Source organism: Danio aesculapii, chromosome 19 (genome assembly GCF_903798145.1).
Source record: "Danio aesculapii chromosome 19, fDanAes4.1, whole genome shotgun sequence".
NCBI lineage: Eukaryota > Metazoa > Chordata > Actinopteri > Cypriniformes > Danionidae > Danio > Danio aesculapii.
The window spans coordinates 11,488,565-11,632,743 of NC_079453.1; the positions used below are offsets into that span (position 1 = coordinate 11,488,565).

A 144,179-nucleotide genomic window follows, 5' to 3' on the forward strand; every position below is an offset into this window, starting at 1 on the left:
ATGTACTTAATTAAACACATTATTTATAAATGAGTAAACAATAAAAAATAAAATAAACAAATAAACACATTATTTATAGATGAGTAATTAATAAATAAATTAATTAATGTAATTAAACACATTAATTATAAATGAGTAAATAATAAAAAAAACATAAATAAACACACTATTTATAAATTAGTAAACTATAAATAAATAAATAAATAAACACATTATTTATAAATGAGTAAATAAATAAATACATTTATGTAATTAAATTATTATAAATGAGTAAAAGATAAATAAATAAACACATTATTTATAAATGAGTAAATAAATAAATACATTTATGTAATTAAATTATTATAAATGAGTAAAAGATAAATAAATAAACACATTATTTATAAATGAGTAAACAATAAAAAATAAAATAAACAAATAAACACATTATTTATAGATGAGTAATTAATAAATAAATAAATTAATGGAATTAAACACATTAATTATGAATGAGTAAATAATAAAAAATAAAAACATAAATAAACACATTATTTAAAGATGAGTAAATAATAAATAAATCCATTTATGTATTTAAACACATTATTTATAAATTAGTAAACTATAAATAAATAAACACATTATTTATAAATGAGTAAATAATGAAAAATAAAAACATAAATAAACACATTTTTTAGAGATGAGTAAATAATAAATAAATACATTTATGTATTTAAACACATTATTTATAAATGAGTAAACTATAAATAAATAAATAAATAAATAAACACATTATTTATAAATGAGTAAATAATAAAAAATAAAAACATAAATAAACACATTATTTATAGATGAGTAAATAATAAAAAATAAAAACATAAATAAACACATTGATTATAGATGAGTAAATAATAAAAAATAAAAACATAAATAAACACATTGATTATAGATGAGTAAATAATAAAAAATAAAAACATAAATAAACACATTGATTATAGATGAGTAAATAATAAATAAATACATTCATGTATTTAAACACATTATTTATAGATGAGTAAATAATAAAAAATAAATAAATAAATAAACACATTATTTATAAATGAGTAAATAATAAAAAATAAAAACATAAATAAACACATTATTTATAAATGAGTAAATAATAAAATAAAAACATAAATAAACACATTGATTATAGATGAGTAAATAATAAATAAATACATTCATGTATTTAAACACATTATTTATAAATGAGTAAACTATAAATAAATAAATAAATAAATTTATGTAATTAAATTATTATAAATGAGTAAAAGATAAATAAATAAACACATTATTTAGACAAGTAAATGAATTAACTAAATTATGTAATTAAAAATTATTATAAATGAGTAAACAATAAACAAATAAATGAACATTTAATATTAATTAATAAATAAACAAATAAATACATCTGTGTTATTAAACACTTTTTTAAAATTAGTAAACAATAACTAAATAAATTTATGTAATTAAACACATTATTTATACATGAGTAACAAATAAAAAATAAATAAACACAATGTTTATAGACAAGTAAATAAATAAATACATTTATGCAATTAAACACTATTTATAAATGAGTATACAATAACTAAATAAATAAACACATTAATTATAAATGAGTAAACAAATGAATAAATACAGTTATGTAATTAAACACTATTTATAAATGAGTTAACAATAACTAAATAAATAAACACATTAATTATAAATGAGTAAACAAATGAATAAATACAGTTATGTAATTAAACACTATTTATAAATGAGTTAACAATAACTAAATAAATAAACACATTAATTATAAATGAGTAAATAAATAAACAAACAAATAAATAAAGTTTTGTAATTAAAAACATCATTTATAAATGGGTAAACAATAAATAAATCAACACAATAATTATCAATCAGTAAATAAAGAAATAAATAAGTACAGTTATGTAGTTAAACACATTATTTATAATTGAGTAAACAATAAATAAAATAAACATATTAATTTTCAATGAGTAAATAAATTAATAAATAAAGTGATATAAAATAAACACATTATTTAAAAATGGGCGAACAATAAATAATTAAACACATTATTATTAAATAAATAAATAAATGCAGTTATGTAATTAAACACATTATTTATAAATGAGTAAACAATAAATAAATAAACATTATTTTTAGATGAGTAAATACCTAAATACATTTATGTAATAAAACACACTAATTTTATTTGAGTAAACAATAAATAAATAGATAACATTATTTAGATAAATAATGATAAATAAAATAAAATAATAAATAAATAAATGTATGTCATTAAACACATTATAAATAAATAAATAAATAAATAAATAAATAAATAAATAAATAATTTATAGATGAGTAAATAATAAATCAATAAACAAACATTTTATTGAATCAAATTATGAATAAATAAGTAAATACAAATAAGTGAAACAGAAACAAGACCAAATGAACTAATAAGTAAACAATGCAATAAAAATAAAAGGTATATAATTAAATGCCATATTTAATATGACGTCCATTTTCAAAAATTCAGGAACAAACACATACATAAAAACAGACTGTAGCGCACTCTACATAGTCCTATGTAAGCTATTCAATCTGCAATCATAAAATTAGATGTATTTAATTTAAAAACGAGATTTTGTATAAAAAAAGACACTCCTGTCCTGTAATACTTTACAAAAGAAAACATGAAATTCTATACTTCTGCATTAAAATGCAAAGCGTGAGTGAATCACAGCTATAAGCAGCATGTCTCCTGTAACATGACCCTACAGTTTGGGCTGATAGTACTCTACTCATGTAGTCTCTCTTTTTTTTCCTGTGCAGAAACCATTACATTACGTCACCTGACTGTACACACACACACACACACACACACACACATTTTCCTGAGACACATAAACACTCTTTCAGTTTCAGTCCATTACTGCAGTATCACTGCAGGTGACTTATGCTGGAGCAACATTCAGACAACATCCACGCAACCTTCATCACAAACAGCTGAATCAGCACCACTGCATCACACACACACACAAGTTTACACAATGAGAAAATATGACCGAAAAGCCAACAACCAATGAGAAGTAAATGTGACTGCTGACATAAGAAGTGGCTATTCTGGCTGATCTGCAGTGGCTTTGGCAGATGGTGAACTGGAGGAGAGAGAGAAAGACTGTTGAATTATTCTCTATTGGCAGTAGCTGTGCTCAGTTCAGTGCTGCATTGCAGATGCTGAGGCGCAGAGGGGAGGAGGCTGGAGATGGAGAGACTCACTTCACTTCAGGACAGGGGGAAACAGGGGTTATGCTGGGTATTAACTCGACTACTCTCAGCTGTTTGACTTATTATGTTCCGAAACTATGCTGAAATATTCATCTAATAATAATAATAATAATAATAATAATAATAATTGGCAGTTCATTCCGTTGTGGCAACCCTTGATTAATAAAGGGGCTACGGCGAAAAGAAAATGAATAAATGAATGAATGAATAATAACAATAATAATGGGGTGTCACGGTGGCACAGTAGGTAGCACGATTGCCTCACAGCAAGAAGGTGGCTGGTTCGAGTAAATGAATGAATAATAATAATTGGCGGTTCATTCTGCTGTGGCGACCCCTGATTAATAAATGGACTAGGCCGAAAAGTAAATGAATGAATGAATGAATGAATAATAATAATAATAATAATAATAATAATAATAATAATAATAATAATAATAATAATAATAATAATTGGCAGTTCATTCCGTTGTGGCGACCCCTGATTAATAAAGGGACTACGCTGAAAAGAAAATGAATGAATGAATGAATGTATAATAACAATAATAATGGGGTGTCACGGTGGCACAGTAGGTAGCACGATTGCCTCACAGCAAGAAGGTGGCTGGTTCAAGTAAATGAATGAATGAATGAATGAATAATAATTGGCGGTCCATTCTGCTGTGGCGACCCCTGATTAATAAATGGACTAAGCCGAAAAGTAAATGAATGAATGAATAAATAATAGTAATAATAATAATAATAATAATTGGCGGTTCATTCTGCTGTGGTGACCCCTGATTAATAAATGGACTAAGCCAAAAAGAAAATGAATGAATGAATAAATAATAATATTAATGGGGCATCACAGTGGCGCAGTGGGTAGCACGATCGCCTCACAGAAAGAAGGTCGCTGGTTCGAGCCCCGACTGGTTCAGTTGGCGTTTCTGTGTGGTGTTTGCAAGTTCTCCCGTGTTCACGTGGGTTTCCTCCGTGTGTGGACATGTGGTACAGGTCAATTGAATAAGTTAAATTGGCCGTAGTGTATGTGAGTGTGTGCAAGAGTGTGTGTGGGTGTTTCCCAGTATTGGGTTGTGACTGGAAGGTGCTGGTAAAACATGTGCTGGAAAAGTTGGCGGTTCATTCCACTGTGGCGACCCCGGATTAATAAAGGGACTAAGCCGAAAAAAAAAATGAATGAACTTAATTGTTTTATGTTCAATCCAATTAAATTTGTAAAAACGATTAAGCTAATTTAATGGATTTGTGTTGGGACAACATGAAGGAATTTTGTGGAACCCAGCATTTTTTACAGTATACGCTCCAAAAAATATGTTGCTGCTTATTCCAACTACTTACTCAACTAACTACTAACTACTCTTCGGGGGGGAAGACACTTTTGTGCCAAGTGTTCGCCGTGACCCATGGCGCATGCCTTGCGTGTAGCCGCGCATTTATAGTTCTGCAATGTTTGAGGTGTGCGTTAGCCACTGCGAGAGCTATTCAACTGCGCAAAGTCTGCGCCAGAGCATACACATGCGCTTAAGGCAGAAGTATAAATCAGCCTTTAGCATCCTTTTTAACTGCACTACATAGTTTTGTGTTGATCGATTTGTCTAGGGTAAACCTGAAAGAATTAAGTTAACTCATAAGTTTTTACAAATTTAAGTCGATTGAACATAAAACCAAGTTGGCCCCCAAAAAAACTAAGAATTTTGTTGTTTCAGCTTGTCTTAAATAATTAGTTTGAGCAAACAACAAATGTCCTTTTTTGCTTAAGTAAATAAATAAATAAATCATTTACTCACTGTAAGTATGGGGGAAAGTTGTCGGCCCAATTTAATCATACAGTATTTAAAATAAAATCAATTAGGAAGGAAATAAGGAAACTATTGTCTAGTTTTAACTATTTAATGCCATTAAAAAGGATATTAAGCCTACACTCAAAAAAAAAACTAAACATTTTTTTTGCTTGTTTAAACTACTTATTTAAAATAAGCTGAATCAACACAATTCTTGAGATTTCATTGGACCAACTTAATTTTTTATGTTCAATCCATATAAATTTGTTAAAAGTGTTAAGTTAACTTAATCGATTTGTGTTGGGACAACATGAATGATTTGTGTGGATCCCTGCATTTTTTACACTGTACACTGAAAAAAGAAATGCTGGGTTCCACACAATCCCTTTAAGTCGTCTCAATGCAAATCGATTAAGTTAACTTAATGGTTTTTACAATTTTAGGTCGACAGGTTAAGCTGTCCCACCAAAATAGTGTTGTGTCAACTAATTTTTAGTAAGTAGTTTAAACGTCGTTATGAGTGTACATTGTAAAAAACGCTAAGTTCCACATAATTCATTCATGTTGTCCCAACACAAAATGATTAAGTTAATGTAACAAATTTAAATTTATTGAACATAAAAAAATTTAGTTTTGTACAGCTTGTTGAGGAAAACTATTTTGTATTATATCTATTAGATTTTTTAAAATGTCAAATGAGCTTACCGAAGGATAAAATTATGTTTAGAAATAATATGCTCCCAAAAAGGTACAAAAAGCTCATGATTTTTTATTATTATTTTGCACTGTATACTGTACAAAATCCTGGTTGCCTTAAATGTTTAAGCTGAATCAAATTAAATTTATGAGTCTGTTAAACTTGTATTATGTTAAACTGACTTAAAACAGCTTGAGTAACTTAAAAATTAAGTTAGAACGTGATTAACTTAGTTGAATAATTTACAATGAACTAAAAACATACGTTGTCATGACTAAAGGATCATATAATTTATAATAGTGTAAAAAAAAGCTGGGTTCCACACAATCGATTTGTATGGGACATCAGGAAGGAATTAAGTTAGCTTATTCGTTTTTACAAATTCAAGTAGATTGAACATAAAACAATAAAGTTGTCCCCAATTAATACTTAAGAATTGTGTTGTTTCAGGTTATTTTATATAAGCAGTTTGAACAAAAAGCAAACATAATTTTTGAGTGTGCCCATGAAATGCAGTATCACTGCAATAATATATACAGTCAAGCCCGAAATTATATATACCCCAGGCAAATTCTGACTTAAAGTTTTTCTTCAAATGTAAATAAAAGCTGAGAAATATTTTTTTTTTCCATAATGATGCCTTTTGTACATCATCTCATTATCTTTTGGGACAAGACTGTGTCATTATTTCTGGTCAAAATAAACTTGCTGGTTGAATAAAAGCGACTTTTAGGTCAGAATTTGCCAGGGGTATGAATAATTTCAGGCTTGACTGTATATCCTTTATATCTTATTTATATTAACTGTCATTATTCAATTATATTCAATTCAATTCAAGTTTATTTGTATAGTTCTTTTTACAATAATTATTGTTTTAAAGCAGTTTTACAAAATGTGCACATTATTGCATTATGATCAAATTAGGTTAAAGCAATATTTTAAAACCAATATGGAACTTAACAGGCAGCCAGTGTACGGAGAACAAAATTGGGGTGATATGGTCATATTTTCTTGACCTGGTTAAACTCTGGCAGCTGCATTTTGCACTAACTGAAGTTTATTAACAGGGGATACTGGGCAGGCAGCAAACAAAGCATTACAGTAATCCAGCCTAGAAGTCATAAAAGCATAAAATAGCTTACAACAGTGACTTTGTTTATGAATGAAAGGTTACTTCATAATGCCTCAAATCAATGTAACAGACTTTTCTGGCTAAAGAACAAATGTGAACTAATACCTAATCAGTGCAAGCATATAAAGAAATTCCAACAAGATGTGTAAGATATTTGCATTTATTTTCAAACATTTTAGAACATTTTAATGCGGGTGTCGGAGGGCAGTGGCTTTAGTTATCTCAAGATATCTTAAGATTATGTATATTACTGAAAAGTTATTGAATATTGAAATAATTGTTTGATATATTAAGAATATTCAGTTATTAACCTGTATGTGCACTTTAGTCTATGGTGATTTGATTATGATTCTGCTAAATAAAACTAATGTCAAAATGAATAAAGTTTGGTATTATAGAAATTAGTTTGTTTTAAAACCTAAAAAGTGGGTAAGCATTGATATTACTATTACATTATGTTGTACTTCATAAACTGATTTTGAACTTTATTTATTTTAATGACAAATAGATACTGTGAATATTTAAAAAGTAATCAATTAAAAAGTTTAAATGTTAATCCTTTAAAATCAATTATAAATCTAAATTCAAATATAATTCAATTCTTTAATACAAGAATTATTGCAGGAATTAATATTAATTGTTATAATGTTAAGCAGAAGTATTAGTAGTAATAAGCCCCGTTACAATATGTTAGATAACAATTGGCTCAGAATTATATTTGGTGGTTCATTCCGCTGTGGCGACCCTTGATAAATCAAGGACAAATCAAGCAAAATGAATGCATAAATGAATGCATGAATTATATTTCTGACAGCATATTAATGACTGCAAAGTACTGTAAATGAAAATAAAAGATTACAATAGGAAAAGGTTATCCCACTTTACAGAAACGTTCAAATTCAACCCTCCCAAAAATGACAAATTAGGAAAATTATTTTAAATTAATTATAAAGGAGAAATCAATTATAAATGTATTCTTTTCCAGAATTATTGCTGCATAGAATAGCTATGATAAACAGTATTTATGCAACAACAACACATATAATAATAATAATAATAATAATAATAATAATAATAATAATAATAATAATAATAATTTATTATTTTTTAAATTGTTGGGATTTTCTTAATTTTTTTATTAAATGAAAAAAAAGACAAATTGAATTAGCCACATATAAGGAAAAAAACATATTTACATGAAAACGCAGCTACAGAGCTTTCGTCCAAAATGACTTAGAAATAAAGCAAAAATAATAATAGCAAAAAAGCTAAATTTGTATAAATTGTTGGTATTTTCTTAACTTTTAGATCAAATAAAAAACTGACAAATGAAAGAACTGACCACACATCAGAAAAAACAAAGCTGACTTGAATACGCACCTACAGAGCGCGCAAAAAACTGCGTAAACTTTTGCGTAAAGGGCGCAAACTGAAGTTTTACACATACATTTATAGGAACACATCACTGCACAGTAACTAACCTCCGTTTGTACTCGTCTCTCTCCCTCTTCACCTTGGCGAGTACATTATACAGGGCCCGAATCTCCGGTGTGATGGTGTCGATTTGGACACCCACTCCGTCTGGAGGCACCCATGAGGAGGACACGCCAGGACCCGAGACCCGCGGCTCACGCCCGGTGCCGTACCTCTGATTGTACGACCACGCGGACCCGGGGTGAAATCTGGGAGGAGGGTTGCTGGTGCAACCGATACCAGTACTGACATACTTCCCGTTAATATTACTAAAGGGCTTTGGAGTAGGATCAATCGGGCTGAGGGGGAATTTTGGGGTGAGATTGGAATTGGAGTCTGTCAGTTTGGATGGGTTTAGAAAGTTTTCGACTGCTGTCCTGTTAGTGGGCTCGAGAGGGATGATGGGAGTCGGAGACAGCAGGCCTCCAGACAGATACGCGGTGTCGTTCGCGTTCTGGATGGGAATCAAATCTGGCCTGATGGGAATCAATCCAACGAAGCCCGTCTGGACCCCCACATCTCGCGTCAAAGGCTTTTTATTTTCCGCGCACTCCGCGTTTTCATCCAAAGCCTGCTGCAGTTGCTTTTCCAACACTTTATTCCGGCGTTCCAGTTCGTGGACTTTGGCTAAAAAGCAGCGAAAGCGCAGGTTTAGAGTTTTGAGGACGCTAATGTTGGATCCCAAGTCGTTCCGCAGGGCCGTGGCGGCAGGAGGAGGTGGAGACACCCGGTGCAGATAGTTACCCAGGTGCAGATACGGAGATCCCGGAGGCGGTAAAGCGCCCATGTCCAGCCCATCCTGCCCGATGCCACCCGTGTGCTCGCTCAGGTAGAGGCCCGCTGGGTCTGTCCAGTGGCCCGAAGACGCGGAGTCCGCGAAGCCCGTCAGCTGGTTCTGCTGAAACGAGTATACATTCTCCCCCAATACTGGATTCATTCTGGAGTAGGAAAATCTGAAATGCTCAAAGTCCGGCATGAACACTGATTTAACTGCGTGCCTTCAATGCCGACCTCTGAAGTTAATAAACAGAACACTTGTGGGACCGAATCAACGACTGACGCCTTCGATTATCACTATGACAGTCTATAATATAGGACAAGGACAAGTTACGCGCATCTGCATGCCATTTGTTAATACAGTACCTTAACAGACGCTGTTTATTTTCTTAGAGAGGATTAAATGCGTCTTCGTAGCGGAACAGCCAAGCTCCAGAGCAGAAATAAACACGAAAGGGGCAACTGCGGCTCCTTCTTACCGGGATTGTTTAGTATAAAGCCCCTCACTCGCGCGCATCGCACTGGCTGGGACACTTTCATAAACGTCGATGACTTAACAGTTTGATCGATGTTGTTATAAAGACATTTAACGCCAACGGCTGTTACCTGGTGTTTAATCGTGCAATATTTTAGCTCACTATGTTTGCGTATGCGTTTGCTTTCCTGGGATTTACGGTAGTAAAGGTGCGTGCATCTTTACGCCACTGACTGTGATTGGCAAAGGCAGAGTGATCCAAATCCCGTGCAGCGTCTCTACACTGTAACTGTATTATTTTCCAGACCTTCTGTTAGTTTTGTACAACAACAGGATAGAAAATAATGACTACATTAAAAGTAGAATATTAAAGGAACTCTTTTGTGAAAGTAGTATTTTGTTAGCTATAAAAATTAGGCCTACATGACGGCAAAAAAACACTGTGCATCTAATGGTTTCTGCAGGTTTTATGGCGATAAAATTAAAGACTTTTTCAAGACATTTTTAATAACAAGTGAATGAAATGTAAAATTATTTCAAAGGGTCGCAATACTGTTTCATACGACATTAAAGCAAATAAAATGTTGTATAAGCAACACTTCAAAGTTTTAAAAAGACAACTTCATTACTTTTAATTCCTTGCATAAAAAAAGATAATTTACTGTTTGAATAACACTTCTCCCAAAGACTAGAATATGGAAATGACTTTACTTTCTAATCAGACTGTAATGTAACATTCTTCAGCATTCCTCTTTCTGTTTCAGTTTATAGTGAAACTGATCAATCTGATTATGATTAACGCAAGACTAAATATACTGCGTGTGGGCTCAGGAAAATCAACTTTAAAAAAGGTAAACTAATTTCAAATCTTATTTACAAATACTGTGCTTAATAATTATCGTTGTTATTATTTTTATTTCTCAGAATGCAAGACTTAATTTCTTTATTTTTTACTTCAAGTAAATGTATTTTGATTTAAGAATACATGTATCAGAAAACAAATAATCCTAGGAAGCAGCAATGCTATAAATTAAAAAATGTAAAACATTTATTTTTAAAACCTTAATTTATATGAAGGCATCTTAACTTTTTAACACCTTTTAAACTCATTTTCATACTTGCAGAAACCCCCCAAAAAGTATACGACATTGAGTAATGTCTCCTTTAATTTCATCACACACCAAAAACAATTTGCACAACATATTTGGCATTTATACATTTGGCAATATTCAGTTGTTTCAACTATTAAATAAATGTGATAAATGTGGAATAGCTACCTTTTCATATGCTTTATTTTTAAGTATCTTAAGCAGACATACTTGCTTCCTTTATCAGTTTGTGAAAAGATGTATATATTGAGTTGGTTTTATAACGTCTTTCAATTGTCAAAAGCTGGATGGAAAGACAAACATGACTCAGAAAAGCAAAACAGAGAACTTCATTGTGTGTCTCAAGATCACCCACATTAACATAAGCATCTTGATCATGACATCACAATAATAAGTAAACAGCTTTATTTCTAAAAACACAGACTGATAAAATGTATAAAAAAGTACATTTTTATTACACTATGTAGGCTTTAAAATGATCTTTTATCCATCTAGTCTCTAATTGTGTAAATACTTTGTTAAACGTTTGTCCATAGGTTATCATTAAAACAAAACAAACAAACAAAAAAAAACCTTAAAATTTGCCTAGTGGTGTCAGGAAAATAATTTAACAAAATATTTTGCGAGTGAAAGTCAAAAGGTTGACGAATGAATGTTAGCCTTGAAGGGATAGTTCACTAAACTAAAAATGTTAAAATTTACTCACTTTTTACTCACCCTCAAGTGGTGCTGAATCTTTAGTTTCTTTTTTCTGTTGAACACAAAATAAGGTATTTTGAAACATTTTAGAAACTTCTAACCATTCACTTCCATAGTAAGAAAAACAAACACAATTGAAGTCGATGGTTACATTGGCTTTCCAACATATTTCCAAATACCTTCTTTTGTGTTCAACAGAAAAGGAAGCTCAAACAGGTTTGAGACAAGTAAAGGGTAAGGGGCCAATCACATCGAACACGCTTTTCAGTTCTGAAAATGAGAGTCGCACCGCTCTGCGCTTTTTATGTTGCTAGGCAACCACTGTATCAACAGTCTTGGGGCTCTATTTTAATGATCTAGGCGCAAAGTCCAAAGCGCAGGGCGCAAAAGCATTAAGGGCGTGTCAGAATCCACTTTTGCTATTTTAAGGACGGAAAAATCCGCTTTGCACTGTGGCGCATGGTCTAACAGGGTTGTGCTTATTCTCTTAATGAGTTATAGGTGTGTTTTGAGAATAAACCAATCAGAGTCTCATCTTCCATTCCCTTTAAGAGTCAGTTGCATTACACCATAGCACATTTGCGGTTTACATGGCAGACTTTGTAAGTGGAAAAACTGAGCGCTTCACTAGCGAGAAAACAGTTAAACAGACCATCTGCAGCGTGAGAATGAGAGAATGAGCCCTCTCATTCTTTACTTTCACTTTAACTCTCTTTCGTGGATAAGGAAACATGTTGTATGCACAGACATCCATTGGCCTACTTAATTAATGTTGTTTTGGGCAAATTTAAGCTTGTTTTTAATAAAACAAATATAAATATGCAAATAATAAATAATACTACTAATAATGATAACATTATACAAAAGCATATTGTCATGAATAAACTGAAAAAAGCCCCCTGAGATGAAAGCATAAAAAATCAGTGTTTTTTTATATTTATGTAGAAAATAATCATTTTTGTAATATTTTATTCCTTTAATTCTTTTTTATTTGTAAAGATATTTGCAGATTGTTGTACATCCTGTGTGTATTAAGCAATGAGTAAGCGAGGAGCGCAACTAACGCGCTCTGCGCTGGACTTTATACCTCCTCTCAGCTGGTCAATTGTGCAGTCTATTTTAGTACCTCAAAATAGCAACGCACCAGCAATGCGCCTTAACAAACCCCCTTATTGCTTATTTTAGACTAGAACGCCTATGGGCGCACATATGAGCGCAAATGCATTTGCTATTTAAACTGCGTGGTGCAAAATGTCAAAATGACACTTGCGTCGAGCTGAAACTAGTAAATAACATTGTGCTGCATTGCGCCGGGTGTATGATAGGGTTCTTGGCTTTTTTCAACTGTCTATTCTAACGTCAAAAATGCGAGACGCAGTAGGTGGTTAAAACATGAGCCACCAGGGTCGCATAAACAGCACGCAAAACAATCACTGCAAATATAAAAATAAAAAGGTGCCTCTTACTGCAAAAAAATAAAAAATAAAAATAAAACAATGTGACTGGGACCTAACTAAAGGACCACAGATTTCTGCTGAGGGGTAGGATGCCCAAAAGGGTTGAATGGAGGTTACTGCAGGTAAAAAACAAACAAATAATTATTATCAACTTCCCTGTACTTGACTAATATGCAAATAATTGTGAACATTTTGGGCATTAAAAGTGTTTTAAAATGTTATGTTTACACATGCTAAATAGCCATTATTTAATTATGCAGTAATTTACATACATAAATAGCACAAATATTTGAACATTGGATGAGGTCAGGTTAAAAATCATTTTTTGTGTGTTTATCTTTATCTCACTCCATAATTCAGAAAATCCTCCAAACTACCAGAAAATAAATACTTTTCACATTCTTTTTTAGAATCCTATTTTATTTGATTGTAGTATTGTATTGTAATCAAATGTAGTATATATTCAGGCAAACTGTTTTTTTTTTATTTTATTTTATTAATTGTTAACATTCATTCATTTTCTTTTCGGCTTAGTCTCTTTATTAATCTGGGGTCGCCACAGCAGAATGAACCGCCAACTTATCCAGCACGTTTTTACAAAGCGGATGCCCTTCCAGCCGTAAATCATCACTGGGAAGCATCCATCCACACTCATTCACACACATACACCATGGACAATTTAGTCTACCCCATTCACCTATACCACATGTCTTTGGAAACCGGAGCACCCAGACGAAACCCACGTGAACGCGGGGAGAACATGCAAACTCCACACAGAAATGCCAACTGACCCAGCCAAGGCTCAAACCAGCGACCTGTTTAGCTGTGAGCCGACAGCACTACTTACTGTGCCACCGCGTCACCCTAATTGTTAACATATTGAGGCAAATTGAATATGAGCATATCCCTTAAAACCCTTCAGAATACAGATATGAATCAAGTTTGAGCTGTATATAGGTACTGCTTAAACAATGTACTTTTTAGATCTTTTCTTTACATTAGATTGAAAAAAACATTTGAAAATTCAAAATCATGTGCATCAAATAAAAATATATATTTTTTATTTTTGCACGCAGAGTCTCACCTGAAAAGAGCAATGTTGTGATAAATTATGCCAAAAATCACGTGCTCTTTTAACTAAATAAAAAGATGAAGTTATTGTCTTGCCACTGAGATGTATGATGGAAAATAAGTGGTTCAGATCTAGTGACTGTGACTCAACATCACGGCTAGTTCTCCACATAATAACCTGCTGAGGAAAGTCATCTGAGATCGCAAGAGGAAAGATGAAGTGATGATTACAGGCTTTTTGCAGGTCTACTGGCAGCTCTATGACACTGAATACTGAGACGTGCAATAGCAAGAAATCACAGAGTGCGCATATGAATTATATTTAAGCAAACGACAAGAAGTGAAATCACTATACTGGAGATAGAAGTGCACTTGCTAAATGTGATTTCAAGATAATAACGTCTGTTCACCAGACTAATTTTTTTTTGTTGTACTTACTACAAAGATGAATAAAATATAAAATACTTCACTGTAAAACATTCTGCCAAGACATAAATCATTTTACTTATGATTTTATTTAATTATAAAACTCAATTTAAGATTAATAGATAATTGATTGAAAATTAATACAGAAAACTCTTGTATTAATACAATACACTGTACCCAAGTTTTCCAGATTTTACAGGTAGGTATCGCTGCCCGGAGACCTCCAAGTGGGAGGTATTACACTGCAAGAAGGTTGAGTGACCTCCAAATGGGAGGGATTCATACCACATGTGGGCTGGGTTTAGGTGGTGTAGGTGGAGTAGACATTAATAAAATACATCAGGTTACTGTGAGGTTGGGTTTAAGTTTGGGGTAGGTGTAGACGTTAGTAAAACACAACAGGTTACTGTGAGATTGGGGTAGGTGAAGACAATCATAAAGCACAATGGACTCTGTGTCATGTACAAGACATTACATAAATAAAAACTCCAGTTTTATACAGCCCACTTGGACCGGCACAGCTCAGTCACACCCACTTAGAGCTGGCTCCAACCTTTAGTTTATACCTTTCTCCATTTTTAAAGTGTATTTGAATATTTATTCTTTAAATGTGTTAGTTGTCATGTCAATGTTATTAATTCTGAGTCAAAATTGTTTCTGCACCAAATTCCAGAGAATGTGAAAATAATCAAATGGCTTCCATGCATGCAAAAGCTTAAAGATGTCCTAAAATTGTTTTGAAAGCAGTCTTTTATGTTAAGAAATACAGTAAAAACAGCAATAATATCAATTGTTACTACAAATAAAAAACAGTTTTGATATATTTTGAAATTTATTCAAACTAAATCTTAACTGTTTATCTTTTAACTTAATGGATATCTTACAAAAATATTTAATCGCCAATACTATTCAAGGTCACAATTTTTGATGTGCAACATTGTTGTTGCCCTAATTTCCCCTTTATGTTTTATGTGTTCTAAGACTCTTATTTTGAAGTTGATCAGTGTTTAGTTACAGTACATAGACCATCTACCATTGAGGCAAATTTATACTTCTGCGTCACTTGCAGGCGTAGGGTCCGGCGCAGCCTTCGTGCAGTCGCATAACCTTCGCCGTGGCTGATGCTGATGCTTACCTCTCGAAAAATGTAACTACTCATAATGCCGACACATAGCGCAAGTTCTGTTATTGGTCAGCTTGGTAGCTATGATGAGTGTGGGCAGTGCTGATAGCTGCAAGCCCGATGGTCCTGAGAGTCGAGTCCCATGAAGGAGCTCCAGACTTTTGTTTTGTATTTACCTTATGATTAAAGTTGTTGCACATCTGTATTGGTTTGAGCTACTTGTACATTAAGGTATAGAATTCAGAAAAAAACAACTGCGAAGAAACTCGACACAGAGAAACATAAAAGCCTACAGCCAGCTTGTGTTTCAGAAGTGTTATTGCAGAGCAACACAAACAGCGCGCAGAAGTATAAATGCACAACTACACGCAAGGCATGCGCTGTGGGTCATGCCGATCACTCGACACAGAAGTAGAAGCCTGCCTTCAGGCTTTCAAGCAGTACAGTGTTAGAATAGAGAAAGCTGCAGATTTATCTCAGTTTGATGAAGGACAAACTGTGAAGGCTCAGCACATCTGAACATTCATCTCAGAAACAACACACATTCTGGGTTGTTTCTAAGCCTCTGTACTGAGTTTATTTTAGAAGTGCTGGACAGATCCAAATGATAAACCATTGTCCACAGCACACTGATGCCAAAGGGGAGCAGAGACTGTTGAACATTGTTCACAGTGACTGCAGGACCACAGTCCAACAAATCACCAGCAGATACAACAGTGGTGACCAGGGCAATGTGTCTGTCACGGATTGGCCAGGCTCTTCCACCAGCATCACGCAACGATCACCGTCACCTGAGTATTAACCACGCACAGCTGCACCCAATCACTTCCATTCACTATATAAGCACACACCTCACTTCAGTCAGTGTCCGGTCTCGTTCCCACGAAGCGGACTCATAGCGAGTACCTCCTGGTAGTCACTATCACATTGATCTAATCTCTTGAACTTACCTGCTCTCTGTTTTGTTCCAGTCTGTCCAGTGTTCCCGGTGTCCTGTCTGTATTGAGTGTGTCTTCAGTCTGTCTTCCCCGCAAGCCCTCTGGTGTGTGCATTCGGTCTCCCTCAGTGTCTGTCATCCATCCTGCTCCGAAGAAGGAATATCTGCTCAACCATACTACAATCACATCCCCTTTGTTATCCTTGTCTGCTCCTCTGCTGTAATAAACATCTTTCATTATATACTCACCTAACTTGTCCGTCTGCTTCCCTAACAGAAGACCGGACCCTCACCAATACAGCATGAGCACTCCCGATCCCATTCAGGAGTTGGTGGACTCCCTGAAGAGAGTTTTAATGCCAGCTACTCACTTCCCGAAGCACCACCAGCACCGAGCACTTCTTCACCGTCCACCCACTCATCCAGTCCCATGGCTCGACCAGCGCCCTACTCTGGCGGGGCGGAGGAGTGCAATGGCTTTCTATTACAATGTTCTCTGATATTCACAATGCACCAGATTTATATCCCACAGATCGGTCCAAAATTGCATTCATCATCTCCCTTCTCTCTGGGTCGGCTCTCCGGTGGGCTGAGACATCTGGCAGCAAGATGGGCCGGTAACCAATTCCATTCATAACTTTACCACATATTTCAAGGAGGTCTTTGGTCGCGCAGATGGAGAAGTAGCAGCCGGAGAACAATTGTATCATCTGAAGCAGGGAGCCATGTCCACCCAGGACTATGCGCTCCGGTTTCGTACTCTGGCTGCTGCTAGTGGATGGAATGAGCGATTCTCTCCTAACCACTTACCGGCTCGGATTGGAGCCCAACCTGAGGTTACAGCTGGCAGCCCTCGACGATACCATGGGGTTGGAAAATTCATCCAACACTCACTTCGATGTTCTGATCGTCTGAAGGTCTACCAGCATGATCTCCCATCAAACTCACAAGCACTCCTTCGTCCGCCAGAGCCAGTCGTTCCTCCAGAACCAGAACCTATGATCGTCGAATCTGGTAGACTTACGATTACTGAGCGACAGAGGAGGCTGACCCGGGGTCTGTGTATGTACTGTGGTGCCGAAGGACATGTCAGGCTGGACTGTCCCATTCGTCCAGTACGTTCATTGGTGAGTGTGTTCAGTTCTCCCGTTGAAAAAATGCACCCTCTCACCACCAATGTTCAGTTAACTGCCATTCTGTCTCTATTTCAGTCACGGCCCTCATCGACTCCGGGTCAGCCGGAAATTTCATCTCGCACGCCCTCTGGTCGCCGCCTCCAGCTCCACACCGAAGCCTCGACGCACGTCTACCAGATTCAACCTATAACACCGATATCCATTCCCAGACACGTATCCATCGTAAATGTGAACCCGTCACCCTCAGAGTAGGATTACTTCATAAGGAAGAAATTCAATTTCTGGTTCTGGAGGGGAGCATCAATGGACATCATCCTAGGGCGCCCGTGGCTGGTGAAGCACGATCCCATCCTCTCTTGGGGCACCGGAGAAATCAAAAATGGGGTAAAGAATGCGTCTCCAGCTGTTTTCCCGACCTACCCTTGCAGATCCAGAAACCCATAAATGTCTACGTCACGTCTGTCGAAAGTCCAGTTGAGAAACGATCCATCCAGATCCCGAAGATCTACTCCTCATACGAGGACGTATTTTGCCCAAGAGAGCTTCCCAGCTACCTCCACATCGGCCATGGGACTGCGCCATTGACCTGCTTCCTGATGCTCCTATGCCCAGAGGTAGGATCTACCCGTTGTCCCTTCCAGAAACTAAGGCCATGGAGGAGTACATTCAGGAGGCTCTGAGTCAGGGGTATATTCGCCAGTCCACGTCACCCGCGGCCTCAAGCTTCTTCTTCGTGGCCAAGAAGGACGGAGGGCTGCGGCCATGTATTGATTATCGAGTCCTGAACCAAGGAACCATCAAATTCAGATACCCACTTCCTCTCGTCCCTGCGGCCCTGGAACAACTCCGATCCGCCAGGATATTCACTAAGTTGGACCTCCGCAGCGCCTACAATCTGGTACGAATACGCGAGGGGGACGAATGGAAGACGGCGTTTGTGACCCCTACTGGACACTACGAATATCTGGTCATGCCCTATGGTCTGGTCAACGCCCCCTCCGTATTCCAGAACTTCATACACGAAGTCCTCCGGGAGTTCCTCCATATCTCCGTCATTGTCTATATTGATGATATCCTGATTTACTCCCGGAGTGAGGCCGAACATCGCCACCACGTTGCGGAGGTCCTACAAACCCTACGGAACCATAAACTGTACCTCAAGGCTGAGAAGTGCTCATTTCACTTACCATCTGTCCAGTTCCTCGGATACATCATTGACCGAAAAGGGGTTCGCATGGACGAGGGGAAGGTCACTTCCGTCATCTCCTGGCCTGAACCAAAAACCATCAAAGAACTCCAACGATTCCTAGGGTTTGCCAATTTATATCGCCGTTTCATCAACAACTACAGTCTTATCACCGCTCCACTTACCAACCTCCTAAAGAATCAACCCAAAACACTATCCTGGTCACCCGAAGCGGCCGCAGCCTTCCAAAGACTCAAGAAGTCCTTCACGCAGGCTCCACTCCTGACTCACCCCAATCCCGACTTACCTTTCGTGGTCGAGGTGGATGCATCGACCACCGGAGTAGGAGCCATCTTGTCCCAGCTCCATGGCAATCCCTCACTACTCCATCCATGCGCCTACTTCTCCCGTAAGCTCAGCCCGGCGGAAAAGAACTATGACATCGGGAACCGTGAACTTCTAGCCATCAAGCTCGCCCTGGAGGAGTGGCGACACTGGTTGGAGGGAGCTAAACACCCATTCCAGGTGATTACCGACCATAAAAACTTACAGTACCTTAAAGAAGCGAAAAGACTCTGTCCTCGTCAAGCCCGGTGGTCCTTATTCTTCTCCAGATTTCAGTTCTCCATATCATATCGACCAGGATCCAAGAACATCCGGGCGGATGCACTCTCCAGAATCCATGACCAACAGGAAACAAGTGAGACCCCGGCCAACATTCTCCCAGATCAGATTACTGTCTGTCCCATCACCTGGTCTGCTCCAACAGTTGTCGCCACCCCAGAGTCCAGAACTCCGCCGGGCTGTCCCCCCAATAGACGATTCATCCCTGAAAATCAACGGGTAGATCTCATTCACTCCAGTCATACCTCTCTGGGCACAGGGCATCCCGGGGCCAACAACACCCTCTCGCTGCTATCCCAACGCTTCTGGTGGCCGAACATGGCGAGGGATGTGAGGAGATACATCCAAGGCTGTAGAGAATGTGCCATGTCAAAGAGTCCTCGTCATCTACCTGCAGGAAAACTCCATCCCTTGCCCATCCCAAACCGCCCCTGGTCACACCTAGGAGTTGACTTCATGACAGACCTCCCATCGTCTGAAGGTAATACTTGCATTTTAGTCATTGTAGATCGATTCTCCAAATTCTGTCGTCTGATTCCTCTGAAGGGTCTACCCACAGCCCTAGAAACTGCTGAAAACCTATTTAACCATGTCTTTCGATGTTTTGGGCTACCTGAAGACATAGTCTCGGACCGAGGACCCCAATTCATCTCCAGACTATGGAAAGCCTTTTTTAGACTCCTAGGTGTGACCGTCAGCCTCTCGTCTGGCTATCACCCCACAGACCAACGGCCAGACTGAGAGGAAAATTCAAGAAGTGGGGCGGTTCCTCAGGACCTTCTGTCACGGTCATCAGAACTCCTGGAGCCAGTTTCTGGGCTGGGCGGAATACGCCCAGAATTCCCTGCGGCAACCTACCACCGGACTTACGCCATTCCAGTGTATTCTGGGCTTCCAACCTCCACTCTTTCCCTGGGATGGCGAACCTTCTGACGTCCCCGCAGTGGATTACTGGTTCCGGGAGAGCGAGAGGGTCTGGGACGATGCTCATCACCATCTCCAGAGGGCAGTTCGCCGAGCCAAGGAGGTGTCAGACAAGAAGAGGATTCCTGGACCTGCCTATGCTCCGGGGCAGAAAGTTTGGCTCTCCACCAGAGACATCCGCTTGCGACTGCCCTCCCGAAAACTTAGTCCCAGATTTGTTGGTCCCTTCACCATCCTGGAACAGGTCAACCCAGTCACCTATAAGTTACAGCTACCACCACAATATAGAATCCACCCCACATTCCACGTATCACTCCTTAAACCCTTTCACAACCCTCTGATTCCCTCCACAGAGCCTGGCCATGAAGAGGAACCCCCTCTCCCACTGATGTCAGAAGAAGGGTCCATATACAAAGTCAAGGACATTCTACGGTCCCGACGTCGTGGTGGTCATCTGGAATACCTCGTAGACTGGGAGGGATATGGTCCAGAAGAGAGGTCTTGGGTCCCCAGATCCGACATATTAGATCCTGCACTTATGGAGGAGTTCCACTCCAATCACCCCGAGTTCCCAGCACCTCGTGGACGAGGTAGACCACCACGGCGTCGGCGGTCTAGGCCCTCAGGAGCGGGCCCTGGGGAGGGGGGTAATGTCACGGATTGGCCAGGCTCTTCCACCAGCATCACGCAACGATCACCGTCACCTGAGTATTAACCACGCACAGCTGCACCCAATCACTTCCATTCACTATATAAGCACACACCTCACTTCAGTCAGTGTCCGGTCTCGTTCCCACGAAGCGGACTCATAGCGAGTACCTCCTGGTAGTCACTATCACATTGATCTATCTCTTGAACTTACCTGCTCTCTGTTTTGTTCCAGTCTGTCCAGTGTTCCCGGTGTCCTGTCTGTATTGAGTGTGTCTTCAGTCTGTCTTCCCCGCAAGCCCTCTGGTGTGTGCATTCGGTCTCCCTCAGTGTCTGTCATCCATCCTGCTCCGAAGAAGGAATATCTGCTCAACCATACTACAATCACATCCCCTTTGTTATCCTTGTCTGCTCCTCTGCTGTAATAACATTCTTCATTATTACTCACCTAACTTGTCTGTCTGCTTCCCTAACAGTGTCACAGCATACTGTTTATCATAGTCTTCTATTTAAACGGCTGTGTAGATGAGGATGACCCTCATTGTAACTGTACACCTTTGCCAACAATGCATGTATGGCCCCAAGATTATCAAGGTTGGACCACTGACGGTTCAACAAATCACCAGCAGATACAACAGTGGTGACCAGGGCAATGTGTCACAGCAAATGTTCATCACAGAATTATGTGTAAACGGCTGTTTAAATGATAATGACCATAACTGCAACTGTACAACATTGCCAACAATGCATGCAGTGAACCCAAGATTAGACAATCCTGGTCTGAGTGACGAATCAAGATCCAGGTGCATCACATTATCGGCCACAGACCATGAGTGACAGTGTTATGCTGGGGGTCAGTTGCATCGCTAGACCCAATTTACTGGGGCACGTGCCCCAGTAATCTTCAGCGCCCCCAGTAAATGCTTTGAGATATGATTTACTTCATATGCAAGTGTATTTATCAAGAGTGGTAATTCCGAAATAAAGACATTATTCTCTATGTGCAACCAAACCAACACTGGTGAAAGCAATGTGTTTATTCAAAAAGCAAACTGACGCATCTCCGCGTGTGTGCAGAGAACCCACACACCTCTCGCACGCGCTGCTCTTCTCCCGGTGCGAGTCCTGGTAGTTAACATGCACGCCAAAATAACTTGCTGCTCACGCGCCACTCATGCATTGTAAAACTGGTGTAACAGGCTATTTTTTGTTTTGCAAGTCAACAAAACTAAAGTTTAAACAATAAGATGGTGATCTTACGAAGCATTCCTCCTGATAATTTTTTTTATGAAGCAAAAAGAAGTGAAGACAAGTCAGGGAGGTAAGACTTAATAAATCTAATTCGCTGCCATGTGTCATGTGTCAACAAATAATTCTATAAAACATCTTTTTTGTATTCTTTTGAATTGTCTAGAATTTCATAATTAATATTCATGCAAAAGATTTCTTAAATGATCTTAGCATATCACTTCAGTTGTGTCTTAACATTGTTTTCCAGTTAAATTTAAGATTATTTAGAATAATAATTGTATAACAATAATACTTCTATTTATAATAAATATTTGTTTTTTATTTTATATAAATATATATATATATGTGTGTGTGTGTGTGTGTGTGTGTGTGTGTGTGTGAATGCAAGAGTGTATGGATGTTTCCCAGAGATGGGTTGCAGCTGGAAGGGCATCCGCTGTGTAAAACATGTGCTGGATAAGTTGGCGGTTCATTCCGATGTGGCGACCCCGGATTAATAAAGGGACTAAGCCGAAAAGAAAATGAAACAATGAATATATATATATATATATATATATATATATATATATATACTGTATATGCCCCAGTAGAGCTTTATGTCTAGCAACGCCACTGCTGGGGGTGATGTTTGCTTAGGACATTGTATGCCCTATTATCCTATAAATACTATTACTTTTACCTCTTTATCCTTTAAAATAATGCATGTTTCTCCATTTATTACACATTCTGGTCTTCACACCAAGATCTATGTGGATCTCTGTTTAAAACCCTCCTGATATTGTAATAACCATTCAAATAAGTAACATCATTTATTACCTTTTGGAATTTGGTAGGGTTCAGTTTGAGCAGATGATTTTATCATCACTGTTATCATCAAAGTGCACTCCTCCACATTCAGCTGATGTCATTGTTGTGTATCCGACACAGATACCATGAGGAAAAAATATTTGGTTGTTGTCAGATATTTAAGCATCATTGTGCAGCAAAAATAAAAATTACACCATTACCTATACCAGGGTAGGGCAAACTCAGGCCTTGAGGGCCGGTGTCCCTGCAGAGTTAGCTCCAACCCTAATCAAACACATCTGCCTAGCTTTCTAGTGAAAGTCCTCAAGGACAGAGTTTGCCCATCCCTGCCCTATACCCATCTTACAATGAACAAATAAGAAATGATTTAATCCCCCTTTTTTAACAATATACAGTAAAATACCCTGTTTATTGTAATATATGTAGTTGATATAGTTGTTGATAAATATATATAGTATCAGAGTCCCAGGTCGCTAAAGACTGAAGCGATTAGATCTTCTCATGGTCCCCCATACTTTAACATCTATGAAAACCAGTAATCTTACTTTTCTTTTTTCTTCAGAAAATCGAATTAATTAACCCTACGAGTGTTTTTTTTCCTTGTCATATTCACAGTCAAATGCACATGTCTTATACCACTAAATTGGAAAAATCCTTTTCTGCCCAGTTATGTACACTGGATGCATGATCTGACGCAGTCTATTCAAATAGGTAAACAGTTTGTGGTAATACTGAAAAAGTTTACACTTATTGGCAACTCGTCCTCTCACATTTTAAAAATGAAAATAATAATAATAATAATAATAATAATAATAATAATAATAATAATAAAGGATCTGACTAAATGAAGGGAGAGAGGGGAAAAAAACACTATAGCTGACCTATTTTCCGTCCCTCTGGCTTTTTATAAATGGAGAGCACAGAGAAAATATGCATGTATATATATGTTTTTTTCTCTTTCTTTCTTTTTTTAGTTAATTTTTAAAAATTAATTAATTAAAATGTTTATTATTTACTGCTGTACCTTTTGCATATTTCTATTTATATATTTTTCTGTATTGCTTTACAGTCCAACATGTGTTAGTTTTATATTTATTTTGACTTTAAAGCAACACAGAGCAATACAAAAAGCAGCAACAACTATAAATACAGAAAATAAAAGGAAAACAAAACAAAAGAGGACAAAAGACCAAAAAAAAAAGATTTTAAAACCATTGTTACATAGGTTTATACTGTTTACATCACCTTCAGTTTTACACCTAGGTTAACCATGTTACACATATATTTCTAGGCCAGTGGGCACAGGCAATAAGGTGATCTTGCAAACAATGAGAGGGTGATACCTTTAAACTGTTATCCTTGACATCTGACAGATCATTAAAAAAGGGTTTCTAGGTGGCTTTGAAGCCAGCAATGCTATCAGAAAGATTGTGTCTAAGTCTCTATAATGTAAAGTGCACAAGAATTCATGAAAATCATATTATTATTATATATTTAACATTTGTGTTTTGTTCTAAATATTGTTTTAGTATATATAATTGTACTGTTTGATTCAGAGAGAAAGAAAATGTGAAATAATATGGTTTTCTGCTGACAGACTGAAAAGGATGTCTTGTGATTCTTTGTATTTGATAGTGTAACTCTCTGACTAATACCGCATCAATAAAAGAGATAAACTAAGAAAATCTAATTAACAGCACGTATTTGAAATATTTCAGAACCTTTTTTTAAAGTTTTAAATAAACAAGAATAAAATCTTAGTTATTCCAAACGTTTGACTTTTGACTGGCATTTAGATCTATATGTCTGCCTATTAGGAGTGTTGGCTGAAGTGCGCAGTGTCATAAACACTCCTGCAGAGAAAGTTCTTCCATAAAACTGCACTGATTTCATTTACACAGCATTTGTTACAAGTGCCTTCATTTACTCACCGAGTTCTGGGATGACTTTGCCCAAAGCCTTGGCAGTCCCCGATGGAGAATAGAATGATGTTCTTCCTGGCATCTTGCTCATCTGCACAGCTCAGTAAATGACAAATGGACTGTTTCTTCTAAAGCGCACATTGTCATTGAAGATCAACCTAATGTGTGCAGCCAGTGAACACGGTTTTTAAAGATTACTTCAACGGTCTACAGACTAAAAACAATTAAAAGGCACAAAATGTATTTTAATGTAACACTAAAATAACCAAAACTCCTACAAGAGTGTTATATATTTGCTAAATTACGTTTTTTAAATGATCCCAAATATTTTGAAGCATGTTAAAATCCAGAGAAATTAGCCATTTTCCTGTGTGGATATGCTAATGATGTCATACACCCTTGATTTACTTCAGTTTTGTTTTATATAAAACACCAAAGAAGTTCTAATATGTATTTATAATTCATCATAACAGAAATGTATAATGTATTTATTATGAAAATAATTCAACTCCTTCCTCATGTAATCATGTCTGTGAGATCCAGAAGCAGTGGACTGTGGCATAATAAAAGCTCTGCTGCTTTTGTATCACGTCATGCTCGTCTCTTCTCAGCGATTTCTTCAGCTCTCTTGTTTTACTTAAGCTTTCAGTCTTATTCTACTTCATACTATCATGATAATGTGTTGAATACTTCAGCTCATCCATCAACATGGTTTCAGTAGCATTTAATGAAGATCACAACTTCTATGATACCACACTCAGTCCTGGTGTCATAAAATAAAAATCTTTGTTTGCTGTGAATATGCAACCTATCGTGTCAAAAAATAGTATATACACTCACCGGCCAATTTTTAGGTACACCTTACTAGAACTGCCTTAATCCTTCGTGGCATAGATTCAACAAGGTACTGGACAATTCCAGAGATTTTGGTCCGTGTTCACATGATAACATCCACACAGTTGCTGCAGATTTGCCGGCTGCACATCCATTATGCGAATCTCCCGTTCCACCACATCCCAAAAGTGCTCTATTGGATTGAGAACTGGTGACTGTGGAGGCCATTTGAGCATGTGATGTTCAAGAGACCAGTCTGAGATGGGTTGCGCTTTATGACATGGCACGGTATCCTGCTGGAAGTAGCCATCAGAAGATGGGTACACTGTGGTCATAAAGGGAAATACATGGTCAGCAATAATACTCAGGTAGACTGTGGCATTGACAGGATGCTAAATTGGTACTAATGGGCCTAAAGTGTGCCAGGAAAATATCCCCCACACCATTACACCACCACCACCAGCCTAAACCGTTGATACAAGGCAGGATGGATTCATGCTTTCATGTTGTTGATGTCAAACCCTAGAGATGGTTGTGCGTGAAAATCCTAGTAGATCAGCAGTTTCTGAAATACTCAGACCAGCCCGTCTGGCACCAACAACCATGCCACATTCAAAGTCACTTAAATCACCTTTCTTCCCCATTTTCTGATAATGTTTGAACTGCAGCAGATCGTCTTGACCATGTACACATGCCTAAATGCATTGAGTTGCTACCATGTGAATGGTTGATTAGAAATTTGCATTAATGAGCAGTTGAACAGGTGTACCTAATAAAGTGGCCGGTGAGTGTATACTGTCGCCTTTTTGAGATAATTCACACCAAAATCTTTGGACTGCAAAAATATGTAATCAAATAGTAGATATGCCCGTCACTCCAAAAGTCTATATATAAAAGCATAAACTAACCAAAAAATCCAGTTGTCCAGATGAATTGAGTGATCTTTGAAAAGGCAAGCTTACTTTATAAACAGATTAAAATTAGATTTATTCAAAAGCATATTAATACATTAATCCGCTAAAATGTCCACTTAAAGGAGTGAATGAAATGAATAAGTGAATTTGAGCACTCGGTGCACCGGACGGGATGCCGTTTTGTTTGTGCTTTGCTGGTTCATAAATCCCTCAGACGGATTAGATTTTTAACTAATGAAACAACGCAGTTTTCTCTGTCATGTACACAAACATTAAATAACATTTTGAAAAGTTCACCAATAGGATTATGCTGTATGGCCTCCATCTTGTGGTCAGACGCAGAAATTAATTCCATTTTTAAGCACAAAAAGTCAATTATACTAGCGGTTCTTTTTTCCCTTATTACACGTTATGTATCTCTTTTCATGCATCACCGTATTATAGGTACAATAACAGATCCTTAATTTTGCAAACTCTTGAGTTTTTCAGTTTAAAAGTAAATCAGGTTTAAATGGCAAGAGTTCCTGTGGGGACGAACGTAACTGCTATTTTGTCCCACTGCTAATAGCCATGCCTTATTTTTCCGCTTCCACATTAGAGTTTGCAGTGTTTGGATTCAGAAATTCAAAAAATTAATGCATATTGCCAATAATAATACAAATTTATCAAAAATTTTAGAAATGTTTTTACATTTTACATTGTTGGATTGCTTTTAAAACATTTATGGAACTGGAATTTAAAATGAGAATGCTGTTTACAATAAAAATTAAAATGTTTGCAGTTAATATTAACAAGATCACAGTCAGATATATTTAAAATAAACAAGATTTAGTCAGTAAATCTAGCAAATATTGTGTTGTTGGTTTTGACCCACCCGTGTGTTAAGTTGTTACATTCACTGTGTTGCTCTGAAGCACGGCTGGCTTGACCACAGTGCAACGTGCAGTTAAAATAGTCCTTCTTTGCTCATCAACCATCAACAGCTTACTTCATGCACAGCAGGAGAGGTGAAATTGAAAAATAATTTAATAATAACTAATTAAACCGTGATTTCTCTTTTGTTAGCCAAGTAGCCTGATAGATTAATGTTGTGCAATGAAATATAGCGTTACTAACTAATGAGGAAACACGCATGGACAGTGCTTCTACATAATTCAAATATTAATCAGACGCCAAATATAAAAGCAGACACTAACCTGCTTTAATGACTCTCTAAACAACGGATGAAAACATCAGTGAAGACTCTAGCTCTAACATGGACATGAGGGATATAAATTACTGAAAAGAAGCTGCGGGTGAAGTATATTGACCGAAAGTGCTCAGATTGTGATCATATCTCTGTTTTGTTCTGTTGATATGTAATTTAAAATATTTGTAGCTTGAAACAGATAGAAATATGATTGCTATTAGTATGACTACTATGGCGAGGGCTTAAACGGAGCAGTGCTTATAATATCAACTGAGAAAAAGACAGCTGTGAAACATAATCTGCTTTGTATTTTTGTAGGAAACACAGTTTAGATTTGTTTAGGGTAAGAGGTGTGTGAGTTATTGCCGTCGGTCTATCACTGAATGTGTCAAGAAAATCAAAACAAAACCAACTTAACCCAGCTCTTTTAGCGCCCCTCACAGAGCTTGATCCCCGCTTGCATTTCTCCCTTTGGGTTTTAGGTTTTGAAAAGGGAAAAAATTTCCACCACCCCGTCCACACAATCCATACGCACAACACTTGTTTCCTTCGCTCGAAAGCTTGACAGCCCTCCTGCGCGTAGCTACGGTTGCTAGGTGTGTGGCGGTTTTTGGGTGTGGCTTAGCGAAGGGTCAATTATTTTGATATAACTTTTGTACTTTTTGCAATATACAGGAAGAAACTTTATTTCACTTATTCTATAATCGCACTCACATTAAATCTCTTTGGGATAACATTATTTGATTATCTATCGTCCTTGTTATTTTGCTTAATGAACAATCCACCAGACCTGCTTGACATACAAGAGCAAACCTATTTGGTTCTTGAAGCTGAAATGTGTCATGTGACATGAAAGAATGAACATTATTTGGTTCTTACACACAAGCAGGCATCACATTTAAATGCTGTAAACATCATTCACCGCTTATGTGAATAAAAAACAAATGAAAAGTAGTTCAGTCACTCGAGAGGACTTGAATTAAACACCACAATTCTTGTGTACTTAATATTTTATTCTCTTCTTTACAAATGATGTGAAGCACCAGAGTTTTTTGCGCACTCACCTTCAATAAAGTGGGGCAAATAAATGTTTGATTGATTAAAACAACCTTCATTTGCGTTCTGACAGTGCTGAGGGTGAGTAATATAAATGAATTATGAGATGGTTTTAGTTAACTCTTTAATTTGATCATTCATTTAATTTTAGTTACATTGAAGGTCACACCAGACGTGTATTAAAATGTGCAGTCACTAGACGGAAACAGTTAATAATGACTCCACTTAATGTCTGCCACACCCGCTTTGTTTAGTGAAGTTGTTTCTATCAGGCCGTGTATTTCAAATTTAGAAATATATTTAATTTACTTTTAGCAGCATTTGTTGATGAAATTATTTACGAAAGAGCTGATGTGCATGAAGAGACTCGAGCAGCATCAGTAGTATAAGGAGCAGCCTGTATGGCAGAATCACTGCAGCATTGCACACAGTGCGTCTCTTACAAGTGAAGTGCTGCCTCTAGTGGTTCATATGAGAAGTGCAATGCAGTATCAGAACGTGGACATCCATTTATTGTGAAATGCCTTATGGATGTTTTATTTAGAAGCTAGTTTATGAAGTTGATCTATCACACCACCATATCCACAAGCGTTTAGAAATTTAGCTTTGAATTACAGGAAAGAATATAATATATATAATATCATTTTAGTTTGTATAATCCATACTGCATGTGATTTACAGTACTTTATATATATTTTTTATTATTAAACCTTATGCATAACTCCTTAATTCAATTCCTTTCACTTTCCATTTAAGCTATTGAATTACTAATTAATAACTTTTTCTAAAGGTATTAAATCTACGCAGGTTTACACTATTCATGACACCAGAAAACAGTTAAAATATCAGAACATTTTACATGCTTGTTTTTACTTTTGACATATTTAGCTATATATGAAGAGTTCATATATAGCCAAAAACCTCTAAATGCCATCTAATAAATTTCTTCTGAAATCAGCATTTTTGGCAAGTTCCTGTGTGTGTGTTCAGTAAACGTATGTTCAGTAAAAAACTGAATAAAAATAGGTTCTTTGCATTAACTTTAAAGTGAAATACCTGAACAAAAATACTGCAGGCTGAGGAAAAATGCTCATCTAGAGGAACATTTCAGATGGCACTTAGAGGTTTTTGTATCTGAACTCTTCATATATTTATTGTTAAAAATGATTAATTATTTTATAAGTTTATGGATGATTCCCAATGTGAAATTTTTGTTTATGCTTTTGTTTATATTTAATTATTATGCTATAATCATATGCTATATTATTATTATTATATAATACCTTATCAATAACTCATGAACCCAGTTCTACATGGCTTTCCATATACTGAATTAATATATTAAGCGTTATGTGCTGTTGGAGATGTTTTTATCCACTCTGAGGCTTAATTTGGCAACTATTCTGTTTTGGCAACTTTCTCTGTTTCAGCTAGCAGAATGATTTTTGCTGACAAATATTATGCACACATATTTTAAGAAAATGCTTTGTAAAAAAACAACAACTGTTTTTACAACATTTTCCATAAATCTGTTAATCAAGTCCTGATCAAAACTGATAAATTGTTTAGAAAATTACAGGATTTTTAGTTGTTTCACATGTCCAAGACTGATAAAAGGTTAAAAAAAATCCAGTCCACAATTACATTTTAATAGAAAAAAAAATCATTTTATGTGTTTTTGTCACCAAATCAGTGACATAATTTGTGCATTAGGCAATTAAAGAGTTAAAATCCTGTAATTTTTAAAAACAATTTTGTTGTTTTGATCAGTACGGAGGTTGGTTACAGATTTATGCATAAACAAATTGAAAAAAATATTGATCTGATGCATTTTTACAGCAGTTTAACTCAGTGGATGTTTTCATCATGAACGTAACAAAAGAGTAGTACATTTGAAGAGTGCACAAGGGTTAAATGAATAATACCTACTTTTTAATATTTGTAATTCTGAAAAAGTCTAAGTCTAAAAGACTAATTTCACAGAACTAGAAAACTATAAGAAAATTTCAAAATATCACTCTTTTAAGTGTCACATTTGTGTTCATGTAATTTATATTTATAATTTATTTGACATATATATGTTTTATTATTATTATTATTATTATACTTTATCCATGATCAGTGGATTCATTTCTACTTGGCTTTCCATAAATTAAATTAATACCTATTATGAATATTTGTAATTCTGAGATGGTTTTAAACGCGTTCACAGAACTAGAAAACATCAAATATTTCACAATATTACAGTTCTTTTGCTATAAACGCCATATTTTACATGTCAACATTGCCAATAACATATCAAATCCTAAAATGAATGAAATAACGACAAACAGACACGGTGACGCTTTCAGAATCAGGCATTGTTCGTTCAGCGTGGAAGACACCAGACCCAATATCTGACGTTAGTACAGTACTCTAGATTAGAATATCTGGAACGATCAAATCACAAAGCAACATGACAAAAGGCAAAAACACATGACACACAAACCCTTCATCATACACCAGACAATATAACCGTCGACAACCGGCAACAAGCACTGTGTAGCACCAGGTTTGGAATTTGCATTGTCTGTAATTGTATTATTATTAAATCAACCCAATCTTAAATACAAGTTGATATTGACATATTTGATTCCGACATCTCGCAAATTAAAAAAAAGCATCATACTGCTTTAACAACGTCAACACGATGACTGAACACCACTGTTAGCGGTACTGTGTATCTCACACCAATCAAACACATCTGTTATACATATTCATAAGCACCAAAATCCAGTCGCAAAACAACCCCGTTACTCAAATCACAGCAATACTAGCGCATTAATTCATATGTTACAAAATAAAATGAGCAGGTGTCAGCGATTCAACTTAAAAACATGCTTTTCAACAGTCTATATTCAAATACCATCCAAGTAGTGTGTGAACATAAGCACCAAACAATTAAAATAAAAACGCCTGCACTGAAATCTACAGTTGTGGAATGAACCTGAAGTGAAGAAGTGGTCTTCAAGTGTAGCATTTGTAAATATAAGACAAAGAAACAGTAGTGGAAAGGCTTTGTATTGACTAAGTGCATGTAAAAACTGCTTGAAATGATTCCATTGAGCAGCTGTTTAATTGTAAATGCTGGCTTGTAAAACATTTCACTTTTAGTGAGGTACGTAGATATCCGATGCCCTTTTATGAATGCTTGAAACTAAGTTAGGTAAGCTATCGGTTGCAAACCTGATCCACTTTATGTCTGTTCAAAGGCTAGTAGGAAATCATCCCATTTTGAGAAGAAACCATCTGGGAAAGACACTGACAGCAATTGATGTACAGAAAAACAAAAGAAGTTTGAGATCTCCTGATATGCTCCCTGACTGCAGAGTTCATGTGTAATCCAAATAAACAAACTGCAATTATAAGAATATATATATAAAAAACAAGCAGAACCGAAACAAATTAAAAATACTCAGTAACAAAAGTCTTTACTGAACACATAAATTATAAACTACACCTCCTTCATCTTCACCCGTCATCCCTTCTTACTGTCTGGCTGAGAGAGGGATGTGAAGATGGAAAAAGAGGATGACAAGCACCAGATTAAGCAGAGAGTGGATCTATATTAGTGTCTATGGAGGGCCTTAAAACGCTTGCGCCTGCCTCTACCTCCCTCTCTGTCAGGTCTTTTCTTTAGCATGTTCATTTCTTCTTCCGCTCCTGCGAACATCTTGGGCAGTACCTGAGGTAGAAGAGAGGCACATGTTCAATTATACTTGCACAATTATATTCACCAAAATCACTAGTGGTGTAACGGATCACGGTTTGGATCACATTATGGTTTTTAAGTCATGGATGGGAGCATTTTTCAGATCAGCCAAAAAGGGGAGGAGACAAATGTAATTTGATTTACATTTATTACAAAAGCGGTACTGCAAGACACTTTTGGTTTTAACAAACAGAACTTAGAACCTGTAATTGTATTAAAAATAAAATAAAAAAATAATCAGCTGAACTGAATAGAAAAATATTCAGTACTGTGAAATATTCACTGTTACTACTACTCTAATCTAACATTATACTTTGTACAACCCATATTTATTTTTAGACTCTTTTGCAATAAATAATTCAGTTTTTCACTCATAGAACTTCATATTTCATTGCTAGATGACCGTTTTTGAAGAATTATTCAGTGGCATATTTTTGATGGCTGGTTGTCGCCCCCTATTGGTTAAATAATATAACTGCTGCCTACAACTTATTTTTGAGTGTTAAAGAGCCCATATTATGGCTTTTTGAAAATGCCCTTCCATGTAGTGTGTCACACAGCTCTAAGTGAAGTGAAATATCCAGCTAAGGCTTAAATCTGTAAGTGTACAGTGTTTAAAACTATTGATTCATCTATAAAAGAGTCGACTCATAGTGCTTCAAACGAGTCGTCTTGATAACGAGTTATTAGGTGTTTCGCGATGACGCAGCTACGAAACACAAGTAGTTGCACGCGCAAGCCCGGGAGATTTGAAACCTGCGGCTCCGCCCACTAACAGAAAAAAGTCACACACACACACACACAGAGACACACAGACACCGGTAGAATGAAGTCACGCTGTGCAGATGGAGATTATTGACAATTCACCCAAAGATGAAACCTTAGCATATAGCCTAGCCTTGAGCAGATCGAGAGCCTCTGGAAACTACCTGCTTACAAAGAAGACTTCATCAGTTTGTTAAAGGAAGGATCAGTAAAGACTGTCAGAACATGGATCAGTGGATCATGAATCAGTTTCTTCCCCCATTTCACCAGTGTAAGTACGTGCGATTAAAATTGTTGCCTCGTTTACTCTATCTTGCAAATTATGCATTTAGTTGTGTTTTGTTACTTGTAACCGCGTGTGCTGTATCAGGTTAACTCTTTATATTCTCAAATCGCGTGTAAAGCCACGTTGAAAACGCGACGCGTGCCGCTTTGTTTATGGATAGTCAGCTATGTGTGTGTGTGTAATGTGTGTGTGTGTGTGTGGCTCCTCTGAGGACGGTCGTTTGTGTGAGTGTCTCCTCTTAGGAGGTTGATGTGTGTGTGTGCGTGTCTCTGAATAGGGTAAAGCTCTAGGCAAAGGGTGATCAAAGGGACCCGTTTGTAAAGTGAGGACTTTAGGGGGTGTCGCGGTTGAAATCTTAGGGTTGTAATCGCGGATGTAACTGAGGACGCGGAGGGGGAGGGAGGTGTCGCCGCCGCGCCGTCTCTATTCTGGACGCGCCGGCCCTGTGTGTGCGTGTGTGTGTAAAAAGAGCAAGTAGACTGCTAGGACATATCCTCGCCAGTTCTTGGACTTTTTGCTTGATAAAATAATTAGTCGTCAGTATTTTCTAGTCCATCGTCTGTATTTACATTCACCCACTGGCAGCCAAAATCCACTATGAAGCGTGTGTACACTGTGACTACTTTTATATTGTTGATAATCTGCTGGGCATTTCACTCTGTCTCGCCCTGAAGCCTGTCAGTGTCGTCGACCAATCGCAGCAGCCTGTCATTGGTCCAATCAGCGCAGATTAGCTTCGCGCTGAGGACGGGTTTGGGTACAAATGAATCGCTGAACGATTCATATGGGAGTCGCTGGGATAACTAGGTAAAAATAAATGCATATTATAAGACGATCAAAGTGTTGTTTGACCTTGCATGCATATTAGACTGTTGTTGGGGACCCTTACAACCTAAATATGACCCTATTTCATCTATAATATGGGCTCTTTAAGTTCAATGCATATGATGGTGATTTTAATCTTTACCATAAACATCAGTGGGTTTTATCCAAACTATAACAGTTATCCAAGCAATTCTGTGTTATTTTACTGTTTGTAACTTCATAACTAACTCAAAAGACTAAAGACTTAATCTCTTAATTTTTGTGTTTTTCACAGATTTGAATGCAGCGATTTGAAGAAGTAATAAACATTTGCAAATCACCATCATTTATCATTTATGTTGTGAGATTGTTGAGATCTTGATCTTTCGATGATTAATCGTGCAGCTTACATTGAATGCATTAATGCAGGCTAAACAAGTAGTGACAGAAAACACCTTTAATAACCTAAGAAACACACCACCACATCTTAAATAACCCACCACAACTTCTTCTGCCATTATATATTACATGCCTAAATGCTTTCATACATGTGATTTGAACGACGCGAGAGGTGATCTCTGTGATCGTTACAAATTTAGGATTAATCTACCAGTGAATAAAATGTATTAATTTACGGGTCACACGTGTTCTGAACCGTGGGTTGTGATCCGTACGAATCATGTATCAACCATGATCCGTTACACCACTAAAATCACTATTTCATATTGAGTCATTTCAAACTAAGGGTGTGTGTTCACACTTACAATTTAGGTTGGCTCTCTAAATCAGTGTTTCCCAACCCTGTTCCTGAAGGCACACTAACAGTACACATTTTCAACCTCTTCCTAATCAAACACCTGAATCAACTCAGCAGAACATTAGAAGAGACTCCAAAACTTGAAGTTAATGGATGAGATAATTGAGACATACAAAATATGTAATGTTGGTGTGCCTGCAGGAACAGGGTTGCGAAACTGTTCTAAACCTGGTCCCTTAATACTGTCATTAAGATACAAACAAAAAATGCCTTTAATGATGCATTTCTTGCAACTTAACTCATCAAACTTCCAAAACATGGCTAAATATGTGCATACATGTGCTGGTATTTATCAGCTGAGAACTGATAACATTACAAAATGTGTCTGCTGCAATGTCAGTACTGAACTGTAATGGGCAACCTTGTGACTATGATGAGGAAAAACAAGGTACACTTGAGCATTCTGTAGCTATTTTGTCCCTGGATGAAACTGAAAACAAATCTGCTTTGTACTATTTATTCTTTTATTCAATTATATAAATTAATTTTGTAAGACTTTTGTCCTATCGATGTGCTATTTGAGCTGACTTTGCTTTTCCAGTGGGCATGTGCAGTTCATGCACTGAAAACGTGTACACGAGCAAATTATCCACAGAGTGGAGTATTGAGGATTTAAGCCATTGAAATTAATGGGTTTTATAGTGCAGTGCTTTCCGTGCACACTGTGAAAGCTGCTTCAGGCAGTGCAGTGACTATGGCTGGAGGGAGAGTGAAACCAGCGCACTGAACATTTCTAGGCAGTGCGTTTCAGTATAACCCATGCTGCCTGATTACAAGAAAAATCATAATCATGATTTTATTTTGGTCATAATTGTAATCACAGTTATTAAAAATGATATTTACTTTTTCCTCCCTGTAAATAAGGTTGCTATAACACCTTCAAAGATCATTAAATTTCACAATTCTTAATACTGTAACAAAATGTGACAGAGTAACAATAAGTTGTCAATACAATAGAATAAAAATATGAAACAAACAGAGCTTTAAGCATCTTTACTATAGGAAAAAAAATTATGTTGCATGTATTCTCTTTTAAAAACAATTACACATCAATAAATGAAGTGCATCCCATGCTGCAAGAGCCAGGGTTCCCACACTTTCATGAACAATAGAGTCAAGGACTTTTTAAAGCACCATTAAGCATATGTAGCTCAATGAAGTCTTCACTGTACGTACCATTTCACTTGTACTTGATATTTACATTAAGAAAAATGTCAATTCAATGTCAAATTCAATACTGGTAATATACAAATGCTGTTTCTGAAATATTGATAAAATGTGCATTATTTGTCAATGTTTTTAAACAAGATTGAATTGAATTGAAAGATTGAAGAATTGCATTTCAGATCAAGCACTTTCATGGACATGTGTTTGTTTTAAAGTACTTTCCAGGCCATGAATTTATTTGCCTGTAATTCAAGTACTTTTAAGTACTTTCAGAAAGCGTGGGAACCCTCAAGAGTCACGTTACTCAATACACGCTTTTACTTATTTTCATGTGAAACTGAGCTTTGCAGAGGAAAACATGCATACTGCTGGAAAGGGGCGGGATATGAAGCAATAATCAATTTATCTTGATTAATGTTTTTTCATAATTGTTGGAAGCCAAAATCATTTTTGGTATTCAAAAATTCAGTGTATCCCTAGACAGTTTTGGTGCTGCATTTATATTTAAGTGAAAATAGAGAGTTCATCCGGAAGACTGAGGCTTTTTAGGGCCCTGGTCTGCTTTTTTGGTTTATCCCAATGGCAGATTTTCTATGTTTATATTGATGCCCAGCAGCATTAAATTGCATCTATTTCAAGGGTAAAAAATCATGTGACTACTTACCATTTTCCCCTGGGTTTGGTGGTCAGACCCACACAGGCAAAGTGGAACCACTCAATAGAACACTGAGGAAAGAGAAATGCCGTGATGTAACGCTGGAATGAAGTTTAAAACCTATGACTAGACAATTAACCTTCATTTGAGCTTTTATACACAAATAAATGTTGTCAAATGACAAAGTAAAATCTCATGTAAACAATAAGGTATGGGAGGTGGTGAGTCTGTTTGCCACTGCAGTAAACAAGCAAGAAAACTCACGTCTGTATTGTCGCAGCCAATCATCTCTCCGTATGAAACCTGGTGGCAGAGGCAATAGGTGGGCTCGTTGGGGTCCACAGGCATATCCAGCACATCAGAGGGATGCACGTTCCCAAAGTTCACAGCCGGAGTTGAAAACTCAGTGCTGGAAAGAATAAAAGAAACTAGTTGAGAATTCGAGTTATTCCACTATGGAGTCATAATGAAACTTCATTATCAAGTTCGAGTTCAACGCTGAGGTTTTTTTTCTACTGGCCTGATTGGGTCAGTAGTTCAGATTTTTACTTGCCCTGCCAAAATTTTTAATTTTTTAGATATTTAGATAAATATTAATAGATATTTACATGTAATTGACAGTCACAGGCAAATGAAACTTTAGTGACAAGGCAGCAATCAGGCCAGTAATGATACTGTCTACTATCCCAAGCATCTCTCATGCTGGCCCTGGGTCATCCGTATGGTTGAGCCCTGCTTTGTATTTAGAAATGTATTCAAATAATAATTTAAACAAATCTGCATAAAAACTGATCTATGATCTCACCTCTGTGTCAGTTTGACCTTCTTTTGTCCACTCTTGGAGCTGCAGTCGTCATCAGAGTTCTTTACTTTTGACCTTGCACGATTGACCTCCTTCTTCTTGGGTCCTCGAATGTCACCTTTAAACAACAATAAGCAACTTTTAGAACAGGTGCTGATGCACAAAGACACATATGTGGGATATGTACGTGCAAAACAGCACTAATTGTAAAATAATATATCAAATAGCTAACTAATAATAGAAATTATTCAAAGCACAACACTCACTCTTATTGCCCTTGCTGGAGGTAGAGTCATAATCGGTGCTTTCAATCTGTTTCTCCTTGAGGTCAGCTTCAAAGCGAGCCAGGTCCGTATCCAACCTTCGGATGTGCTTATCCACCTGTATACACAGAGAAGTGTGATCAATCATATGGAGTTATAAAGCAATCTTGTGATGGCAAAACATTCACATGATCTTTCAATAATGATTCTAACAGACTGCTCAAAGTACATTTATAAAAAATATATATTATTTACAATGGTGAAAATGTGCTGCCCATTTACTTTTTTATGGATAAAGTGACACATTTCTTTCAGGATTATTTAAAGAGAGTGATTACCCCGAATAAATTTAATTCTGTCATCATTTACCCACCTTTTTGACATTATTTTTTCTGCTGGATATTAAAAAAAAAGATAAAACCTGTAACCACTGACTTCCATAGTATTTGTGTCTATAGATATCAATGGTTAAAGGTGTTTCATCATTTTTGTGTTCAACAGAAACTCCTAAAGATTTGAAACCACTTAAGGGAGAGAAATTAGTGAGCGCATTCAGAAGGTCATGATTCGCACTCGTTAAATACTAAATATTACTTTATATAGTTTTATTTTACATTCTTAGGAGATACAAAACACAGACTTTTCAGCACAATGCCTTCCTCGGTGCATGACACAATCTTCTCACTCCATCCTCTTTTTCCACAGTCACATTACGTTATTAGTTACTACTCAATTGTTAAAAACAATCTAATTTTCTTTCAATAGCTAACAACACATGAAATATTTCCTTAACCTGTAAAAGCTTTATCTGCATTGTTCAGAAAATAACATTTTAATTATCATCATTCACTTATTCATATCTTCGTCAACTGATACAATGAAATTCTGACAGTCCAAAACATTAAAAATACATTTTCATATCCTTGTTTGTTTATTATACACTTAAAAAATCCATAATTCACAATATTAAAATATTTAGTGTATAAAGAAACACAGAATTATCCAAATCCTCATTTATTCCTCTTGGTGTAAGTGATTTTAATTTATGAATCCAGAACGTTTCTCTTTGTAATAATTTTTTATTTAGATGACATCCACTTTGCGACTCAAATACTTCCTCAATTCCTATAGACGAATTACCGGTTTATAAGCATTCAGGATGCGCGCGCAGAAAGGTTGCAGAAAAAAAAACGGGAGCGCTAGCATTTAAAGCAAGGGAATGACATCGGATGCGGTACAAAAGTTTGTTGTTGTTTTAGAGATTTTATTTTAGAAGTTATATTGATTACACATATATATATTGTTTACATAATGCTTTCAGCGTATTATAACAGCTTGTCACCCAGTGATAAGCACAGTTATTCTGCAAAATTTACGTTAGTGAGCGGCGTTCGTCTGACAGGTCCATTTGCGATAGCACCCTCCCAATGGATACACAACACAAATCCAGCCCCAAATACACATCTCATTGAAACTCCAAGTGATTTTACATGAGAGAAGTTAAAAGCCTACAAGTCTTTGGATGCCTACAATTTTGTTCTGTGTGGTCATGTGCAAGAATTAATGTTCCATGATTACCAGATTCAAAACTATGTAGTGCTAAAAACCGAGGTTCTGCCTAGCCAAAGACAAGGAAAGAAGACAGAACTGTACAAAGCCTGGGTAATCATCAACAAGCAAAACAACTGCATTCTGACAGCGAACTGCACCTGTACGGCAGGGTATATGAACTTGCATGTGTACATTTCATTCCAAGCATTCAGTGTCTGCAGTTTAATTCACCATATTTAACTGTTTTTGCTGAAATCATTGCTGCAATCAAAAAACGAGTAAAGTGTATGATTCCAGCATAGTGTAAACGTACCTGATATAAAATGAGAACTGCATTCTCGTGCATTTTTAATTAGGTCCTCACTCCATTCAGCTCTTCTGATTAGCCAAAGACATCTGTGTTTGGTATTAAAAGCAGTGTCGTGTATAGTAAAATGAAGATTTTTGAGTTTGGCATCCTACCGCACAACACGACATGTTTGCTATTGCAACCGGGTGTTTTTTCAACCGGTATGCGCGGGTGAACCCGTGTGACATCATGTGTGACATAGGTTGGTAATTCCCCTATACATTCTAGCTGTTTAACGTCATGTCCGAAATCCATAGTGTCTTGCTACCGCCGAAGTTGTATCTTGTCAACGTATACTCGATTTATGTTTACTAATTCGCAATTTTAAATAACCTGATGACCTCCCTATACATATCTTTTGGCACAGACATTGTAACGTATAGACCACATCGTGGGTAGAGTAGATAATGCAGGTTTTTATTTTAATATTTTTACCTGTTACTGGATTCAAAAATTCTTTTTGCTTTACTAGATTCTGTCATGCGGCAAAATTTCTGCACAGAAAACGACCTTGTATAAAAGTAGATTTCTTATTTCTTACTAAATCTGAATTAATCATATCTGATCCTTTAAAAGTAAATAATAATTATAAAAAGTAAATAGTGAGTACATTTAAATTTTTTGGTGAACTATCGCTTAAACGAATAGAAGAATAGAAAACATCTTTAAAAAAATTGAAATACAATTAAATTTAAGCAAAACATTGCAAAACAAAATTATAACCTACAAAACTACAACAAAATTTTTCAATTTTTTTGCTTTTCTTGATTTTTCCTCTCTTTTAAAAATTTGTATTTAATATTTTTTGTTACATAAATTTGGGTGTACTAGTTTTTGGACCGTTATTGTAAGTTATTTTCTTAGATAAGCTCCAGATTTGGCTTCAGTACTGACTAATCTAATGTATACTCAAAGATATAATATTGTTTAATATTGTTTTTCAATCTTTGCACAAATCATTGCAGAATGCTGATTTGCTTCTCAAAAAAAAATTCAATATCAGACAGTCTTGAACATAGAAATTCTTCCTGATCTCAAATGTTTGAATGGACATTTTGACATGCGAACATAATGAACATTTACATTGAAATGTAATCTAAATTTCAGAGTGTTTTTCCAGAGCTACTTAGCAAAGAGCAAATGCAGATTGTCACTAACCATCTCATAGGTTTGCATCGCAAGCTGCACCTTGTCATCCCCAAACTCTTTGCACTTCCCATAAGACTGCTGGATCTGTCTTAACAGCGAGAGCTTCTGCTCAGAGGACAGTGTCCGAGCATTAGCGGTGTATTCACGAGCCAGAGAATCAATCTGCCCTTTCAGATCTGCAAAAACAAGGAATGTAAACAAACAACCATTTAAAAGAGATTTACCATTTCAAGGAATCAGTCAGGAAATACATTAAAAAAATATATAAAGTATAAAAAATATTACTGTATTGACTCACCCTCTGTCCTCTGGTCCAGATCTCGCATCAGCTGGAAGTTTCTTTGCAGCTCAAATGGCAGATTCTCGATGCCTAAATAGATCAAGTGACATATGAGTCTTCTGCACTAATGTAAACATTGAGGTAAATGTGGTTTTATCTTCACACATTTGCACTTTGGCGTTCAACAAAATAGTAAAGCAGAATTTAAAAGCTAATACAGACTCATTATAATAACATATTGTTATAAACACAACGTGACAACTTGTGATATGGTAACTATATTGTTTAACAGCCTACTTTGAATATTCGGTCTGAATTCACATGTAAATATGACTTCAAAACAACATTAGCACTAATTTACTGACTAAATAATGTTGTACTTTGATAGTCATTGGCCTCTAATATCATTTCCCTATTTAGAACTAGCAAAGAATACTTTACCCCAATAACAAAGCACTTATAAGACCTACAAGTCTGGCACTAAATAAGATATTTGTTATCTCGACAGGGCTAAAACACTTTATTTAAAGCTTAGCAATGTGCTCCAGTGTTCCCATGTATTTATGTTTATCATTTCAATACATTAATAGTAGAAACATCACATCATGTCACAGTAACACTACAAGCAAGCGATAAACCGTCGCTGACATCACAACACTGCGCATAGCCTGTTAGCAGAAGCTAGTGATCGTAATAACGCGTAATAAAGCGCTGCTATGTCTCGTTACGCGGTCGTTTTATAGTAAATGGCGTGTGTATGTGAAACTTGGAGGCATGCTTGACAGTCTAAACACGGACGATGTTAATTTGTGTGGATGAATATCGAAAAACAGACAATAGTCTTACTGTCCAAATAGTGCTCTAGATACATTCCAGCCGCCATCTTGCCAAACACAAACAAAGGTTCTTCCGGTTTTGCCGGAAGTCCTCAGGGGGGCCATGCCCATGAGGAGGAGGGGTCCTGAATGGGGTGTCTGTTGACCCCTTTCATGTCCTTTATCTGCTTTGAAAGTGTCTTGAAACGGAATGGCAAAACTGCGCCTTGGATGTTCAAAGATAAAAAGGTGGGAATAAATTGTAGGATTTATTTTTTTGGGGGTTTGAAATGCTAAATTACATGGCAGTATCTCATATTTCTGAACAATTTTGACACATTTTAGCATCACTATACATTTTATGAATTGCTTTGCTTGTCTTATTATTTTTTTTGTCGTTTCATCTGAATTTCAACATTGTGAAGTGCAGTCAAATAAAGCTTTTTGAGCAAACGTGAAACAAATTCAGCTTTTATTTTGTCCCTTGAAAATATTATCAAAAAAGTAAACATTTTTCATAGACGCTATTTTAAGACAGGTTCCTCGCAAAATAAAACAGTCTATTAAAAAATATATACATATATCTATTTTTTTTGCACACATCAATGTTTGTGAGTAAACTTTATTTAAAATTTATTTTATATCACACATGGGCTGGCATGGTAGCGCATGGTCGCCTCACAGCAATTTGGTTGCTGGTTTGAGTTCTGGCTGGGTCAGTTGACGTTTCTGCGTGGAGTTTGCATGTGAAGAGTTTAGATGCAAAAATCTCTAAATGCCATTACATATTTTCTTCTAAAATTAGCATTTTTCTCTGACTCCTGTGTCCAGGCTCAGTAATTTTACTTTTATAGTGACAAATAAGTTATTTTTTTTGCCTTTACAGTAAATGAACAGAACATAAACATTGGAGGCTTAAAAAATGCTCATTTTAGGACAAAATATCAGGTGGAATTTAAAGGGTTTGGCCTCTGCACTCTTCATGTTCTCCCCGGGTTTCCTCTGGGTGCTCCAGTTTCTCCCACAAGTCCAAAGACATGCGCTATAGGTGAATTGGGTAAGCTAAATATTCGGTAGTGTATGTGTGTATGTCTTGGTCCCACAGGATGGGGGTTGAGCTTTGTGCTAACAATCCACTTTGGAAAAATTAGATGTTACAAAACACCAACATGGTGCAACTAAATATCAACATTCTGGGGAGTAAGTAAGTAAGTAATTCACTTAGGTCCTTAATAGGATAGTTCACCTAAAGGGAGATCCTTTTGAAGAATGCTGTAAACCGGCAATCATCGACATCTATTGGGAATCAATACTATGAAAGTCAGTGTCTACCATTTTTTTTACATTTTAAAATTCCTCCTTTGTGTACAGCAAAGGGGTTTGGAACCACTTGAGGGTGAGTAAATGATCAGTAAGGTAAATTTTAGGTGGACTATCCCTAATATAATTTAAACCTAACTTAAATTTAAAACAATTTGCAAAAATTATTAATCTTTTATCATTCTTTCAGCAGATAAATGCCTAAACTAACTTTGGAACTTCTCAGTTCATCAGGTGAGTTGTTTTGATGCGTTCTCATTTATTCATAAATTTTGATTGTATATATTTTATTATTATTTAGATTATTTACATATTCACAATGTTTATCTCTTACAGAATACCACTACTCAGGTATGCCAGGTATGCTTCTTTTCAACCCTAAAACAAACAAACAAACAAAAAGTTTGACTGTGAGTATATTGAGGATTTTAACAGATTCACCCCACACATGATCCAATATATATATTTTTTTTATTGTATTAGGAACATTCCAGCACCACCAGTCTGTTCATTCCCTGCATTCCCTGTAAGTGCAGTTCTCCTGCCTGTAGTCTGCAGTTTTCACCAGAAGAGGGCAATAGTCAACAGTGTTTGTACTGCTGGGCAAGAGAAAGTGAGCCACAGGAATTAATGGTCAGTAGCCAGTTTCTCTCCCAGTGTAGTCATTATCCCAATAAACACATAGCAGAAGTGAAGCTGACAGCCACACAACAGTACAGCGGTTACATTTCGAGATTGTGTTGTTCAGTATGGAAAGGACACTCAATCTCGTTCAAGTGAGAGCTGGCACAATATCTCACCCGACAGGACTGCCAAAAGAACCTCATTTCTTCTGCTTTCCCAATCGAGATGCATGTCTAAACAGGCTTCCTCCTCATAGTGAAATTGCTTGGCTTTGTATGTAATGGCACCGTGCATCAGCTGTGCTGCTGAATCATGATGTTTTCTAAAATAGCAGTAGATGAACGTAATTAAGATCTAGCGAGATGATCACTTGCAAAGTACAATTTAAGAGGCCCCTATTTGCATGCTGATTTCCTGTTGCTTTTTTCTTGAAGCGCTTTCTTTTTTGAGAGCCTTTTTTAAAAGGATGTCAGCTCAGATAAAGGAGCTCACAAAGTGTCTTGCTGGGACTGGTATAATTTTTACTCTGCTAACACCCACGTATCATATGAAGAAGTAATAAGGGAGTGTTTGGGGAGTGTTGTCAGTGGTCTCCCTCAAGGAGAAATTACTGTGGCAATGCTAATAAGCATTTATGCTCCCTTGAGCAAATTAAGAAGGGAGAAGACAAGCACTCTTTCCTAGACAGAGTAGTAATCGCAATGCCCACAGCGCTCATTAAGGGTAGCATGCCGTCATATTATTTGACTGACTTGATTTCCACCGTTATTACAGCTGGAGACTATCAGGGGACATGAAACACTGTTAACGGGAAATGCTTTATATTTAATGACGTGAAATGTTTTTTTGGAAATGATTTGAAATACGGTTTTAAAATCTACAAGTTCGTTATTAAATAGATGTGTGAAATAAGTCTAATTAGTCAAAATTAATCCAACTTTGACATTGACTAGATTTAATTTATTATATTATATTATATTATATTATATTATATTATATTATATTATATTATATTATTCTTAATGTTAAAACAATGTAATAATAAACTGTTGAAAATAATACAAATAAAAAATATATAAAAATACTGAAAGTAAAAAATAGTATGTTTAGTTTAACAATTATGTAGCTTTAAGAGGTTGAAGTTTGTACTAATTTTATTTTAATTAAATTACGTCAATCATATAACACTGGCTGCATTAAATAATTAAAATATTAAAATAGTATTGTGATTTTTTTAACAATAACATCATACCAGCATATTGCCAAAAGTTTTGGCACATCTGCCTTTACATGCACATGAATTTGAATGACATCCCAATCTTAATCTGCAGGGTTCGGTATGGACTTGTCCCATCTTTTGCAGATAAAACAGCTTTATATCATCTGGTAAGGCTCACCGCAAGACTTGGGAAAGTGTTTATGAGAATTTGTGATCATTTTTATAGGTCATGTTTGAGGTCAGGGTTGTTTGTTGTTAGATGTTGGACAAGAAGCCCTTTCTTTGCTCTAATTACCTAAGCCCTTTCTCTGCTCTAAGGTGTTAAGTCGGGTTGAGGTCAGGACTCTGTGCAGGTCAATCATGGTCCTCTACACCAAACACTCATCTATGTGTTTATGGACCTTACATTTACATCTAGTCATTTACCAGGCGCTTTTATCCAATGTGAAGCACAAATGAGGATAACAGATACACTTTAGATCAACAGCGAATATACAGTAAATGCCATGGTTTAGCTTATTCATTCATTGATAATTCTTTTCGGCTTAGTCCCTTCATTAATCAGGGGTCGCCACAGTGGAGTGAACCTCCAACTTATCCAGCATATGATTTACACAGCGGATGCCCTTCCAGCTGCAACTCATCACTGGGAAACACCCGTATACACTCTCATTCCCCCACATACACTACGCACAGTTTAGCTTACCCATGTGTTTATGGACCTTACATTTACATTTAGTCAATTAACAGACGCTTTTATCCAATGCGAAGCACAAACGAGGATAAAAAATACACTTCAGGTCACCTCACCAGAGAGTAGTGATATATAAATGCCATGGTTTAGCTAATCTGCATCTTCTTCTATTATTATTTTATAAATGAGACAAAACAGTGTGGAATAACAGTAAAGGAGTAATTAGTAAGTGCTATTGTTAGTCAAGTGTTGACGAAACATAAATGTCTTCAGATGTTTCTTATAGATGGCCAGAGACTCAGCTGGTCATGTAGAGTTTAGCAAGTCATTCCACCATGATGGGACGTTAATGGTAAAAAGCCCCTTCCTTCCTTATGGATAGTTTTTCTACTGTTACCAGTTTGTCCAGTGGCTTGCTGTGTACACCACCTGACTTGAGACACAGAGAGACTGCGTCAATAGGGTTTGAGTCCGGCGAAGAATGGTTCCAGAAAGCAGGTTAGACAAAAAACAAAACAAAAAAACAAGCCAAAAAAACAAAAACATAAATAACAGGGTGAGAATGTGGTAAAATCTGACAACGTGGTAAAAATCAGCCTACGCGAGTGCATTTCTTTTCCAGGATAGTTTTTTTTCTGGTTAGGTTTATGGAAGTATGTGGATGGATCAATCAGTGCTTTTGAAAACACTATTGGTTGGGTTAAGGGAAGGAGGAAAGTGGGTCAGTCGGTCAGTCAATTGACAGCAGCCTCTGGTGGATTTATGCGAGACAGGCAAGTGCGAATGGCACTAGCGAGAGAAATTTAAGATCTCAAAAAGCACACACATTGGCCTCTGGTGGATTTATGAAAACAAAAACTGCAAAAAAACGGACCTCCTGGGATGAATTTGGCACTTTTCAGAACATAATATAAGGGTATGTTTCAGCAGTCCAGCCTGGACAAGACAAGAGTCTGCATAAGCAGTTGACCTTGAAAGTTGACCTAACTTTGGACACTGGTGCACAGTCATGATGGAATAGAAATGACCATACTCAAACTCTTCCCATGACGTTGAGCGCATGAAACTGTCAAGAATGTCTTAGTATGCTGAAGTATTAAGTTCATTTAACTAGGGGGCTAACTCCTGAAAATCAACCCGAAACCATAATCCCTCTCCACTAAACATTACACTGGGCCATCAGATTGCCATACGGAGAAGCATAACTGGTTACTACAGAGAACACATCTCCCTGTTCTAATCCAGTGGCGATGTGCTTTACACCACTTCATTGGCATTGCATTTGGTGATGTAAGGCTTAGATGCAGTTGCTTGGCCAAGGGAAACTGATATAAAAAGCTCTCTATGCACTATTCTGAGCTAATCCAGAGACCACAAGTCTAAAGGTCTGTAGCTATTGACCATGGTTCATTACTGTGTGCCATCATTGTCTTTTATGTTGTCGAGTTTCGGCTGTGTATTTAAAAATGGTACTTAATGTGTTGTCATTCCCAGGCTTGTTGTATGCATCTGTTAACCAATAGTGTTAGGCTGTTAGTCTAGCTCCACCCTTTTGGTAACGTACTTTTGTTCTTTAGTAGTTCTGACATTGGAAACCATACTGTATGGTACCAACACTTACTGCTCAGTGGAAACAAGCCATTAGTGGCCACTTACCTATCTTTTGAATACACTAGGATGCAAATGAAATATTTATGTTTAACTTTCTGTAAAAGGTCTTTTAGTGCACAAGCAGATAGCCATACACACATGACCCGTCCCACAGTTGTTACACAAGCCTTGAGAAGATTAACACTTTACACGAAATCCCCCTTTCAAGCAAACCCATTTGCAGATCAAGTAAACTGTGAAGCCCTCGCACAGGTACAAAGTGACAGGCCTGTGTGCTCTGGGTGATTCACATCCTCAGAGGGCCAAAGAAATGTTCAGAGTGAATAAAACCCTGCTGAATTACTTTGGTCTAACATGGAGTTATTGATCGTGGCCAAGGGCAGTAGAGGCAGCTCGGAGCCTGGCTCTCTGTCTGAATTAGAGCTCTGATGGCACAGCACAAGCCTGATGTACTCACACTGTGCAAATGTAGGGAAGCAATCGGATTTGCAGCAGCTGTACTGCAGTTTGCTATGGGGACTGTAAAGAGCATTTTTCTCCATCATCATGCCTTCTATAGCACATTGGGAGGTCAGTAAATGTTTAGTTCTATTTATAGTTGTGCAATTAACATAACAGTATGTTGCAAGTAATACAGTACCAGCATGCGTTGTAGCTTAAAACCATATTAAGTGAAGGTGGGACACTGCAGGCAAAACGTTTTTGACATTTTGCGCTTTTTGGCTTTCATAAATATTAAATATATCATAAATATATATATTTTTAGTCATTTTCAGGGAGAAAAAACATCAAATCACACTTTTAATGGTTTCTTCTACTACAGTTGGTCAGTTTGTGTCTGTAGAATTGTCATACATACACATTTTAAAATACTCTTTTACTCTTTACCTGGTTTCATTCAATGTTCAGTTTAATTTGCGTCAGAAATATAGGCAAATTAGTTTATATCTTATTAAATAATGACTTATTTGCATATTTAAACATTCCTTTCAGAAAACATTGCTTCCTGGTAAAGTATGGTGATAACTGTTAGTTAATTGGTACCGGTCAGCAGTTCACCTGCCTTAAACATGATCTGTTACTATGAGAAACATACACTGACAAACAAAAAAATCCAAATCTGTCTGATATGTACACACAGGAAGTCCCAGCCTCAAAGTGAATTTGATGTCAGGGGCTGCTATGAAAAAGAGAGATTGGTTGGAGAAAGGCAGGGAGATGGAGAACGAGAGAGTGAGAAAAGGATGACTCACCCTTTGAGAGAGCCTCCTGTAACTTCAGGCAAGCTGTTGGGCGCATAAATAAATGATGATATGGTGTCCCAATGTTGGTTTTGTGATGTCAGGATGAGCTTTCTCCCTCCCTCTACCTCTCTATTTATCTCCCGCAGTGTCAGGTATATGCCTCATTTTTTTGAGTTGGGGAAAATTTAGGCATTCATTTGTCTGGAGTCGTTCATACAGTGCAAAGTGTTGACACGTTGGATGTTTGAATTCATGAAGGTGTCAGTGTGTTTATGTGTGATTGACTGGGTTGGATGATTCTGGTAAGTTGATCTGTGTCAACTTGATAATACAAGTTTTTACTAAATACCACAAATACTTGGAAATCACTAGTGTCTCACAGGACATCACTAATTTCTTACAGACTTCACTACCCAGATAGCATACGAATGTGGGCCACTTTAGGCTGTTATGCAGCACTGGTGGTATTCCTGTGGCCCAGATAAAATGAAGTGGCCCACCTGTACAATGGCAAAGGGGGACCAAAGATTCAAATTCATATATGGGCCATTTAAGGCAAAGATTTGGCACTTATGGCAAAATGTAATCTGAATGTTAGCCTAAAGTGGCCCATGTGGAAAATGATAAATTTGGCCCAAATGATGGGGGACAAATGTAGGCCACAGTTGGCAAAAATGTGGCATAGTCATTTAAGGGTAATCTGGGTCTAAACCTAAAGTGGCTCACACTTTTGACACTTTTGGCAAATATTTGGCACAGTAAGCTCAGCCTATTGCAGCTATGAGCCTAATGTGGCCCAGAGAAAATATGGCAAATGTGGCCCAGTTATTTTATATCATATGTGGGCCACTTTTGGCTTATATCCAGCACAGTGAACTCTGGCTAATGCAGCCGTTAGCCTATAGTGGCCCAGGGAAGATATGGAAAATGTGGCCCAGTTATCCTAAAACAAACGTGGGCCACTTTTGGCAAATATTTGGCACAGTTAGCTCTGACTAATGTGGCTGTGAGCCTAAAGCGGCCCAGAGAAGATATGGCAAATGTGGCCCTCTTAAAACAAGATCTTAAAACATATGTGGACCACATAGACTAAAGTCACCATCATGGAGAAAAGTGTTTGCTTTAGTTGGGCTCATAGCCCTTAATATAAATTTTCTTTTGGGCTGCTGTAACTTTTAAGAACTTTGCTTGAAAAGTTTATTCATTACAGCAAACAAGCCAAGTAAAAACAAAAAAACAATAAAATTAAGTGAGGCACAACCTGTGATGAAATAATATAATTCACTGTGTTAACCAATGTTTAATCCACTATTAAAAGTAACAATAACATGTTTGCACATGCCACAGAATTATGAAGGTTTATAAGCTAAGACAATTCTATGGTTCAACTTCTGCTCACAGACACATCAATATTCAGCGTATGAACCTCAACAGCGGTGACAATTAACAAAATGAACAAAACTCACAAACATCACAAAAAAGGATACTAAAAGTGACAAAATCAACAACATCAACCTAAACAGCAGAATCAAAAGCAAATAATGAAAACTGAAGCATCAGTAGGCTATATAATGTATTCATACTGCAATGCATGCTGGGATTTTTGTACTTTGCCACACCCAGCAAGTGTAAGGTGTAGGCCAGATCTGGGGCCAGAATAAAAGCAAACTGTGGCCTAGAATAGGGTCATTTCTGGTTCATTTGGTTAAATTCTGGCTAATATGTGGTATTGTTTTGGCTTATTTGTGGCCCAGATCTGACAAACAGCAGCGGACTGTCCTAGAGCCATCATTCCATTCAGTATGTGGTCCAGATGTAAGTGTCTGGTGTAAATAAAAGCAAACTGTGGCCCAGAATAGGGTCAGTTCTGGTTCATTTGGTGGAATTCTGGCTGATATGTGATATTGCTTTGGCTTAATTGTGAACCACATGAATTTTGCTAGCTGGGTAGTCTCTCACAAACATTTACAGTCTTTTACAGACATTACTAGCCTCTCCCAGCACACAACTAGGCTGAATTCCAGTCCATTTTGTATGCCCTTCATTTGCTAAAAATCCCCCTGTCTCATTCAATTTCAATTCAATTAATCTTTATTTCTATAGAGCTTTTACAATGTAGATTGTGTCAAAGCAGCTTAACATAGAAGTTCTAGTAAAGTGAAACTATGTCAGTCCAGTTTTTACACTTGAAGTTCAGTTTAGTACAGTTCAGTGTGGTTTAAATTTCACTGCTGAAAGTCCAAACACTGAAGAGCAAATACATCAATGAGCAGTTCACAAGTTCTAAACCAAGCAAGCCAGTGGTGACAGTGGCAAGGAACAAACTTCACAAATTGACCAAAGTGAAGGAAAAAACCTGGAGAGAAATTAGGCTCAGTTGGGCAAGACCATTTCTTCTTTGACCAAACTTCTTTTGCAGAGCTGCAGTCTAGGTGCCGGAGGCTGGAGAACACTGGACGTCCATCGTGGAGAACTGCAGGTGTAAGTAGGTCACCGGCGGGTGATTAGGCTGGCACACAGGATCAATGCGAAGACTTATCTGTCACTGGGGTCTTTCAGGAATCAGTCTCATGCTCTCTGCTCATTCCCTTGGATGTACCAAGAGTCCACTATTGGTGGAACATCTGAATGGGTTTAAATGGAAAGCCCTAAACCTTTAAGCACTTGGGAACTACACAGTTATGACACCACAATCACATTGCATTCTGGGACATATAGGTGCTGTAGTGGACAAATGAAGCCGACTTGCTTCCTCTGTCAAAATCAAGGTATCAAGAGAGGGGTCCATGTAAGCTCCCCTTGTTCACTTGATCAAGTGGAACACATTTTAAAATGGCAGTGGGGATACCCCTGAGGGAACAAGAGAAGGGAATGAGTGTGTCTCTAAAAGTGGATTGGAACACAGCCCTAGTCTTTAACAGACATTTTTTTAACTAGTCTCTCAAATGACATCAATAGTCTCTCACAGGACATCTCACAGACATCACTAGTGTCTCACAGGACATAACTAGTCTCTGCATTCCAGTCCAATTTTTTATGCCCTTCACTTGCTAAAAATCCCCCTGTCTCATTCCCTTGGATGTACGTCATTGATTACGTTACACAAGAGTCCACTACTGGTGGAACATCTGAATGGATTTAAATAGAATGCCCTAAACCTTTGAGCACTTGGAAACTACACAGTTGTGCCTTCACACTGCATCCGGGCACACATAGGTGCTAGCTCCTTGTTCACCTGATCAAGTGGAATGCATGATAAAAATGGCAGTAGGGATACCCCTGAGAGAGCAAGGGTAGGGAAGTCCATGAGTGTGTCTCTAAAAGTTGAGTGGAACCCTAGTCTTTCTCAGACATCCCTAGTCTCTCACAGGACATCACTAGACTCTCATAGGACATGACTGGTCTCTCATAGGACATCACTGGTTTCTCACAGGACATTATAATCTCACACAGTCATCTCTGGTCTTTCACAGGACATCACTAGTTTTGCACATTGTTCTGGTGTTCTTCTTCAAGTGGACTGTAGTTGGTTTTTTCGCCATAAAGTTTGTTGCCAAAGTAATTTCAGTTTTCTTAATGAGGTTTACAATGGGATTCTGGGGTGGTCATTTCATTATTTTAATGTTTTAGGTTCAAGAAATTCATTCATTCATTTATTCATTCATTCATTCATTTTCTTTTCAGCTTAGTCCCTTTATTAATCCGGGGTCGCCACAGCAGAATGAGCTGCCATCTTTTTAATGCAGCAGATGCCCTTTCAGCTGCAACCCATCACTGGGAAACATCCATACACACTCATTCACACACTTGCACTACGGACAATTTAGCTATTAGTTAATTACAATTTAGCTATTACCTATTAGTGCATGTCTTTGGACTTGTGGAGGAGGAAATCCACACGAACATGGGGAAAACATGCAAACTCCACACAGAACTGTCAACTGACTAAGCTGAGGCTCGAACCAGCAACCTTCTTGCTGTGAGGTGATTATGATACCCACTGTGCCACCAACTAAGATGGCCAAACAAATTAAAAACAACAGTTTGAACCAGTTCTCTAGTTCTCATTTCCAGCTGCTGAATCCTCAGATGGTCAGCAGTATCCTGTTCTTTTCTGCAATTGTCTTTTGTGGACGACCAGCCTTTTTGGGGGACTTGAATGAGTTGTTGTTAAAAATAGCTTATTAATAGCTTTTTTAAAAACTGTATACTAACCTGTTTAGAGTTACTAAACTGGATGATTCCTCTTAATTTAATAATTGCCAATCTCTATTAAAAATTTGCTAAATCATTTCAACATAAAAGACAAATATTCTTAAAACAAGATCAATAAGATTTTTTTTGTCTAGAAAAAAGATTGTAACTCTTGACAAGATGAGCAGTTTTTGCAATCACTTATGAGTCTCCCATCATCTTGCAATCTCAGTACAACCCTAAAAGTTAGACTGCCGGTTCATTAGGGGTTATCAGATAATTAATAAAATTATCATCAGATGCTTGATTAACACCAATTACTGACAGCCTGAGGTATTTGAAAGTGTTTTTAAAGCTGATAGATCAGAATATAAAATACTGTATATTTGATGTGAAACATGATAGCACTAAGTGAAAAGTGTTCAGTGAAGTGCTTGAAGAACCTTAGCACGCTTCCAAAGAAATTTTCCGAAGTAGAAAAGCCGTCAATCTAAGCTTCAGTTTGGACAGCTCCTCTGTAATATCACCACACGCACACATACTTCATTCTTTCTTTCCTCCTCCCATCCCTGTCACCCCTTCATTCCTCTTCTCATCACTCCCTCTCACTCTTCCCCCTGAATACTAATTCAAGCTTCGTGCTCCTTAATATATGATTCAAAGCACACCTCCTGGGTTAGCCCTCTCCATTTCTCTTCTTAGGTTCTTCTTCTGCCACCGCTGGCCAAATGCAGTGACAGAATTTGTATTAATAGAGAGGGAAAAGGAAGAGACCTTGCTTGCTTGAGGCAGGAAGAGTGCGCATGTACTGTCTGGACAGCATGTGTGTGTGAGGGGGGGGTGGGTATATTCAAGGTTAGGGATCTACACAGACACGCTGGACATGACAAGCAAACATCATGAGCCGGCTTTACAGAGATGTAGGAAACTGTTTGATTTGAGTTCGAGGGGTGAGAACGGAAGCGTACGGGGAGTCTGAGAGATGAGGAGGGATAAATAGATGTTTGTGCATGATTTGGAAAGCGCAACAGGAAAAAAAAAGTGAGGGAGGGGCGGCAGAGTTGGGTGGGGAGACAGATGCACCGCATTGTCAAGCCATAATGGAGGGAAGCAAAGAAAAGAGATGCGCCGTATGATTAGCCCAAGATATCGATCCTTCCCTGTCCGGGAACTCCAGGGAATTTACTGTAACTTCAGATCAACACTCTTTCCTCTAGCTGTCATTGATAGGTCTCAATGTCATCGTTAACTGCTTGAGTCTGCAATCAATTGTATCAGTATTTACGGGATCAGAAGTGGTCGGACAGAGAGATCTCACAGTGATCTCTTCTGTTTCAGAGACACACTGACTTAGTGACTGACTAACTCTGATATCTCAGCACACCAGAGAGTACTGAGGGGGTTGCAGCGAGGCAAGGAGGGAGGGAGGGTGGATGACGGCGAGAGCGTGTTGGAGGCGCACACACACGCTCGCGCATACAGCCTTACAGAGACAGGAGGACAGAGACACGGAGAAGAAGAAAAGGAGTGAGAGAGAGAAGGAGAGAATGTCTGCTGAGAGGGTGGCTCTCGTTCCTCGTTCACAAACCGGCCCTCGCTGAGACACCATGGGCTGTATCGGCTCCCGCACCATCAGTAAGACCCATTTTCATTGCCTTCCTTTTTTCAGGTTGAAAGTAGTCCAGCCAGGGGTAGAGGAGCGGCAGCCGATGCTCGGCTTTCACGCATCCCCCCCGCTCGGGGAAAACGTGTGTGTTTCTATGGAAACCTTTTGGTTAAAGGCCGTTTGTCCTCCAGGCTTTGACAGTGATTCGGCACGCTGCTTGTGGCAAGCCGGGATGGAGGTGTCAGCTTTTGAGAGCTGTCTGGAATAGATATCCATGCCTGTTCATGTAGGTGCAGAGAGGCAGGCGCTTCGAGAGATCTAAAGTACAATTTTTGGATGCACATCCAAAGCATATGGTCTCAAAGACTCGTCACTATGCTAAGGTCATGCCAGGAGCTGCTTGTGAGAAAACAGCAGCAGTTGACAGATTTGAGTGCATACGTACATGCATGCAGGAGGCTAACCCAAGAGGGTGCTTTTCGGGATCAGAGGTGTGGGGTCCACAAAAAGCGCTCAGGTGTGACATGGTCCCGGCTGGATGCGCTTCACATGTAGGTCAAATTCTGCAAAGTCAACGGTGCCGGTGGGCACCTGTTCCCGCCAAATGGGTATGCTTTAACGCAGCCATCGATGACAAATTGCGGGTGTTTTGGCACGATTAATATTCTGCTGTAACCATGAGACGGCAGACAGCCAGGCAGGAATAACTACCCCAGAGAATAGGACTCTTAAGGGTGTTTTACGATGTCATACGCCCATTTAAACGAGAGTGTAGTATCAAAACAAACCCAGGCAGCTGACGGAGTGTTAAATAAATAAATGCTGCTGTATTTGACCTTTGATTGTCATTGAGCTGTGATGCCACAGGAAGAGAGAGTCTAGGTTTGTTTCAAATTGTAGAATGTCTAAGAGTGGAACATATTAGTGAAGCTAATAATAATATCCTCCTGAGGGAACTAAAGGTTATCACATCCCATAAATACATATAACAGTTTTTATGGGATAACAATTTGTGCATCTTTAAGTTGTGTCACTGAAATTGGCCGGCTATCTGACACGAGCTCTGGAGAGGAGCGTGAATAGCATATTTAGTGTGTTTGGCTATAAATAGTGTCTACTTTACAGTGACCGAATAGGAGAGGAGAGAGGACAAGATGCATGCTAAATAATATGGGTCAAGTGCCTGATATGGGCCTGTTACTGTTCACCCCCTTAATTCGAGTGAAGCAAACTCTTTTCATGTAAGCTGAGGAAATTTATGTCCTGTCGACATGTTGCACTGACACTCTTAATGGCTCAACCAAGGCCATGTTATCGATTGTTTTTGTTGTTATTCTTGACTTCATGAGCTCACAAAGCAAATTGTTGCTGCAGCCAGAAATAGGATCATTCTTCATCTACATTGATCCTTTAAAGATTCAATGCTAACACTAAAATGCTTTTATGTCTATTATACTGGCAAACTTATATTGGTGTATCAGCTTTAGGTTTTTTTTAATTGAAGTCACTTATGTAGCCTTTTGTTCCTCTCATAAGGTTGTGTAATGAATCAACCACAGCCTCTAAAGGGCACAACTGAAATACCTAAATCTGTTGACAGATTGTAAAGGGCAATGGCAATTTACTGATCGAAGCATTAAACCAGAAATACCCTCTCCAAGCCTTCGGTAAATGAGCATGAAATGACACTTCACAGGCTTTCCTCATTAAAGTCGTTATGTTAGCTAGGCTGTCAAACATATTGACTATGAATATGTTTGCTGTAATTATACTCTTCTGTGCCTCGCCAATCAGCACGGAGGGTCAATCTAAGGTTGAAGACCCATTATTATATTATATAAGCAAATATCATGAATAACTTTGTGCCCCCTCAGTTATCAGTAATCTATCTATAGTGCATATTATAATCTATCTATCTATCTATCTATCTATCCATCCATCCATCCATCCATCCATCCATCCATCCATCCATCCATCCATCCATCCATCCATCCATCCATCCATCCATCCATCCATCCATCCATCCATCCATCCATCCATATATATATATATATATATATATATATATATATATATATATATATATATATATATATATATATAATTTTTTTAAGACACAAAATTAAAAAAAATCTAAAAATAATAATTTCTTACATTATTATAGCACTTTTCTAGACATTTTACAGCCTTTTAACAATCGCCATATCATAATTGTTCAGGGGTATGCTGCATACTGGTAGTGGTTGAGGAGATTCCCTCCAAATCTGTAAAAATCTGTAAAATACTGGTGGTGGTTGAGGAGATTCCCCCGAATCTGTAAAATGCTCAAAGCATTTTAGGAATCTCCTCAACCACCACCAGTATGCAGCATCCCACTGGATGACGCGATGGTACACCATGACACCATTATTGGTGGATAGGAGACATTTATAATATGAGGATTGCTAAGAGGCTGTGATAGCCAGAAGCCAAATTTAGCCAGGACGCTGGGGTCACACCCTTACTCTTTTCAAAGAACATCCTGGGATTTTTAATTACCACAAAGAGTCAGGACTTTGTGTAACATCTCATCCAAAAGATGGTGCTCACTGACAGTGTAGTGTCCCCATCAATACACTGGGGCATTAGAACCACATAGACCAGAGGTTGGTATGCACTACCTGACAAAAGTCTTGTCGCCTAATCAAGTTTTAGGAACAACAAATAATAACTTCACTTGTAGTTGATCATTTAGCATCAGAAGTGGCTTATATGAAAGGCAAAGGCCTTTAGATTATTCCTTTTTTTACAGAAATAAAATATGATCATGCCTTGCTTTTTAATTATTTAATTAGGACAGTAATGTCTGACTTTGCTTAAAGTCTTGTCATTTAACAGAAATAATGTCCAGTATAGAATATAAAGTCATGCTGCAGTGGAAGAAGAATTAATATTGTGTATGACTCCCATGAGTTTGGAGGACTGTATCCATACATCTCTGCAATGACTCAAATAACTGATAAATAAAGTCATCTGGAATGGCAAAGAAAGCGTTCTTGCAGGACTCCCAGAGTTCATCAAGAGTCTTTGGATTCATCTTCAATGCCTTCTCCTTCATCTTACCCCAGGCATGCTCAAAAATGTTCATGTCTGGTGACTGATCTTGCCAATCCTGAAGCACCTTGACCTTCTTTGCTTTCAGGAACTTTGATGTGGAGGCTGAGAGGAGTGCTATCCTGCTGAAGAAATTGCCCTCTTCTGTGGTTATAATGTAATGTGCAGCACAAATGTCTTGATACCTCAGGCTGTTGATGTTGCCATCCACTCTACAGATCTCTCGCACACCCCCATACTGAATGTAACCCCAAACCATGATTTTTCCTTCACCAAACTTGACTGATTTCTGTGAGAATCTTAGGTCCATGCGGGTTCCAATAGGTCTTCTGCAGTATTTGTGATGATCGGCCTACCTATCTGTCTACCTGTAGCTTTTTTTTTTGTATAGATTATTGTTTCTGAATCTCATCAGAACATAAGAGATTCCAAAACCTGAAGTTAATGGGTCAGATAAGGGAGACATCCAAAATATGTACTGTTGGTGTTCCTGCAAGAACAGTGTTGGGAAGCACTGGTATAGGTTTTTTTCTGGTACAGCACAAAATCTAAATATAAAAAATTACATAAATCCAAATTAGCGGATAGCCTCACAGCAAGAAGTTCGCTGATTCGAGCCCCGGCTGAGTCAGTTGGCATTTCTGTTTGGAGTTTGCATGTTTTCCCCGTGTTTGGATGGGTATTTCCCAGTGCTGAGTTGTGGCTGGAAGGGCATCTGCTGTGTAATAACACATGCTGGATTAGTTGGCAGTTCATTTTGCGGTGGTGACCCCTGAATAAGTCGAAAAGAAAACAAATGAATGAATGAAATTATATGTTTAAACTGTCCATCCATCTATCCATCCATCTATCATGCAAATATAAAGCAAGCAGTTAATATTAGCTATTATTTTACAAAAAAATCTCTCTGTGTATGAAATACTGCAAGTGACCAGTCAGAATCGAGTATTTCAGGTCAGTATCACAGTATTGTCACTGTAGCCGAATGATAAATGACCTGACCTTACAGTTCAGTCCCAGGTAGCGTCTCAGGGGTAAGTATAAAAGGTAATAGGTAGAGAGAAGTGTGTGTTGGCAAGTGCAATCACATACTTCTGTGTAACAAAAAATCCCTTTTCCCTCCTTCCTCCCTGTTTCTGTCAGCTCAGGCGGTGCGGAGCTCCGGCTTACTATTGAAATTTGTGACACTTTCTAAATTGTTGACTCCTTTATGATTAATTGCTTGCGTTTTGAGGCCGCTGTAGGTGAGAGCGTCTGCTGAATGAATAAAATGTGCATATCGATCGGCGTATTTGTTTGTGTCACAGGGCTGTGGGTGAGAAGTGTTGTGTGGGTGTGTTTGGGAGGGCATCAGGTGGATGCCTCAGCTCTTGGCACTAATGCCGATGTTTGCACCGGGTCGTCTCTCTGTACGTGTTTGTTCTGTTCGGAGCTATTGCGTTACTCAGGGATGCCTCTTTGTATTGATTTCATTTCAAGCTCTGAAAGAGGGACAGACAAGCTGACATACAGATGGTCTCGCTCTACCTTTCTCTCTCTCACATACACACACACACTCTGTCTGCTGCATGTGTGTGCATTTGCATGTGATTGCATGATCCAGATTGTGTGGTGACAGACACGGTCCAAGGTGACTGGCTCGGTATGATTGAGAGGTTTACTCCTGGAGGAGGAGGAATCACAGAGAGAGAGAAGGACTGCAAATATGAGTCAGACGAGTGAAGGGAAGGAGGGAGGAAGAGAGGAAGAGGGTGATGGAGGCACAGGGAGTGACAGACAGGAAGTTCTCAAATGTCTCCTGGTGAATTTGTCCCTTTTATCACTTCTTATGCAGCGGCGTCCATAAGGAGAACTGATCTTCAGGCCACTTTTATAGGGTTTATTCTGATGGTGCGCCTTGACTTTTCTTGTTTTTAGCTTCTGCTTCTGGGTTTCAGCTGGATGTTCATTCAAACTAAATTTGAGTCAAAGATTTCATCAATATTAGATTGAAGGTCATTTCATGAACCAATAATTGGAGGCAAGTTTTAATTCTCAAAGTGAAGAAATGCTAAGCTTCACAAGTTAATACACTGCAAATATCTAAAAATGCTTGAGTCAAGAAGTTCTAGACAAGTAAAATATTGTATTATATTAATAATAATCTCTTATTGTCCACAATAATATGTGGAAATTAAGAGGGGTTTTCCATAAAATAAGCTTAATATTGGGGTACTTCAAATTGGGTAAGTCAAATAATTTTGTTCATTTATTAATTTTCGACTTAGTCCCTTATTTATCAGGGGTCACCACAGCGGAATGAACCGCCAACTATTCCAGCACATATTTTACACAGCGGATGACTTCAGCCGCAACCTAGTACTGGGAAACACCTATACTCTCTCATTCACACGCACACTCATACACTACAGCCAACTTTGTTTACCCAATTCACCATGTCTTTGGACTGTGAGGGAAACTGGAGCACCCGAACGAAACCCACACGAACATGAGGAGAACCTCATGCAACCTCCACATAGAAACACCAACTGTCCCAGTCGGGACTCGAACCAGTAACGTTCTTGTTGTTAGGCGACAGTGCTAACCACTGAGCCATCATGCCACCCCACCAATAATACTTTCTATTAGTTTATTGCATTATTGATACAAAAAAACTGGTACAGCAGGTACAGAAGCTACTAACATGTACTTTAAAAGCACTAATATGTACCGTTAAAGGTACTAAAATGTACCATTTAATCTTATTTTGTCTGTGGTTCCATAAGGTAGTGCTCCAGTTACAACTTTTTCTCAGAGAGTGAAGGACATACAGTAGATTGCCGGTACTTATTTTGGATATTTATTGTCCCAAATTCATTACGCAGCTTTGCCGAGCAGAGAACATGGGATTTTTTGTTTTATTTTTAAACCAGACTATGTCCTAGTTTAATATCTAGCTGACTCGTCGAAACAACATTTGCTGCGGTGAAATTTAGTTGCTGTTCACTTCGTTGATTGTAAAGTGATGTGAAGGGCTTCTATTTCTCACGTTCACCTCTCATTTGCCGTCCCAGTTTTTTCATCCAAGTTTAGCTTTTCACTCTTCAGCAGTATTCACACTCGGTTAGATTATGTCTGTTTCTCTGATAGCTATATGATCGTGAAAGCACTCTATGAAGACGTAACTCACATAAGCAGGATGTGTTTACACCTGGTATTGTTGTTTGTTAATTCAAACAGCAATCAAACCAAACAGCAATGAATAAAACACTAGATTGTAGACAATAGACAATTTACTGTAGGTAGGCATGCATCAAACCAAACAGCAATCTGATTAAAGTATAAAAACTTATTTTGGGTTTTTGTCTCTTAGTTGTTTCACCCTGATGGTCAATATTATGCTAGTCTGTAACTTTGAGCTTTCTTTTCATGACTCTGTGCCTTTAATCACAGTCATTTCTACCTCTTGATGCCCACCATCTTTTGTCCTCCATTTTTCACATAAGCAAGATGTGTTTACACTTGGTATTGGTTTTTGTCAATCCAATCAGGTGTAAACAGGGCCTGAAATGTTTAACTTTGTCCACTTTTGACAACTTGCAGAGGCAGTTGACAGCTGGATTTCTCTCGCAGTAAATGCTCATAAAACTATTAAAGACTCTTTACATGCTGACCTTGTTCTTAAATATTACAGGATATGTGCATCCCAAATGAGATTTAAGCTTTGCTGTTTGAAAATGCAAGCTTGGTTTGAAGACAAAGACATGTATATAGCAATACATGTAAATCTACACTGTAAAAAAAATCAGTAGTTTTACGGTTTATTTTCAGCAGCTGGGGTGCCAGAAAAAAACGTAAACAAACAGCCGTTAAATTAGAGAAATTTACCATTAAATAACTGAGGTTAAATTACAGAAATTTTAATTTAAGGAAATTTCTGTCATTTAATGTCTGTTATTTTACAGTAAATTTCTGTAATTTAACAGCCGTTATTTTACTTTTTTTTAAATTACGGATTTTTTTTTACAGTGTCGTTTTACCAGTTTGTATTGTGATGCATGGTTTCCACTGAGTGGTATGGTACCCTTACTTGGTAGGCATGGTGTGTGTCAGAAAGATGCGATCAACATCATTCTTGCAAGAAAGCCGTACAGGCATACCTGCCAACACTCCCGTTTTTTCCTGGGAGTCTCCAGCATTACAGTCCCATCATCCCACCCCCCTCTCATTTTGTTATTTCTCCTGGAAAACTCACATAATTTCACCAACACCTACCCCCCCACCCCCCAGCTTTTTGGTACAGTCTGTAACACCCTTTGTTCGCCAATTTTGGTAAAGTATCCAACCGTAGCGGCCGCCTGAAATCCATTCCATAGTACAGTTACTAACCCGGCTCTCAAATGTGTTATTCAGACAAACACAAACTGCCACCCCAACTACGCCATTTGCCCCCCACCCTGGCCTTCTGGAATTTCAGAGACAAATGTTGGCAGGTATGCATACAGGCGATTCATACATTGTCTTTTGCTCACTCAATTTCATTTTTTCAAATCTAGAATCACAGTAAGTATGCATAAATAGAGGAAACCTCATGTCTTGTGGTTTTCACATGTTTCAACGCGACATGTAAATGGCCCTGTAAACAACAATAGAGGACATACAGCAGATTATATTCTTGCTTCTTGGCATGTGCCTGTTTAGACAAACTTTATTTAAGAGTGGTTCATTGTATTATTATTGTGTTGTGTTTTGGCTCTGTATTTAAAAATGGTGCTTCCTGTATTGTCGTTCACCTGGTCAACTTCTGTTAACCAAAAAGCATTCATAGCGAGTCTACATACAGCCCTCAGTGTAAAAATGTTGTGTTCCACACATTTCCTAAATGTTGTCCCAACACAAATTAAGTTAACTTACTGTTTTTACAAAGTTAAGTGGATTGAACATAAAACAAGTTGTCCCCCCAAAAACAACAATTGTGTTGATTCAGCTAATTTTAAATAATTAGTTTAAACATGCTAAAAAAAAAAGAAAAAAAAGAGTGTTTTGGTACCATAGTGTCGTGTCAGGTAACCTCATGAAAGGGTCCCAAAAAACTTGCTATTTTGGTAATTCTGACAGTGAAAACTGAGATAAATGCAGATCACACCATACCTAACAGTACTGCTCAGTGGAAACGAAATGGCAGTCATCAGCTAGTCTACATTCAAAAAAATGACGTGTGCTGTTTGTTCAAACTTCTAATTTAAAATGAGCTGGAAAAACACAATTCTTGATTATTTTTTGGGACAACTTAATTCTTGTATTTTCAGTCCATTTAAATTTGTAAAAACTAATAAGTTGTTGTCCCAGCACAAATCAATTGTGTGGAACCCAGCATTTTTTAGAGTGTAGATTTAGCCTTCATTGTATGAAATGATGTTGTCACAAATTAAGTTACCTTAATTGTTTTTACAAATTTAAGTGGATTGAACATTAATTTAAAAGTTGTCCCCCAAACAAAAATTCTGCAAATTTTAAATAAGTAGTTTAAATAAGCAAAAAAAAAAAAAAAAAAAAAAAATTATGATTGTTTTGGAACCGTATTGTTGGAAATTGAGATAAATGCATGTCATACTGTATCTAACAGTACTGCTTAATGGAAACGAGCCATTACTCAAACCCACAGAAGAAATCACATGTCTTATGCTTTCCACATGTTTAGACGCGACATGTAAATGGCCCCATAAACAACAATAGAGGACATACAGCAGATTACATTCTTGCTTCTTGGCATGTGCCTGTTTGTCATAAGAATAAACAAGCCGTGTTTGAGCATGGATTGTTGTATCATTATGGTGTCGTGTTTTGGCTGTGTATTTAAAAATGGTGCTTCCTGTCTTGTTGTTCGCCTTTCTTGTGATGATTCTCTGTTAACCAAATAGCATTCATCAGCTAGTCTACGTTCCAAAAAATTATGTGTGGTGATTGTTCAAACTACTAATTTAAAATGAGCTGGAACAACACAATTCTTGATTACTTTTTGGGGAATACTTAATTCTTGTATTTTCAAGTCCATTTAAGTTTGTAAAAACTAATAATTTAACTTAATTCCTTCATGTTTCCCAGCACAAATCGATCGTGTGGAACCCAGCATTTTTTACAGAGTAGATCCAGCCCTCACTGTATGAAATGATTCCCCACATTTCCTTCATGCTGTCCCAACACAAATTAAGTTAACTTCATTGTTTTTACAAATTTAGGTGAATTGAACATTAAACAATTAAATTGTCCCCCAAACAAATCCACTATTGTGTTTATTCAGCTATTTAAATAAGTAGTTTGAACAAGCAGCAAAAAATAATTTAACAAAAATGAGTGTTTTGGAACTGTATTATTGTGCCAGGTAATCTTACGAGAAAGTCCCAAAAAAGCAGTATGGTAGTGTTTGCTATTTTGGTAATTCTGACAGTGGAAATTGAGATAAATGCATATCACACTATACCTAACAATACTGCTCAGTAGAAACGACCCATTACTTAAAACCAGAGAAAAAAAACGTGTCTTGTGCTTTCAACATGTTTATATGCGACATGTAAATGGCCCCATATACAACAGCAGAGGACATACAGCAGATTACATTATTGCTTTTTAGTATGTGCCTGTTTGTCACAACAATAGACAAGCTTTATTTGAGCGTGGATAGTTGTATTATTATGGTGTCGTGTTTTGGCTCTGTATTTAAAAATGGGGCTTCATGTGTTGTCGTTCACCTGGTCAACTTCTGTTAACCCAACACAAATTAAGTTAACCGTTTTTACATATTTCAGTGGATTGAACATTTACATTTAGTCATTTAGCAGACGCTTTTATCCAAAGCGACTTACAAATGAGGACAAGGAAGCAATTTACACAACTATGAGAGCAACAGTGAATAAGTGCTATAGACAAGTTTCAGGTGTGTAAAGTCTAAGAAGCAAAGCATTAGTAATGTTTTTTTTTTTTTTTTTTTTTGAGAGAGTACAGTTAGTGGTATAGCCATAGAGGCAGTTAGGATTAGGAAGAAAAGTAGAGACTAAATAGTGGAATTTTTAGTCGTTTCTTGAAGACAGCAAGTGACTCTGCCATTCTGATGCAGTTAGGAAGTTCATTCCAACAACTGGGCAGATTGAATGCGAGAGTTCGGGAAAGTGATTTCTTCCCTCTTAGGTATGGAACCACGAGGCGACGTTCATTCACAGAACGCAAGTTTCTGGAGGGCACTTAAATCTGCAGAAGTGAGAGCATATAAGAAGGAGCAAAGCCAGAGGTTGCTTTGTAAGCAAACATCAGAGCTTTGAATTTGATGCGAGCAGCAACTGGCAGCCAGTGCAAACGGGTGAGTAGCGGAGTGACATGTGCTCTTTTGGGTTCATCAAAGACCACTCATGCTGCTGCGTTCTGAAGCAGCTGAAGAGGTTTGATAGAATTAGCTGGAAGCCCGGCTAGTAGAGAGTTGCAATAATCCAGTTTGGAGAGAACAAGAGCTTGAACAATGAGTTGAGCTGCATGTTCAGATAGGAAGGGTCGGACCTTTCTGATGTTATAGAGTGCGAATCTGCAAGATCGAGCAGTTCTAGAAATGTGCTCAGAGAAGTTTAGTTGGTCATCAATCGTTACTCCAAGGCTTTTTACCATTTTGGATGCAGTAACGGTTGCCCCATCCATTTGGATTGAAAAGTTATGGTGTAGAGTCGGGTTGGCAGAAACTTCAAGCATTAAAACAATTAAGTTGTCCCCCAAACAAATCAACAATTGTGTTGATTCAGCTATTTAAAAAAGTAGTTTGAATAAGCAGCAAAAAACATTATTTAAGTGTTAGAGTGTTTTGGTGCCGTATTGTTGTGCCAGGTAACCCTACGAAAGAGTCCCAAAAAAGCAGTATGGTAGTGTTTGTTTTTTTGTAATTCTGACAGTGGAAACGGAGATAAATGCCACAGTGTACCTAACAGTGCTGCTCAGTGGAAACGAGCCATTACTCAAACCCACAGAAGAAATGAATGCTGTTGTACTACGTTTTTTTTCTGTTGTCTCATTTCACATTTATACTGTATGCAAACTGCATTAGCTTATTGCTTAATGTTGAACTGAAAGAGCTGAACAAATCCCATACATGCACTGCCCCATCAAAAGCATCAGTGGCTCATTCTGAAAACGCAGAGCTCATGAAATATTAAGCCAGAAGTACGTATGGCTGCATTTCATCTTTAAAATGAAAGCTACAGGGTGGTATGATGCCATTCCTCTTAGCGCTTACCAGCTGGCCGCTTACCTCCGTATGGACGACTTTTCCGCTGTAACCAGTTTGTCTGGTAGCTCGACAAGTTATGTCGTCAGACTTGAGTAGAGTTGCAGAGCAGAGTTGACGGCGATGACGGGATTTGAGTCCAGTGAAGAACGGTTCCAGAAAGCAGGTAAGACAAAAACAGAAGCCAAAAAATAAAATAAACAAGTAAATAATAGGGTGAGAATGTAGTAAAATCTGAAAACATGGTAAAATTCAGGGGGCTTTTCTTTTTCTGGATTGCTTTTCAAAACTCTGTTGGTTGGGTTTAGGGAAGTGGGTGGGCAGGTCAATCGGGGCTTTTGAAAACACTATCGGTTGGGTTTAGGGAAAGGGGAGGATGGGGGATTGGTCGGTTGGTCAATAAGTCAGTCGACAGCAGGCTCTGGTGGATTTACACAAGAATAGCAGGCGCAAATGGCACTCGCGAGAGAAACTTAAATCTGAAAAAGCGTACACAGTGGCCTCTGGTGGATTTACAAAAGAACAGCAGGCGCAAATGGCACTCGCGAGAGAAATTTGAGATCTGAAAAACAAAAATTGCAACCCCCCCCCCCCCCCCCAAAAAAAAATAGTAGCTCCTGGGACGGATTTAGCGTTCACCAGAAATGTATATAGGGCTACATAATCAGAATGAGCCTGGGTTGAAATGGGAATACGTTTTCCTCGTCAACTTGTAGTCCGATTTACCCAAATGCATCTTAATAGCAAAGCAAGTGTAAACAGGCCCTTGTGTTTCATTTCAGGCCTCATATGTAAACTTTTTTCAAATCTTAGAACACTAATTTCTTTTTCGGACAGATCATACATAGCATCCATGCAGCTTTTAAACAATAGATTGTAGACAACAGACAACACAATAGACTAGGTATCGTAGGCATGCATCAAACCAAACAGCAATCTGATTAAGGTGTAAATACCCCTTTTGGTCTTTGTTTTCACCCTGATGGTCAATGTTGTTCTTGTCTGTAACTTTGAGCTTTCTTTTTGTGATCTGGTGCCTTTTTTTTTACCTCTTGACGCCCACCATCTTTTGTCCTCCATATTTCTTGGTGATGCCACATTGTATATAGTTTTCCTTCATTGAGTGTCTTGGTGTTTCTCTGATCCTCTTTGTCTCTGTCTTTGGTTTCCCTCCCCCTTCTCTCGGTGTGTTTTTGGCTCAGTGCTGGAGGTGAGTCAGCCTCTTGGACTTCGCTCCTAATCAGAGTCACTGTGAGCGTCACCGTGTGTCAGAGTTCCTGCATGCATTCCTTTATTCGTCCCTTTTTCTTCACTCCGCCTCTACCTTCAGCCGTGCAATAAAATCGAAGGCATTCAGGGCCGTGAGATCTGTCAAGCTGGATTGTCCCACGGTCCAGTTGTTCCTCCATCTGGTTGTTGATCTTCTGCCGCATCTTCTGTCTTGTGTCGGGGTGTCTAGGAATCTTCCTTCCTGTAGATTGACGTTAGCTTTTATCTTCGTCACATGCATATTTGTTTATCCCGACTGACTGCTTCTTTCTCCGTCTCTCTCTCCTTCCCCCTGAAGCTCCAGCCCTCGTAATGCTCAGTGTCAGACCCAGACGTAAATGTAGATGGGCAGTGTAAACAGTGCAGCGGCCGTGCGGTGCTTAGCGACCTTGGATGCGATGGCTTATCCTTCATGTCTCTTGGGATTTTCTCAATGTGTTTTCCTGCATGAGTGGAAGTGTTTTGTCCGTAACAACATCAGCGGGCTTCATCATGACGGAACAGACAAATAAAAAGTTATGGGTTCTGACAGCTGGGATGTGCAGCGATCCATCCATGCCTCTTTCTGTTTGTCTATCATTGCATCCGTCCGCCTGTCTGTTGTTCTTTCCATCAATCTTTTTGACAAAATTTTTTAATCTTCTTTGTTCTATCTATCTATCTATCTATCTATCTATCTATCTATCTATCTATCTATCTATCTATCTATCCATCCATCCATCCATCCATCCATCCATCCATCCATCCATCCATCCATCCATCCATCCATCCATCCATCCATCCATCCATCCATCCATCCATCCATCCATCCATCCATCCATCCATCCGTGTTTGTCGTTCTGTCTGTATGTCATCTAGTCATGGTTACTGATCTTCTGGTGGGTTAGTTCTGACTGTCTCCATTGTAATTGATTATGAGCAGGTCTGCTTTACCTTAACTCACTTTATCTTTGGTTCTCTGTTTACTCTTCACTCTCCTCCAGACCTGAGCTGCTCTGCATGGCTCTATCCATCTCTCCAGAGTGGGTTAGCTTGATTGAGGAAATGGCCCTGAGGCCCAAAGGCTCTGCTGTACTTACAGAGAGAGAGCCTAGCAATTAAAAGGCACACACTCTCTATCACACACACACACACACACACACACACGCACATGCACGGGATGCAATTAATGCATTCTGAGATTCGAATCAGTCTGGAGTGGAAAAAAACACAACAGCTCTCAGATGCAGATAGAACAAGGACTGGTACATTCTGTTTTGATGTGATTAACCCCATCACAATATTGTTATTCAATTGCGTCAACGGTTTAGGACTGCTCTAAATGAGTTCAATGAATCAAGTCAATGCTCAACTCAATTTCAGTGATATTGAGCTGAATTAAATAGAACTAAATTGAATAGAAAGAGAGAGGGGGGAGTGAGAGAGCATGTGCGCTGCAGCTAGACAGGGTCTCGTTCATGAGAATAATACTACATGTACGCTCCACAAGGGTCTTCATTGGCATCAATGGTTCCACAGAGCACATTTAACTGCAAGTTGAATTGCCCAAAGTGCTTAAAGAACCTTTTTATTCCACAAATAGTCCTTTATAGTGATTATCAAACATTCATTCATTCGTTTTCCTTCAGCTTAGTAGCTGATTATCATGGGTAACCACAGTGGAATGAACCGCCAACTATTCCAGCATGTGTTTTACGCAGCAGATCCCCTTCCAGCAGCAACCCAATACTCGAAAACATCCGTACACTCTCACATTCACACACTCACTCATTCACTGCGATTACAGCCAGTTTAGTTCATTCAATTCACCTAATGTAGACTGCCTCATCTGTCATCATCCTCACCTGCCATCATGAGATGTATACTAATGATAAAATAAACATTTGTCCACTGATCTGTGCTATAAATGCATTTTCTGTATGATTTCAATCATTTTTATGATCAAATTCATTGTATCTCCCATTCAAATACAGCGTAGGAAATGAGGTGAGGCAGCACCGAGCTCTGCCTCTCGTTAGATTGCGCAATTTCTTGCAAACTGGCTTGAGCACGTCCCCTTTTGCTCACTGAGTGTATGCTTTATTAAAATGTTTTTGTACATTGTAGACATTTTTATTATATGTCCTCATTTTCCATATAATATGTAATGTATTTCACGAATGTCTATACATTTTTTAGTGTTAGAATATGACATAAAGCCGCACTGAAAATACATGAGGTGAGGCAGGCAGTAGCTCTGTCGCAATAAAGAGGCTGCTTGTGAGTTATTCTTATTCTTATTCTTATTCTTATTCTTATTCTTATTCTTATTCTTATTCTTATTCTTATTCAGTGGTTGCTCTTTTTCTACACAGTATAGACCTTTTTTCTTGGCTGCTGCATGGAGGGCACCATAGCGACCAGCATTATCCGGTAGAATGTTTAGAACTTCCATTTACAGCATTTACAACAGGTAATTTGCCATCCGAAAATGGGTTTCAACAGCGTTTTGAGTGGATTACAGAGTGTTTTTGTGACACACAACTTTGAAAGGTGTGTGTTAAAGCAATAATAATCTGTCAGCTGTGGTTCAAGCACGAGAGAAAAATGTTCTCCTAGTTCACGTGTCTGCTGTCAGAAATACAGTGTATGTGTGTTCCTGACCTGTCAGCTGTTCGCTCAGCGGCTCTTTAATGTGCGCACACGCACACACACACGCATACTTCACGGTATTATAGAGCAAACCAGATTACTGGCATGAAACTTAACATGTATGTAAGTCATGCAATTTACAAAACTGACCAATAAAAGTCCATTACTGATATTCCGCTGGCTGATTTGCATGTTGATTCTAATCGGGAGCTGTTAATGTTTCCTTTAGTTAGTTTGTGCAGTATTTAACAGGGTTTGTGTTTTTCTGGCATTTCAAAACGCCACTTTATTTTCACTTTGTGACACTTATTCAATCAACATGACAGGAAGTTCTTAGCATTCTCCTTGCGCATACACGCATAGCATAATAGGTAATTTTGCGTTCTAAAAAAAGGTCTATAGTTCAATAGGAGTCTGTTATTTTTATGTTTTGCTCTAACCGACTGCTAAAATTGCGGATATCAGCTCAAAAATTTCTCAAATTTGGACTTTCAATCAAAACGTAGATAAAAATGGATGACAAATGCCGGAGCTAAAGGACTTGCTTCAAAGGACGGGGTGTGTGTCGCTTGTTATAGTTGTCTGAAGCATCCAGCTGGGTGTTTTCTGGGAGGCATATTTAATCGTTATACATTTTACATTCTTCTTTGGCCCAGTATGTACCTGCTATGTGTATAGAAATAATGCTGATATGATATATGAAACACATTCTGTAGTTGGCAAATATATTGGGTGGATCCCATATAGCAAAATTTCTCTGGCCCACAAAATCAGCTTTTGCTTGGCCCACATGCTGCAGTGAATTACAGTACATGATTGGATCAATTCTGGCTTCCATACAAGGGCCAAACATGGACCGCATCTGGGCCAAGTTTCAGCCAAGTTAATAACTCATAATAGGTTGGTGTGTCACGACTGCAACGAATTTGATAAACCCATGAAGCATTTCGCTTTATGGCCATGCTTTTTCTTGAAGCAACCTGATTGGTAGAATTTTTTTTCTTTACTCAAAAATAATATAAATGTATTTTAAACGTGTGTCAAAATAGGCCAAACTTATAGTTGAAGTCAGAATTATTAGCCCCCCTTTGATTTTTTTTTCTTTTTTAAATATTTCCCAAATTACATTGAACAGAGCAAAGACATTTTTAGAGTATGTCTGATAATATTTTTTCTTATGGAGAAAGTCTTATTTGTTTTATTTTGACTAGTATAAAAGCAGTTTTTAATTTTTTTAAAACCATTATAGGGACAAAATTATTAGCCCCTTTAAGCTATATATTTTTTGATAGTCTACAGAACAAGCCATTATTATACAATAACTTGCCAAATTACCCTAACCTGCCTAGTTAACCTAATTAACCTAGTTAAGCCTTTTAATGTCCCTTTAAGCTGTATGGAAGTGTCTTAATATATCTAGTCAAATATTATTTACTGTCATCATGGCAAAGATAAAATAAATCAGTTATTAGATATAAGTTATTAAAATTATTATGTTTAGAAATGTGCTGAAAAAAATCCTCTCTCAGTTAAACAGAAATTGGAGGACAAAATAAACAGGGGGGCTAATAATTCAGGGAGGCTAATAATTCTGACTTCAACTGTATGTGGCCCACATATAAATTTTTAACATCTGGGGCAAATCCTACATTTGCAATTCGGCCCAAGTCTTGTGTGCCACCTCTGCGAAACCCGGGCCATGTTTGGCCCACATGCTGTTTGCCAGTGCCGGACGAATGCCTGCTGTGCCAGCTTTATGCCAAATCTGGGCCAGAATTCTTTGCTACCTGGGATTTGTTTGTAAATCTGCCTTTTGACTTTGAAAGAGTCAGTGTCTCACCAGCCACAAACCTCACCACACATCAATGATGCGTTCTACATCCCAAATAACTAACTTGTAAAAGATACATGAACGTTTCATATTACTTAAACATGCTTATTCCGAATATATGTGAACAACACTTGTCAGATTTTATTTATTTTTTTGAGAGCAGGCGAGATGTTCAGCTGTGTGCTCTTCATTTTCTGTCTGATTCAGGCAAACCGATATGGCAAACAGCTAATGTTTACACAGCACAAAAACGCATGCTTGTTGGCGCATGATGTGGTGACGTGGAGCTGATCCACGAATCCCAGCACATTATGTTAGTTGACCAATCAGAGCCCCTTGAGAGCGGGCCTTTCAGAGGAACTAAGACATATGATTTACAGCTGAGTAGCTGTATATAATCTGTATATAATATAATATAATATAATATAATATAATATAATATAATATAATATAATATAATATAATATAATATAATATAATATAATATAATATAATATAAAGTAGGATGTATGAAAAAATAACATGATTTTATGCAAATGAAGCAGGAGGACACATTGCTTTGCATCTTTAAACACAACCAATCTTTAAAAATACACTGTGGACCACCCCTTTAAATCTGTAAAAGATCTTTAAATAATAAAAAAAAACCACTCTTGTGGAGCCATTTATCACTCTTTGCAAACAAAAATTTTGTGGTTGGTGTGACCACAAAATTTGTGATTTTTACTTTAAAGAAATTGCCGTGCAAATGTATTTTCATACACATCCCCGAGAGAAAGGTTTACTATCTGAAAAGGCTTTTGTGATTAATTTTTGAATTTTAAATTAGGTGCACACTGTACAGTTTTACAGCTTTGACAGCTTGCAGTCACACTTTCCAAGTCAGATTTTTGACACAGCTAGCTAGAACTTTTTTTTCAGCAAGATTTGTCTCACTATAATCTCACACAAAGCTTTCAACTGCTGCCTGTTTCACTCTTTGAATCAGATATTTTTTTATTACCCAAAAAATGATCAAAATTATTTAAGTGACAATTATAATACTAAAATTCACTTTCGTTTAATGATGAATTGATCGCTATAAACGTTAATAATAGTTAAAGGGACAGTTCACCCAAACATAACAGTTGTGTCATTATTTACTCACTCTCCATTGGTTCCAAACTGTTTCCAAACTGGTTCCAAACTGAAGAGTTTCTTTCTTCTCTTGAACAAAAAGGAAGATACTTCTGACTTGCATTGTATTGTTTTCCTACTATATACGTCAATGGCTACTGGGACATTCTACCAGAAACGTACATTTTCACTTGTCTCCCTCAAAAAATCATACAAAAACAACAGGGGGTCACACTTTATTTTGATGATCTGTTTGTTGAATTTACTAATTCTCATTAGATCGTATGTAGACTGTTAGGTTGGGGTTAGGGTTAATGTAAGTTGACATGCACTTGCAAAGTTTCTTATATCCAGTTAAATGTCTGTTGAAGGAGCAGTATCAGCAGATATTAAGCAGATATTACTAATACTCAAATGGACCATCAAAATAAAGTGTTACCCAACAGGGTATCTGCGGGGTCTTAAAAAGTCTTAAAATGTCTTAAATTTAAAAAACAAATTGTAGGTCTTAAAAAGTCTTAAATCCTCTGAAATATTGTGTTGTCCATCTTAAATCATTTTAGTTTTCCTATGTCCATGTTAAGCTATACCTAATCAGGCCACTAATAGAATGACTAGCAATATATTTCAATAAAGGTTTTAATATAGTTAAATATTTGTTTTTAATGTTTTTTTTAAGGTTTTAACTTGGCCATTAAAAACATCTTTAGCATTTTAGCGCCTTGTGTAAGTCTCAATCATTATGGTCTTAAAATGGTCTTAAAAAGGTCTTAAAAAGTCTTAAATTTGACTTGATGAAACCTGTAGAAACCCTGAACAAGCATGAAATCAGACAATTCAATGATAGAAATCATCCTTGATCACTGTCAGCTTCTCCATCAAATGATATAACTTCCGAGTCATAGCCTTAAAGGTTTACTGCACATATTGTATGTTAAATTAGTGCAAATGTGACAGGACTGACTGAAACATTAGGACAATTGTACATTTATTTGTATTATATATTTAAAGTATTTATTTGTAGAAGTATTAATTTATAATTTCATGTTTTTAATCAATTGATGTTAATGATAACAACTTAAACTTTGTTATTTCTGAAGTTTCTTGTCTAAATAACGGTTTTTAGCATAACAAAACTATTAAAGCTGTTGGTTCAATTGGGCTGAGGACAAGTGTCAAGTGTTTTTAATAAAGAACAAAAATCTGAGAACCAAATGACATTTCCGTTACAGAATAACTCACAGAAATCAATCATCAGTCCATTTTAGAAAATTTTGGGATGAAATAATTTTTATTCACTGTATTTATGTTTTTATTTCAGGGACAGTAAACGTACATTTCTGGTAGAATGTCCCTGCTATCTTCTTTTGTGTTGAACAGAAAAAAAGAACCTCGTAAAAGGTTTGGATCCACTTGAGGAAGAATAAATGGTCAGCAATTTTTTTTGTTGTTGAGTAAACTGTTCCTTTTAACATGTCTGTCTAAGTGAGAAGTGCGTTTCTGTGATTCGTGTGACCACAAAATTGCCGTGCAAATGTATTTTCATACACATCCCCAAGAGAAATGTTTACTGTCTGAAAAAGCTTTTGTGATTCATTTTCGCATTTTAAATTGGGTGCACACTGTACAGTTTTACAGCTTTGACAGCTTGCAGTCACACTTTCCAAGTCAGATTTTTGACACAGCTAGCTAGAACTTTTTTTTCAGCAAGATTTGTCTCACCATTGTCACACCAAGCTTTCAAATGCTGCCTGTTTCACTCTATAAATCAGATCTATCAAGTGAAAAACTATAACATTCAAAACTTTCATAAAACTTACTTTCTCTTAATGATGAATTGGTCACTATAATTTATAAACAAGAGAGCAGATGAAGCAACTAGCAATTAGCATATACCAAGATATTTACATTTACACATATATACAAATATCTATGATCGGGAGTTTTCCCGGTGATCAGTATGGTGATATCTTTTTAAATTATAAAAATTACTAGTAGTAATAGTTTTCTACATCTATGAATAATTGATCACACGAGCATTGTAGACAAAGTGCGAGTGTTTGTGTGCATGGAACTGTATTATCTACCCTCCTCCCTGTTAAATTTGATCTAATCCGTGTCCTGAAACAAACCCCCTCCTCTGCTTTTACTTCTAATTCTAACAGAGGGAGCGATTCGTTTGTGAATGAATCTCCGTTATGAACGACTCGTGTGAACCATCGATATCCCTGCGTCTGAATGTGCACATCCACCTTTCTGATCTAAATGGTATATAACATTTGTAATACTCAATAATTTAGGGTGGACAGAGTTGCGTTTAACACGTTCCTCAGTAACGCCTTACTGTATTCTAATCACATTTTTGGGGAATGCAGTAATGTAATGCGTTACATTTTAAATTTGTGTAATTTGATTACAGTTACTAAAGTCAATGTAATTGTGTTACTTACGTTACAAATGTAGTTTTTAGAAGAAAAAATGCTTCTTTTAAATCATGTTTTCTGCTGAAATGGCAGTTGATAAGCATCACTTTTAAATTGCTGGAGAGAACGCAAGCTAAAATGGCTGCTGTCAAGAGTGGTTGCTTCTTGAAGTGGAAATACTGACATTAATTTGATTTCATTGAGCGTAAAAACAAAAATACTGCTGTAAAATGTCCAGTCTCTAAAGAACTTTCGACTGCTTTTAACTCGACCAGAAACTTGTTTGAGCACTTGAACAGAAAGCGTTCTGGGAAAATCTGGGACACCGGCACCCAAAAACACAGCGGTCCAACTCAGCATTAATTAGATTTTTGTGCAGGATCGGGGGTGAAGGTATCTTCTGAATGTAAAGATGAAGTGTAGCTGCTTATGGGGCTGTTCACATATCACGTCTTTTGCGTGCAAGTTTGTTAATTCCAATCGAGGTGCGTGTCTCCCATCTTGGGAGCGTATATTGAGCATGCTCGTATTTAACTTGCCCACTCAGTTGAAGACTGCGAGTCACGTGACAAGAACTGACCGTTCAGCTTCATACTTTTCAGACAAACACAGAACACCCAAACACCGCAGTGCTTTTGCAAACTATGGATGTCAGTGGTTACAGGGATACAGTTTTCTTAATGTCTTCTTTTGTGTTCAAAAACATAAAGACAAACAACCTTAGAACAAGTGAAAGATGAGAGAATTCTAAGTTTTGGGTGAACTCTTTAAGTCTTTTGAATATGTCATGCTGCTTTGATCAACCCATTGTAATGTTTCTTAGTGAATGTTAAATCACTGAAAGAGCTGCAGTTTATTTTGTATTTTTTAGGTATTTTTATGCGTTTTTAAAGTAACTTCAAAGTAAAGTAATTACTAATCTGTTTATTTTTTACATTAGGTAATTAGTAATGTAATCAGATTACAATTTTCTCTAGTAGCAATCACTCATTTGTAATCGATTACTTTTTTAAAGTAACTTACCCAACAAAAATAAATCACGTAGCTTTTTCCATTCCCACAGATGATTCTGTCATCACCCCCTCCCTTCAGGTTAAGAGTCTGGGGGTCATCTTCGACAGCACCCTTTCATTCACTGCACATGTTAATAATGTCACCCGGTCCGCCTATTTCCACCTTCGAAATATAAATCGTTTACGTCCTTCCCTCACACCAGCTGTTCATTCTTGTTCATTTAGTCACATCCCGTTTAGATTATTGTTATTCCCTTTTGTTTGGCCTCCCTAAAAAAACTTAAAACTAAATTACAACTTACAAAATGCTGCAGCCCGTATTATCACAAAAAAACCCTCTATCTGTCGCATCACACCCATTCTACAGCACCTTCACTGGCTTCCCATCTTTTTCAGAATTAATTATAAAATACTTCTTCCCACTTTTAAAGCCATCCACAATCTCGCTCCTCCATACCTTGCTGATCTTGTTCATATCGCCACACCTTCTCGAACACTCAGGTCTTCTTCTTCCATTCACCTCACTGTTCCCTCTGTCCGCCTTGTCACCATGGGGAAAAGAGCCTTCAGCCACTCTGCTCCCCAGCTTTGGAATTTACTTCCTCCTGATCTCCGTAATTTAGACTCTCTTTCACAATTTAAATCCAAACTCAAAACACTTCTGTTTAGAACAGCTTATTCTCTTTAACCCGACTGCATTTTTAAAAAAGTTTGTATTGTATTTTATTGATTTTATTGTGTTTTTATTTGAACTGTTTGTTCTAGCTGTTCTGTACGGTGACCTTGAGTGTCATGAAAGGCGCCTTTAAATAAAATGCATTATTATTATTATTAAAAATGAAAAAAAAGGTCACTCTCGAAAAGATGGCAAGTGTGAATTTCTTAAAACCAGTCGGAACATCTGCAGATGTTTGGCCTTTTCCACTGTGTTGATTTTGAGCTCCATTTATGGCTTTGTTTTTCTAAAACACTGCCATTATGCGACAACATTATACATTCATGCTGTCTCTAATGTTACAGTTTGACTGTTTTCAGGCACAACATTCAAAATATTAGCACAAACCAGGTCACATGTCACTTCTAATTTGTCATTTCCAATGACTCATTGTAAACACGCACCGTCAACATATATTTCATAATCAAAATGATGCGTAAGTGCAAAACAGAGGAAATAAGCATATTTATGAACCCAGTGATTTTAATATTAAAGATATTCCTCATTGCGGAGAGGACATGCGCTCATTTGAGGTTAATCCTACATTTGAAATCCTTTTCTTGAAATACAATGCCGGATATTTGCATAATTGCATCACGCTGTGCAATCACTAAATGTTTTTATCACTTTGTAGGAAGGATGCGATCTAAAAGTGTGACGCAACAAATCTTCTTCCCCACAGAGTGCTGGCGGTTTTAGGATGGATAATTAATCTAATTTTAGGTCTTTGTGTGAATGTCAGCAGAAAATGTAGCGAGGAGCTGTCAGTTTGACTTAGCTTATTCGGTAAAGGTTGCATAAGCTACATGCCTATTCCCTTATCTCTCTCTCTCTCTCTTTTCCCTGCAGCGGCGGATGCAGTTCCCGTTCGGAAAGATGGGGAGCAGGTAAGTAAAACTACAACGCTTTGCATATTTAAGATTTGCTTTGCACCAAACCTCGTGTCCCATGTTGTGAGCTTAAGCTTTAAGGATCACATCTAAATGACGTCCTTCGCTGAGATGATACTTGTGCGACGTCTGCATTTCTGTCCGATGCTATTATACCTACCAAGCGCTGACATTTGTGCCTCAGCCTCATGGCACTTTAATGAAGTCTTTAGCGCACACGCAGACCCCCCTGTGCGCCACGCGCATATCTCAGCACCCTGTTAGCGCTGGAAGTCAGAAACGAAAGCATGATGTGTATTTGAAAAGCCTCTAGATTAGATTTCTCACCAAGGCCACAGGAGCTGGACCCAAGAGCCTGACAATTACCGTTACAGTATTGCTGTATAACGGGTTCGTCCCCTGGGAAGACATAACCTCATCCATCTTCTCTGTTTGCCGTTAGTGTTCATGTCCTGCTCAAGGACAGCCGCCCCTGGCTTGTTGCTTTACTCGTCACCGGATGAGTTTGGCTCAAAATGTAGTGATTTGGATCCTGGCATCTATCCAAATCAAATGGCACGCTGTATATCTCAATGCAGAGTTAAGAAGTTGAGGCAGGAGGTGATGTCATCTCAGTAGCTATGCTTCCATCCACCTATTTTTATGTGCATTTTGGAATATTGCATAAAAAATACTTATTGGAACCAGCAAGATGTGTGCAAATTTTGAAAATCTTCATAAAAAACTGGGATAAAAACTTTATCCGATAAGAAAAACTGCAAAACCTGTGATGGAAACACATTTACTGAATAAATTTAAAGGGCACCTTTGATGAAAATCAACTTTTATTAGCTGTTTGGACAGAACTGTGTGTATGTATAGTGTGTCCACTGTCATATTGGAGTGATATAAATCCAACAAGTCTTTTTTTTAGTCTATTGACATTAAAATAGGACCCAAATCGCAGTGATTTTGAGGCCCACCTCAACGTGCGGATTCCCCACCCACTGAATTGATTGACAGTCTGGTGCCAAGTTGCCATAATTACATGTATACACATGTCCACAGAACATTTCTTTGCAAATAAACTAGGATTAAAATATTTGTTACAACTCTCTGTGATTTTTGTAAGTTTTATAAGTTTAAAGCGTTTTTAAAACATGTTAGAGCATGTTTGTAATAAAGGGCCCTATCATATAAGGCGCAAGATGCATTTGGCGCGATGTGTTGCTATTTTCACACCAGCGCAACCCTAATTTTCCCGTCTTGCGGCCCAATGTTTAAATAGCAAATTCATTTGCGCCACTTTGTGGACTCATGGGTGTGCTGATTTAAAAAGGAGGTTTGTTAAGGAGTATTGTTAACAAACAAACAAACTAAAATAGACTGCGCAATTGACCAGCTGAAAGCAGGTGTAAAGTCCAGCGCAGAGTGTGTTACTTGCGCCTATGTGGGTTTAAATGCTTACACCAGGGCTATTCAATTAGTTTGTCATGGGGACGGTTCATAAAAAGCATCCCAAATGAGGGGCCGGAGAGATATGACTTGCAATATAAGTGATGACACAACATCAATATAAGAGCCCATTTGTTGTATTTTCGCTCCTTAAGACACCCATGTTGGCTTTTTCTACATTAAAACGTTAATATGTTGTATTTGAAACTACATAAAATCACGGCATTGTACAATGTGGCTTTTTTTTACAAACATATTCAAATGTTGTATTTCGAAGCACAACAAAAGCAGTGTATTGCTCAAGTAGGCTTCTTCTACATTCAAACACATTCATATGTTTTGTTTTAAACTGCGTAACAAGTAGGGATGCAACGATTATAGATTTTGGTTGTATGATTATAGTCTGAAGAATAATCATGGTTTCATGGTTATCACAATTATTATGCATTTATTAAATTAAAAAAAATACTAGTTTAGAAAATCAAAAGAAAACGGCTTATATTTTAAAGTGTTGTTTATTGCTGCTCAGTAACCAAATACAGCACAAAATGTTAATTAAAAACAAACAATACTCCATTTCACTCTTTGGACTTTAAACATGAGTGTTAATTTTACAATGAAAATAAATGACAGAACAATGAATAAATAAATAAATAAAAATAAAAATAAGAATAAATAAAAAATAGTATTTGTCTAATGTTAATTTAAGCTATTTATTAGCTGAGAATTTAAATGAATTGTTTTTATTTTCTGCATTCATACATTCATAATCATTTTATTCATTTTATCATAATCATAATCATTTTAATCATTTGTAATAATTCGTCAAACGTATCTTTTGTTTATGCTGCACTGAAAGGCACACACAACTCTCACCGCTACAGCGTGAGATCATTTCTACTGTGTGCGCCTGGAGGTCTGCTGGCGAGCCGTGCGCGCACCACTCCCAATATGCGCACATCTCCACTGAAAATAATGAACTTGCAAGCGGAAAAGACGCTATATGTGAACAGCCTGCTGCTATAGTGAATCCAATGTGCGTGCATATTAGCTTCGGTATAAGCTCGGAACTTTAAACTAGCACACAGATGGCATAACTTTGTTTAGGTGAAGCAGTTTTGTTCTGTGCAACAGAACCATGGCCTTAACGATTAATTAATCATAATGAATTTAAGCGCGAATAGTGAAATCGGCTAATCATTGCATCCCTATTAACGATATCAGTGCATTGCACGATAGGCCTTTTCTACAAACATATCCAAACATATCCACTCGCTTAATGTCACTTGACTCACTCTCTGCGTAGCCTTCAACTGCAGCTCGTTAATGCACGTTATGCTCAAAACACACCCATAACTCATGAAGAGAATAAGCACAACCCTGTTAGACCATGCACCGTGGCACAAACCTTATTTTTCCGTCCCTAAAACAGCGAAAGTGGACTTGGACATGCCCTAAATGCTTTTGCGTCCTGTGCTTTAAACTTTGTGCCTAGATTGTTAAAACAGAGCTCAAAGACAGTAAAATCGTGATGTAATTCTTAACTGCTAATCACAACGGTCGCATGGTGTCAGTAAACGCTAATATGTGTGTGCGTGTGTACTGCAAACAGCATTTGTGTGAGACTCATCATTTCAGAAAGGCTTGAATAAACTCCACCACAAATACATCAAATAAACTGACTTGGTATTTTAGAATAATAAGCTGTTTTTCAGTTCATCAAAGTCTGTCTCTGTTACTGTGCTGTTTATCTGACGTAACGCATGAGAAGCAGACATGCACGTGGAAGCGGTGGGTGGGGAAAAGCAGCTCATTTGTATTTAAAGCCACAGGCTACAAAAATTGTATCCAGACACCAAAATGGGCAAATTCTGGAGGTTATAATAAATTATTTGATGGGTATTTTGAGCTGAAACTTTACATACACATTCTGGAGGCACCAAAAGCTTATCTTACATCTTGTAAAGGGGGTAAAATAAGTGACCTTAAAAAAAAGTCTTGTGATTATGTTTTAACAGATCATGTCATAACAAAAACACAGCACAGAACAATGCACAGTGGGATGACATTAATGGAAAAATTAGTAGACCGACCACAATGCAAAACATCTGAAATGTTGTTTTGGTCATTCTAAAATCCCTCATCCAAAGTCGATCATCAAAGTGGTTCAGTATTATTACAAGAACTGTCTTGAGAAAGAAACCAGAGTGGTCTTGTGTCTCCAAAAACAACCACAAGTTTATTGCGTATCATGGCACAAATCATTTATTATATAAGAAAAAAGACCCTCAGTGGCTTCTTCTACCATAACAAATTCCATTTTTCTTTTGGTATTTTATCAGATAATGATGATTTTGTTGTCTTTGACTGAATTGCATGGAAACATGCTTTATTCTGAAATGTTTTATACAAAATTCCTGTTTTGTGCACAAGTTTAATTCACATCTTTGGATGGAAACATAGCTATTGGCTGTGCTGTTGTATACACATGTTAGTTACATTGAAAAAAGCACTGGTGTGTTACTAAAATGATAATAATAACAGATAAGAATGTCATAAAATGTCATTTTTACCCGCGCGCAAATGCAGCTAAAAAAAGTACACAACATTTAGCTAACAGCTAACGTTGTGCCATCTGAGAGATGTCATCTGATATGAAAATATAAGATTGTGGTTTATTATTTACAATATTGTTATCTGATACTGCAGCTACAGCTAAATGTCTACTTTCACCACCTCAGGCGCACTTTTATTAGAGTTAGAGCATATTTAAAAAGAGTTTTTGAGTGAAGAACAGAAATTTTACATGGAGAAAGATTTTTCTTTTTTTTTTTACAAGCAATAATATTCATTTATTCATTCATTATCCTTCAGCTTAGTCTCTGATTTTTCAGAGGTCACCACAGTGGAATGAACCACCAACTATTCCAGCGTATGTTTTATGCAGCTGATGTTTCTCCAACCGCAACCCAGTACTGGGAAACACCCATACACTCTTATTTAAACACACACTCATACACTATGGCCAATTTAGTTCATCCAATTCACCTAAAGCGCATGTCTTTGGACTGTGGGGGAAACCGGAGCATCTGGAGGAAACCCACTCCAACACGGGAAGAACATGCAAACCCCACACAGAAACACCAACTGGCCTAGCTGGGACTTGAAGCAGCGACCTTCTTGCTGTGAGGCGTAACCACTAAGCCACCGTGCCACGATTTTTAAAACTATTCTTCAGTATATTAGATAATTTTTTTCTATGAGTTTTGTGATTACATTTTTATTTTGCATTGTGAAATAGCTTTCATCAAATGTATATTATTTAAAAACACATGCATCTAAAGCATGTCACACAATTTGTTTATTAATTTACTTACCTTTAGGCTTTCTGAGATGTAGGTGATGGTTTTTCTTTAGCACAATATTAAAGATGGTCGTCAGCTGCAACTGTGGACCTTGTAAGTGGCAGCCGGCATTTTAACAGTCAAAACAAACAAACAACAACATCAACATACCAAAACCCTACAGGCAAAACAAAATTAATACTTGTAGCATCTGCCAATACTTTGAGGTCCTATAAAGTGAAATGTTGGGTCTGGGGTGGCATGGTGGCTCAGTGGTTAGCACTGTCGTCTCACAGCAAGAAGGTCGCTGGGCCAGTTGGCGTTTCTGTGTGGAGTTTGCATGTTTACTGTGTTGGTGTGGGTTTCCTCCAGGTGCTCTGGTTTTCCCCCAAAGTCCAAAGACGTGCAGTGTAAGTGAATTGGGTAAAACAAAATTGGCCATTGTGTATGAGTGTGTGTGTGTGTGTTTGAGAGTGTATGGGTGTTTTCCAATACTGGGTCGCGACTGTGTAAAACATATGCTAGAATAGTTGGTGGTTCATTCCACTGCAACTTTCCATTTTGTATGTCTTAGTACTCGAAGTATATACAGAATAGTGAAGTTTTAAATAAGAAAATTATCAAAACTTCACATTTTTATATTTTTGAGTGAGATGCTAATGGTCTAATCCAATTTAATAAATTGTGCTAAGCTAAGCTAAAAGTGCTCTCATCAGACCCTGAGATCGGTTGAATGGTTACAAAAACTGTTTAACCCTTGGAGACTCGTAGTCTCGTGTGACATCAGACTGATGGCTGAAGTTCTGGGAACTTTGGATGTTTGAATGATTAAGGACCGCCCACTGTGTTATATGACTCACAAGTTATACGCTTGTGAAGTTGTGACGCATCAGTGACGTATGAAATACTTTTTCCTGGTCCAAGCTGCTACTCATTTTATTTGAGAAAATATTCGTTTATGACTTTTTATTCATGACATTAAAGTGAATTTTATATGAAATAATGGTGTACACATCGATCTCTGGACTTGCTGCATCTTAGACATTTTAACAATTTATAAAAAAATTTATCACTTTCTGGTCGTCGGATATTAGGCATTGATGTATACAGTTGAAGTCAAAATTATTAGCCCCCCTGTTTTCCCCCAATTTCTGTTTAATGGAAAGAAGATTTTTTTTTTTTATTTCTAAACATAATAGTTTTATTAACTCATTTCTAATAACTGATTTATTTTATCTTTGCCATGATGACAGTAAATAATATTTTACTAGATATTTTCAAGACACTTCTATACAGCTTAAAGTGACATTTAAAGGCTTAACTAGGTTAATTAGGTTAACTAGGCAGTTTAGGGTAATTAGGCAATTTATTGTATAATGATGGTTTGTTCTGTGGACTATCGAGAAAAAATAGCTTAAAGGAGCTAATAATATTGTCCTTAAAATGGTTTTTAAAAAATTGAAAACTGCTTTTATTCTTGCCGAAATAAAACAAATAAGCCTTTCTGTAGAAGAAAAAATATTATCAGACATACTGTGAATATTTCCTTACTCTGTTAAACATCATTTCAGAAATATTTAGAAAAGAAAAAAAATTTTCAAAGAGGGGCTAATAATTCTGACTTCAACTGTATAATGCGATCGTGATTTTCGAAAGTATTACATCACTTTGTAAACGTTTTTTATAATCATTTGTTGACTCTCCACATACAGTTTGATAGAGCGCTTGGACCCGGAAGCCGCTTTGCGTGAGGTCACACTTAACAAGCGGATACCAATCACGTTTCATTTTGTGCCGTGCCATGTTTGTGGGTGTGAAAATGTCCTCAGAATAACAGCCGCACATCATTCATGCACAAATGCCTTTAAAAGTTTACAACAACGACACATCAATATTCTAAATGATCTGTCAGCAAAACATATAGGAAATCAATAGGACATGTATGTAGGCTTTGTTCTGAGATTCATTCATTATTTTGGTAAGCCCTTTCTAGATAAAGATCAGATCATTTTTTCAGTTCTATAAATAAAAGGTTGTATTTGCATCCACAAAATAAAAAAATTAAAAACTCTTACAGTTAGGGATGTAACGATTCACCTGACTCACGATACGATCCAATTCACGATACTAATCTCACAATACACAATTTTATCACAAATTTTTAACAAAATTATTTGTGACAAAATTAAGGTGAACAAAAGCCCTTTATTTTTTCTTAAATGCTGCACAATTTTCCACTTTCCTGTAATAACTATATATCAATTTTAAAACAAAATCCAAATAAAAAAGTGAATAATTTAAACTAAAGAAGACACTTTACTATAAACAATCTAAAACATTGACTGTGCAGCTAAATTACACATTTAAAATGAGTTTCAAAAATGAACAGTGCAAATTAAAGAAGGCTCTTTAAAACAAACAAACAAACAAAAACTGTGGCTGTGCTTGACATATTTTTTAAACAAATTATCAGAATATCTATGTTTTCTGGTATCAGCTGAGATCTTTGCACATTTACAATGTCCCCTGCTGATGAAAAAACTCTTTCACTGGGGACTGTGATGGCTGGTGTAGAGAGGAAAGCCTTTCCTGAACCAGAGAGCAGTGTGTACACAGATGGTCAATAGATCCCTGTTCTCTTGGGAATTGGCCACTGTCATAACATACTGATTGTAATATATAATATATGATTTAATAACCAAATTACTAAAAGTTGCATAAACTAAATTGAAAAAGTGAGGGGAAAAGGAACAAACTAATACCTGGATCTGTAACAGAACAACTTTCTCTTTCAGTCTGAAAAACATCTTTATATTTTCACTATGAAAACACTGAACTGCGTAACGTTAGCACTCGTCAGAGCAAGCGGAGATGCCAATCCTCCGGTCTGCATGGTTTGGACTATTAATAGCTTTTTGCTTATCTGCTTGTTAAGTAGTGATGTATTGATGACGTATGGAATATGGTTTCCAGGTCCAAGCCGCTACTCATTTGAATTGAGAAAATATTCGTTTACGACCACTTTTTAGCCATATCACACATTAAAGTAAATTTGCAATAAAATAATGATGTACACAACAGTCTCTGGGCTTGCTGCATCACAAATACCAAAATTTTTACAGTTTATAAAACATTTATCCCTTTCTGGCCATCGGATATTAGGCATGGATATAAATCAGTGGTGTAGTCCTTGCTATACGCATGTATACTCTGTATGCTTACTTTTTTCCATGAGCTGTTTGGGTATTACGTCTTCTGAGGATCAATAATGGCGTATACCCTCGATATACTAGCTCACTTATTTAGCTGATTACTCTTCCCTAATTTACCTGTATTCGTGTCCCCTTTAACTGTCTACCAAATGTTTTTTAACTTGCATCTTAACCTGTTGCAATTGGTGCATTTTTATTTAATTTGCGCCATTTCACGTCTCCTGACAACCGCAGCAGCTGTGAGAAAATTTCGGGAGTTTTTCGAAGACCACAAGTCAACTGAATGATGTCTCTCTGAAACGTTCAGGTAATCTTATAAAACAGCATTGGCGTTGCTTAAGCACTCCTATATTTCTATTCAGCCCCCTGAAAAAATTTGCTTATGAACTGTACACTACTAAATGATTGCCTCAGTGTCCTTTAATTTTGATATGAAAACGACGGCATACTTCCGCCGCTTTTTTCATTTAATCAGCAAACCACAGCTGTGCAGAGGTTATTTACTACAGAAACACTTGTATCACTTGTACCTCAATGGGTCATGGAGGAGCAATCTGATTTCCCCATCTACTGTTTCCTCAGCGCTCCCCTCATCATCACAGCTGTTTCCTCCAGCAAAAATGCAAATCTTAATGAACATTTCGCTAGGTTTACTTCAAAATTAACTATGATTATAAAACACATTACAGTGCTTGTGACATTAACTATAGCATACATGCACTGCATTAAACAGTGATAGAACCACTCAGTGAATGTACTCATTTTAACTGCATATCAGTGACATCAGAGTGAAACATTAATTGTTGTATCGTATAATTTTTTTTCCTATTATGACTTATATTATGATACTGAATATGTAAAATAGCCTGTACATTTTTATATGTTTATATTTATGCCATTTTGAATTTAAAAAGTAGTAGTTTTATTTATTTAATGGAAAAAATTTATTGAATATAGAAAGTGACTTGTACTACAGTAAACACGTATGTTAAGCCTATTTGGCTCATTCAGAACTCAAATGGCTATGCCTGTCTATACAATACAGTGGAACACTTATAGTTTAGTTCATAACCCTACCATATTAGTCAAACATTTTTAAGTGTACTATTTTAAATTCTTACTTTAAAAAAATTATATATATATATATATATATATATATATATATATATATATATATATATATATATATATTATTAACTTACATTGACAACATTGACATAGTATTTGTTTTTCCTTTTGTGGAAGTTAATAGTTACAGGTAGCTGATGTTAAATATATATATATATCGAATGAACGAATGAATCAAAGAAACATTGGCTTTTGTCGTGTCTTTCACCTTTCACTTAAAATTTGGGTTGGGTGTAATAGTACACCACCTTTTTTTTAGGACTACACCACTGGGATATATATTTATATATATATCAGGAAAGTATATATATATATATATATATATATATATATATATATATATATATATATATATATATAGAGTTTGTGATTTTTCGAAAGTATTACATCGCTTTGTAAACGTTTATTATTACAATTTAATGAGTCTCCCCATACAGTTTGATAGAGCGCTTGGATCTGGAAGCTGTTTCGTGTGACACTTAACAAGCGTATAGACGTCTGTGACATTTGTTTTTCACTGTGCTGCATCAGATTTGTTGTTCTGTTCTGTGTAAGCAAACGTCTTTTTGCAGTATTTGCACACAGATTGGCTGCATCCGAAATCGCCTACTACTCAGTGGGTACTGAGTTTAAATGTACTACTCGACTGTTAGAAAAGTACATTCTATACAGTATGAATGTGAGTAGTATGAATGGAATTCAGACGTACAACATCTGCCATTTTGTCATGATCACATGACTACCCACGTCAGTTGTGTCGATTCACTCCCATTCATAAATTCTTTTGTGGTGCATCATTGGATAACATAGCCTGCATCGGATGTTCACTTCAGAATCTCAATGGAAGTTGTAGGCCATCCAGGTGCTTCTCGTATACTGTTATTCAAATTCTATGAATTCAAACATACTACTCAGTTCGCATTCTGTTTTTAGCGTACTATATAGTATGGAAGTGTGTGATTTCAGACACAGCCTTTGTGTTTTGTCTGACACCTCATGGCCGTCTTTAGTCTGCCGCTCCACCTCTTGCTCACCGCTGATGTGCCGGTAAAGTGAGTTTGCGCCTGTAAACACAGCGCCCCCTCTGTTCAAAAAATGTATCGTGATTCATTCAACATTTCTACCGATTTGAACCAATTTTCAACCGGCTCACAGTGAATCGTTACATCCCTAGTTACAGGTTCTCTTATCTTTATCTTTTTAAACCTTTTTATTGGGATAGGAAAGTGGAGGACTGACAGGAAAGTATTGGGAGCAGAGAGATGGGAAGGGTAGGCATAAAACCTCGAGCCGGGAATCGAACTGGGGTCACCATGAGCATCATGGTGCTATATGTCAGCGCACTTAACCGATGGTGCCGACCTCTTATCTTTATGTCGACGTCACGCTTTTATGCAGTGAGCATTGCATACATTTAATAATTCAATTCAAATTGATAAGTGCTTATCGTCACAAAGTTCTCCTCACAATAACAGACGGGTGTTGAGGCAGTAAATTACTGACTGGCTCCGAAAGTTATACGTTTAATAATGAGCACAATTAAGATTGCTGCACACTCAACTCCCAGAAATTCTGTATATTTAAACCAACACGAGGACAACAGAGGGTCTGCTAAAATGTTTCCAGAGAAGTGTGCCATATGCATCAGACTTTTAGCCAAAGATGCTTGGCGTGACATCTGAGGCTTAGACTAAACCCTAGGTGACTTGTAAAATAATTTCCAAAAAAAAATGTAAATAAAAATGGAGCGTTCTATTAAATTGATCTTCAAAAAAACAAAACAAATCTTTACTCAGTACCCCTCGAAGTGTGAGGCAAAAAATACTAATTATACATCATTAGGTGGAGAAGAAAGCTAATTTGATGTTGTTAATTTGCACCTAGCTGCTTTCGCTCCCCCACAGAAAAATTGTAGGTGGTTTCCGTAATTGCAAGCCAGCCTCAACAAAGTATTTTTAGGACCAAGCTCCATGGTTTATGTAACTGAAGCGTCTGTAAAGGCTAAGATGGTGGGAAAGCAATCGATCGACCCCTGATCCGCCAACCGTGTCAGTAGTCTGTTCAGAGTTTCCAAGGGGCAGACATTTGCCCCACGCCAACGCCTTTCTGACACTGCCCTCCATTTGACCTTTTATATCGATTTCTCTCTTAATGAACAATGAGCGGCTGCTGCTGCGTGTACCGGCTCCAGTGTTTGTCTGTGCGGTGTGAATGCCATCGATCGCGCGCTGTGAGTATGTTTGGGTTGGCTAGGATTACTTACTCCAGTGCTACGCATCAAAGTCGCCTCCATCTCCTCTTGTTGTCGTCCTCCTCATCCAGTGTAAAGACTTCTAAGGCAGACATCAACACGGATACACTAGGTGGTACTTCATTCATGAATATTTGACACCATATTAGCGAATTAGCTAGGGCGCGCACACAGCTATGTCTTGGTTTGTACAACAGTTCATAACAGATGCGCAGTGTCTCGCCTCCTGCTTCTGCTTTCAGTGTATCTGTTGTTCTTCCAGATCGAGTGTTCTGTACTTGGCTTGATGTTTCACCCTCTGCTGTTTCCTGTTAACTGAAATCATGCATTTCTTCTCTTTCGCTGTATCTTCCCCCCTCATCTATTCCTCAAACGTTAATCTGCTTCTAGCAGGGACGTGCCGAGTTTTCCTGGGAAGGAATCAATGTAAGTCTGGTGTTGACCTTTTGACCTTCTCTCACATGTTTTCTTTCACTTCTGTCATCATTTGTTGTAGTTATATAATTTAAATTCAACAAACGGACCATCAAAATAGTTATTTTGATGGTCCGTTTGTTGAATTTAATTTACATTGCATCTACATGCTAACTAATTCTTATTAGATTATAAGTAGATTGTTAGGTTAGGGTTGGGGTTAGTGAAAGTTGACATGTACTTGCTAAGTTTCTTATAGACAGTTAAATGTCTGTTTAGCAGCAGTATCAACAGATATTAAGCAGACAGTCTACTAATATTCAAATGAACCATAAAAATAAAGTGTTAACTAATTATACAGCTTCAGAACTTTGCTTTAGTTATGTCCCACAATATGATTTTATGCTTCTTTTGTGTACTAATATCCAGTGTTTGTAAGTCGTTCCTTTCTGAAAGTCCTCTCTGCTCTGATTGGTTAGTTATTAGCCGATGAAATGCTCATTATAGGTTGTTTTCACATGACGTCATTGATGACGTGCAGATATCAGATGGAGGGAAAGAAGTGGTTCTTCTTCACAGGAATCGCTATCAGAACATCAAAATGTTTCCGTTTTATGTTGTTTATAATTGTTTAAATTGGCCAAAATTAGAAATGCCGAACAGCTTTTATAGAACTCCAAAAGTTTTTGCTCATAAAAGGAGAAAGTTCAAGAAACTGGCTGAAAAACGGAAGAAAAGGCGGCATGTAATAAACACCAACACACTTATACAAAATCCAGGAGAATATAAATAATGTACCCTGCCATGTAATCGCCGATATGAAATCTCCTTCTTGTTTTACAATAAAAGTCTTTACTGGCGTTTCGGCAGAATAAACAACCGTAATGTGAACATTGAGATGCGCAGCAGTGGTGAATGTTTGTTGATGGTAAGTTCATCAACAGAACAAAAAATGAAATGCAACCTTTGCGAGTAAACTAGACGGTTACTATTGTGGTGCACTTTTTTCCCCTTAAAAAAATAAATACATAAATAATGCGTCCACGCTTTTGTCTGCTTTCATCTGTTACTTCGTCTGGAGGTCTATAAAAAACTGAAAAAACTATAGTAATTTGTAATAAACATGTTTTTGAATCACATAATAAAGTGTATAATGTGTACAACTCTTTGTTAATGAATGCTACCAAATACTGTAACATAGTAAACTAATAAACTTTAATAAATGCTGTGTTACATTAGTGTAAACTGTAGTGCATTGTGTTTATAGTGTAGAAAACTGAAGCCTATTGAATCATTTGTTTCAAGAGTTCACACTTAGCTGATGATTAATTATAAGCTTGTTTGGCATGCTGTCCCGGAAGAGAGCCCTGAGCTCATAAGATCCTCGAGCCCGGGGCTCCCTCCCGTTGCAAGGCGAGAGGGGAGTTTGAGCTCAGGTAGATCTCGAGAATTCCCCCGCTGTAATAACCAATGAACAGCCAGTGATTGCTCTTGAGAGATAACCATTTACTAGGAGCATGTCTATAGTGCCAGTTTGGATTAGTCAATTAACTTATGTTGCATGTTTTTTGGACGGTGGGAGGAAACCGGGGAACCCGGGGGAAACCCACGTGAGCACGGGGAGAAAATGCAAACTCCGCACAGAAATGTCTGCTGGTTTGGTAAAGCCTAGAACCAGAGACATTCTTGCTGTGAGGCAACAGTGCTAAGCACTGGGCCACCGTGTCACCCATCTAGGAAGGAGGAGGAGTAGGGGTGGATGGGGGGATTCTTCAAAACAAAGATAGCAGTGGTACGTAACCCAGAGTATTTGTAGTAGCTTAGGAGTCGTCTGATTGGTGCATTGAGAATTGGATAATGTGATCCTCTCGAAATTAGTTCATAACTAAACTTCACTTATTACTACAGTTGTGTTGGACCTCAGCAACAATATAATTACTACAACAGTAATTAATTCAAGTAAACATCTATAGTATGCTTCCAAACACTATAGTATTTACTATAGTATCTTCCCATGTAACGTAATAGCTTATACAGTATCTACCGCCTCGATGACAAATATATTTTAGTTTAGTAGAAAACTCGACCCTCTTCATGATATAAGGATCATGCTTAACATACGTGCTTATTTTCTAATTATATCTCCTTTAAAAATGTGGTACAATTCGCAAAAATACAGACTTGTCTCTCATTAATTTTTTTTACTTGCTGCCCTCCATCTGAATTTCGCGCATCACCAGAACCATGTGATTGAAAACAACCTATAGAATCTAGCTGCAGAGGTTTCCTCAATGGGCTATATGGACAGCTAGTGTTTTTCAGCCAAAGATAAACTTCCGGTGAAAGTCTAATGTGACTGTTTTTAATTTCATAAGATTCCTTTTACATCATCAATGTTGTAATGTAATTAAAATACATTCAGTTAATTAGACTTAAGCATTCTTTTAGTTTTTCAAGTGTAAAATCTGAAGAAAGACTGTGTAAACACTAGCACCGTCTTGCTAGTGCAAAAACTCTATTGAAAATCCTGAGGGGAAATAAATGTTCGTATTTTAAAGACATGGAGGGGGGAAATGAAATTTAATGCAGTGCTTTTTGTCTGGTCAGATACCCACTTTATATCGTATATCTATCAGGCAGTGAAGATTGCTGATTTTAAAGAAATCCGATATTAAACGTGGCAATTTTGTAATAGCAAGACAGTTTACCGGAAGCGTTGAGGCTGGCTGACTGAAAATTTAAAGGGTACCTATCATGAAAATCATCTTTTTTAAGCTTTTTGGACAGAATGTGTAGGTATAGTGTGTCCACAGTTGTATTGGGGTGATATAAAGACAATAAGTCTCTTTTAAGTAAAATTTTAAGTTTCCTGATGTTAAATAGGATCCAAATCCCTTCGATTTTGAGGCCCACTGCAACGTGACGTAGGAGTGTGGTTTCCCCACCCAACGAATTGATTGACTTCCGCGTATTAGCATATATCTCTGTAGTAATGCATATGATCATATCAACAAGATGTGCGCAAAGAAACTGGGGTTAAAAGATCTGTTCAGCTCTCTGTGATCATCAATCATCATCAGATGTGATCCAGAATGAGTTTCTCAAGTTTAAAACGTTTTTAAAACAGGGCATGTTTATAATGAATCAGCCATTTTACTGTCTTTACTTTATTACCTCAGCCTTTATTACCTCATGTCACTACAATTATGAAAGAAGATGCTCCAATCCCGGTTTGTGGTACATTCACATAACACATATCCATACAGCAGTGGATATTAACGTGTATCCTGTCATATTTACCGTGCAAAAACAATGCAAAGTTAAACGTGCGCGCACTGTGTGTGTGTGTGTCCGCTCTGTGTGTCTGTTTATGTGCGTGAACTTGTGTAACGGCATTGTATGTGACTCATCATTGCAGTAAGGCTTGAATTACTCCACAACAAATACATCAAATAATCATTGGGAAAGTTGTTACTGTAGTATTTCTCACAAATGTTCCGTGGGATCTTCTTCCTTTGTGTCTGTCACTGTGCAGTTTATCTGACGCTGCCAAAGTCTAGATTGAGGCACACTCTGACAGGCACGTGGGCAACACAAAAACAGCTACATTGTGTTCAGAGCAGAAAATTCCAATATTTTAAAGTATATAATAAATAAACTGATGGGCGTTTTGAGCGGAAACTTTACAGACACATTCTGGAGACACAAATATTGAAAAAGGGGTAAAATAGGTGCCCTTTAAAGTCTGTGTGCATATACCCCGTTCTCAGAGACTGTACAAACTGTAGGCTAATTCATGCTGCATCCACAGATGTGGACATGAACGGACACCTCGTCTGGTTTTGTCAGATCAGTCAGTCTCTGTTGGCATCTGTGACAGCTTGTTTTTGGATAATTAAACATGCTGAACTGATGCCTGTTGGGTTGTACAATGTTAAATAAGTGATGTGCTGTAATCTGGTGATTGCAGCATGGATGGTGTAGTGGAAATTGATTGTAATTTACATTGATTTTCCCATCGAAATCTACCATGGCAATCCAATAACAAAAAAATTGAACTAGCTGATTAACTTAAACCTCAGTCATATATGCAACTTGAGCTGGACGTTTGTCAGTGGTGAGTTTTTACATTACATTTCATGGCACGTTATGTGAGGTTATAGCCTTTTAATTTGTATAGTGACTATTAACTAGTGAATCTCAGTTAGGGTTGGAAATTAGCAAAAATACTATAGAAATTTAAGATTAGCGGGTAAATACAGGTATGCCCCTACCCAACTGTCACTGTGACCAAAATTAAACGTCAAGCCAACATCTTAAACCAACGTCATATTGATGTCAAATACTGACATTAATTCATCTGGTATGGCAACCAAAATCCAACCTCCGATAGACGTCATATTAGTAACATCCACACAACGTCAAGCTGTAACATCATAAATTGTTGATATTTAGTTGATTTTAGGTTGTGTTGGAAAGTGATCAAAATCCAACACAGAGCCAACATCCTAAACCAATGTCATATTGACGTCAAATACTGACCTTTACTTGTGAGGTATAGCAACTAAAATCCAACATCTGATAGACGTTATATTGGTAACATCCACACAACGTCAAGCTGTAACATCATTATACGTTGATATTTGGTTGATTTTAGGTTGTGTTGGAAAGTGACCAAAATCCAAGGTTCAGCCAACATCCTAAACCAATGTCATATTGCTGTCAAATACTTACATTAATTCATCAGGTTTGGCAACCAAAATCCAACATTTGAAAGACCTCATATTAGTAACGTCCACACAAATTCAAGCTGTACCATCATTAGACGTTGATATTTAGTTGATTTTATGTTGTGTTTGAAAGTGACTAAAGTCCAACATTAAGCCAACATCTTAAGCCAATGTCATATTGACGTCAAATACTGACATTTATGCATCAGGTATGGCAATCAAAATCCAACATCTAATAGACGTCATATTGGTAACGTCCATACAACGTCAAGCTGTACCATCATTAGACGTTGATATTTAGGTTGTGTTGGAAAGTAACCAAAATACAACATCTGTCCGACGTTGCACATTGATGTCGGGATGACGTTGGGTTCTGGCATCAACCTGATTTTCATTTGCAAACAAAATCCCATGACGTTCGGGTACAACTTTAATCTGACATTATGTTGACGTCCAGTGCCTGCTGGGTAGTCACACGCATTTCTTTTAAGCTCATGAATGCAAATACGTTTAGTCATAGTTAAAACCCCCAGATTTTTGTTGAGTTTGCAGTGACTTAATTCAGTCAACAGAATGCATATGTAATATAAGAAATCAATTTTGTAGCTTTATTAATAATGACAAAAGGTTTAAGGGCACAAGTGGTGCTACAGAATATGTTGTCTGAAAAATGAATGCTTATTCTCAACATGAAATCAACAGCACATACCAACTAAGGCATGGTCAAAGTATGTTGTTTATGGCTGGGCAATTGAAGTGAAATCACAAACGCGACTGCGCAAAGTTGCGATTGTTGTTCACATCTTGTCAGGGAAGAATGGCTCTGTGATCAGTAGTAAATCTCCTCACCAATACACCAAATACACACAAAGAAGAAACCCAGGAAATCCCCATAGCATTCGATTATAATCAACAACAACAACAAAAAATGAACTGCTTTCATTGATTCAATGAAACTAAACATAACATGCCTACAGAATAATCTCACAGAAGGATTTATTTCAAACACTCAACTGAAGTTATGGTGTAAGTTTGAAGTTTGGAATAAAACCTTGTTTTTAAATGTGGAATTTTCACATGCAGCTTTTACTACTCATACATTTGCAATCAGAAGTATTAGCCCCCCCTCGGTTTATTTTTTCCCCCAATTTCTGTTTAATGGAGAGAAGTTTTTTTTCAACAAATTTCTAAACATAATAGTTTTAATAACTCATTTCTAATAACTGATTTATTTTTATCTTTGCCATGATGACAGTAAAAAATATTTTACTAGATATTTTTCAAGACACTTCTATACAGCTTAAAGCGACATTTAAAGGCTTAATTAGGTTAACTAGGCAGGTTAGTGTAATTAGGCAAGTCATTGTATAACTATGGTTTGTTCTGTGGACTATCGAAAGAAAAAAAATAGCTTAAAGGGGCTAATAATTTTGACGTTAAAATGGGTGTAAAAATGCTTTTATTCTAACCGAAATAAAACAAGTAAGACTTTCTCCAGAAGAAAAAATATTATCAGTCATACTGTGAAAATTTCCTTGCTCTGTTAAACATCATTTGGGAAATATTAAAAAAATAAAATAAAATCAAAAGGCGTTTAATAATTCTGATTGGACTGTAGCTGTAATTCACTGTGAAGTCATTTTAATTACAGTCTGATTAAATCGATTTCTATTTTGAATGTGATTTTGCATAGTTTATCTAGTAGCTACAAACACAGTCTTTGGCAGATTCGTAACTTTAATTTAGTGGCTAATTTAAATGAATTCGTATGATGTCATTCGTACAATTTAGTACGATTTGCTGATCCCCAAATGACGGTTGGATTTAGGAGCGGGATTGGGTGCCACGCCTCCTTTTTAAAATTGTACATTCATACAAATTAGCCACTAAACTGACAAAACATAAAACGGTTAAGTTTCCTTGTGAGATCAGGCTGGAACTACACTACGACACTACGACACTGCTACACTAGCGTTTACTCTGGAGTAAATTCTACCAAAGACTATTGAATACACAAGACATGTCACTCGTGTAGTTTTAAATGGGAAAAAGTGTAACGGTCAATATGGCAATTGAAGCTTCGCTTATTAGTACATGAGCCAATCATCAATCGCTATAGACTGACGTTACTCCTGGGGGCCAGATGTGCGATTTTACAACAGTTTGGTGGTCAGCAACCACACTGAAATCTCAGCGAATACTTGCTTCACACACATAAGAAATAAATCCACATAAAGCTTGAAATCTATACATTTAAATTAACTTAAAAAAAATTTTTTTTTTACTGTGATGTGTATGAAATGAAGTTCGTAATTTTTAGTTTCGAAATGTGTATGAAACGAACGCGAGTTACAGTCCGTTCTTTCAAACGCACGTCACATGACAGCAGCAACTACTCAAACGCTTACAAACTTGTAAACAAAGAATTGCTTTCAGTTTTGGAGGAGATTCGCCATCAAGACCAAGTTGTGAATTACTTTGGAAGAGCAGCACTATCAGACGATCATTATTCAGAGAATGATAATGTGTAGAACGTCAATAAATAAGGTGATAAATAAGTGAATAAAGAACAAGTGTCGTGATCTCGTTCTTTTCGAGTATGCATGCGCATTAGCTCGGGCAACCTGAAAATATGCTGTTTTTGTTTGATTCAGATGTTTAGAAACAAAACTTATTGTTGATTTTAAATATGTAATGTAATCGTAAGATTGGCTAGCAGTTTCGAAGAATTTGATGTTTCCCCATTCAGACAGAATGCCTGAGCATACTGCCCGAGAGGCGTTTCAAAGATGGCCGCAGAGTAAAATGACTTGTCTTAAAGGGACTTTGATGCTTCTCAATCTAAAAGCATGTACTGGAGATATACTAGAACCAACTTTACTAACAAAATTACCTGGCCAATGAAGAACTTAGGCTACCATTATGCAAATGTTTTAGGGATCTATGCAAATCAGTTACTGAAGCGAAAGTGCCACTTATTTCGTCCATCCAGGATCGATTCTTTCCTTTAGGAGACATTTACTTAATTTGATGTGCACTTTGAATCTTTGAGAACCGTATATATTCAAAAACAACATTATTACACTGCATTAAAAATTATATCCCCCCACAAAAGGCATAATACAAGCATCAGTCAATCAATTTTAACATACCTAGTCTCCATATTTCTCTCTGAGCTAATTCAACCACAGTTTTTTTTTGTACAAATGTTCAATGGTTTTATTTAAAGGTAACTGCTATAATGCTATGTCGGTTGAAATGTGGCTTTGCTAGAGAGTTTTGCAATATTATAGATCACAAACTCTGCTGTGAGTCCACAGTGTTTCGTCAGCGGCAGATTTCTCTGGGGCTTTGAGCTGTCCGCCAGCTGTCTTTGATAGGCCACGTCATGTTATCTGGGATTTGGCCTGTTTTTGAGACTTGTAGGTGGCACTGGATGTGAGAGATGATAACACGGTGTGGTTGACACAGAGATACTGACATCTGCTCTCATCCTAAAAGGAAAAACGGACAGTTAATGCCACCTTCAGAGATGAATTTTGAAGTGGATCAATTCAAACTTTACCGGCTGTACTGTTCCACTATTTTGGGCAATAAAAATGCGGTCATGGATAATTATTAGAAAGCTCTATAATCGGATTGGATGAGCCACATTTGAAGCCATTTTAAAATAAATAATGTAAATGTGCATTAGCTGAATAGAGAGCTGCAGAGATGACATCATTTTGTAGGCAAACTCAGAAATTTGCATTACCACAGTAGGATTTTTGTTAATTTTGCCAAGAAAACATGTCTCATTTTCTTTTGCAAAGAGTCATTTTTTTTTGCATCTACTACTTATGTATTGTTTTAAATATGACATATTTTTGTCATTTGTTTATAACCAATATTTTTGCTTTATTTCAACTCAAATAATACATAAAAATTCCAGATCTGTATGTCTTAGAATCGAGCACTGCAGATTTCCGCAGATTTTCAGCCCATCATTGAGTCTATTTATTTAATTGTGTGTAAATGAATATTTATTCAGTTTTTAAATTAATTTCAGTAATATTACTGACAGTGATGCAGTATGTAATGCTGTTGCCTCACAGCAAGAAGGTCGCTGGTTCGAGCCTCGGCTGGGTCAGTTGCTATTTCTGTGTGGAGTTTGCATGTTCTCTCTGTGTTCGCGTGGGTTTCCTTCGGGTGCTCCGGTTTCCCTCACAGTCCAAAGACATGCGGTACAGGTGAATTGGAAAGGCTAAATTGTCCGTAGTGTATGAGTGTGTGTGAGTGTAAATAGATGTTTCCCAGAGATGGGTTGCAGCTAGAAGGGCATAAAAGGGCATAAAACATGTGCTGGAAAAGTTGGTGGTTCATTCCGCTGTGGCGACCCCGGATTGGTGGAGGGACTAAGCCGATGAGAAAATGAATGAATGAATATAACTGACTAAAATGAAAATGTTCATATGATTTACAATACAGTTTGTAAAGTAATAATCTCTGCCTTTTAGTAAATATATGGTAGATATATTATATGAGACTTGCTTTGTTTACCAAATAAATAATTCTAATAGGATTTGCATTATAAACATTAAATAAAGATTAAAAATGTATATTTTTTTATTTAATATATTAAGTTTTTAGTTACGATACAACCAAAATCATTTCGCATAAATCCGCAGATTTTTTTTACATGTTATATTCTATGCTAAAACATAAAACTACAGCTAACACTCTAATCTCATATATAAATCATATAAATTGTTTATGGTTGTAATTTGCAGTAGGCTATTTATTAAGTAATAATAATAATAATAATAATAATAATAATAATAATAATAATTCATCATTTCTTTCTTTTAAGCTTAGTCCCTTTTATTATTGTTATTATTATTACTATTAATATTTTATTATTATGATTATCATATTATTATCATTATTATTATTAAGTAGGATATTGTTTATTTATTTACCATTTTTATTTTTTGAAAAGTCTACTTTTACAACTGTGATGCATGCAAACCACAGCAGAAATGTTCTAACCAACAGGCCCATGTCATATACACACTGAAAAAAGTGTTGCATGCAAAACTGTTGCAAACAATTTATTTGTGTTGAATTTAAACAAACAAATTAAATTGAGCAATATTCAACTTAATTTGTTTGTTTAAATTCAACACAAATAAATTGTTTACAACCACTTAACGTAAAAACATTTAGTAAATCCAAGGTATCATCTTTGAATAATTTTTTTCAGTGCAGTAGTCTACAGACACGTTTCCTAATAAATAACCTACTTTAAATTAAAACCATTAATGTATGCTATATCGTTTTGTTTTCACAAGCTTTGGAGACGTAACGTTGGCTAAATTCCGCTTTTAAACAATAGGTCACCTTTTGTCATGAGCCACGTCTGCGTTTAAAAGGTCATAAATGTTTTCAAAGTGCACTACAAAGGGAGCACAATTGTCAATATGAAGATCGCTAAAACTAAAGTGTAAAAATACTTTGAAAGCAAATTACACCTAAGAGAGATGACCTTAATGTTTTTTCTTTAAATCATTCCGAGTTTAAATGTTGGAATGTTCTAAATGAATAGGGTAAAGGGAAGATAACTGGGAATAGAACACAGCCAGTAATTATGCTTAACTGGTGTAGTTACAAGTGTACAAGTTTGCGACGCATTTTTGTGAATGTTTATTGGAACGATGGATTTGGGAAACACTAAATCAATTCACGACGGATTCAATTGTAACGACGGAACTTGCGACTAGACATGGGATGATAATCGGTTTCAAGGTATACCGCGGTTTGGTAAAGTCAAGGTTTTAAAACCTCCAAAATCCACATTTAAGGTATGTGTAAGATTTTTATTTATGTTTTTTTTCCCCCGTTTTTTAGGACAACTGTATCAGTACCAGCAGAAAAGATCTCCAAATCTCCAAAGAGTCCGTTTGAAATTGTACAGAATCCTGTGGTTTTGAAACAAATGAAGACAGCTGAATGATTGATTGAATGATTTATTTGAATTATTTAGCCTGACATCCCAGCAGGCACACAACATCATTAATAATAGACATTAATAATAGGTTAGATGTAGGTCAGATGTACATCAGGTGACCAAAATTCAATGTCTAGCCAGCATCTTAAGTACAATGTTAATTTGACATCCAATAACGACGTCAAATGACATTAATATTCGATTGATTTTAGGTTGTGTTGGAAAATGACCAAAATCCAACGTCGAGCCAACATTTTAAACCAACGTCATATTGACGTCAGATACTGACATTAATTCGTCAGGTATGGCAACCAAAATCCAACGTCTAAAATATGTCATAGTGGTAATGTTTACACAACGTCAAGCTGTAACCTCATTAGACGTCAAAATGAGTTTTTTTTGGCTTTTTGGTCAAAATTTTGGTTTTTGGACATTGACGTCAGCCTGATGTTGGGTTCTGAAGTCACTGCACTAATTATAATTTTAGAGTAGTAATCACAATATTGTGAAACCGTGATATTTTTATCCAAGGTTATCATATCCTCAGAATACCGGCCCATGCCTACTTGCGACCTTAGTTGGCTAACGATGGTTTTCGGAAATGCACCCCAGAGTGATGGTTCATTTTGAACCTTGACGGCTTCAATTCTCACTCACTTTCGTTAAATTTGACTCGCCAATATATAAGAGTGAGTAAATTACATATTTTTTTTCATTGAGCTATTGATAATGTGCTAATAATAATGGAAACAGACTACAGTTGGGCTAATAACCATATTCCTTGGTGGAATGGCTGTTTATTGTCAACTACAATAGAAAATGTCATTATTTATTGAGCCTGTGTCTTTATCTTTGCTGTTGCTGGTGTATAATGAAAGTAATGAGCCAAATGAGTCCATGTGCTAGTCATTTTCTTTCCTTATTGCTATAATTGATTTTTACTCCCACTTCCCAAACTTTGGCTGCTTCTTTAACCCTCACTTCATCTTTCTGTCTTTCTACAGCTGTCCATGGAGGACACCACCTCCATTTTGCCCCGTCTGAAGCGGAACTCCAACGCTTATGGGATTGGAGCTCTGGCTAAGTCCTCTCTGACAGGTGTGTCAGGTGTGTGTCTGTCCTGGTAGCTGGTAACCGACCCCATGTTGGCTCCAGAGGAGGAGAGGGCGATTGGAGCCAACATGGCCGCCCCTGTGGGTCCCCCTCCCCTTCCAGTTTCACCACCTGCCTCCTCCATTAATTAGTGCATGTCAATGGCCTCATTAGCCATTGATGAAATCCCCAGTCAGATCCAACAAGAGTTCACACACACACACACAAAAATGGCTGACGTAAGTGCACTATCCATCTCCACAAGCTTGCTGCTGGGAAACGTAGTCTTTGGGTGTGACGCCAGCTGTGTTTTGTAGTGTGTTTGGTGGTTCTGTGAGGTGTAGTGAAGTCAACTGTCGGTTGGTCAGTGGTGTGTTGTGCTGTCGTTGTTTTTTTATATGGTTTCTGGGAATGTAGGTATCTGAATATCTCATGTCCTGTATCTTTTGTATTTCTCTTGTTTTTCTTAAATGCTTTAAAATGGGGTGAAGTGCTCAGGTTACAGCGTTAGATTGTTTTCCCTCTGGAACAAATGGCGGTGATTTATCAAAGTGCTTAAAGAGAGGCAGTCACTTCATCAGATGGGTTTTTTATCATTGTCAGCAGCCTAGAGACAAATCGACCAGCTTACCATCAGACTACCTTGTTTTTAAATGTAAGTTTTTAAAGGAAAGCTCGAATTAAATATGCTACCTGACAAAAATCTTGTTGATTTCAGTTGTGAGAGCAACAAATAATAACTTGACTTCTAGTTGATCATTTGGAAAAGTGGCAGAAGGTAAATTCTTCTGATGAATCATCTGTTGAACTGCATCCCAATTATCACAAAGACTGCAGAAGACCTATTGGAACCCACATGGACCCAAGATTCTCATAGAAATCAGTCAAGATTGGTGAAGGAAAAATCATGGTTTGTGATTACATTCAGTATGGGGAGTGCGAGAGATCTGCAGAGTATGGCAACATCAACAGCCTGAGGTATCAAGACATTTGTGCTGCCCATTACATTACAAACCACAGGAGAGGGCAAATTCTTCAGCAGGATAGCGCTCCTTCTCAGACTTCAGCCTCCACTTCAAAGTTCCTGAAAGCAAAGATCAAGGTGCTACAGGATTGGCCCGCCCAGTAACCAGACATGAAGATTATTGAGCAAGTCTGGGGTAAGATGGAGGAGGAGGCATTGAAGATGAATCCAAAGAATCTTGATGAACTCTGGGAGTCCTGCAAGAACGCTTTCTTTGCCATTCCAGATGACTTTATTAATTAGTTATTAGAGTCATTGCAGAGATGTATGGATGCAGTCCTCCAAGCTCATAGGAGTCATATACAGTATTAATTATTTTTCCACTGCAGCATGACTTTATATTCTATACTGTACATTATTTCTGTTAAGTGACAAGAGTTTTGTTTAAGCAAAGTCAGACCTTACTCTCCTAATTAAATAATTAAAAATCAAGGCATGATCATATTTTATTTTGGTAAAATAAGTGTAATCTAGAGGCATTTGCCTTTCATATGAGCCACTTCTAATACTAAACGATCAACTAGAAGTTGAATTATTATTTGTTGTTCCTAAAACTTGGATATACGACAAGACTTTTGTCAGGTAGTGTATTTGTTGCTCCTCTAATTATTCAAACATGCATAAAAAGCTTATGAATCTCATGTAAGTCATTAGCTTTGTGAATAATGTATTTCAAGTAGAGATCGATCAGGCCAACAGACCGTAGCTCATTCATAATCACTCATTCAGTTTTTTCCTCATGCACTAGTTTAGTCTTATAGCTAACTAAAGTAAAGACACATATCCCATAATGCACTGCCTGGCTGCCTCCATTTCGCCCTGCAGCTGCACGCGGATGCGGTTCAGGTCCTGATGTGTGTTTCTTTCTCTTTAGGGGTTACCAGATCAATGAAGGACAAAGTGACTAAGCCCACTGCCATGGCTCAGGGTCGCGTGGCCCACATGATTGAGTGGCAGAGCTGGGGCAAACCATCCGCAGGGCCGGAGGGGGGAGCGGGACGCTCCAATCTAATCCGCGAGAGGGAGAGACGGCTTGAAAATGATGCTTATAGTGACTTGAGTGATGGAGAAAAAGAGGCACGGATGGCTGCGGGTGAGATGAATGAATAAAGATGCTGAGATGATAAAAAAATCTGTATTGTTTATTATAAAAACCATAACAAATTAATAATGTACAGTGCTTGTAGTATTTTTTTTTTTTTTTTACATTTAAAGGCATAGTTCAGCCAAAAATGTCACAAAAATGTCACACCCTTTAAACCTTGTTTCAAACATTTATAAATTTCTTCTGTTGAACACAAAAATGCTGGAAATCTGTAACCATTGACTTATAAACATAGTATATCTGTTTTTTCTACTATGGAAGTCAGTGGTTTTCAGCTTTCTTCATAATATCTTCCTTTTGTGGTCAACAGAACAAAGAAACTCATAAAAGTTTGGAAACACTTGGGTTTGGGTGAACTATCCCTTTAACTGTGGTACAGCATGGGGGCACAGCTATGTTCTTTACTGTTAAGAAGCAATATTTGCAAATTGGATTTGGCTTCTCCCACCTTAAAGGTGCAGTATGCAAGTTTGACTTCCAGTGGTTGAACTAGTTATTGCATTCCTGGATCAAAACACACACAAGCACAAGTTGCCAGATTGAGGACCAACAGGAGATGGTCTGACTATTTTAAGGCTGATTTAAACCGTGTGCTATATAAAAGCAACGACACGTGATGGAAGGAATATTTTCATGTTAAAGGGAGTTTTTGTCCAACCAATACCTGGAATTTATACTTTACAAACGGCTTTAATATCTCGCTGCTGAAAAACAGAAAACTTGATGACATGATTACCTTAGATACACCTCATCTGCTTTATTCAATGGTAATTGCTAATAATGTGAGCTTGAATGCCATTTTACGGGACATTTATTGGTATACTACTGAAAGCAGCAGCAGTTTACTTCTTCAGTTCAGATCCTGAAAATCAAATAAACCGTTTGAAACTTTGTTAAATAATGCAAACCAACACATATCAGTGATTCATCATCTACATTTAATAATGTTAAAGAGGTTTAATGTGTTCAAGAGCAGCATGAATCCGCCTTCAGCTTCTACACACCCCACTGCAGGAATCAGCTTCCAGAAACAATCAGATGTGCTCCAACATTAGGCACGTTCAAATCAAGACTGAAAACACATCTGTTCAGCTGTGCCTTTACTGAATGAGCACTGTGCTACATCCGACAGATCGCACTATTGTGTCTTTCTTTTCTTTTACATTTCTTTAAAACCTGTTTTAACACATTTTCATCTGTTTTCTATCATTTTTATTCTTTGTTGATTTATTTTCTTATACTTGTTGTTTTTAAATCTTGTTTATGTAAAGCACTTGTTATATAAATAAACTTGCCTATATTATTATATTACTATGTTATTCTGTTACTATATTCTATTACTGTATTTTTTGAAAGTGTCAATATGTATTTGTTTCAGGATTCTTTATGGTTTATTTCTAAATTCTTTAAAATGAAAAAGTACTTAACTGAAATAAAAATCTTTTATGAATGCATTATCGGTCACTTTTGATTAGTGTAATGCATTGAAATGGTTATTTTATCATCAGATAAATATTAAAAACATAATTCTGTTCCTTGCAGGTATCATGCAGCAGTTTGCCATCTCTGAGGCCACACTTTTAGCCTGGAACTCACTGGATGGAGAGAGTCTGTGTGCCGACTCGAACCAGGGCAGCGTGGCTCATCTCAGCGAGGTCAACCAGGAGAGCATCACTAGCAGAGGTGACGCTCACAAACTACCACCCTACAAGACTTTAATAAAGCAGTGTCTATTCTGTTCTGTCAAGTCTACAAATCAGTAAGATGTTTTAAAAGAAGTCAGTTCTGCTCACCATGGCTGCATTTATTTGATCAAAAGCACACTAAAATTATTAAATTAGGAAATATTATTTCAGATAATTGTTTTCTTATTTAATGTAGTTCCAGATTTAATTTATTTCTGTGATTCAAGGCTGAATTTTCAACACCATTACTCCAGATTTTAGTGTCACATGATCATTCAGTAATGATTATAAAATGAGGATTTGCTGGTCTATTATGATTTGGTGATCTATTATTGGTACAAATAACCCACTAATAATGATTCTTACAATTATTAGTGCTGGTTTTGTTTGTGAAAACTGTGATGCCATTTACTTTTAAAATTCTTGATTAAAAAAAGAAAGTGCAAATATTAGCTTTTATTTACAATCTCATTTACCGGTTACTTTATTAAGTATACCTTACTAGTACTGGGTTGGACCCCCTTTTGCCTTCAGAGCTGCCTTAATCCTTCGTGGCATAGATTCAACAAGGTACTAGAAATATTCCTCAGAGTTTTTGCTACTTATTAACATGATAGCATCACGCGGTTGCTGCAGATTCGTTGGCTGCACATCCATGATACTTATCTCCCATTCCACCACATCCCAAAGGTGCACTATTGGAATGAGATCTGGTGACTGTGGAGGTCATTTGAGTACAGTGAGTGAACTTATTGTCATGTTAAAGAAACCAATCTGAGATGATTCATGCTTTATGACATGGCGCGTTATCCTGCTGGAAGTAGCCATCAGAAGATGGGTACACTGTGGTAATAAAGGGATGGACATGGTCAGCAATAAAACTCAGGTAGGCTGTGATGTTAACACAATGCTCAGTTGGTACTAATATGGCCAAAGTGTGCCAAGAAAGTATGCCCCACACCATTACACCACCATCATCACCAGCCTGAACCGTTGATACAAGGCATGATGGATCCATGCTTTCATGTTGTTGACGCCAAATTCTGGCCCTACAATCCGAACGTCGCAGTAGAAATCGAGACTCATCAGACCAGGCAATGTTTTTTCAATCTTCTATTGTCCAATTTTGGTGAGCCTGTGTGAATTGTAGCCTCAGTTTTCTGTTCTTAGCTGACAGGAGTGGCACCCGGTGTGGTCTTCTGCTGCTGTAGCCCATCCACCTCAAGGTTGGACGTGTTGTACGTTCAGTGGTTGTTTGAGTAACTGTTGCCTTTCTATCAGCTGGAACCAGTTCAAAGTCACTTAAACCTTTTTTCTCCATTCTGATGCTTGGTTTGAACTGCAGCAGATCGTCTTGCGCAAATCATGATATTTGAAACATTATATCACACTGAATAATCGCAATGCTTTAAATTAAAATTTTATTCAGAATAATTGATTACATTTTAGTCTACATTCAATAAAATACATTTTTTTAATATTGTAATAATTATTTACAATTTTAAATGTATTTTCTATTAAATAAATGCAGCCTTTATGAGCATAAACCTACAGTTGAAATTTTTAGCCCCCCTTTGAATTTTTTTTCTTTTTAAAATATTTCCCAAATGATGTTTAACAGAGCAAGGAAATTTTTACAGTATGTCTGATAATATTTTTTCTTCTGGAGAAAGTCTTATTTGTTTTATTTTGGCTAGAATAAAAGCAGTTTTTAATTTTTTAAAAAACATTTTAAGGTCAAAATTATTAGCCCCTTTAAGATAATTTTATTTTCAATAGTCTACAGAACAAACCATCATTATACAATAACTTGCCTAATCACTCTAACCTGCCTAGTTAACCTAATTAACCTAATTAAGTCTTTAAATGTCACTTTAAGCTGTATAGAAGTGTCTTGAAAACATCTAGTAAAATATTATTTACTGTCATCATGGCAAAGATCAAATAAATCAGTTATTAGAGATGAGTTATTAAAACTATTATGTTTAGAAATGTGTTGAAAAAATATTCTCTCCGTTAAACAGAAATTGGGGAAAAAACAAACAGGGGGGCTAATAATTCAGGGGGGCTAATAATTCTGACTTCAACTGTATGTGAGATTAAACTTATAATAAATCATAAAACATAAAAAAAATTATACTGATTCTAAACTGTTCACTGGTAGCGTATGCTTCCTCATTTTGCTCTCTTTATTTGGCTTCAGATGAGCAGAACAATCTCTCCTTAAGCCACGGCTCAGATATAACAAGCACACACATCTTAAGCTCATGCTTGCTTGATTATTACACTGGCAGCAATATAAAGCCTGTAAATATTCAGTAATATAACTCATGTTTACATCTCAGTCTCAGAACCACACCTCAGATTTTCACTGATGCGCTTAGATTTTTATTTTTTTTCTGTGGATTTGATTTATATTGTTTACCGAGCCTTGACTGATGTGTCTTGCAGTCCATTTGACAGGTCTAGAGCACGTTGCCACCACTTCATTTAGTGTGTGGAAATGTGTCGGAGATGCCACAGTGACAGCTGCAGACCCAAAGGCGATGGGGAGAATCAGCGCTTTTCCCGAGGTTCAAGATCAGGGTTAGAGTCAGGTTGCAGCCTAACACCAGACAAACAGGGTGTCTTCGTGGCCTGATTATGTCAAAATAATGAGGATTATCAGCGCAGCAGAGAACTGGAAAAATGAAAAACTATTTGCGTTTAGGTTGCTGAAGTGGATTGATTTTATGTCTGCAAATGGGGGCTTCAGTGGGTTCATGAATCGAGAAAAGCTAATAGGGTTGTCTACTTTTTTAAAAATGTTTTTTAACACACCAATCCCAAACCTTTTTTATATTATTATTATTATTACTATTATTACTATTACCTTTTTTATAGCACAAACATGGTGCAGGTAACAGACACACCAAATGATATAGCTCAGTGTTTCCCAACCCTGTTCCTGAAAACACACCAACAGTGCACATTTTCAACCTCTCCCTAATCAAACACACCTGAATCAACTCATCAGAACACAAGAAGATATTTCAAAACCTGAAATTAATGTGTCATATAGGGAGACTGTGTATATATGTACTGAAATATGTACTGTTGGTGTGCCACCAGGAACATTGTTGGGAAGATAGATACCTATCTTTTTTTTGTATCATGTGATTTTTGTCCAGATTAGCATTAGTGCAAAATATGATATTGACTTTATACAACAGTTCAACAAATACATGCACATTTTAGAGAAATTATTGCTTGTTTTAGCAAATTTCGTATGCAAATGTACTAAATGTGTGTACCTAATGTGTTTCCAATCAACAGATGGGGTGTTTTCATTCACCTATAATCCATTCATAAAGAAAACAATTTAATTGGGTGACATTCTTAAGAGCCCTTACCTTAGTGACTTTACACTAGTGCATTTTTATTTTAAAATAGCATTTTAGAAAATTAAAATACTTCTCATCCAGACTAGAATCTCCATGTACACTATACAGCGTAAAACCAATGATACGTGACCATTCACACTGGGCATGTACATATCCATATTTGCAGTGTATTACTTGTGTAATAATGGTCATATACTGTATGAGAAGAGCTAGATGAAGCAGAGAATAGACCAGTAGACCAGTCAGAGAGTTGTCAGAGTCACAGAGATTATGGATAGACGGATGAACCTCCATTTTCAAATGTTTGCTTTTTTGTTTGTTTATACTGAAATGGATCAAAAGTGTTTCTGAATTAAAACAGGGTCTTTAGCATTTTCAAAAGGCATTTTTGTAAATCAAAGATGCTGGAGTAGTGTATGCCAGGAGTAATCATAATAATTTCTTTTTGTTTTAATACAAAAAAGCATTGGTGTCATTTTTATAGAAATGTTTACATTTTAAATAAGTCGAATTTAGAAAAGTAATATGTTTATCTTATGTGTGTACTGCATTACTTTAACCACATGTCATATTATTACTTCGTTGTCATATTTAAATGTTGGTCATGGATACAAGCAGCAGTCAAATCATTAATGTAAAAAATATAAATCTTAGATTTTACCACATTTAAGTACACATTTGTACCTAAAGGGTGCATATTGGTACCTCAAAAGGTATATAATAATGCCTAAAAATGTCAAGAGCTACACTTTATGCGGTTTATTTATAAACTAATTTCAAGAGGATCCTGTGCTTATGATTGATTATGGCTGGTCCCGCATCAGCTAACACATGATGCGCCAATCAAATGAATCCTAACTTAAAATTTTTTTTCAATTCACCTTTATTTCTATAGCGCTTTTACAATGTAGATTGTGTCAAAGCAGCTTCACATAGAAGATCATAGTAAACTGAAACAGTGTCAGTTCAGTTTTCAGAGTTTAAGTTCAGCTCAGTTTAGCTCAGTTCAGTGTGGTTTAATATTCACTATTGAGAGTCCAAACACTGAAGGGCAAATCCATCGATGCGCAGCTCTACAGATCCCGAACCATGCAAGTCAGTGGTGACAGCAGCGAGGAAAAAACTTCACCAATTGGCGAAAGTGAAGAGTTAAAAAACCTAGAGAGAAACCAGACTCAGTTGGGCATGACCATTTCTCCTCTGGCCAAAGGTCTTGTGCAGAGTTGCAGTCTAGGCACTCATTATAAATAACCAGAGTTTCTCACCTCAGTCATCTTTATCTTGAAAAATCCCCCCTTCCACCCCTACTCCTCCTCGCTTTTCCAGATAGGGCGGCACGGTGGCCCAGTGGTTAGCGCTGTTGTTTTACAGCAAGAATGTCACTGATTCGAGTCCTTACCAGGCCAGTCAGCATTTCTGTGCGGAGTCTGCATGTTCTTCCCGTGTTCCCCGGTTTCCTCTTACCGTCCAAAGACATGCAACATAAGTAAATTGACTAAAATGGCACCATAGACAAACTCCTAGCCAGCTATCTCTCATAGCAATTCCTAAACTCACTAACCATAACAAGAGACCTACCTGAGCTTAAACTCCCCTCCCGCCCTTCAGGAAGTCCCAGGGCTCTCTCCCGGGACAGCATGCCAAACATGCTTTATAAACAATCATCAGCTACAAATGTGTAACTTTTGAAAGTTTTAACTTCAGAGACTGCTGTCATAGCTTTATATCAGAGATTGTGTCATTAGATATGTTTACATCCAATGAGTCACAGCGAACAAAATCGTCACCAAATATGGAAAAAATTGTGGAATGAAAAATGGAATTTGCTGTGCTAGGAGAAGCCACTGTGGGCCTTTAAATTTTTTTTTTCTGATAAATTACTTGGACCTAAGAATACAAGACGAAACACAATGGATGCATGGTGGCATCAGAGACTCTTTGAAAGCGCTGCCGTTCAAGACAGTTCTGGAAGGTAATAAATACTAAACAACTGATGACAGACTTTGGTTTTAGTTTTGGTTTTTGATTTTAGAATGACCAAAACAACATTTCAGACATTTTACTATGTGGTCGGTCCACTCATTTGTCTACTCTCAGAGTAGTCAACTTTATCAAATGAAATGAGTGTAGTTACCTCAAAATTGACTGAAAGTTAACTCTACTCATTTGAAAAGAGTTTTGAACTCAGTGTTGAAGTTAATGAGTTAATTAAATTCCTCATTAGTTCAACTTAAATGGATTAAGTTCACAGTACTCCTATAGATTACTTTTTTTTAACTCAAATGGTTTGCAGCAATCGGTTTCCTCAAATGGTTTGAGTTGCCCTAACTTATTGGATTTTACAGTACTCAGTTGGTTTGAGATCTCTTCATTTATTGGGTTTTACTGTGCTTAAATTGGTTCATTTACCCAAATGGATTAAGTTCACAGTACTCATAAGGATTAGTTTTGGAACTTAAATGGTTTGTTGCAATCGGTTTCCTCTAATGGTTTGAGTTGCCTTAACTTATTGGGTTTTACAGTACTCAGTTGGTTTAAGATCTCTTCATTTATTGGGTTTTACTGTGCTCAAATTGCTTCATTTACTCAAATGGATTAAGTTGATAGTACTCGTTAGGATTAGTTTTTTTACTTAAATGGTTTGTTGCAATCGGTTTCCTCAAACGGTTTGAGTTACCTTAACTTTTACAGTGTATTAATGCCATCCCATTGTAGCCACCTTTGTTAATTCATGATCAATTAAAGCAAAATCACAAATTATTCTGCAAATGTATGTGCATCTTGCCGTTAATAATAATAAATGCCATTAAGCATTTATGCGCATATAAACAGGTGGATGGAAACATAGCTGTTGTACCATTAACCAACATCAGAGAACTGTGAATATGCAAATAATAATCCATGAATTGGTCTTCCACTTTGATTAAGTCTCCCCTAACCTTCCTCTCTGGTGTGTGTCCTTCAGACCAGCCGTTGCATCACTCCTCTGCAGAAGTGTGGCCTCACACCTACGTCTCCCAGGGCCTTTACTGTCTCTCCTCCTCCGATGCCTGGGAGCCAATCAGCAATGAGCCCTCGGGCGTGGCTTCTCCCGCCGCTGGCTCTTACATCATGGCGGGCGGGGCTTCGGGTGAGGGTTTTGATGGCCACTATCTGACACAGCAGCAAATGACGCTGCAGCAGCAGAACCACTTCCAGCAGCTCCAACAGTATCAGCAGTACCAGCAGCAGCAGCTCCTGCAGTATCAACAGGTCAGAAAGCCCACAAGCTGCCATGTTAACACGCTCACACAAACACCAGTGCTTCTGTTTTAGTGCTTCTACTTGACCTCTTTTAGCCAGGTGTCATCTACACGGTGGCGCTGTAGGTGGTCTTGCTGTATTGAGGGAAAAAAAAGGTGATGGAGTGCAAGAGTCCCTTCTTGTGATATGTCGTGATTTTATGGTGAATAAAAATACAGCAGGGTAACTTTTTCTGAGAATAATATTTCTAAAGGAGCTGTTGACATGGAATTGAACCAGATTTTGGCAAAAACACAATACAAACATCAAAATATAACAAAACAATACAAAAAATAAGTTATGTGTAATAACAATGGAAGAACACAAGGAGAAAGTACTGAACTACTGAATTTAATACTTTATATCAAATACTTTTTTGGTGATGGCAGCTTTAAGACGCCTCTCATATGGAGAATGGAATCACATGTATTGCTCAGGTGTGATTTTTTCCCACAGACTTTAACAGAGTGTAAAAATTTTGATGGTTCTGTGGGTCTCATCTATCAAATCTGATCTTTATTTTGTATTTTCAATTGGATTCAGGTCAGGTGATTGGCTGGGCCATTCCACAGCTTGATTTTCTTTCTCTGAAAGCATTTGAGAGCTTCCTTGCCTGTTTTTTGGATCATTGTCTTGCTGAGATGTCCAATCTTGTTAGGATTCTGTCACTCCGGTCTTGTTAATTCTTGTTTTGGTGGCAGAGCCCAGACACTAGTCCTGTCATGTCTTGTATGTTGTGCTCGGCTTGAGTTTTCTCTGGTCGAGCACTCATTTTCTGTCATTATATATCTTTATATGAGCACCGTCTTGGCCATGCGCGTGCCGTGCACGCTCCAGCTCGAAGTCTGGGCATGTTCAGCACTCTCGTCCTGAAGTTTGTGTTTCGGTTTCTATTTGGCTTGAGTTGGCGCTGGGATGAAACAGGCACGATGCATGTGTGAGTGCACGGTGATTGTTTTTATATATCGTGTACTCATGTCTTGTGTTGTCTTCTGTTGGTGTTTTGATTAAAACGTGGTTCATGTTTACATGCGCCACTTGCTTTAGTGTTGTTTCATGTGAACACGCAGTGAATGAGTTCTCTTATTTGCTGCGTGTTCTAGTCCCGTTTTACGCGAGCACATAGCTTGTGTTGTTTCTTTGTGTCATGTGTTCTCCTGTCTATTGTCTAGTCCCACCCTCTTTCAATCATTTATTCATTCATTTTCTTTTTGGCTTAGTCCCTTTATTAATCAGGGGTTGCCACAGCGGAATGAACCACCAACTTATCAAGCATATTTTTTACACAGCATATGCCCTTCCTGCCACAACCCAACACTGGGAAACACCTATACACTCTTGGATTCACACACATACACTTTGGCCAATTAAGCTTATTCAATTCACATATACTACATGTATTTGGACTTTGGGGGAAAACGAAACACCAGGAGGAAATCTCACATGAACATGGGGAAAACATGCAAACTCCACACAGAAATGCCAATAGACCCAGTCAAGGCTCGAACCAGCGACCTTCTTGCTGTGAGGCGATCGTTCTACCCACTGCACCACCGTGACAGCTCCCACCCTCTTTGTTAACCCATTATTAGTTTATTATCTTCCCCTGTTTGTTAATTATTTCTGCTTATAGTCTTCCCATGTCTGCTGTCCTGTGCCCGTTCGTTGTCGTTTGTTGCCTTGTCCTGTCGTGTCGTGTCCAGCTCTGTCAACATGATTTGTTTTTGTTTTTTTGTTAATGTTTTTCTCCTCAGGGTAGTTTGTTTTGCTGTATATTTTATTTTATTATTAATAAAAACCCATCATTTAGTTCTGCACTTGAGTTCTCATCCTTTCCTCACCACCAACTGTGACAATTCTGGTTTTATCTTCATCATCCTAGTAACGTAAATGTTGGACTAATGCAGTTTATATTCATTTACAAAGACAAAGGGCAGAGGGTTTCTGAAGAACTACAGAGAGATTTCAGCTGCTGTCTGGGCTTTCACTGCCTTTCTAAACCTTCCTGTCTTCATGCGTTCAATACTTTTTCAATGTAATTTAATAACACAACTTCATTTGTAAACTAATTAGATTTGTTGTCTTAGCATATATGGATCTCTAAGTTTGTTACCAACATCTAGGAAAATTTTTAAGTCAACAGCACCTTTAGAAATATGATTTCTGAGAAAAATGGTGGCATGTTCAAGTTATTTTCCCCGCTGTATATGTAATTCACTTGACATAAGTAAAAACAATAAGCATTCAATTTACTGTTTTCTATGGGTTGTCTATTCATACAAATTCACTTTAGTATTTATGTAAGCAAATATGCCAATTGTTATGCGCATTTTAAGATATCACATAAAAACACTGAGCAGAAATACTAAGATGAGCATAGATTTATAAACATGCACCTAATAATACGTTTTAAATCCAATAAAAATATGCACATGGAAACACATTTACTGAATATATTACTCGATGCACATCAAAAAGGATTTTGCCTTCACAGATTGAAGAGCTAAATGGATTTCAATTAAATGTCATCTCACAAAATCTTGAATGTTTTTCAAAGTAAGTGCAAACACCTGAAGTCCATCCTCAAAATTGTTTTGTACAATTATCTTCTAGGACTGTTTGACACAATCATTTTCCAAATGTCAAGCACTAACCACCGAACGCAGCTGTGTCGTCTCCTGTTCTGCTTATTTACTATGCAGGAAAAAGAAATAAAGTGATTTCTTGGCTTGCAGAAATGATCACTTTTGTTATTTATATATCACACTAGTTTTCCAATGGTTTTAGTTCAAGAGGTGTTCCCAAAGCGGTATTGTATTCTGCATATAAACTACATTCGAAGGAGAGCAACATGGTGGCGCATTGATGGATGTACCGCATTCAAGGAATTCACTTACAAACAGCCACGAACTGGATAAAGTACATTTGACCGTTAATGTAATTCTATATGGCTGTAAATTATTCTTCAGATAAATCCATTTTCTTATCATTACTTCATAACAGCCAAGATCCCTAACTGTTTTCCTAACGTTTTGTCTTGTAGTCTTTGGAGCATCGACTGCACAGCGCCTCCCATTCTTTACAAGCCACGCCCAACAGCACTATTCACAGTTTGGGTCCACCCACCCATCCACGATTGGCTGACCTGTGGGCGGCGGCTCAGGTGGAGCCCCATCAGGTGGAGATGATGGGACACATGGGGGTGACCATGGCTGAAATGGGAATGGCAGAAGTGTACGGTGAGGAGCCTGTTTTAGAGACTGAATGCATCCCAGAGCAGCAAGAGGAGGAGGAAATCAAGGTATCTGATTTTCACATCCGTCACCACTTATATGCCAAAATTATATTATTTAAAACATGTCTTATTTTGTTTTGTAGGTCTCTAAAATGGGTTTACATCCATCCAAAGTTAAAAAACACTTAAACTTCCTTCTGATATATACTCTTCTCATAATCCCTTAAGTGGTTCAAGCATACAGTCTCTCTAAACTTGTCTTTTGAAGTGCGTACTCTGCTCTGATTGGTCAAATATCTGTTGTGATTGGTGTACGGCTTACTGAGGGTGTCAAAAACTAAGTGCCCATTACTATACTGTAAAAAAATGCTGGGTTCCATGCAATTCCTTCATGTTGTCCCAACACAAGTCGATTAAGTTAACTAAATAGCTTTTACAAATTTAAGGGGATTGAACATAAAACAATTAAGTTTTCTCAAAAAAAAACAAGAAATGTGTTGTTTCGGCTCATTTTAAATAAGTAGTTTTAACAAGACAAAAAATTGAGTGGTATCTGAATTTTGGGAACCTTTGCTGCTCTGAATGGCCAAGAACTACTCAAGTGGCCATATGATTGACAAGTAAAGCAACCAATCATGTATCGTTTCTGCTGTGATATGTTTAAATGTCCCCGCAACAGTGGTTTCCTACCTTTTTACCAACTGCGGGGTGGGAGGGCGGCTAGTAATATAGGGTGGTGTACATAGTTTGTTAGGTGTTTCCTCAGAGGATGACAAGCTGACAAAACATTGCAGTGAATCTTATACAAGTTTTATTTATGGAGAATTTTAAAAAAGCATTGGGTGTTTGAGATAATTAGTCTACCGAAATGTGTATATTCCATACAAAATATGAAGCTGATTGGTCAGTTCTTGTCACACTCCATTCTGAAGATGTTTTCAACTGCGTGAGTCTGGAAGGCGCCAGCGCGTCACACCTAATATGCACACACAAGCCGCGCTCCTTCATTGGAAATAATGAACTTGCATGCGAAATGATGTGATATGTGAACGGTCGCCGTCATTTGCGATCTCCAGCAGTTGATCTGCTTGCACAGACATGCTGGATTCACCTGATTTGTTGACAAATGGTTTGCAGATAATAAATGAAACAGAAATAATTAATGATTTCTTCTGCGGCCCGGTACCAAATGATCCATGGACTGGTACCGGTCCGTGGCCCATGGGTTGGGGACCACTGCCCTACAACAGACTGGTGTGCAACCAGTAAGTCACTAATTCACAAGTGCCTCAAGATTTGAGAAAAATTTTTTTATCTAAACTCACATGAAATTAAACATTTTGAACTCAAGAAATAATAACACTGTGAGAATTCAATGATTTTTAGGGTGTTATATGGATTAACACATACATTTACACACAAAAAACAGCATCTGAGCCAAGAAAACCATTACTTAACTTTGTAAAACATTTTGTTGAGTCATGTCAAACAGATGCTCCTGATAAACATCTGTTTGGAGAATATTTGTGTGAGAATGTTTGGAGCAGTTCTGTCCAACTGAAATGTTAGCATCTGTTCTTTATTTTTTGCCAGCTTATATAGCTGTTATCCCATTTGTTTTTAGGTATTTTATTTAAACCTCGCAAGCTTTTAGGGATTCAATCTTGTTGAATTCTCACTGTCACTAATGTAAACCCTAGTTTCTTCTTGGATCATGTGGTTTTGCTGTTTCCAGGTGGACTGATAACCCTTGTGTGATGTCGGGATGTTTTCATCCATTCTGGGGTGATTTCGAGTCTTAATTTGGCCTCAACTTTCTCCGTGTTTCAGCAAATGGAATGAAATTTGGTGACAAATCTTATTTTGACACATATTTTAGGAAAATGCTTTGAAGGTTTTCACAAATTTAACACTACATTTTGGCCAAATTTACTACCCTTTCATTATGTTCATTATATTTTGCCTCATTGACTTCCATTATAATTACATTTTTGATTGCAAAAAAATGACACCACATAATCATGCATTCTGGATTGTTGCTGGTTTTTCCTGCTAGGAAGAAGTACAATTTGTTATTTTTACCATTGATCATTCATTGCAAGGCAAAAAAATCCTTCCATATGGAGTATTGTGTGTGTGTAAAAGAGACACTGTTGCACACTTACCTTGATATGTCTAATAAAAATCAAAATAAGCTCTCAGCTCTCAGAACATAGTAAATGCACCATGGCGCGACGCAACTGACTCTTTAAGGGAATGGGAGATGAGACTCTGATTGGTTTAATACACGTTATGCTCAAAACACACCCAGAACTCATTAAGAGAATAAGCACAACCCTGTTAGACATGCGCGAAAATAGCAAAAGTGGATTCGGAGACGCCCTTAATGCTTTTGCGCCTTGCGCTTTAGACTTTGCACCTAGATCATTAAAATATAACCCAGTATGTGTATTTATGCACACACACTATAATCCGCAGTTTTACTCCACAGAACTCCATATAAAAGCCAAAAACATTTTTGCACAGGCCTATCTAAAGGGTTAATGCTGCCAACTGATGATGAGCGACAGTAAAAATGACACTTTTTACCTCTTGCCAACAGGGAAAACAACTAACAATCAAGAATACATGATTATATGCTGTCATGGCTTTGCAACCCAAAAAAGTCATTATAATGGAAGTCAACAGGGCAAAAACAGCCCCGAACATAATGGAAGGGTAATCAGTTTGAACAGTACACACAGATTAAAGAATGCAATTCAGCAAGTGACTTTGAATCAACCAGTTTTACTGTTTTCAATGTAATTAAAGCATGTTATAAGTTCTTATACTTTAAAAGTGGACTTGCATTTGCAAAACAGAAACAAAAGGGATCTTAAAGGTGCAGTATGTAAGTTTGACACCCAGTGGTTGAACTAGGTATTACATTCCTGGATCAAAACAAACGGAAACGCAGGTTGCCAGACTGACCAACAGGAGCAAGTCTGACAATCGAGCCTAAAGACCGATTTAAGTCATGTTCTAAATAAAAGCAACAGCACGCGATAGAAGGAATATTTTCCGTATTAAAAGTTTTTGTTCTAATCACCACCTCGAATTGATATATTAGAAATGACTTCTAATTCTCACAGGTTAACAACAGAAAACTGACAATGATCACCACAGGTACATTTATTGCCGTACTGCTGAAAGCAGAAGCAGATAGTTCACCTCAGAAAATAAAATAAACCATTGAAATCAAACTTTAGAACTCTGAAATAATGCAAACCAACACATCAGTGATTCAGCATCTACATTTAATAATGTTAAAGAGATTTAATATGTGTTATAAACCTTACAATTTCATGACTAAGTGCATATTCTGTGCTTCTGATGGCTGTATTTGTCGTGTATCGTCTGGTGCAAACAGCCAAATTATTACTGCTTATTACTGCAAATCTCGTCACGTAGAATTGTTTTGACACAGGGTTACAATGCAACCTGCTCACCTAATGTTTACAGTCGTATTTTTATTTGCTAATTAACAACCCCCTCATGTGGAACTCTGAATCTGGGTCTCATTTTGGAGGCTGCTACTGTCCACTGGAGGTCGCGTTTTGGTAATGAACGCATGCTTTGAGAGCCTTTCTGAATGAATGAATGAACGAAATATGCTGTTTTCCACCAAGGCAACCTGGTGGGTGCAGAAATATAACTGGCTAAAGCGGCATTGGGCACGTTAAAATGACCAAAACAAAAATAGACGTCCAAAGATAGACAGAACGTCCATTTTCAAAGCAGAATATCTGACTTCAGCATTGTTTTTCAGATAAAGATGTTCATTCAGCATGTTTCTTAAATATCTGCTAACAACTTATGGTATTTTATGCTTTAAAATAGTCAAAAACCTACATACAGCACCTTTAACTGAAGCTGAAATTATGCAAATGTAATACAAGCAGGAATTAAGGCAGGACTTTCAGAGCTGCTCCTTTCTTTTGGGAGACAGTAACCCCATTTTATGTGCACTGAGCAGACCTTTCGCATGAACAAATAGGACTTTGACATCAAGTGACACTTATTCTGTCTTTCTGAAGGAGGACGACATAACGCTTACCCTTGAACCTGAACCGACCTCCATCACCCCCGCTCTGACCCCTCCGCCCCAGCTCCAGAGAGAGAACTCCACCCCGCCTGCAGGCCTGAGCCCGGGACAAGCACCAGCAGAGCCAATGGCTGAGCACATCACCTACGAGGTCACATCCTGCGTCGTCCAATCGCTGGAGGAGAAGGAGGAAGAGGTGGAAGACGGGGCTGTGCTCGTTATGGCGACCAACTGATGGAGCGAGGAACAAAAAAACCCAAACTGTCTGTGAAATAATCAACCAGTTAAGCTATTGTATACGCCCTTTTACCCCAGATGTGTACTCGTTCGGACTGTCACATCAGGATGTATTTGTTATTAAACGCTGAAGGAATACGCTCTCAAAGCGCCGGGCGCATATAGAGACTAAACATGGAAGAGCGTCAAAGTCCAGGATGACGCATCATATGTGCTGCTGCTGCATCTGCTGTCTTATGGTGGGAGCGCTGGAATCCGAGGCCGCTTGCAAATGAAGAGTGCAATACTGAGAAATCAATACAACCAAAAGAAAGTGCATGCATTTTTTTTTTGGGGGAGGGGAGTATTTAAGTGACTGAACAGTACCCACATAGTAATAATACATATATTGATTTTTGTAATAAAACTAAAAGCCAATGAAACATGATGTATTTGTATGTATATATTACATGTATGTACTGTATGTATGTAAGTTAGTATGAATGTATGAATGTATGTGTCTTTAAAAGGTATATTCTGGAAAAAAAAAAGTTACGAATTTGCCGTTTGCGTGAAGTGTCCCCTATGTACCTCCACACACACACACACACACACACACACACACACACACACACACACACACACACACACACGCACACACACACGCGCACACACACACACGCACACAAATACATTTAAGGACCGCTCACACCAAGAATAACAACTATAATGATAAGCGCAACTTTAAATGCTCAAGCTTTTTTAACGCTGGAAAGATTTTTACATTTAGAATGATTATTAAAACTAAAGCATTATTGTTAAAGTTGTCCTATTTTAACACGATAACGACAAAGGAAACGATTACTATTTGTGTGTCCACGTTATTTATTACAAGTGTACACTGCAGTTTTGTCAGCCGATTCGAGTGTTATCACTCGTTTGAATAGGCGTTATCAGTGGTTATCAGCGGTTATCAGCTGATAGATATAGGCCAGTAGGGACCTTCTGTGCCTACTAGTAGCTGTTATTATCCATCCACATGGTTAATCAGCTGTAACTCTAGACCCTACAACCCTAAACCAGGTTTCGACGCTAAGGATTTATTTCTACCCTTGAACCCTTGATTGGGCCAGCGGTTTAGATTTGTACTTGCCCTGCAAATATTTTCACTGGCCCCACCAAGAAAAAAAAAGGAAAGGTTAATAGCTATTTCTTAGCCACTTAAATATTGTGTCAAAAATGTGTCTGAATCTAGAATTTAAATATTTAAAAAATTTTAATAAATGTATAATGAGCAAATCGTCGCGTTGTACCCATGTAAATGTCTGCTTCCAAGACATTCTTTTAGTCTCATAATTTGATGTTGCCATCACTTCGCTGTACTGGTTTTTACCAGGTTACAAAAAAAACAACATGCTCACAACATCCAATCAGATAACAGGAACCGAAAACCAATAAGGTCTTTACGACATCACAGAGAGGGTAGCATTTAAAGGCTTAAAAACACAAATTGTTTCTCGATTCTAAGACTGTATTCATACGCAATTGATAAATAGTTGGAGGAAATTTGAACTGTTGTGACAAGGCAGCTCAGATCAGGCCAGTAACAATCCTGTCTACTGTCCCGAGCGGCCATCAGGCAGTTCTTATTGTTGAGTCCTGCCTAAACCCAACCGGTACAGTAATGTAGATCTGGATCTGGAGTCTTCTCTATTAATACAGCTGATTAACTATGTATATGGATGATAACAGCCTTCTAAGCCTACCAGTAGGCGCAGAAGGTCCCTACTAGCCCATATATATGTCAGTAAATAACGTTCATTCAATCGAGTGATAACATTCGAAGTGGGTGGTTTTGTCATCTGCCACTTGAATTGCTCAATTTGGCTGGAATGAAAAAGTTGTTGAAGTGACTCCAATTATATCATTTAATGATTAAAGTTGTGATGTGGACTTTTTCCATTTAGAGCAGTCTAAAACTGTCATTATGTAACAATTTATGTTATATACTGTAAGTAACTGTTTAGGTGGCACGGTAGCGGTGGTTAGCACTGTCGCCTCACAGCAAGAAGGTCGCTGGTTCGAGCCTCGGCTGGGTCAGTTGGCATTACTGTGTGGAGTTTGCATCTTCTCCCTGTGTTGACGTAGGTTTCCTCTGGGTGCTCCGGTTTTCCCCACATTCTATTTTCTATAAAATCCTAAATACGTTTTGCTTGAATTTACTTGACAACACTGTTTTACGTGCCTGAAATCATAAACTTTCAAAAAAGTGCTACAATAGGCATGCTTTTGAAAACAATACTATTGACATCTCTGTGTAAACTACAAAAAAAAAAAACACAAATTTGAGAAAATGGTTATATCAGATGCACATCTAGAGGCAAAAATTCAGTATTTTCAAAAATATTAGCACTTGACATTCGAAACAACAAAAACAGACTATATGAATATATTTGTGAATTTTTTATACTTAAATTTCTATTTTTTTCTAGCATGTGTAATACACAGCCTGATCTCATGAGAATTCTTTTACGTTTTGTGGCTAATTCGCACAAATTCAGTCGTACGAAAGTGTACGATTTTAAAAAGGATGCGTGGCACCAAAACCCCACTCCTAAACCCAACCCCCCAACCGGGGGTTAAGCAAATCATACTAAATTGTACAAATGAGATCGTACTGTACAAATTTATACAAATTAGCTACTAATTCAAAACGTTTGTCATGAGATAGCAATGTAAATACACCATGTGTAGTGTTTTCCCTGTTCGGTCCGAGTAATTGGATTTTCATTTTAGAAATGGGTTTCCCAGAAATGGGTTGCGGCTGGAAGGGAATCTGCTGCGTAAAACATGTGCTGAATAAGTTGGCAGTTCATTCCGCTGTGGCGACCCCAGATTATTAAAGAGACTAAGCCGAAATAAAATAAATGAATTTTAGAAATGGATATTGAAAAACAAAAAACAAGCATTTTTTAATTTTCTTTATAAAATTAGCGAATATCGAAAATTTAAAGATGAGGTGTTTTTGTTTTTCATGAAGAAAAACGGATAAGCAAAATTTTAAAAATGGTTTGTTCTTCATTTTTTATTTCAGATAACAAAAAATAAAATCACCAGAAAACAAAAACAATCAAAGGCTTGATTTTTGTATTTCGACTCATTCACGGTATTTCAAATTTTGTTTTTAATTTTAAAACAAAAACCTGCTTGTTTTACATTTTTCAATATCTGTTTCTAAAATGAAAATCCAATGACTAAATAGATACATGGACCCAGTTCCATGATATCGTCTGTATGCAATAACTTTTTGAAAAACCTTTCCCATTTTTAAGTATATCGCTTCTGTGTAAACGTACGTTTGGAACCCTTTTTAAAACTGTATATTTATATTTATAGTTATTTTTCTTGGTGTGAATAAGCCTTAATGCTGTGTCTACACTTGATGCAAGTAATGTGAAGCAAAAAGTAGAACAAATTATAATCAGGATGCAACTAAACAAAATCTCCAACAGTAATAATTGACGACTCGTTCAATTTCTGATGTACTCCAAGTCTTTGCGTTACTTTTTGCATCAGGTGTAGACACATTTTCACACACACACACACATGCACGCACGCACGCACGCAGGCACGCACGCACACACACACACACACACACAGAAAAAACATGTTTTTGCTCTTAATATAACCAAGCACAATACTGCCCAAATGGAAACAGTGCTGCCCTTTTCAACATCTTAACTGTATTGTTACTAAGACTTATGCACTACTATGGACATAAACGAATGTATTGCTCATCTTCTTTAGCGACAGCTCAGTTCTGTCCTCTTTAATTTTTCATTTCTACTTCATTTTTTTGGTCATCGATGTCTGTGTTTATTTGTTTGTGTATACTGCCTGGCTGAGCTGCTCAATATTGATTTGCACTGAACAAAAAGGAAAACTAAGGAGTCATCTTCGTCAAGTTCCATCAATCAATCTTCTCCACGTGAAAAATAAAAAAGGAAACTTTTGATCCGTTGAGTCTTAGACTACAGGAAAGTCATCCTGAAGACCACTCATGGATCCACTAATTTACATTTTTGATGAACTATTGTGTAGGAGCTGAATCGAACCATTTTTTTGCTTCATTATAGCTTTTTGAACCCTGTAGCGGACATGATGCAAAGAGACGAACTCTCATTACCTCAGTGAAATGGTGTGGTAATGGGCTAGTTGACATGTTCGGTCACAGTATGTTTTTGTTCACGACAGACCGTTTGACTGTGGAAAGAAGTGAAAAAGAAGGTGCTTTTCTGGTTAATGCTTGCAGGCTTTCCACTAATTATTTCATAAGCTGTCATTTAAAAACCCGCTGCAGAAAAAAAGTGCCCTCGACTACTACCCAGCAGACACACAACGTCATAAGATGTTAATATTAGGTTAGATTTAGGTCATCAGTGTCTAAGAACAATGTTATCTTGATGTCAAATATTGACATGAAATGAGGTTGATTTTAGGTTGTAATGGAAAGTAAAATACAACGTTGAGCCAACATCTTAAACCAACGTTATATTGATGTCAAATACTGACATTAATTCGTCAGGTTTGGAAACCAAAATCCAACATCTGATAGACGTCATATTGGTAACGTCAAGCTGTAACATCATTATATGTTGATATTTGGTTGATTTTACGTTGTGTTGGAAAGTGACAAAAATCCAAATGTCGAGCCAACATCTTAAGCCAACGTCATATTGACGTCAAATACTGACATCTATTTATGCGGTTTGGCAACCAAATTTCAACAACTGATAGACGTCATATTGGTAACGTCCACACAATATCAAGCTGTAACATCATTCATTATACGTTGATATTTTGTTGTTTTTAGGTTGTGTTGGAAAGTGACCAAAATCCAATGCCGAGCCAACATCTTAAACCAACATCATATTGACATCAAATACTGATATTTATTTGTGAGGTTTGGCAACCAAAATCCAACATCTGATAGACATCATATTGGTAACGTCCACACAACGTCAAGCTGTAACATCATTAGATATTGATATTTGGTTGATTTTAGGTTGTGTTGGAAAGTGACCAAAATCCAACATTGAGCCAACATCTTAAACCAATGTCATATTGACGGCAAATACTGACATTTATTTGTCAGGTTTGGCAAGCAAAATCCAACATCTGACAGATGTCATATTGGTAATGTCCACACAACGTCAAGCTGTAACATCATTAGACGTTGATATTTAGTTGATTTTAGGTTGTGTTAAAAAGTGACCAAAATCCAATGCCGAGCCAACATCTTAAACCAACATCATATTGATATCAAATACTGACCTTTATTCGTCAGGTATAGCAACCAAAATCCAACATCTGATAGATGTCATATTGGTAATGTCTACATAACTTCAAGCTGTAACATCATTTTATGTTGATATTTGGTTGATTTTAGGTTGTGTTAAAAAGTGACCAAAATCCAACGTCGAGCCAACATATTAAACCAACATCATATAGACGTCAAATACTGATATTTATTTGTGAGGTATGGCAACCAAAATCCAACATCTGACAGACAGATGTTATTGGTAACATCCACACAATGTCAAGCTGTGACATCATTAGACGTTGATATTTTGTTGTTTTTTGGTTGCGTTGGATATTAACCAAAATGACGTTGGACATTGATCTGACGTTGGATTCTGAACCCGATTTTCATTTCCAAACAAAATTCAACGCCCCACGACCTTTGGGTATAACGTCAATCTGACATCATGTTGACGTCCTGTGCCTGCTGGGTAATGTGCACATCTTAAAAACATTTGTCGATACTTGTGTACGTTCCAAAAGAGAGTGAGAGAAAAGAAAAAAATATTTTGGGTGTGGCAACATCAACATTAATTCAGATTTAGATTTAGAAGCTGTTTGGTTTCGCAATGATTTCTACTCTCTGCTGATTTTGAGGGTTTGGATTAACGCTGTTATGCAATGCTGAGGCAACATTTATTTTTCTATACTAACGAGGCCTGCGAGTTGTAATTCTTTGTGATATTTTGAACATCTTATGACTAAAGGAGAGTCTCATTTTCACAGGTCTAATGGTCATATTTAGATCCGAATTAGACCAAAACGATTGCATTATTTGGGAAATACACTCTCAGCATCTAGAGCTCTAATGTCCAAAGGATGGCGACGCTAATAGCTGACAGCAATGACGTCACTAGGTCATCATTTTCTGTCAAATAAGATGCATTTAGTGGAGAATGACAAAGAAACGCGGTGAATACTGAAATAAAAAGATAAGAGTAGATAGCGATTTTGCAGTTTCTTCAACTCTATTTGGTGTCATCCTGTAACCTCATTCAACTCATGTGCATTTTAATGTGCTGTAAATAAAATACTTATTGTGAAAGGCTGTGTCGCTTATTAATGACTGTAGAGATTTATTTATATGAATGTGTTCATATTTGGATACCTTATCACGATTTTACTGAATCACACTCTTACACACTGATGCTAAAAGTAACAAAAGTATGCGCTATTAAAGGTTTTATCAAATTAAATTGTTTATTTAACTATTGTTAAGTCCTGTATGATATAATCAAAGTCTTTTCTTTCATTCTTTGTTTTGTTTCAAGTCCAAACTTTTTATGTTGCGTTCACACTATACACGGCACGCACGAATAAATCACTATTTGCTTGTAAATAGACGCGTGAAAATTTTGAGTTTACTTGCTTCATTCGCGCATCAAATTCACTTAATTTGCACATCAAATTCACTTTACAATAAATGTGGATTCACATCATAGGCAGGGCTTCTGTCTGCCCGACGACTCTAGCTTCATTGCTAAATGGCTAACATGGATTTTATTGAGAGAGTAGCTGTGCTTTATGTGCTTTAGGAAGGTTGAAAAACAGTGCAAGTATGTTCGGAGCGGTGTCTAAATCCACTAGATCCTTTCTGAGGTGCACACAGCTCTGAGTTCATAAACTCCACCAGAAACTAAACCTGGATAATGGAGGCTTTCAGCAGTACTTTAGACTGAGCCGAGCCCAGTTTGATGAGCTGTTGTCGGGACACCAACAAAGGCACTGCGTCATAATCACTGCCCTACAAAAGTAAGCTCATGATTGGTTCAGTTCAGTTTAGTTCAGTTGACTTTATTGGTACCCGTAGGTAGATTTTTTTTTCTTTCTTGCAGCAAAGTTTGGTTCATGTGGCACGAATATCTGCTAAAGTTCAGATTTTCCAACTCAAACTATTCATGTGAAACGATAAACTAGTGCTGCTTTATATAATCATGCTGCAGGATGTCTATTTGCGTCTATGCATTGACTTAACATGTCAATCACTCATGCTTTTGCTTCATCCACGTCTGGTGTGAACACACCATTTAAATTCTTTTCAGTTAAAACAAGCTAAATAAACTACTAACGGGGTAACAAAAATATCTCATGTCAAAAGGAAAAACAAGATTATTTAGTTTACCCCATTGGCAGATTATTTTGCTTGTTTTAAGGAAAAATTCACTTTATTTAGTATATTACTATTTTTTTCTTGTCTAGTACAGTGTTTCCCCAACCCTGTTCCTGTTGGCACACCAACAGTACATATTTTGTATGTCTCCCTTATCTGACCCATTCATTTCAGGTTTTGGAGTCTCTTCTAATGTTCTGATGAGTTGATTCAGGTGGGTTTGGTTAGAAAGAGGTTGAAAATATGTACTGTTGGTGTGCCTTCAGGAACAGGGTTGGGAAACACTGGTCTAGAAAATGCTTCTTGTTTTAAGAATGTTCGGATATTTAGACTAGAAAGAAGGTATTGCTGTGTAATTCTATGTGTGTAAATGAGTCTATGTGTGTCTATGTGAGTCTCTCCTTCACACTATTCAGGATAAAATTTGAAACCTAGAAAGCAATGAGAGAAACATTGAAAAAAACATTCATCTTTCAAAAATTCCTTTATGAATCTGTCAATATCTCATCACGCCAAGAGGTAAAGAGACGAATGAATAAATTAATTAATAAATATGACAAACACAAACAGAAACGGAGGCAGATAAATTAAGTGACTGAAGACTCTAAGCTATATTAAATGAACTGTAACACTTATTAGAAGACAGTAGATCACATGAACCAACACAGATTGTTCATAAAGAGCAGAGTCCTTGGTTTAAAGACATGAGAGACACCTGAGAGAGAGACAGAGTTTTGAGGGAAAAGACGGACAGAGGAAGGGTTTCATTAAGAGAAGACAGTGAATTTTCAGAAAGTACAAATTACACTCACTGGCCACTTTATTAGGTGCACCTGTCCAACTGCTCGTTAAAGCAAATTTCTAATCAGCCAATCACATGGCAGCAACTTAATGCATTTAGGCATGTAGACATGGTCAAGACTATCTGTTGCAGTTCAAACTGAGCATCTGAATGGGGAAGAAAGGGGATTTAAGTGACTTTGAACGTGGCATGGTTGTTGGTGCCAGATGGGCTGGTCTGAGTATTTCAGAAACTACTGATTAACTGGGATTATCACACACAACCACCTCTAGGGTTTACAGAGAATGATTAGAAAAAGAGAAAATATCCAGTGAGCGGCAGTTCTGTGGGTGCAAAGGCCAGAGATCAGAGGAGAATGGGAACAGGAACAGTTTCCTGTTTTTAATCAGCTAAGAACAGGAAACTGAGGCTACAATCAACACAGGCTCACCAAAATTGGACAATAGAAATGTTGCCTGGTCTGATGAGTCTCAATTTCTGCTGCCATTCGGATGGCAGGGTCAGAATTTGGCATCAACAACATGAAAGCATGGATCTATCCTGCCTTGTATCAACGGTTCAGGCTGGTGGTGGTGGTGTAATGGTCTGGGGGATATTTTCTTGGGACACTTTGGGCCCATTAGTACCAATAGAGCATCGTGTCAACACCACAGCCTACCTGAGTATTGTTGCTGACCATGTCCATCTCTTTATGACCACAGTGTACCCATCTTCTTATGGCTACATCCAGCAGGATATCACGCCATGTCATAAAAGCACAAATCATCTCAGACTGGTTTCTTGAGCATGACATTGAGTTCACTGCGCTCAAATGGCCTCAACTGTCACCAGATCTCAATCCAATAGCGCATCTTTGGGATGTGGTGGAACGGGGGATGTGCATCATGGATGTGCAGCCCACAAATCTGCAGCAACTCCGTGATGCTATCATGTCAATATGGACCAAAATCTTTGATTTTCCAGTAGCCTGTTGAATCTCTGCCACAAAGGATTAAGGCAGTTCTGAAGGCAAAAATGGGGTCCAACCTGCTACTAGTAAAGTGTACCTAATAAAGTGGCCGGTGAGTGTATAAGGGCAAAAGGAGAAAATGTTTAAGTGAAATGTTCTGAAAATGTGCCACCTGCTGGACACTTTTTGTTTGGACAACTATAACAGTGAAATGTTCCTTCAATTTCTTCTTTAACTCAAAAAAATAAACTATTTCTTTCATAATCTGTTAACACTTAAAGTTATGACAATTTATATTCATGAAAGGGAAATCAATGTATATTTTAAGAGCTACTGAGATGACAAATATTTTACCATAATCTCATAGCAAGTTTTATGATACATGATGTTTTTAGATTATTGTTGTTGTTTCTATTACAAAAAAGAGAAAGCAGGGAGAGGAAAACCTATCAGAATTTGAATATTTATTTACAAAAAAATTAAATAAAATAAGAGGAGAAAAAAATAAGCAGGAAATAGAAAAATAAAAGAAAGTAAAGAAGGAAACATTCACAGAATTTCTTAGAGGAAGAAGAATAGTATTTTTTTATATAGATTGAAGAAAAATAACTCAAACTTTTCTTCTTTCTCTAAAATGATCAGCCTGTTTTCACATCAAAGAACAACCAAAAAAACTCACAGAAATGTTTTGACAGAAAAAAGCAGGAAGAAACTAAAGGAGATCAAGGAGACATTTTAAAACTCTGAAATGACACGTAAGTAAAAAAACAAACAAAAAAGAAATGTTATATAAAAATCTCACCTCAAAGAAAAGAAAAACAAACTTCACTTGTTTTAAACGGGCTCCTCGTTTTCTTCTTCCTCCTTGTTCTCCGGGACGGCTTGCAGGTTGGAGAGCGGGATAGGGGGTGGAGGCGAGGAGGGCGGTAGATTCGGGCTGCTGTCGCCACTTCCTGCCTCACTGTCACTACTTCCAGTCCCACGACTACTGCTATTGCTGCTTCCTGTGGTTGTGCTGCTGCTTTTACCAACAATCACATCCCGCTTCACACCCTCGATCCACACTTCCATCTCCTTTTTATTCTCTGTCACCGGGGCGGCTGGGCTGGAGGAGTGTGAGTGGGAGCGGGAATGAGAGATCACAGGTGGAGACAGAGGTGAGGACGGGGCGGTGGTGGAGACGGGTGAGGATGGAGGAGAGGAGGCCTGAGGCTTAGAGGCTTTTTTACGGAGGGTGTCTCTGAAGCTGGCCAGAGGGGGGCGCAGGCGGACACCACTGCGTGTTGAGCCCTCGATGGCTTTTTGAAGCTAAGGTAGAAGAAGAGAGAATAGTTCAAATGCATATTAGCATATGGACCATAGAGAGATAAAGTGAAAATGGATGGATGGATGGATGGATGGATGGATGGATGAATGGGTGGTTGGATGTACGAATGGATGTATAGGTAGAAGGGTAAAATGATGGATACATGGATGGATGGAAGGGTGGATAGGTGGAAGGGTGAATTGTTGGATGGATGGGTGGATAGGTGGAAGGGTGTATAGTTGGATGAATGGATAGATGGGTAGAAGAGTCAGTTGATGGATGGATTGATGGAAAGGTGCATTGATGAATGGTTGGTTGGATGGATGGATGGATGGATGGATGGATGCAAGGGTGAGTAAATTAATGGATGTATGGGTGGAAGGATGAAATGATGAATGTATGTATGGGTGGAAAAGTCATTTGATGAATGGATGGATGGAAGGATGAGTTGATTATTGAATGAATAGATGGGTGGAACGTTGGGTGGAGGGTGGAATTCATAGATAGATAAATGGATGGATTGATGGAAAGGTATGTTGATAAATGGGTGAATGGATGAAGGGATGTATGAATGGAAGGGTTAGTTGATTTATGGAATGATGGATGTATGGGTGGAAGGGTAAAATGATGGATGGATGGATGGATGTAGGGGTAAATTCATAGATGGATGAATGGATGGATAGATGAGTGGAAGAGTGAGTTGAGTAATGGATAGATTGGTGAAAGGGTGAAATGATGTATGGATATATGGATGGATGGATGGGTGGGTTGGTTTAGGGGTGAATTCATGGATGGATGGATGGGCGGAAGAGTGAGTTGATGGGTGGATAGATGAAAAGGTGTGTTGATGAATGGTTGGATGGATGGATGGATGGAAGGGTGAAATGATGTATGTATGGATGGGTGGGTGGGTGTAGGGGAGAATTCATAAATGGATGGATGGATGGGTGGAAGAGTGAGTTCATGGATGGATGGATTAATGGATGGATGGGTTGATAAAAAGGAGTTGATTGATGAAAGGGTGAGTTGATGGATGGGTGGATGTATGGGTGAGTGAACAAACTGATTGGTAGCTGGGTGGATGGATGGATGGATGGATGGATGGGTGAATGAACAAATGGATGTGTGAGTGGACAGGTGGATTAGTGGATAGATGGATGAGTGGATGCATAAATGGATGAGTGAATAGATGGATGGGTGGGTGAATGAGTGGATGCATGGATGGATGGATGAATAAATGGATGGCTGTATAGGTTGGTGAAAGAGTGGATGGATGCATGGTTTGATGGATAGAAAGGTGGATGCATGGATGGATGGAAGAGTGGACGAGTGAATTCATAGATGGATGGATGGACGAATGGAAGAGTGAGTTGATGGATGGATGGATGGATGGGTGGGTGAGGGAATAAACTGTTTGGTAGCTGAGTGGATGGGTGAGTGAATTCATGGATGGATGTATGGATGGGTGAGTGAGTGATTGGATGGATGGGTGGGTGAACGAATGAATGTGTGAGTGGACAGGAAGATGAGTGGATGTATAAATGGTGACTAGATGGATGGGCTGGTGAATGAGCGGATGCATGGATGGATGGATTGATAGAAAGGAGTTGATAAAAGGTTGAATGGATTGGTGGAAGGGTGAGTTGATGGATGATGGATGGATGGGTGAGGGAGTAAACTGATTGGTAGCTGGGTGAGTGGATGCATGGATGGATGAGTGAGTGAGTGATTGGATGGATGGGTGGGTGAATGAATGAATGTGTGAGTGGACAGGAGGATGAGTGGATGGATGGATGAGTGGATGCATAAATGGATGAGTGACTAGATGGATGGGCTGGTGAATGAGTGGATGCATGGGTGGATGGATTGACAAAGGAATTGATGAAAAGTTGAATGGATTGGTGGAAGGGTGAGTTGATGGATGGATGTATGGATGGCTGAGGGAGTAAACTGAATGGTAGCTGGGTGGATGGATGAGTGGATGCATGGATGGATGTATGAATGGGTGAGTGAGTGATTGGATGGATGGGTGGGTGAATAAATGAATGTGTGGGTGGACAGGTTGATGAGTGGATGCATAAATGGATGAGTGAATAGATGGATGAGTAGGTGAATGATTGGATGCATAGATGGATGGGTGAATAAATGGATAGATGTATAGGTTGGTGAGAGTGGATGAATGCATGGATTGATGGATAGAAAGTTGGATGCATGGATAGGTGGAGGAGGGAATTCATAGATGAATGGATGAATGGAAGAGTGAGTTGATGGATGGATGGATGGATGGATGGGTGAGGGAGTAAACTGACTGGTAGCTGGGTGGATGAGTGAGTGGATGCATGGATGGATGGGTGAATAAATGGATGGCTGTACAGGTTGGTGAAAGAGTGGATGGAAGCATGGTTTGATGGATAGAAAGGTGGATGCATGAATGAGTGAATGGGCTACCTCTTTCAGCGCCACGACTCCCACTAATTTTCCAGTATTGGTTACATAGGCATGACTGAGGCCCAGTAAAGAAAACAGTGTGTGTGTCTGTGAGAAAAAAAGATGCTTTAATTTATTCTACAATATTGTTTTCATTGTCAAGCTGCTTTAAAACAACATGTGATGTAAAAAAAGCCCACTATACAAAAATATGTGACTAGACTTGGCAAGCCTCTCACCTTATGTAGTGAGGTTCTCTCCACCAGCTGAAAGGGTGATGGATCTATTCTGATCTGATTGATTTCCAGAGGTTTGTCCATTTCACTCTCCTCCCAGGCTTTGATCTGTCAAATGATCAAAACCAGGATTTATTTTAATAATCATACATTCTATCATAATTTTGTTTTATTTTAGTAACATGTCTGCATTTATAAACCACACAGTGCTAAAAAAAACAACAAAACCAATATACCAAATTAATAGAAAGTCATGCTTAAGTGTCTCAATTTATAGTACGGTGGTATTGCTAATACCTGTTCTGGTGTCATTGTGTCGGTTAAAGGTGGAGGATAAGGCTCCTAGAGTGAAGAAATGGCAAGATATTTGAATAATACAAAACATGGTGCATCTGATTCAAGTATTCACTCATTAAAATTTTAGACTGAGTATTTGCATATTGACACGTTCTATGGAAGACCATTCACTTCCCTTTAACCGCACACGTCCTTGAAAAACACTGATGAATTTTAATGCAGACCATTAGCAATATATTTGCTCTTCTCATTTTCTCAGCCTTTCATTAAAGTTTCATACATGCTGACAGTAATTCATTTAGTGCACTCAAAGTCACTTGATGTAATACACACACAAATACGCAAGTTTTCACAAGAGACCTTTAAGCACAAACAATGTACCTGGGGCTGACCTTCTGTGTGTCTTTCTGACGAAGATGAAAATAAGTTACGTAAAAGTCTCCTGAAAGACTGCGAAGGACCCTTATCTAGGCAAGAAGAGGAGAAGAGATAGGAGGGGGAAAAGAAAAAAGCAGGATTACAGGATGAGTATCACTTCTATCGCCTCAAGATGCTTGTTCAGTAGAAGTGCCTGCCTGAGGTTTAGGAAGGTTTTAAAGTGGACCGTTCAGTAATGTCTGAGCGTTTCTCACCAGGAGACGTGTGATTGGTGGACGGTTCTGAAGGTTTGGGCGGGGGCACAGGGCCATTTCTCTCTTCTTGAACTGGTATTGTCTAAACACAGAGATAAACAAATAGATGGATACATGGACTCAAAGACAGACAGACATACAGGGGTTGGACAATAGCAATTAATTAACAATTTAGCTAATGTGCATATCTGGAATATCACATAAAAGACATGCGAATAAAGCAGCGTTTCCATCCAAGTAGTCAAAGAGAACAAAATCATCACTTCCGAATTAACTGGAGCAAAATGTCAAAAGTAAAAAAAAAAAAAACTTAACTTGCTGTGGTAGGAGAAGCTGCGTGAATCTTTTCTTTATTTACTAAATGACTTGCGCCTCAGAAGACAGTATGCCGGCACGCAATGAATGTGTGGTGGTGTTTGAAGGCATCAGACGCGGAGCATAGACGCTCTATGCAATTCTGGAGGTCATTAGAATGACCAAAACAACATTTCAGATGTCTTACAATGTGCTCAGCCTGCTGGTTTGTCAATTCACACTTATTTTTATCATCACATGACTTTTTTTCACATGACTCGAGGTCCTATGCTGATCCTTCCCCTCCCTCTGCTCCACATACTTTCCTGTCTGTCCTTCACTATCCTATCTCAATAAAAGGAGAAAACCCCCCCCCAAAAATAAATTTTCATCATAGTTTATGTGGATCTTTTCGTATCGAATAAAAAGTTTATCTTACTCAGATATGCACATACGTTTTTTTAAAGCGCATTTTCAAAATGTATGCGCATATTGCCGTTTCCATCAACCGTTTTTTTATATGCATATCCAAAATGCGCATAACATAGGTGGATGGAACTACTGGAACTATAACATTGACCAATTTAGTGTTGGAGGTTTCATGGCTAAATTTGACCAGCCTGGTTGCCAATCTTCACTGATTCCACATTCCACCAGTAAGAGCAGAATTTCAGGTTTGATTAGCAGAGTAACAGCACAGTTTTGCATAAAATATTGCAATGCACACAACATTAAGGGTCTTGTCCAACAGAAGTAAGCTGTCTGAAAGGGATCCGTGGTCTGGGTGCTAACCCAGACGCCCAACCACAGCTGCCCAACTCAATGTGGAATTAAATGTGCACCTCAACTGTCCTGTTTCCACCAAAAGTGTTTGTCAGGAGCTCCACAGGGTCAATATACATGGCTGGGCTGCTATAACCTTTGCCAATACCAAACGTCGGTTTCAATGGTGCCAGCACCAAAAATCTTGGGCTGTGGACAATGTGAAGCAATTATTATTTCATCTCTGATGAGTCTACCTTCACCGTTTTTCCCACATCCGAGAGAGTTACGTTGTGGAGAAGCCCCAAATAACCATACCACCCAGACTGTTGCATGCCCAGAGTGAAGTATGGGGATGGATCAGTAATATCATGGCATTCCCTAGGCCAAATACTTGTGCTAGATGAGCGCATCACTGCAAGGGACTACCGAACCACTCTGGAGGACCATGTGTACCCAATGGTTCAAACATTGTATCCTGAAGGTGGTGTTGTGTATTAGGATGATAATACACCAACACACACAGAAAGACTGGTGATAGAGTGGTTTGATAAACATGAAAGTGAAGTTGAACATCTCATATGGCCTGCACAGTCACCTGATATTAATGTTATTGAACCATTTTGTGGTGTTTTGGGGAAGCGAGTCAGGAAACCTCTTCCTCCATCACATGGAGGAAGACCACTATTCTGCAAGAAGAATGGCTCAAAAATCCCTCAGGACACTGTGCAGGACTTGTATCTGTCATTCCCAAGACAAACTGATGCTGTATTCTGCACAAGAGGAGGCACTAGACCATACTAATGAATTATTGTGGCCTAACACAAGCGTCTGAGTTTTATTGTTCGTCCCCGGTATGTAGACAAACAGACAGACAGACAGACAGACAGATAGAGAGACAGATAGATAGATAGATAGATAGATAGATAGATAGATAGATAGATAGATAGATAGATAGATAGATAGATAGATAGATAGATAGATAGATAGATAGATAGATAGATAGATAGATAGATAGATAGATATAAAGTCAGACAGATACTTCTCTTTGCAGATACCTTTTCATCTACATTATCCTCTTCTTCTTCATCTTCATCTTCATCAACAAAGGCAAAGGATTCCCAGCTGATTTTGGCACAAGGCACTTGACCTTGTGGGCTCTGTCCTTGTATTAGGATCCGCCTCTCTGCTGACAGCCACCAATCACAGAGGGCGAGCAGCTCAGACCTCTCAATGCTGCCCAACAGAATCATAGAATCTGTGGAAGATGAAGTGAGTGCAGTCACAAATGAGAAAGATTTCAAAACCTATACACTATCAAGTCTGAAGTTCTACAAAGCAGCAATATCATGTTGCTAAGTTAACAGCATGAGGTTGATAGCTCGCTAGGTTCCCGAACAGAGCTTTAGATTGTTTGAGTGGAGGAAAACAAACACTTAAAGCTCACCTTGGTATACTGCATGCAGCTAGAAAAAATGTCATAATGAGAGATTCAATCAGACTGAGGAAGTCATCCAGATACCTTTTGAGTCGACCAGTGGGAAGGTTTTTAAAGAGGTCGAGTCCAGCAAATGCAGCACTTCTCTGTATGTAGACTGCGAACATAAAAACTTCACTTTCCTCACCATGATGTCCTCCACAAAGATATTATACTGACTGCAGGAAAACAGACACCGACACTGTTAAAAATGATGATTAACTCTAGAGCTGCAGGCCTCCGCTAGACTAAAGATCTGTTCTGACAACTAGGAAAATACAATGCGTACTACAATTAATTCTCGAATGGACGGTTCCCTCAGAAATGGAAATTTGCTGTTAATTTACTCGCCCTCAAGCTATCCATTTATGTGACTTTCCCTTCAATAGAACATTAAAGAAGAACTTTAGCTGAATGTTTGGCCTTTGGTGATTCATATAATGAATGCCAATGGCTACTGGCACATATAACGTAAAACAAAGAAGTAGTAAATAAACCCTGACAGCGAGGGTGACTAAAGTCACAGCAAATTTTCATTAAATCCTTTTAAACTAAACAGTAGCATACTTTTAGCCACATAGTAGGGCTGCATAATATATTGTTTCAGCATCGTTATATCGCAATGTGCGCATTCGCAATAGTCACATAGCAAAGATATGCAACGTCCAGTCTGAATTATAGTTAACCAGGAGCCACAGAATTGTATTTAATCACTGTATTTATATGGAATTTATATTATTTATGCAAAAAACAGTTCTTACTTAGAATTTGGTCTTGTTTCTAGTCCAAATATCTACATGTCAAAGTGAAAACAAGAATATTTCACTGACCCCACTGGCAGATAATTTCCTTTAAAAGTAATGAAACAAGCAAACCCTCTTAATTTTCACTTATTTCTTCTGACAGTGAAAATCAAACAATATTTTTTATATTTGGACTAGAAACAAGACAAAAAGTAAAAAAAGCATTTTTGTTGCATTGCGATTATTCAATTTCTGTACCTAAATACTGTTAGACTCCTCAGAAAACTGTTGACTAAAGCTATTCAAACAGTCTTGTGAAACTGTATTTATATCACAATATTTATCTCAGAAAAATTTAATTTCATAATATCAGATTTTTTCCAATATCGTACAGCCCTACCACATGGTTATGTCATAATAAATGTACAGTTGAAGTCAGAATTATTAGCCCCCCTGAATTATTAGCCCCCCTGTTTATTTTTTTCCCCAATTTCTCTATAATGGAGAGATTTTTTCAACACATTTCTAAACATAATAGTTTTAATAGTAATACAACTCATTTCTAATAACTTATTTATTTTATCTTTGCCATGATGACAGTACATAATATTTTACTAGACATATTAAGACACTTCTATACAGCTTAAAGTGACATGTAAAGGCTTAACTAGGTTGATTAGGTTAACTGGGCAAGTTAGGGTAATTAGGTAAGTTATTGGATAACGATGGTTTGTTCTGTAGACTATCAAAAAATATATATAGCTTAAAAATTGCTTTTATTTTAGCTGAAATAAAACAAATTAGACTTTCTCCAGAAGAAAAAATATTATCGGACATACTGTGAAAATTTCCTTACTCGTTAAACATCATTTGGGAAATATTAAAAAAATACAATAATTTCAAAGTAGGGCTAATAACTCTGACTTCAACTGTATACATTAAATCCAATATTAGGCTGAGCATTTGTTCCATATAACAGACATAGGTACATCAAATTTCCTTGTATTTATGGATATGAGTTTGAGACAGGTTGTTCTGTATGCATAAAAATCATATTAACCGGAAGTAAAATGTCAGCTTCTGTGTTTCAATAGTTTAATCATATGATTCTTGCTTTAAATATGCCTGAAAAGATTTTTGCTATACTGTATACATTTGTTGTTAAAGACATTTAGTTGTGTAAATCATGATAAAATGATTGATAGCCATTATTATTAGTATTATTTAGGGCCGGGGGATTAAACCTTATGAAATCACAAACCTGACTGAGCAAAGCTACAGTATGATTGTCATGCACATCTTGTTAAGGAAGCATGGTGTGATCTATAGTAAATCTCCTCTGGAAGCCTAACTTTGAAATTTTGTTTGCCTTTTTGTTCTGCATCAGTCCAGGGTGTGCATTTACTATAGGCAGCACTATGCATTGCTGTTAAAGGGCACCTATTTTACCCCTTTTACAAGATGTAAGATAAGACTTTGATGTCTCCAGAATGTTTCTGTAGAGTTTTAGCTCAAACAACCCATCAGATTATTTATTAGTATGTAATGTACTCGTTTTGGTGTCTGAGGACTATAGCTGTTTTTGTAGCATGTGGCTTTAAATGGCGTACATGCATTTCTTGTGTGTGTGTTTGTTTTATTTACATTGGTGACTCATGGAGGCAATTGTGTTAAATTGCACACTTCAAAGTATCTTTGAGCCATGCAATGGCATCTGTATGGGACGGAATCATACGTATGTCTAGCAGGTGTATAAGTTTTCCATACCATGCAGTTGACCAGCCAAACAATAAAGTGCAATTTGCAGCAATTGCCAGTTTTCCCAATTTAATCAGAGCGATCTACTGCACGCACATTGCTATAAAGGTGAATTTGCATACATGAATCGTAAACATTTCCATTCAATAAATGTGCAAATAATAGTGATGCTCAAATGCGCTTAACATAATACACACACTTTTAAAAATGATTCCTACTTGTATTCCTCGTGATGATGAGTAAGCAAAATCTGATATGTAGTCAGGGGAAAAGAAGGAATGAGTTCATCAGATGCTGGATTCGAACTGGGTTCATGATCGATCGTGTCAAAACATGTTGCCATGCACTATACGAGCTACGCCACTCACGCTGCTATTTGCCGCTCTCTTTAGTTATTTTGTCTCTGTCAATCAAACGGTGATGGGGGGAATGACTCAACTAGCTCATTCCACCGAGGTGTGGTATTGCACTTAGTCTAAATAGACACTACAAAATTTTACACCTTTATATCGGACTATTTCTTTTTTAATTCACTCACAGTGTGATGTTCAGACCCCACTGCATTAACCACGTCAGCTAAACTCTCCCACTCTATTTTTTTTCTTTTGTTATTAATTCCGGAGGACAAACATGCAAATATTATCGTTTTTCTCCGGTCTACCTCCGAAAAGAGCACCTCCAATCCACATTCTGTTCAAAGTTTCTCTTTTAGCTTGCTTTTGCCGTTGCTTTTCCATTTGGTTTTGCCAAAGTAGTGTCATTACCATATTTATTAGGGGGAGGAGGCAAGGAGGGGTTTTGCGCTCGTGCACGTGCGCTCAGTTTCACGTAAATTCGGATGTACAAAGAGAATATGCGTGGGATTCCGCGTACATAGTGTTTCATACATCTGAATTTTTTACTGCGTACGCAATGTTTTAGTATGAATTCAATGCAAGTCTTCGTACATGAGGCCCCTGATGATTTCAGCGGTTAAGAATTACATGGTGATTTTACTGTCTTTATTACAAACATGCAGTTTTAAAAACGTTTTAAACTTATAAAACTAATTATTAAGGAGCAGCTGATCCCAGGGAGTTGTAATTTTAATGTTTTAATCCCATTTTCTTTGCAACAAATGTTCTGTGGACATGTGCATATATGTTATTATGGAGAAATGGCACCTGTCAATCAATTTGGTGGGCAGGGAAAACAGCACATCTAAATTATCTTAATTTGTATTGCGAAGAATGATATGAGGGTAATTATTTCTGGTATTTTCCATTTTAAATCCAATTTTGGGGTAAATTAACCTTTAAAAAAATTTGCAATCTTTTTTTTTTTCATTCTGTTGTACCATAAACAATTTTTTGCCCTCTGTAGGTTTGCCACGTGATGTCCAAAGTCAAGTCCTGAAGCAGGACTACTGCTCTGTATCACAAAAAAAAGGTTGCTTAAGACCTGTGAGCTTAATGAAAGGGTAATAAAAAGCCCAAATCTAATATGTGTGGATGAGCTCAGTGCTAGCTGGAAGGATGCCAAGGCTTCATGTTGCCGCCCCTTGCTGACAAGTGTATTTACTAATAGCTCCTGCTGCTAATGAATCACAAGGACTTTGAGGTGCTGTCAGCACATCAGGGTGAGGGAACCTGCCTGTGCTCTCAGCCAAACTCTTTTGTCTCCTACAGTATGTGGAGCCACAATGAATATCTGCACATTAGCGATGTAAGATGTAAGGTAAGTCTTTGGCATCTCCAGAAAGTGTCTGTGAAGTTTCAGCTCAAAATACCCATCAGGTCATTTATTATACCCTGCTGAATATGCCAATTTTGGAGTAAGATTGTATTGTAGCTGTTTTGTTGCCTTTAAATGCAAATGAGCTGCCCGCCCACTGTTTCCCCGCCCACTGTTTCCACATGTGCGTTTGTTTCTCCAGCTGTGTCACAATGAAGCGAAAGAAGCAGATATTCAGTTCAGAGTCAAAATACCAAGTAAGGTTAATGCATGTGTTGTGGTTTATTCAAGCTGTTCTGCATTGATGAGTCACACACATGCTGTTGCAAAGTTTGCAGTACACACACACACGCACATACGTTTAAGTTTACACTGTTTTTGTTAAGTTAAGGCAAATATGACAGGATACAAGTTAATATACACTTGCTATATAGACTGCTACATCAATTATGCTACTGTACAAAATAAACCAGATTTAACGTTCACAAACCGGGTCGCCTGTTGTATGTTTGAAGCATACTTTGACGCAGCTGTGGTAATTCCAGCAGTTTCCGTTATGAATTACAGCAATTTTACTGTCTTTTCTTTATTACAAACATGCAGTGATTTAAAAACTTTTTAACCTGTAAAACTTTGAACTGCAGCTGATCACGGAGGGTTGGAACAGATCTTTTAATCTCAGTTTCTTTGCAAGTCCTGTCTTGTGGATGTGATTATATGCCATTGGCGGCCCGCGGGCTGAATCCTAAGGCTATTTGTTCTGGCCCTCCAAATAGTGTGTCCAAGACATCAAAAATAAATTTAGTTCAGTCGAAAAATGGTCGCTATAGTTATGAAGTGACGTGCGTCTGTTCAATACAGCACGAGCTGCAGTTGAAGGCTGCGCAGAGAGTGAGTCAAGTGACATTAAACGAGTGGCGCGAGCCGGCAAAAACATTTGGATATGTTTGTAGACAAGGCTTTTTGTACAATGCACTGATATCGTTAATAGGGATGCAATGATTAAGCGATTTCACTAACAACGCTTTAACTCACTACGGTTAATTAACCGTAAAGGCTTCTCAACACCGCATTTCTGTGGCACGGAACAAAACTGCTGCAACTAAACAATGCCACCTGTGTGCTTGTTTAAATTTCCAAGCTTATACCGAGGCTAATACGCACACACACTGGATTAACTATAGCAGCGGGCTGTTCACATGTCATGTCTTTTCTGCGCACACGTTCATTATTTCCAATTGAGACGTGCACATATTGGGAGCGATGTGGCTAGCGGCTAGCAAGCGGATCGACATACTCACACCCTCCAGGCGCACACAGTTGAAATTATCTCACACTGTAGTGGTGAGAGTTGTGTGTGGCCTTCAGTGCAATGTAAACAAAAGATATGTTAAACGAATTAGTACAAATTATTAAAATTATTATGTATGTATGAACGCAGATAATAACAACAATTCATTTAAATTCTTAGCTAATATATATATTTACAATATTTTATTAATTTATATTTTTATTTATTTATTCATTGTTCTGTCAATTATTTTCATTGTAAAATTATCACTCATGTTTAAATCAAAAACATTTTCTTTTATTTTCAAGTCCAAAGAGTGAAATGGACTATTGTTTGTTTTTAATTAACATTTTGTGCTGTATTTTGTCGCTGAGCAGTAATAAACAACACTTTAAAATATAAGCTGTTCTTGTGATTTTCTAAACTAGTAGTGTTTTGAATTTAATAAATGCATAATAATCGTGATAACCGTGAAACCATGATTATTCTTCAGACTGTAATCATACAACCATAATCTAAAATCGTTGCATCCCTAATTGTTATGCAGTTCAAAACATAACATATGAATGTGTTTGAATGTAAAAGAAGCCTACTTGAGCAATACACTGCTTTTGTTGTCTTTCAAAATACAACATTTAAATATGTTTGTAAAAAAAGCCACATTGTACAATGCCGTGATTTTATGTAGTTTCTAAATACAATATATTAATATTTTAATGTAGAAAAAGTCAACGTGGGTGTCTTAAGGAGCAAAAATACAGCATACGGGCTCTTATACTGCTGTTGTGTCATCACTTATATTGCAAGTCATATCTCTCCGGCCGTTCATTTGGAATGCTTTTCATGAACTGGCCCCATGACAAACTAATTGAATAGCCCTGTTATACGCATTACTATGGAGACATGTTAATTTGCGACTGTCAATCAATTCAGTGGGCGTGGAGCCTCAAGATTCCAGGGATTCGGATCCTATTTTAACGTCAGGAAATTTCGACTTCTGTTTATATCACTCCAATCTGACTGTGGACACACTATACCTATACACAGTTCTGTCCAAACAGCTTGCAAGAGATGATTTTGCATCATAGGTGCCCTTTAAAAATGTGCCCAAGCTCTGTTAGAGACTTGCACACAAACCACAATGATTTTAAACTACAAAGTGTGTAAGCAGTGGTAAAAACTGGTAAGTGACTGCATCTCACAGGAATGGCTAAGAACTAGAGCTTTGGCGATAATTTTTTTGCTAATTATTAAAAATCTGAAATCTGGAACGGCAATCTGACATGAAAAGAATCAAGATCAGTCCATAGTTACCTTATATGGCCGAAGCCCAGCTCGGGAAGATACGGCAGCTTCTTAAACTGGATGATGGAGTCGTAGAGTGACGGCTGCAGACCCTGAGCCACCATGTTGGCCAGGATGACAGCAACCATCATGGGGAGGATGTGAGAGATCTGACCGGTGAGCTCGAAACAGATCACCGCAGTAGAGACGGTGTGAGTGACGGCTCCTGTCAGCGCCGCCGCACCTTCATCAAGACAAGCAGACAAACCAATGGAGTAACAGCACAGAAAGGAGTGCGATCCCATTCTACAACACGTTTAATGCGTTTCAAATTACGGGTGGCACTTCCAGATCAGGGACCATCCATTCAAAACTGAAACAGACTCATTTAAACAGTAACGTTGCTCTACACTCAAAAAACTATGTTTGCTGTTTGTTCAAGCTACTTATTTAAATGCATTTAAAAGCTACGTATGTTCAATCCACTTAAATTTGTAAAAACTAATAAGTTAGCTTAATTCCTTCATGTTGCCCCAACACAAATCGATTGTGTGAAAGCAAGCATTGTTAACATTGTATAAAAATACATACTGTACACATAGTGAACACTGAGTGAGAGGAATGTTTGGTCTTGAGCTTTATTTATATCCATCATGAAATAATGTTATGCATGGCATTTTTATTCATATTTGATTAATTTTAATGATTTTTAAGCACTTTTTTGGAATTTAAATGTGACATTTGGACCAAAAGTACCTCTTTATAATGTGCATCCAGATTATTATGTTGGCTTGATATATTATATATTGTTATCCTACTTAAACTTATTATTATTATTCTGTCATCTTAGACCAATTCCATCTCCTCCTAGGGTTTTAAAGCTACAAGCCCAAAGGTTGTGTTCTGCATTAAATTCTGTAGCTATATCTTTTCAGGTTTATCAGACTTATGGCTTTCCAATAAATATTTTTTAAGCA

The 144,179-nt window shown here is 37.4% G+C and overlaps 4 protein-coding genes across 7 annotated transcripts in view; 1 reads left to right on the forward strand and 3 right to left on the reverse strand.

Moving 5' to 3' along the window:
* iffo1a (intermediate filament family orphan 1a) overlaps window positions 1-9,604 on the reverse strand; it is an 18,173-nt gene extending 8,569 nt beyond the window's left edge. Inside the window, exon 1 of the mRNA XM_056479944.1 lies at window positions 8,410-9,604. Within this exon, the coding sequence (XP_056335919.1) occupies window positions 8,410-9,377 (968 nt within the window). The 5' untranslated portion in view covers window positions 9,378-9,604. The remainder of the gene's footprint in view (window positions 1-8,409) is intronic.
* A 21,701-nt stretch (window positions 9,605-31,305) lies between these two features.
* ing4 (inhibitor of growth family, member 4) lies at window positions 31,306-42,502 on the reverse strand. Its single transcript, XM_056480180.1, has 8 exons — window positions 42,452-42,502; window positions 41,624-41,695; window positions 41,335-41,501; window positions 38,280-38,394; window positions 38,017-38,131; window positions 37,476-37,620; window positions 37,221-37,282; window positions 31,306-32,690 (listed from the first exon to the last, which is right to left on the reverse strand). Exons 1-8 carry the CDS (start codon window positions 42,486-42,488, stop codon window positions 32,651-32,653), a joined length of 753 nt encoding a protein of 250 aa, XP_056336155.1. The 5' UTR covers window positions 42,489-42,502; the 3' UTR covers window positions 31,306-32,650.
* Window positions 42,503-54,827: 12,325 nt separating this feature from the next.
* Window positions 54,828-120,401, forward strand: fam131ba (family with sequence similarity 131 member Ba). 4 transcript variants are annotated; one of them, XM_056480498.1, is made up of 9 exons: window positions 54,828-54,961; window positions 78,115-78,152; window positions 89,915-89,950; window positions 101,659-101,761; window positions 103,645-103,863; window positions 105,418-105,558; window positions 111,909-112,195; window positions 115,269-115,526; window positions 119,537-120,401. In XM_056480498.1, the coding sequence occupies exons 1-9, from the start codon at window positions 54,934-54,936 to the stop codon at window positions 119,777-119,779; spliced, it is 1,353 nt and encodes a 450-aa protein (XP_056336473.1). In that variant the 5' UTR covers window positions 54,828-54,933; the 3' UTR covers window positions 119,780-120,401. The 4 variants fall into 4 exon arrangements, with proteins under 4 accessions (XP_056336473.1, XP_056336476.1, XP_056336475.1 ...); XM_056480501.1 differs by having other exon boundaries at window positions 101,659-101,752; XM_056480500.1 differs by having other exon boundaries at window positions 89,918-89,950.
* A 7,295-nt stretch (window positions 120,402-127,696) lies between these two features.
* Window positions 127,697-144,179, reverse strand: part of clcn1a (chloride channel, voltage-sensitive 1a) — a 63,259-nt gene continuing 46,776 nt past the window's right edge. The window contains exons 15-23 of the mRNA XM_056479537.1: window positions 143,233-143,446; window positions 136,459-136,592; window positions 135,995-136,194; window positions 133,881-133,962; window positions 133,630-133,715; window positions 133,249-133,293; window positions 132,955-133,059; window positions 132,737-132,823; window positions 127,697-130,290 (exon numbers count right to left, since the gene is read on the reverse strand). Of these exons, the coding sequence (XP_056335512.1) occupies window positions 129,817-130,290; window positions 132,737-132,823; window positions 132,955-133,059; window positions 133,249-133,293; window positions 133,630-133,715; window positions 133,881-133,962; window positions 135,995-136,194; window positions 136,459-136,592; window positions 143,233-143,446 (1,427 nt within the window). The 3' untranslated portion in view covers window positions 127,697-129,816. The remainder of the gene's footprint in view (window positions 130,291-132,736; window positions 132,824-132,954; window positions 133,060-133,248; window positions 133,294-133,629; window positions 133,716-133,880; window positions 133,963-135,994; window positions 136,195-136,458; window positions 136,593-143,232; window positions 143,447-144,179) is intronic.

Bases quoted from the DNA above. Each gene is read 5' to 3' on its own strand.
- fam131ba (XM_056480498.1), top strand. From the start codon at position 54,934: ATGGGCTGTATCGGCTCCCGCACCATCA. The intron at 89,951-101,658 runs GTAAGTCTGGTG...GTCTTTCTACAG, and splicing joins TTTCCTGGGAAGGAATCAAT to CTGTCCATGGAGGACACCAC. The intron at 105,559-111,908 runs GTGACGCTCACA...TGTGTCCTTCAG, and splicing joins GGAGAGCATCACTAGCAGAG to ACCAGCCGTTGCATCACTCC.
- ing4 (XM_056480180.1), bottom strand. From the start codon at position 42,488: ATGGCGGCTGGAATGTATCTAGAGCACTATTTGGACA. The intron at 38,395-41,334 runs GTTAGTGACAAT...CTGTGTATACAG, and splicing joins CGATGCAAACCTATGAGATG to GTGGATAAGCACATCCGAAG. The intron at 38,132-38,279 runs GTGAGTGTTGTG...TGTTGTTTAAAG, and splicing joins CTCCAGCAAGGGCAATAAGA to GTGACATTCGAGGACCCAAG.